The sequence below is a fragment of the Vombatus ursinus genome, unplaced genomic scaffold (assembly GCF_900497805.2).
Source record: "Vombatus ursinus unplaced genomic scaffold, bare-nosed wombat genome assembly UNPS02014812.1, whole genome shotgun sequence".
In the NCBI taxonomy this organism is placed as follows: domain Eukaryota; kingdom Metazoa; phylum Chordata; class Mammalia; order Diprotodontia; family Vombatidae; genus Vombatus; species Vombatus ursinus.
The window spans coordinates 73,357,255-73,501,433 of record NW_020954590.1 but is presented as its reverse complement, the minus strand read 5'-3'; the positions used below and the strand labels follow the sequence as shown (position 1 = coordinate 73,501,433).

Sequence of the window (144,179 nt, the reverse complement as noted above, 5' to 3'; positions counted from 1 at the left end):
GTGTTATCCTGATCATGACTCCATTATGTTTGAATTGTTTCTTTCTGGTTGCTTGAATTATTTTCTCTTTGAGCTGGGAGTTCCAGAATTTGACTAATATTCCTGAGAGTTTTCATTTCAGGATCTCTTTCAGTAGGTGACCATGAATTCTTTCAATTTCTGTTTTACCCTCTGGTTCTAGATTATCAGGACAATTTTCCTTTGATTTCTTGAAATAATGATATCTAAGTTCTTTTTATTTTTTTCAATCATGGCTTTTAGGTAGTCCAATAACTTTTAAATTATCCCTCCTGGATCTATTTTCCAGGTCAGTTGTTTTTCTGATGAAATATTTCACATTTTCTTCTACTTTAATTCCTTTGATTTTATTTGATTGTTTATTGATGTTTGATGGAGTCATTAGCTTCTACTTGCTCAATTCTAATTTTTAAGGAATGATTTTCTTCAGTGAGCTTCTTCCTTTTCCATTTAAGCATTTCTACTTTTTAAGGAGTTTTTTTTTTTCAGTGAATTTTTGTACCTCTCTTTTCACGTGGCTATTTCTGCTTTTTATGGAGTTCCTGTCTTCAGTGGATTTTTGTGCCTCTTTTTACCAAACTGTTGACCTTCTTTTCATGATTTTCTTTCATCTCTCTCATTTCTTTTCCCAATTTTTCCTCTGCCTCTCTATTTTGAGTTTGAGAATCTTTTTTGAGCTCTTCCAGGTATTCTTTTTGGACTTGTGACCAATTCACAATTTTCTTTGAGGCTTTGCATGTAGCTGCTTTGATTTTGTTATCTTCAGGGTTTGTGTCTTGATTCTCCGTTACCATAGTAACATTCAATGGTCAGGTTCTTCTGTTGTTGCTCATTTTTTCAGCCTATTTCTTGACTTTGAACTTTATGTTAAAGTTGCTGCTTCCAAGGTGGCAGGAACACTAATCCAAGTTTCAGGTTTTTTTATGCTGCTTTTTCAGAACTAGTTGTAGGGGTTTGTAAATTTTCAGATCTTCCAAAATGGTGTGACCAAAGGAGAAATATGGTTACAGCTCCCCTGGCCTGTACTCTAGTTTGTGAAAGACAGCAAGTACTATTTTCTGCTTTGAAACTGTGACCAGGTCCCTGCTCCCCTGCTGGGGGACTAGCGCATCTCTTTGCCCTGAGACTGCAACCCAGAAAGTGGTGTGGGCAATGCAACAGAGTCCTGTATCCAGTGCCAGCAAAGAGCCCCTTGTTATCTCCTTCTACTCCTTTAGCACTTGTAGGCTGAGAGCTCCTGAAGCCACCACTTCTGCTGCTGATTGCTTCACTCCACTCTCACCCCAGTAAGATAGATCTTTCCTACCAATCTTCTAAGTTTTCTTGGGCTGGAAAATTGTTTCATTCTGACCTTTTGTTAGTTCTGCTGCTCCAGAATTCATTTTGAGGTATTATTTTAACATTGTTCAGGGGCAAATTGGGGAGAGCTCAGGCAGTTCCTGCCTTTACTCAGCCATCCTGCCTCTCTCTACCTCTCTCAATGATTTCTTAATTTGCAAATCTAACGACCTTTTACCAATTCTCATTCTCCTCTCTCTCTGCAGCCTGTGGCACTGTTGATTACTCTCTCCTCCTTGACATTCTCTTCTCTCTAGGTTTTCTGGATAACACTTTTTCCTGGTTCTCCTACCTATCTGATCTCTTCTTCTGAGTCTCCTTTGGTAATTCCTCATCCAGATCCATCCTCTAATCTTAGTTGTCCAACTGGGTTCTGTCGTGGACCCTCTTCTCTTCTCCCTCTATATTCACTTGGTGACTTAATCAGCTCCCATGGATTCAATTACCATCTTTATGCTGATGATTCTCAGATCTCTTTATTCTGCCCCAGTCTCTCTGCTGACCTTCAAACTCACATATCCAAATGCTTTTTAGACATCTCAATGCTTTAGACATCTACTTGCCCAGTAGACATCTTAAACTCACCGTGTCCAAAACAAAACTCACTATCATTCCCCCTTAAACCCTGAATCCCTCCTGCCTTCTGTATTACTACTGTAAGGGGCAACGCCATCCTCCCCTTCCCTTGGAGTTATCCTCAGCTCCTCATTATCTTTCATTCTCCCATATCCAATCAGTTGCCATGGTCTGTGCGTCCCTGTGCAATGCTCCTTTTCCTCTCGACACTGCCACCACTCTAGTGAAGGCCTTCATTACCTTCATCATCTCTCATAGCTGGACTACTGCAGTAGCCTGCTGGTGTGTCTGCTTGTCTCAGGTCTCTCCTCACTATAATTCATCCTCCATTAATCCACCAAAGTGATTAAAGTATAGGTCTGATCAAGTCACCTCCTCACTCAATAAACTCCAGTGATCGCATATCACCCTCAGGATACAATCACAAAATGCTCTGTTCGACATTCAAAGTCCTTCATCCCTTTATAGCCACATGCTCTTCCAAAACAATGATACCTAGTGATAACTGCCTTCCTTGCTGTTCCATGTACAAGACGCTCCATCTCTCAGCTCTAGGCATTTTCTCTGTCTGGTCCCCAGTGACTGGAATCCTCTCCCTCCTCCACTCAGCCTCCTGGTGTCCCTGGCTTTCCCAACTAAAATTTCATCTCCTACAGGAAGCCTTCCCTAAGCCCTCTTAATTCTATGTCTTCCCTCTGTTAACCATTTCCTATTTATCCTCTGTATAGCTTATTTTGGATAGATTCATTTGCATGTTGTCTCCCCCACTAGATTATAAGCTCTTTGAAGGCAGAGACCTGTGTTTTGCCTCTTTTTGTATCCCCAGCTCTCCTCACAGCTCCTGGCATATAGTATAGGCACTTAATAAATGTTTATTAATTGATTTTGCCCCCCAAACTCTCCCCATTTCCTACCTTCCCTATTACTATAGACGGCAATGCCATGCTTAATAAATGCTTTTTCATTCATTCATTCATTGGTTCAAAGCCAGTGGGAGTCTTGAGGTATAGGAGAATAAGATTAGGGTGCCATTGCTTTCATAGTTCACCCAATTAGTATTGGATAATCCACTATTCTGTGGTTGGGAGCTATCAGTGATAATTGGCTATTTTGGATTTTCAATACTTTCTCTTATTATGATACTCTTTTGTAAAAGTGCTGAATGAGATTTTTATTTTATAAATTCAGGAGACTATAAATAGTTTAAATGATTTTTATGGGAATTTTGTGATACCTGATAAGATTACTGAGTATGGTCTGAAGTAGAACAAACCTAGGGCTGAAAGTCTGGTACTTAATAAACTTTTCAAACACGATAGTATTGTTATCAAAATCCATAGCATGTTAAAAATAGTGAAAAGAATCTGACTCGTAGTGACCCCTAGTGTTATTCTTAAAGAATGCTATTTTCATTTCTCAAAATTTACACAGAACATATCTATTTTCAAATTGACCTTTGCAGTGTTGAAACATGGCCATACAGAGTTTCAGGCAGAATCTCCAGGTGATACTAGTTCTCAGTGGTGGCTAGGCATCCCACTGATAACTTTAAAGTTTCTGGACAAGAAAGTCCTTTGAGATATGTAAGGATATAAAGAACCTTCATCCCTTTGAGGGGAAGAAGAGGATTTAATCAAAGAAGTATTATGCTATTAGTTAGTGAACTTTATTCACTTCAGCTTTCTTTTTTTTAAATTAGAATTATCAACAATCACTTCATAAGCTTTTGAGTTTTAAATTTGTCCCCCCTTCCCTTCCCACCTCCCTCCCCAAGATGGCAAGCAATCTGATACAGCCTATACATATACATTCCTATTAAACATTTTCACATTAGTGATATTGTAAGGAAGAATTAGAACCAATAGGTGGAACCACCAGAAAGAGGAAACAACACAACAGGTGAAAAAAAATAGCAAATAGTATGCTTTGTTCTGCATTCAAACTCCATAGTTCTTTCTTCTTTGTGGATAGCATTTTCCATCATGAGGCCTTTGGAGGTGTCTTAGATCCTTGTGTTGCTGAGAAGGGTTAAGTCTATCAATATCAATCATAGCACAATGTGGCTATTACTGTGTACAACATTCTCCTGGTTTTGTTCACTTCACTCAGCATCAGACCATACAAGTCTTCCCAGGTTTTTCTGAAGTCAGCCTGTTCATCATTTCTTACAGTACAGTAGTATTCCATCACATTCATATGCCACAACTTGTTCAGTCATTCCCCAATTGATGGGCATCCTCTCAATTTCCAATTCTTTGCCACCACAAAAAGAGCTGCTATAGATATTTTTGTACATGTGGGTCCTTTTCCCATTTATATGATCTTTCTGGGATATAGCCCTAGAATGCTATTGCTGGGTCAAAGGGTATGCACTTTTTTATAGCCCTTTGGGCATAGTTCCAAATTGCTCTCCAAAATGGTTGGATCATTTCACAACTCCACCAACAATGCATTAGTGTTCCAATTTTCCCACATCTTCAACATTTATCATTTTCCTGTTTTGTCATGTTGGCCAATCTGATAAGTGTGATGTGGTACCTCAGAGTTGTTTTGATTTGCATTTCTCTAATCAATAGTGATTGAGAGCATTTTTTCATATGACTATAGATGGCTTTAATTTCTTCATCTGAGAACTGCCTGTTCATATCAAAGTTATTCATTTTGCTTTTCGTAATATTCTCTATCTCCTGTTTGGTCATGAATTTTTCTGTTCTCCATAAATCTGATAGCTTACAGTTTCAGCCTTTATATCTAAATCATGAACCCATTTTGACTTTATTTTGGTATATGGTGTGAGATTTTGATTTATGCCTAGTTTCTGCCATACTCTTTTCCAGTTTTTGCAGCAGTGTTTGTCAACGAGTGAGTTCTTACCCAGAAGTTGAGGTCTTTGGGTTTATCATATAATAGATTACTATAGTCATTGACTACTGTGTCTTGCATACTGAACCTATTCCACTGATCTACCACTCTATTTCTTAGCCCATACCAAGCAGTTTTGATGATTGCTGCTTTATAATACAATTTAAGATCTTGAATGGCTAGGTCACTTCAGCTTCCTATAATAGATTTACAAATCATATATATGCTTTTAAGAGATGTAATCATTCCAAATACTTCTATCCTGTTGTACCTTTCTGCAGTTATGAAGTTAGAAACAACAGTATCAAATAGAAAGGCAAATTTAATGGACAGAGATTTAGAGTCGGGGGTCCTGGGTTCAAGTTCTACCTAAGACATTTATTAGCTATTGAGCCTAGGACAGTCACTTAGTCTCAGTATCCCAGACGATTTGCTAATACTATTAAGAATAATTGTTGATATGCATTGGCCAAGAGAATTTTCTTCCTTGGAGCTCCCTACACTTATGAAATCACACTCCAAAAAGTAATTAATTGCTCACATTTCTATAGCACTGTATGGCTGATAAAATGCTTTCTGCTTCCCAACTCCAAGGGAATAGTGGAAACATTATTATCTTCATTTTCACAGATGAAAAAACTGAAGCCAAGTGACTTACTCAAGGTCACTCAGCTAGTAACTAAAAATAAAATATTCTGATTCTTAAGTCCAATACACACAGTAGACACTCAGTAGATACTTGTTGAATTGATCAGTAAAGGGGGAGCCAATCAACACTGAATAGCAGTAAAACACTTGGCAGTGTAGTAAAAACAATGCATAAATGAAAGTCAGTAGTAATCTGTTTTGAACCAATTTGTAAAAATTCCAAAGCCATATGAAAGTAGAAGGTACAAGAATTCAAAACTCATCAGTGGCTAAATTAGTTGGTATCAGTTATTTTAAAAAGTGTTCTATCAGGACCAATATTTGCCATCCATGAAACAATGGTGACAGAACAATTTAAAAATTAATATCTATTAGTGTTGGTATCCCAGATAGAAGACATTTCTTAAAAATTGGCAGCCTTATGTAATAATAAGGAACAAATCTGAGAAAAACCCATTTTGTGCATTAGGACATTTAATTCTAGATATCTTAATATCAGCACAAACAAATATATGTTAAACTGTGAAGAGCAATGCACCACATAAAATCTATAATTAAATCTCTATCTTACCCAATTGGCTTAGAATTGAGTAATATGGTTCTCTAAGCTTGGGGGATCCCTGTATTAACAGTGATTCATGTTTATGGGTGGTTTATGATCCTGAAATAGGAACTTGTGGCAGGAAGGCTCTGATGACACCAAACATTCTACCTGAGTTGCTCAGCTGATGCCTGAAATTTTATAAATTACAAACATCAACATGCCAGGAATAAAGATGCATAGTCTCCTGTTAGAGGAGTGTGGTATGGTGGAAAAAGTATTAGGAGACGGAGAAAAGAGTTAGGAGAGAACAGGCCTGAATCCTGTCTATCACACTTCCTGTCTGAAGACTATGAGTGTCACTTCTCTGAATTTCAGTTCCCTTTTCTATAACATGAAAACTATACCTACCTGTAAAGCACTTGGAAAACTTTAACGTACAATCTAAATGACAGCACCTGGGGTAAACCTAGTGATGAGCTCCTTCAAGCTTAGAGTTCTTAACCTGGGATTTGTGAACTTGTTTTTAAGATTTTTTTTGTTTTGTTTTGTTTTTTGTTTTTACAACTTTTACAATGTGATCGGTTTGCTATATATGAAAACAACAAAATCCAGTAGGAAGAGCTAGAAAGTGATATTCCACCCAAAATAACTAAAGAAGCTATGAAATCAAGATTCACCTACAGGACTTTATAAATCCAACTATTAAAAAAAACTCCTTGCAGAAATAAAAATGTCTTTTGCCTCTTTTTTGTACCCCTAGCACTTAGGACAATGGCTGGCATATTACCATATAACAAAATGTTTATTGAATTGAATTATTTAATTGTTTAACTGGAGAAACATTAATTGCTCATTGGTGGGTCAAACTAATATAATAAATAATACCACCTAAATTTATTTATTCAGTGCTGTACCAATTAAAACCCCAAAGAAATATTTTATGGAAAAAAATAATAATAAAGTCCATGTAGCAGAACCAAAAGGTATTAGAATCTCAATGACAATAATTAAAATGGGAAGTAAGAGGGCCTTTCAATCAGAACCAGATCTCAAACTATACTACAAAGCAGTAATCATTTAAAAGATTTGGTACTGGTTAACAAGAGGTCAAGCAGTAGAGAAACAGAAGCAAACACAGCAGCATAGCATTTCATAAACCTAAAACCTCAGTTACTAGCGGTAGGACTCAATATTTCTCTGCTGAGAAACTACTGAGAACACTAGAAAGCAGTCCAGCAGAAATTTGGTTTAGACCAACACCACTCACCAAGATAAAAAGCTCCAAATGGATATACAACCCAGATAAAAAATATCATATCATGAGATCAAATGAACAAGCATTTATTTTGCACTTACTAGGTGCCAGACATTGTGTGCAGGCTGGTAATACAAATACAGGCAAAATGAAAGACATTCCTTGCCCTCAAGGAGCTTATATTCTAATGGGGGAAGACAACACATATAAAGAAGCTGAAAAGTAGGTGGCTGGGAAGGAGATGTACAGTGTTCTGAGTAGAGCTGGAAGAGGAATGAAGGGAGTGAATATGACTAGCCTAGGTACTTCCTTAAAATAGAGGTTCTAGAGGAGATTAACAATCAGGAAGGGGCCATAGGAATGAAGGCATCTTTTAGGATGAACTGGAGATTGCTGGGCTTAGTGGTAAAGGCATCTGATCTTCAGCACTATAGGGATGTCTTCTCTTCTCACGTTCGTGCGGCACGCGCACGCGCACACACATACACACCCACACCCACACCCACACCCACACACGCACACACACATGCACACACAGGCACAAAATCAGGGGAACAAGGAAGAAATTTCCTTTTGGATCTACAGACGGGAAGAGGTCACAGTAGAGAGGATCATGGAAGAGAAAACAAATTTGATTTGAATTCCCTTCAATCCTCTCCCTCTTTTTTTGGGCATCCTTTTTCCCCATCCTGACTCCCCAATGCATTTCTTTAATGGAGGGGGTAGTGTGGAGGGGTACTATATTCTCCCATTCCTCCTCTTCTGCCAATCCCTTTCCTCTTCTTCTTTTTGGTCTTTATGAACGTATTTATATGGAAAGAATCAAGAAGAAAAAAAATATTTTCCTCATTTCACTTCCCCCTATTTTATCTTCCCTATTCCATTAATTAAAACCTGTGCCTACCCCTTTTATGCATCCCAGCCCCCTAGAATACTTGTATGTTGTTTGTTTGAGGTTCCTGCTGCAATAACAGACACAATATTTAATTGTACATACAAATGTTTGTTGGGTGTGCTCACTGCAAATTTTATTCAACCTGTGTTTTTTGCTTGTTTTGGGGGTTTTTTGGGGGAGTATTTTTATTTTTGTATTGTTCTTAAACATAAAAAATCATCTGACAAAAATATATGAACTGATTCAAATTTATAAAAGACATTTTTCATTGCATAAATGGTCAAAGGGTATGAACAAGTAATTTTTTTTAGGTAGATGCTACTTATTTTAATTTTTTAATTTTTAACTTTTTTATTAATTTATTTTGATTTATCAACAATCACTTCCATAAGCTTTTGAGTTTAAAATTTTCCTCTCCCTCTCTCCCTCCTCAAGACGGAGCTCTGATATAGCCTATACATATGCATTTGTATTAAACATATTTTCACATTAGTGATGTTGTAAGGAAGAATTAGAACCAATAGGAGGAACCATCAGAAAGAGGAAACAACAGAACAGATGAAAAAAAATAGCAAATAGTATGCTTTGATCTGCATTCAAACTCCATAGTTCTTTCTTCTTTGTGGATAGCATTTTCCATCATGAGACCTTTGGAGATGTCTTAGATCCTTGCATTGCTGAGAAGGGATAAGTCTATCAACATTAGTCATTGCACAATATGGCTGTTATTGTGTACAACATTCTTCTGGTTCTGTTCACTTCACTCAGCATCAGACCATGCAAGTCTTCCCAGGTTTTTCTGAAGTCAGCCTGTTCATCATTTCTTACAGCACAATAGTATTTCATCACATTCATATACCACAACTTGTTTAGCCATTCCCCAACTGACCGGCATCCTCTCAATTTCCAATTCTTTGCCACCACAAAAAGAGCTACTATAAATATTTTTGTACATGTGGGTCTTTTTCCCATTTATATGATCTTTTTGGGATATAGCCCTAGAAGTGCTATTGCTGGGTCAAAGGGTATGCACTTTTTTATAGCCCTTTGGGCATAGTTCCAAATTGCTCTCCAAAATGGTTGGATCATTTCACAACTCCATCAACAATGTATTAGTGTTCCAATTTTCCCACATCTTCTCCAACATTTATCATTTTCTTGTTTTGTCATCTTGGCCAATCTGACAGGTGTGACGTGGTACCTCAAAGTTGTTTTGATTTGTATTTCTCTAATCAACTGTGATTTAGAGCATTTTTTCATATGACTAGATAGCTTTAATTTCTTCATCTGAGAACTGCCTGTTCATATCCTTTGACCATTTGTCACTTGGGGAATGACTAGTATTCTTATAAATTTGACTTAATTCTCTGTGTTTTAGAAATGAGGCCCTTATCAGAGAGACTGGTTGTAAAAATTCTTTCCCAATTTTCTACCTTCCTTCTGATCTTAGTTGCATTGGCTTTTTTTGTGCAAAAACTTTTCAATTTAATGTAATCAAGGTTACCCATTTTGCTTTTCCTAATGTTCTCTATCTCCTGTTTGGTCATGAATTCTTCTATTCTCCATAAATCTGATAGGTAAACTATTACTTGCTCTCCCAGTTTGAACAAGTAATTTTCAAAGAAAGCTTATCATCAACAATTTGAAAAAAATGCTCTAAATGATTAAAGAAATGCAAATTAAAGCCAACTTTAATGTTCCACCTCACAACTTTCTAACTGGCAAAGATGACAAAAAAGAAAAGAAGAAATATTGGAGGGATGGAAAGAAAACAGATACACCACTACATTGTTGGTGGAGCTGTGAACTGATCCATCCATTTTGGAAAGCAATTTGGAATTATGTTCAGAAAGTTAGGAAACAGTGCATAACCTTTGATCCAACTAGACTATACCCCTAAACAGTCGAAGAAAGAGGAAAGGGATTGATCCATACATACAAAAATATTTAAAGCAACTTTTCTTTGTGGTAGCCAAAAATTGGAAACTATTAGGGAATGGTTGAACAAATTGTGGTATATGAATGTAGTGGAATATTACTATGTGATAATAAATGGACAATTTCATTGGAAATCACAGACATCTATGAACTGATACAGAGTAAAAGGAAAAGAACTAGAAGAACAATTTACACACTGATGACAATACAATAGAAAAAAACAACTTTGAAAGAATTTACAACTTTTATCAACAAAATGATAAACCAGGAGTCCAAAAGAATGAAGACTAATTGTGCCTCTTACCTCCTGGGAGACAAGTATTCAGCTTAAAATGCAAAAAAGACACATAAATCTTTGGACAGAAACAATTTGAGAATGTTTTTGCCACACAGTTATGTATGGTGGGCTTTTTTTTTTTTATTTGCTCAGTTGGGAGAAAGGAAGAGGGATGTGTGGTAAGGCAAATTTTTTTTTAAAAAAGGACATTTATGCTATGATATACCACATTTATTTCAGAATAACTTATTGCTGTGCATTGGTGTTGCTCTGAATTAAGATTCAGGCACCAAACCCCACTGACAATGGACTGACAGGGAAAATACTCTGTTATCTTGCAACTAAGAAAAAAAATGTACTTCAGTGCACTGCTGTGTGGACCGGCTATTGCTATTATTGTTATTGGTAATGAATGAGAAGTATTTATTTTTTTAAATGTATTATGTGCACAGGATTTAAAATGGACACCATTTGTATTTTAAATTATTGTATTGCTAAGACATACTAAGACACATATCCAAGGAAGATTTAAGGGAGGAATAGAACAACCAACCAAAAAAAAGGTTAAAGAACGCTTTAAAAAGCCAGGACATGTATTTATATACTGTCTTCATGTAGTGTCTCCTTCTGCAAAGCCTAAATTTGTTCTAAGTATTTTGGTACTTTGACTGGGCATGCTGGATTTTGCCCAGACTTTTATATTTGGTCTGAAGAGTTGCCAGTGAGGCTCCCCACAAATGGGTGGGGCTGATGGTGGGATGAGTAAGAAAAGGACTTGCCTAAACTATCTAGGGAAATTCTTACCTCCACCCCTGTCCTAAACTTTAAACCTTTAAATGAAGGGAGAGGGGTCATAGGAAATGGGTTCAAACATCAGGTCCCTTTTTCTATTTTCAAATTAGAAATTTTTAAAAATTAATGGTTCTATGTGGAAACTCCATCCAATGCCAACAACCTATTTTTATGGAGTTGCTACAGTATTGAGAGATTGTGTCTTGCTTACAGGAACACAAGGAATATGTATGTGTCCAAAGCAGATAGTGAATCAGTTCTTCTGAAGTCCAAGACTATCTCTCTATCCACATTGCCATAGCCTCTCATAATACTCATCCTTGGGATTAATCATTATTTATCTGAAGAAACACAGGTGTACTGACTTATCTGTGTAAAAAATGTAAACAATGCCTCATTCATTTTTTGATTCAGTTAGCCTCTCCCAGCTGCCTGGAAACCAGAACACCCAAACTTTATTTAGTAACTGAGTCAAAAACAAATCAGGTCAGTTGGCTTGGTTTCAACCAAACACCCCAGTTATTTTCATAACTTTTGTTTAACCAGCTTACTAATAGTTTTTATGTGCTAGGCACTATTCTAAAATACAAAAAGAGGCAGAAGACAATCCTTGCCCTGAAAGAGTTCATAATCTAGTGGGGAAGACAACAAGCAAACAAATATATATAAACAAGCTGTTGTTGTTGGGGCTCTAGATGATGCAATGCATAAGAGTGCCAAGCCTGGAGGCAGGAAGACTCATCTTCCTGAGTTCAAATCTGGCCTCAGATTCTTACCGGCTGTGTGACCCTGAGCAAGTCACTTAACACTGTTTACCTTACTTCCTTCATCTATAAAATGAGCTGGAGAAGGAAATGGCAAACCACTCTAGTATCTCTGCCAAGAAAACTCCAAATGGGGTCATAAAGAGTTGGATACAACTCAAAAATGACTGGTATAAGGTATGCAGAATAAATAGAAAATAAATGAGAAAAGGCACTAGAAAATGCCCTAAACTGAGAGTGTTTTTGGAAAAGTCAGGAGACCACTATCACTGAGTGGAAAAGTAAATTTAAAGAAGTGAGGTGTAATAAGAGTGGAAAGGTAGGAGGGTACTAAGTTATGAAGGACTTTGAATGCCAGAGAATTTTATATTTTATTCTGGAGGCAACAGTATGACACTGGAATTTTTAGTGCTCTGCAAGTAGTGTATAATTCAGTGCTCTGCACATAGTACATAGTAGGTGCTTAATAAATGTTTCATGAATCAGTAAATGATTGCTATAATGCTATGAATGCTGCTCCCCTTCAAGAGCTCCCAATTTCCAGACAAACTAGATTTATGGAAAGAGTCAGGAGATCTGCGTTCTGTAACTGATTCTGCCATTAACCTTGGGCACAATCTCCTAACCCACAGAAGGTAGGTGGGTAGTATAAATGAAGACATTTAGGCCCAGAGAAGTTGTAATTAATTCTTCCTAATATCATATGACAATAAAAGTGACAAACCTAGAATCCAATTCTCTTCACTGCTTGTCTAGTGTTATTTCTACCACTGCATAGTGAAGGATATATCTGTGAGAAGTTAATGTTAAAAGAAAAATTTTTGTCACATTTAAGGTCATCTATAAACTCCAACTCTTACTTCTGTTTCTGTGTAGGGGTCTTTGAATGTATTGACTAAATAAATGTAGTTTGTAATTTGAAGCATTTGCTACTAGCAGCACAAAGTCCTTCTAAATAAATGGCTTCTTTTAAGGTTAAAGTAACCCACTAACCCCTAATGTCTTTTTTTTTTTTTTTTTGCTTTTTGGTGAGGCAATGGGGTTAAGTGACTTGCCCAGGGTCACACAGCTAGTAAGTGTCAAGTGTTTGGTCTGAGGCCAGATTTGAACTCAGGTCCTCCTGAATCCAGGGCTGGTGCTCTATCCACTGTACCACCTAGCTGCCCCCCAACTCTAAGTTTTTAATCCAATGAAGAACCATCTTCATATACCTCAAAGATTAATTCGTGAAGTGATGATTAAATGGTCATGGACACTGAGTTAATTAGAATTCTATTTTATTTTAATTCTTCCTAATTTTTTTTTCTAACTCCCTACTATTTCAGTAGCTAAAACTCTGAACCCATAGGGTTTAGCGGAGAAAGCCTCTGAGCATTTTTCCTTTTGACCTGACTCTTTTTAATTAGGCACAATCATTCCATCAGTCAACAGGGGCTTATGGATGTCTTTAGCACTGTATGTGTGACAGAGAGAATAAATAGTACCTGCTTAATGTTTCATGAATCAATTAATGGTTGCTGTAAGATTGCTATGATAGAGACAAGTATATTCTGAAAAGTTTGCTTTCAGAAACTATTGCCACAGTTTTCCACAGATACTTTTAGGAAGAACTGCCAGATCTCCAGAATATTTCAAGGTGATTTACAAGGTAGCATGTTACCATATAAAACTTTTTTATTTTCGGAGTGTCATAATTTTCTAAAATTTACTGAAAGTTTGTTTTCTTTTGCCTGTGTGAAAAATATTCTTGTTTTTGAACATGCTTGTTGTAAATGAAAATAAACTACTGACTTTGGAGTCAAGGAACTGGCTTGAAGTCCTAGTTATATCACTTAATGTATACAGCAATTGTAAGCCATTTAACTTCTTTGAACCTGTTTTCCCATCTGCAAAATAAGTATTCAAATACTTTTTCTACTGACCTCATGAGGTTGTGAGGAAAGCACTCGGTTAAAAAAAAAAGTTATATAAACAAATTGTTATACTTCTGTTAAAAGGTCATACTTCTAAACTTACCTACATCTCCAATTTCTATTAGGAATGTTGCTTAAACTTTCATCAATTTAGTGCTGTAAGCATAATTCATTATTATTTTATAGAATATTGTAAACCTGTCTGGCTGATTTAATAGTATTTCACGAGGATTGAAAAATGGGTGAAAATTCAAGGGAGTTAATACTGAACACTGTTGCTGTTGCTCCTTCATTCTTGAAAAGGACCAATGACATCATGAGAGTAGTCTTGACTTAAGTGTGAATTGGCTATGAGCTCTGAGATGAAAATGTTGAGTGAAAAAAAGTTGTTTCAATTTCAGCAATTCTTTGGGAGATTCCTAACTTTATAACTCATGCCTGATAACCTACACCATACATTTGAGTACTTGATTTAGGCTGTCAAACTGTCCCTTAATAATCAGTTTTGGTCTCATATCAATATCCTAGCAATCTCTTCAGAAAATATACTCTAGAGTCTAGACATACTCCTTCTAGAGTCTCCAGTTCTGCATGTTACTACCTCCCTCCTGCTTCATTAAGAAGGTTGTCGTCTCTTCAGCTGTGTATCTATCCTTACTGGCTCCTAAACATTTCTTTTCAGAGGAAGATGTATTCTTCCATTTAAAAATCAACCATTCCACACATGTATTTCTGAGGAAACTAGCTCCCAAACTAGTCCTCCTAATAGATTAGAGCTGGGAAGGATCTTAGACATTAGATAGTCCAACTTTTGTAGACTGCTTCCCATTTTAGAAGTGAGGAAACTAAGAGGTAACTACTCAGAGGTAAAGACACTAGGTGAGATGTGATTTTAATGTACATAAATTACCTATGTATTTTATATACCTACACACATATGGACATAACCACAATTTTAGCACAATCATTCCTCTCTAAATACTCAATCTTCATTCTGACCATACCATCCTCTCCACTTCCTGCCCCTATGCTCTTGTTTTAAAAGTACCTTATCTCAATGATGTCCACATTGTGAGCTAATGTCATCACACCGGAGTGGGGAAAGAGGAGACTAATAGACTATTGGAACAGGAATGATGCAATGAAGGTGTGTAGAAGAGCAGTGGAAACAAAAAGAAAAAGGACAGGTGAAGGGTGTTTTGGTACAGTGGAAAGAGGCCTTTGTAGTCAGGTTCACCTCACCCTCTGCTCCTTAATACTTATGTGACTTTGGACAATTCATTCTGGATGGACACCCTTTCCTCTTCCGTAAAATGAGAGGTTCAGACTAGGAGACCTCTAATGAGTGTCAGGAGAATGACCTTGGGATGTACTCCTCAGAGTAAGGCTCCAAGGCCTTATAAAGAAAGGCACTTATGATTTTCTCTCTAGAGATTCTAAATATGAATGTTAACTATTGGGAAGGGAGAATAAATTTCCAATAAAGAGCCCCCAAAAGGGAGAAAGATCTTCCTAATTAGAGCCGTTTATAAATGTATGCACAAATGTAGTAAGCAGTATCAATTTATTTATAGTTCTTAATGTGTGGAAAGATATTTCAGTTACTAACCTCTAAGAAGCAAACACATCCTTAAACATAAAAGGGTAACAGGAACTACATAAGGGACATTATAAAATTAATGAAAGTACAGAAAAATGGACCCAAGGTCTACACAATATCTTAAAAGATAAGTGATTGCTGAATTGAATTGTAAAGACTTAAAGGAAGGCTTCCAGTGAGTTGTGTAGAAGCCCTCTGGATGATATGGGAGAAGAAAAAATAATAAGATGAGAAGGCATGGATAGATTATGGAAGGGTGTATTCATACAGTAGACTTTTTTTTTTTTTTTGGTGAGGCAATTGGGGTTAAGTGACTTGCCCAGGGTTACACAGCTAGTAAGTGTCAAGTGTTTGGTCTGAGGCCTGATTTGAACTCAGGTCCTCCTGACTTCTGGGCTGGCGCTCTGTCCACTGCGCCACCTAGCTGCCCCTTAGATCTCTTAAAGTACTATATTTAAAGTTGGTTTCTTTTTTAAAAAATATTTTTCTTAATTTTTAATGTGTATATGTTTTATCCCCCTTAGATAGGTAAGGCATGGTATGAGTATACACAACTACACCCAGATTCCCACCCCTGCAAAGAAAGGAGGAAACCACATTTTCTCATTTCTTCTTCAGGGACAAGTTTAGCGATTGTAATTATATACATTCTTCAGTTTTGATTCTTTTTTTTTTAAATTATTTCTATTAACATTGCTGTGAAAACTCAGAGCCTTACTCTGAGGAGTGCATCCTAAGTTCTGCATATGGGCTTCTTTGTGTTCTATGTTATTCCTTATTAAAATAAAATCTGTATTGAGATCTTGTTTTTACAATTCCCTAAAGCATACTTCTCCCTTATAAGCATCATCCCTTATAAGCATAAAGAGAAAAAAAAAATTGAGCAATACTAACTTAGCAAATTAGTATGACACATGCAGTGTTGCACCCATTCCACCCACCTCTGCAAAAAGGCGGGGAAAAGTGGTTTTTCTTATCTTTTCCTGGGGACCAAGTTATCCCAACAGTTGTTTGTAATAGCAGTTTTTATTTTGTTACTTTCACTTACATTTTTATAGTCATGTTTGTTACTTTCCTAACACATTCCTTCACTTTGCATCTTCAGTTCATACATTTAGGTGTGGGATCTTTGGGTCAAAGGGTATGGAAAATTTAGTCACCTTCTTACCATATAATTCCCATTTTTTTCCCAGAATGGCTGGAACAATTCATAGCTTCACCAACAGTGCATTAGTTTACCTACTTTTCCACAATCCCTTCACCACTATTTGCCTCCATCTTTGGCAATGTGCTGGGTGTAGGTTGAAACCTCAAGAGTTGCTTTGAATTCCATTTCTACTATTAGTGATTTGTAGTCATCTAATGTGATTACTAAAGTTTGCAATTTTTCTTTTGAGAAAATGGTTATGGTTTGATAGTTCATCCTTTGTAGAATGGTTCTTGGTCTTAAATGCTTAATGTCAATTACTTATAAATCTTGACTAGCAATGCTATTTGGTTCAAATATCCCCCGCCCCTCCCCCCCATATTTTCTCTTCTTATTCTAACCTCTTTATTTTTCGGTAAAAGCAATAAAAATTGTGTTTGGTTCTTTAATTTTTTATTACAAACTAGAAAATCATGAGCAAATATACACATTTCCATACACAAAGCCAGCAAATGGATATTGTACTCAAAACTAGTGAATCTACTACATGCAGTTTGTCCCTTTAAACATACATCAAATGAAACATGATGGTACCAGTATTGGCCTGTTAGTCTATATTCCCCTCTAAATCCCACTCTGGCCTCTTATGTAAGATGTTTCAACGATCTTCCCCTTCCCCCCTTTCCTTTTCTTAGATAACTATTATTATACTCTCACATTCTCTCCCCCATCCCTTTGTCATAAAGGCCCTCTCCCAGTAGGTATGTATGTACGATCATGCATGAGTGGCCTGATGTTGGGAGATAAAGAAAAGAAATGGGAAGTTTACTCCTATTGATGCTTTTTTCTACTGGGTTAACCCATGGAGTCAGGGAAGGGGGGAAGGGAATGAAAGGAACCTTTTATAGTATTAAGAAAGTTTGGAGAGAAAAATAATGTCTTTAACATGTTGACTTTGAGATGTCTCTTGGGTGTCCTGTTTGAAATATCCAATAGGTATTTGGTGACTGAAACTCTGGTGAGAATGGGACCTGATATACAGACCTATAAAAAAAACGATAATGAAATCCATGAGGTCACCAAGAGAAAGCAGAGTTAAGAGGAGCCTGTCACAGAGCTTGGGAGAACACACACTTAGGGGACATGACACAGATAAACGATAAGTTAACAAAGGAGGCAGAGGAGTGGTCAACCAGGTAAGAGACCTAGGAAAGAGTATCAAGAAAGAGAAGGTGGTCAGCAATTGTTAAATGCAGTACAGATGTTAAGGAGACTAAGAAAAGATCATAGATAACATTTTGCAAAAAGAAATCATTAGTAACTTTGGAAAGTGCAGTACCAGTTAAGTGAGGTTGAAAGCTAGATAGCAAAGAGTTGTGGAGTTGAAACAGGAAATGAACACAATGGGTACAGACAACTTTCTTTTTTTTAATCTGGAACACAAAGTGGGCTTTTGAGTTAACATAAAATATTTCTAATCTTCCTTCAAAGTACCATTACTTATTAATTCCTGGTACATCCATCTCCAAGGTTTCTGTATGTCATGTTGTAGGAAGGGAAATACCTGTTATATACACTAGGCTAGTTTCTTCTAGGATTGTTATTTGTTCTTCATTCTTTACATCAGGAAGATGATGTCATGACTTGTAAGTGAATTGGATTGAAGTGAGGTAGGGCTGTGCAATTCTCCCCCTGAGCCATATCCAGTGGCCAGATATAGATTAGGACGACTAGAGATAGACCTGGATGCAGTGGGAGACCTTGGCCTTTTTAAGGTAAGGTCATTCTCAAGTCTCAGGAAACACCCATTCAGTGATTAAGGCTAGGTAACAAATGAGGCAAAAAAAGGGCCTCTTTTACCCAGCCACTCCCCCCCCCCCAAAAAAATCGATTTGTTTCTGGCCAAAATAGAAACAACTGCTATTATATTCACTCAGCCATAAGAACCCAAACAGTGACCACAATAGGCTTGGGCTGGAACCTATTGTCGGCCAATCAGTGAGAGTCAGAATTTGTCTGAGGAATCTCAGAAGAGTGATTATAGTTGGCTGGAAAAGACAGAAAAAGAATACAGCCTCTATCTTCAAGGAACTTATGAAGGGTGGGAAAGGGAGGTTATAGAATAAAATCTGTAGATACATAAGTGTAGGGTGACAGATTTGGAACTGGAAGAGACTTTAAAGCCCATCAAGACTAGATAAAGAAAAAGGTTTAAAGAGGATATTTACCTCTTTGAACTACTTACCTGTTTCTGCAGGGTGAATAAGTATTTTCTTCTGCTCCAAGTACAGTACAAGTTACCACTAAACATTATCTACTTAAAGTCAAGAACCTACACCAGTGCTATCCTTAAACAAGTCACAATATGTCTAGGGCTCAGTTTCCTCATTTATAAAATGAGCTAGTTGAAGCAGATGATTTATAAGGTTCCTTCTAGTTCTAATAATCACTGATACTGCTGAAATACTAATGATGATAATTTCCTTGGAAAATAAATTTAATGTAGTCATTGGTTTAAGCAGTCCTGAAAGGGCTGTACTCATTTTTATTACAAACACAATGTTCTATAAAAAACATAATTTATCATCCCTACTGACCTTGCTTATTTCAAGTTCGGGTTGTTTTCAGCATCAGCTTGGAAAGTCTTTTAGAATTTGCTTCATATATGGGCTTTCTACTTATGTGTTTTATATAAATTTAACTTTGAAAGTTGTCATAATTCCCCTATACACAATGGAATTTTTAAAAGGATGACATTGCTATAGAAAAGAGAAGATTGATCCAGTGCCAACACACTTGACAAATTTAATAGAGCATTTTAAAATAGTTTATCTTTATTACCTTTAAAAATCCTGAAGGGAACTCTCAACTCTGCTAACCATCATTATGCAAACACATAAAGACATGTACACCTCCAAATTTCAAGGCAGTATTTCACTTATCCAATCAAGTACCTTAAGTCAACAAATAAATGTAGTGGGGTGGGTTGTATATGCACTACATTTTTCAACCAACTGTGTGATGGCTTGATCTACTGTGGACTATCTCTGAAAGTGTGTCTAATAAGATGCTTTGATACATGTGTAGATTATACCTATAAAAAAGTCATATGGGGGGCAGCTAGGTGGCACAGTGGATACAGTACCGGCCCTGAAGTTAGGAGGATCTGAGTTCAAATCCGACCTCAGACCAAACACTTGACACTAGCTGTGAGACTCTGGGCAAGTCACTTAACCCCAACTGCCTTAAAAAAAAAAAAAAGTCATACAGATGGGGAAATAGGCATATTTATTATTGAGCTTCTACCTCACCTATAAATAATGACCTGAAATGTTAAGATTCAGTTGTGGTGGTTTTACTTTCTACTAAAATCTTTGCAGATGTGGGAAAACTTGTAAAAAGAAACAAATCAAAAAAAATGTACAATAACTATGATAATGTAAATATAAAGAAGTGTAAAATGAAACTGAACACTGTAATTATTACAACCAAGCTAGGCCCCAAAGAAAAGTTGAGAATATGTACCTTTTTCTGACTCCATTGCAGAGGTAGTGGAGCTATGAGTGTGGAATATCGAATGTATGTACTGTATGTACTAACAGGTTAGAATGTTGGTTGATTTTACTGACTTACTACTTTTGAAACAAGGGATTCCAAGAGGTTCAGGTGAGGAAGGCATGCTTTCCAGGCATAAGGGACAGATAGTGTGAAGACATGGAGGCAGGAGACACACATAATACGTGTGACTGCTGTAGGTGGAATAGCAGAGTATAGGGGAGTAAAGTACTATAGCAAGATTGAAAAGGTAGGTTGGAGCCAGGTTGTGAAAGGCTTTAGAAGTGAAGCCAAGTACTATACCTTCTACTTCTTTTGTATCCTTCAGTATCCATCATAATGCTATGTGCTTAACAGTATCTAAGAAATACAAATTAAATAGAATTGGCACTTGCTTTAAGAGAGACTGGATTTGATTTATTTCTTCATGATGCTTTTTAATGTCTTCAAGAAAAAATTATAAAATGTATAAATAGTTTTTGGGAGTACCAGCAAAGGTTAGGGGAAGGGATGAGTTTTTTTTGGTTAGAGCAAAATTTGACAAAGAAAAATAAAAAATGAGGAGTTTTAAACATTGTTATGTATTAAAAAAATGCAAATGTATAAGAATTGATGATCTATAAACAAGGAAATTGATGGTAAGCATTTACAAATAGTAATATTTTCACACCTGATTTATGAAGATCCAATTCTTAAGTCTTAAAATGGCTAATATAAAGTGAAGCTTTTTCTGCTTATAATTATTCTTGTTAAATGTCCATATTATTTCAGCAATGGAAATAGTACGTGTTTATAAAATAGACAAGGGCAATACAATTAAATGAAAGTCAGATTTTAAAAATCAAAATACCAAAAATAGAAGCTAAACAGGTTGAGGGAAAGTAATGGTTATAAACTCAGGGGAAAAAAATTACTGTTTGAACCATAGTCCTGTTAGAATGCAAGTATAGATGTTAGTACAAAACTGCACTAAATCTCATACTACACTTTAAAAATTAGGAGGAAACATACCAAAAAAATTAAAGCCTCAATTTGTATTTGTTAAAAAGACTTACTGAGGGGCAGCTAGGTGGCTCAGTGGATAGAGCACCAGCCCTGGATTCAGGAGGACCTGAGTTCAAAGCCAGCCTCAGACACATAACACTTACTAGCTGTGACCCTGGGCAAGTCACTTAACCCCATTGCCTAACCAAAAAAAAAAAAAACAAACAAAAAAAAACTTACTGAGTCTTCATTGTGTTGAGTCCCGTATTAGACACCAAAGTAGTATGTCAAAGAAGTAGAACAGCTTACATTTTTATAGTATTTTAAGGTTTTCAAAGTATTTATGTCCATAATCTTATTTGATCCTTAAAACAATCTTGTGAGATAGAATAGGACAGATATTAGATATCCTGAAAGGATTTGACTTTCTGGGAAGTACTTGATAATACATTATTTGAACTAAAGCAAAATATTACAAGATATTTTTAGTATTAAAAGAATAACATTTCAGTAATAGAACTATGACTACAACCCTCAGTTAATATGTTTGCACTGTTAACTGTATCTACTATTTCATTACTTTTATTAATCTTTAACACCAGTGGCTCCTTATTACTTCCAAGCTGTACATAAAGTCCTCTGTTTGGTATTTAAGGATCTTCACTTTCTAGTCTTAGAGTTTACCCCTTTCCACATTCTCTGCAGTTCAGCATTATTGGTCTATTTGCTTTTCCTCGAACAAAGCACATCTCCAGTTTGAGTGCCATCGTAGGGGCTGTCCTCCATGCTTAAAATGCTTTCCTTCCTCACCTACATGTTTACACAGCTCTGGCTTTCTTCAAGACTCAACTCATACTCCATCTTCAACAGGAAATCTTGGTCATCTTACCTGGCCTCTTGAACCTTCACTTTTACAATTGCCTTCCTTCTACTTGTATATATTGTGTATAGATTTTTATCATCTATCCTGTGGAACCTGTATTGGCCATTGCATTTAGGCTAAGTTCAGCTGTCTTTTGATGGACACTACATTTTAGGAAGGATATTGCTAAGCTGAAGAATGTCCAGAGGAGGGTGACTAGGATGTTCCAAGGGCCTAAAAATCATTCTATGTGAGGATGGAATGAAGGAACTGGTGATGTTTATCACGGAGAAGGGAAGGATTAGGGTGTACACAAACAGTTTTCTTCAGGTATTCGAAAATATATCACATCAAATAGATTCAAATTTTTTGCTTAGCCTCAGAGAGCAGAACTAGAAACAGTGGATAGAATTTTTAGAAATGGTTGTTTTTAATTAGAGCTATCCAAAAGTAGATTTGGCTACTTCAGGAAATGTACATTTCCCCTCACTAGAAGTCATGAAGCAAAATATTTGCCTTATTGATGTTGTAGAAATTTTTATTCAGTTTCATGATGTCCCTGTCCTTCTAAGGTCCCTGTCAACTCTGAGATCCTGTGACTTCTATGAGCCATGAATTTTAATACATTTTGTTTCATGTAAACACTTTTTGGAAAGAATCGTTCAGGAAAAAAGTTTGTTCTTGGTGCAAAATACCATTTAAATGATGCTCCTGAAAATGTCAACTTTGCTAAAAAGTCAATTTCAACTAATTAAATGCTTTCAAGCATTTTTTCAAAACTATACTGGTTAGAATTTTTCCAGAAGTAATTGTTTTCATAAAAGTTAAATGAATTCCTTTGTTACGGGGTAAGAATACATATTCATAGGCTAACACTGAAAAAAAATCTATTTAAAAAATCCTTAATTAAAAATTATTTTAAAAATCCAGTCAGTAAAGTGATTTTCCAATCATGTCACTCACCTCCCAGCACTCATCCCCACCCCTCTCTAAGTAAACTCTAGGGGCTTCCCATTGCCTCTAGAAACAAATAAAAATGCTCTGTTTGTCATTCAAACCCCTTCATAACCTAGTCCCCTCCTACTTTTCTAGTCTTTTTACACCATGACACTGGCCTACTGGCTTCTCCATGAATAAGACAACTCCATCTCATGGCTCTGGGCATTTTCTCCCCACATCTGGAATGCTTGCCCTGTTCTGCTCCAATTACTTACCTTCCTGACTTCCTTTGAGGTCCCAACAAAAAACTCACCTTCAGGAGGAGCTTTCCTCTACCCCTCTTAATTCTAGTACCTTCTTTCTATTATTTCCAAATATTTATCCTGCATATATTTGCTCTCTGTGTGTGTGTAAACAGAGTGTGCACGCACATATGGGTTTTTGTTTTGTTGGGTTTTTTTTTTTTGGTATGTTATCTCTCCCGTTAGAATGTAAGCTCCTTGAGGGCAGGAACTGTCTTTGGACTCTTTTTTGCTCTCTGGAGCTTGGCACATTGTAAGCACTTGAAAAATGTTTATAATTTTAAACCATATTCATGCTTTGTTATTGTTGTTACAAATATTAAGGAGACCTAGAGTAAGGAGTTGATCAAAATGGAGAATAAGGTTATAGTGGAATATCACTGAAGCCTAGAAGGAAAATTTTTTTTTTGCACTGCCACCAATATAAATGGATTAAAAGGAATAAGTAGTAGTAGCAGAAATCAAGCTAGCCTAGTATACAAAAAGAATATTGAATTTGGAGACAAGAAAGACTTAAGTTTAATGCTACCTGTCTCTTACTAATTACCACAAAGAAGTGTACTATGCCATACTTAGAGCTGTAAGAACCTTATTAAGTCATTAAGTTCAATGACACTACAGGGATAGTAAACATGATCTCAAAGTCAAAACTAAGATTTAATCAAGAGAAAAATAGGGAAACTACACTGTGTCAGCCATATTAATCAACAGTTTTAGGACATATAAAATAACGACAGTATTAAAAAATATTAGCCATATAAAATAACTAGCCAGTATTGAAAAAAATATTAGACTATACCTGCCAAAACAGACACAGGAACTATATGAATATAAATACAAAACACCTTTTATACAAATAAGTCAGATCTATATAGCTGAAGTAGTATTTATCGTGCATGAGTAGGTAAAGCTAATATAATTTTTAACACGACAATTTTACCTAACTAATCTATTTATGTGATACCATCTCAATTAAATTACCAAAAAAAATTATCTCACTGAGTCAGAAAAAATTAATATAAATAGGGTTCATTTGGAAGAGTAGAGGGTCTGGAATTTCAAGAAAACCAGGAGTAAAAGATGTGAAGGAATTAGATTCAGTAGTATCAGACCTTAAACCATATTATAAGGTGAAAGTAGTGTTGAAGTGTAAAATGGATAATTGTTCTTATTTTTCCTGTATAAATAAAACTCATGTAGCCCAGAGGGAATGCAGAAAAACTAAGGGAAACTCTCCTAGACAAATCTCCTAGACAGAATGTGACTGGGTTAGAATATTGTTGTGGTGTAGGAAATGATGAGCTGGTGGATTCAGAAAAATATGGAAAGACTTGGACATATAAAGGAAGATGCTATCCACCTACAGGGAAACAGATGACAAATGGAAATAAGCATAATGAGGTCTTATGCATATGTGTTAGTGTATATGTGTATATGTTTCTGGATAATTGTGTATATGTATGTATATGTACATATATAAATATATCTGCACTTAATTGTAGTCTTCTAGGAAGGGGGAAGAAGGGGATAAAATAAAGTAAAAAGAGCACAGCAGAGGACAAAAGAAAACATACAAGGAAGCAAAGATGGACAGCTTTGAAGATAATGTATAGTATTTATTATATAGGTTTTCTTGAAATGGAAATTTATTACTTTAAATTGAATCCTTTTTTATGTTCTGCTGTGTACATGGCAATATTATTTTGTATATAAGTTTAAAATAAATTCAAATATAATGGGAAAAAAAAGACTAGGGTTGGAATACCAACCTCACATACAATACAAACCCTATTTGCATTATAGAACCCCTCAGCTTGCTTCTCTATAAAATGCGTATATCTACACTATTCAACTTACAAAGCTATTAAAAGGATGACATGTAAAGCATTTAACAAACCTTAAAGCATATATCAGTAGAATAATCTCTTTGACCTTGTTTCCTCATCTGTTTAAACCCATAGGACCTACCTCACTGGCTTGTTGTGATAAGAGATAATACATATATATTGTGTAAACCTTGAAGTGCTTAATTGATATAAGCTGTCATTATAATTAGCTATCATTGCAAATAAAGCAAGAACTAATAAAGGCCACATTAAGATAACCAATAAGTCTGAAGGCGGCAAGGTGGCACAGCGGATAGAGCACCAGGCCTGGAGTCAAAAAGATCTGAATTCATATCTGGTCCCAGTCATTTACTAGCTTCTGTGACCCTGGGCAAATCATTTAACCCTGTTTGCCTCAGTTTCTTCATCTGTAAAATGAGCTGGAGAAGGAAACGGCAAATTACTCCAATATCTCTGCCAAGAAAACCTCAAATGGGGTCACAGAGAGTTGGACACAACTGAAAAATGACTGAATAGAAACAAATCAAAAAACCCTGAAGGCAGAATCATAAATCTGTCTAGGAGGCAGAAGGAAGTTTTACATGCTCTGATATTAAGCAGTCTCATAGATAAAAAGGAGTGAAATACCACTTTCTAATGTGATAAAGTGTCAGGAAAAAAATAAAAAGGAATAAACATTTATACAGGGCTTAGTATGTGCCAGGCACTGTTCTAATCACTTTTTTTTTTTTGACACAACTATTATCACACTTGATCCTCACAACCACCTTGACAGGTAGATTGTTGCTATGATTATCCTCGTTTTACAGCTGTGGAAACTGAGGAAAGTTAAGTAATTTGTCTAGTTATGTGTCAACACAGTTATTAACTATCTGAGGTAGAATTTGAACTCAGGCCTTTCTAAAGGCACCACCAACTATCAGAGGAAATTGAGAAACAGGGCTTGCATGACTGTTGATATGGATAATTTCGCCAGACACCAAGTATTTTGTTCAGTGATCTCAGGTTATTAAACTGCAGGCTGAATAAATTTCAGGGCTTTGGTGCCTCATTCTCACCATCTTTCTTAATTTATGAATCACCTCTCTTTTTAAGGCTACCAAGTATTTGGACTCAGATTAGAGATGTTTTTATATTTAAAAATCATGTATACACGTCAGCTTTATATAAAGTGCTTGTTTAAACAAGGCATCAACATTTATCATATTTATGGTATGCCTTAAATATGTGCAGAGTTCTAAGTTCTGTGTAGGATATATAAGAGGATAAAATTCCTTTGAGTTAACAATTTAATCAGAAAAATTCTTAAACACCTATCCACTATAATTATGCCATAATGTTAGTGTATGAACCTGACAACTCTATATCTTGTTTTTTGAAGGTTACTGTAGCTTTTTTTCAAGTAATGTAACCTAGGTAACATGGTCTTAAAAATATCAAAATGAAAATATGTATATTTGTTCTGTCTTTAGTTTTGGCATTTACAAAATTAATCCTGCCAATTCTGTACAGAAGTGTTCTTCTGTTTTTCAACAAGTGAAAAAAAGGGGTCAGCTAGATGGCACAGTGGATAGAGCTTTGGCCTTGGAGTCTGGAGGACCTGAGTTCAAATATGACCTCAGACATTTGACACTTACTAGCTGTGTGACCCTGGGCAAGTCACTTAACGCCATTGCTTAGCCAAAAAGCAACAAACAAACAAAAACAAAACCCATTGCATAAACAGTTATTGAACAATAGACTGATTAGATTTTAGCATTCATTGGCAACTCACTATGAAGTACCATATAAATGTCCAAGAAATAATTTAAAAACCTCTTATTTAAAAATTTTTACACTCTAAAATTTTCCCCCATATCCCTCCCCAACTACCTCAGAAAGCTATTCCATATAACAAGTACTATCATTATTAAAAGAAAAAAAAGGGGGCAGGGGGAGAAATCAGTAAAAGCGATCAATACATTGAAAAAAAATCTGAGAATGTATATAATCCACATTCATGGTTCGCTTATCTCTGCAAAGGAAGAGGAGGTGTCTTCTCATTTCTCTTTTGGGCCCTGCTTGTTCTTTGTTCACTTTTGATTGTTTCGTGGTTTTTCTTTTCATTTACATTACTGTAATCACTGTGAATTTTGTTTTCTTGGCTCTGTTTACTTTTAACATTAGTTCATGTAAAGCCTTTCCATGCTTTTTGTGTAATCATCATATTTGTTTCTTATAGCACCTTAATATCCCATTTCATTAATGTACCACAACTGTTTAACCCATTCCCTGGATAGATGAGCACTTACTTTGTTTCCCAGAACTTTGTTTCACAAAAACAATAACTATGTGAAAGACAATAATGATGAAATAAGGTATTGAAATTTCCGGGACACAGTTAGTATAGTTCTCAGAGGGAAAAATATATCCCTAAAACCATGCTTTAACAAAATTAGACAAGGATATTAATAAATTAATTGTATATTTAAAACAATTAGAAACCCAACAGACAAACATGGGAGGAAATACTGAACATTAAGGGAGAGATAATGATTGTGAAATGTTCAAATGGCAGGCTAAGGCATTTATTTTATCTTCTATGCAACTGAGAGTCACTTAACTGTAGGTTTTTGAACAAGGAGGGACATGGTCCAACCTGTGTTCTGAGGTTATTTTGGCTGCTATGCAGAGGATGGGCTGGGGTGAGAAAAATCTAGAAACTGGGATCAATTAGGAGTCTATTTCAGTATACAACAGAAAAAGTAATGAAGATCAGAACTAGAGTGGTGGCTATAAGTGGGGAAAGTAAGACAAATGTAAGGGATATTGTGAATGCAGATGCAATAAGATTCCACAATTGAGTGGATATGTGGGATGAAGGAGAAAGAATAAAGGTGGAGTGAAGTTAAGAGCCTGGCTGCTAAGAAGATTACCTGGTACCTTTGAAAGAAAAAAAGGAAAGTCTGGAGTCAGGGTAGACTTAATTAAATTTAATTTTTTAAAGTTTACATTATTATTCAAAATATCTTCATTTTAATTTTTCTTTTTTGTGATCTTCCCATAAATTTTATATTCATTCCTCCAAACTGTATTAAACCTGGTGGATGGGAAAATATAGTCCAGTCCTTAGTTTACTTAAATCAATATAAGATCAGATACTCTCAAGGCAGCTGAGAAGTTTCCATGTTCCATTACCCTATTCATTTTGGAGTTCTCTGGCTTAGTAATACATGTCTTTTATAACTATATACACATTAATTATAGAGTTTAATACACTTCAAACAAGATCAGAAGTTTCTTTTTGAAAAATTATTTTTCAATCTAACAGTGACAAATTTTCTAAATATCCTTTGTTACTTTAAAAAGCAATATTTTCATTAATTTTGTTATAACATTAGTATTCTTATTTAGTGGCAGAGCAAGGACTAGAACTCGAACCCAAGTCTCCAGATACATTATGTATTGTCTTTGCCTCTGTGGCACAGGGAATAGAGTGCTGCGACCTCAGACACTAATTAACTTCTGACCTTGTAAAATGGAGATAATAATAGCATCTACCTCCCAGGGTTGTTGTGAGGATCAAATGAGATATTTGTATATCACTTATCACAGTACTTGGCACATAGCAGGCTCTATAAATCCTAGCTATTATCACAAAATACATATATTACCATGGACAATTTAATGAGTCCTGTTTAGGGGAAGCCAAATATTCTTTACTATACAGAGTATGGTCATATCTATCCACTCTTAAGAGTACTCTCTCTCTCTCTCTCTATATATATATAGTGTTAAGTCTGCTGAAGGGGGATTTTATTTTTGGTGTTACAAAGAATTACTTTCTGAGAATATATCTTATTAAAAGGTTGTATGTATGAAATTAACAGATTGCAAAAAATAAGGAATAATAGTATGTCTTCTTTTTACTTCTTCCAATGAAAAAGTGAGAACACCAAAAAATGACACATGGCATCTTAGTTTACTAGTTAAATCTTTTGGGAGATTAGTCAACCAAACAATTTTCTTTTTGATAGTATGACTCTGGAAACAAGTGTTGCTTCTTAGTTCAACAGATTCTTTAATACTTTTAATGAGCTTTGAAAATAGTCATTTGTAGGTTGTTATCATTAATTATAGCTATACATGGCATATATTATACCAACAAAGTATGGTAGTTGGAAGCTCTGAAACTATTAGTTTAGTGATTTCATTAATGCCACATAGCAACCTCTAAATGACAAGACTACATTTAACAACTTAGAATAGCTGTGAACATTAAAGTAGTCACAATATATCTTTTCTTTCCTAGTAAAATATAAGGAATTTTTATTGATTCTTTAAAGACATATATTTATATGACTTATACTGTTTAAGGATTATAATGGGACCAGTAAGAAAACTTGGAGTAAAGATTCTACGACTGAACACATATGTCGAAGGAAAGTTCACACCCTGCAATTGTGCAATTATGGATTGTTTTTTAACATGGTATCCTTGCTCTGGGTTTGAAAGGACAAAACCGGCACAATTATTATAATGATTTGGTTAACGTGAAAATTGATTTTATCACTCAATATTAAGTATTAGATTTCACTACTGTATAATAATCTATATTAGACATTATGTTAAAATTATAACTAAACTTTCTCTTTTTTGGGGGGCGGGGGTGAGGCAATTGGGGTTAAGTGACTTGCCCAGAGTCACACAGCTAGTTAAGTGTTATGTGTCTGAGGCTGGATTTGAACTCAGGTCCTCCTGACTTCAGGAACAGTGTTCTATCCACTGCATCATCTAGCAGCCCCTTTCTCTTTTCTCTAAAAACTGCAATAGTACTCTTCACACAGTAGGTGCTTAATAGTTACTGAACTGAACCATATAATGACACACAGTGGTGGAGTATTAGTAAATGTTCACTGGCTTTCCATTGTTAGTTTGAAGACTGATCACATAGATGATAATTCAGCTTGATCTAGGTGTGAATACCGAAGTCAAAGATGTTTCATCATAGTTACTGGGCACTTGTGGAAGGCTTCTGGATGGATCATAGCCCTTGAAAGTACAACACATTTCACAATATATAAAGTGCGCCACGTCCCAGTATGCCTTCCCCATTCTCCCCCAAAAGAGCCATCTCTTATTACAAAAAGTAAAAGAGAAAAAAACAGCAAAATTAAGAAACATGAAGTTTGACATTATAGACTATGTTCCATATCTAGGCTCTCCTACCTTTGCAAAGAAGGAAGGTGCATTTTTATCTCTTCTTTGGGGCTAAGCTCATTTATGATACTTTCTCAGCATTCAGTTTTGATTGTTTTGTTTTTATTTGGAAGTATAATACTGTTACAAGTAAGTCTCAGGAAAAACTGTTCCTTCAAGTGGGCTGGTTAACTTTGCGTCATAATCACTGCCACATATAACACTTTAAGGTTTGCACTTTACACACGTTATTTGAGCCTCACAATAATTCTGGGAGGGAGGTATTATAATACCTATTTTATAGGTGTGTAAACTGAAACTTAGAAGACCATGAGCATATCAAGTATGAAAGGCAAGATGTGAACACAAATCTTCCTGACAAGTCCAATATTCTACCTGTTAAAGGACACCACCTGCCTCTTACTGGTGTGTGTGTGCTTGAGAGCGCTCGCAGTGCAGGACACTACATGGTACATGGGGCATTTTTACTGAAAAGGTGTTACTTCAAAGTACTAGTGATCTTCTGCTTACCATTTCCATCTCTATGCAAACAAGAAGACTTGATCTGAGTGGTCTGCCACCTATTTCTAACAAAAATCTCTATTTTCTTCAGATACTGAGTGAAAGCTTTCTTTTTAATCCTAACCTTCATTTCCTGATACAGTCTTTTGTAATCTTTCCTTTCTATCTTTTCTTCTGCTTCCAACTGTGCTCTTCTTGACATCTTTGTAGGCATATGACATCTGGGGGCTTTGGTGGCTAGAGTGCTAGATCTCAAGTTAGGAAGACCTGAGCTCAAATCCTGCTTGACATTTACTTACCTGGGTGCCCCTGGGCAAATCACTTAACCTGCTTGTAAAAATGGAATAACAGCACCTACTTCACAAGGCTCTTTTGAGAATCAACCTAGATAATAAATGCAAAACAAAAGATTTTATCTATATATATATACATACATTTACATATGTATACATAGATACATATACGCTCATAAATATGTATATCTTGCTAGCCAATACTAGCTATTATCATTTGTTTTGTAGCTTCACTGATTTACCCAGCTTAATCATTTTGATTATCTCATTTATGAGAGATTGGAAGATGATTATTGATGACAAATACAGACAAAAATCTTCATTCACTGACTTTCCCCTTTTTTGAATTTGATCAGGTACTCACTTATTTCTATCCAATTAAACATAAAAATTGTTCATTATTGACCTTTCATCCAATGCCTTTTTAAGATACTGGTATAAATTCTTCAACTCCTCACTTGCCTCTTCTTGAGCCTGCCTTCTCCTTTGCGTATTTCATACACTGGAATAATTTACAACATTTTCCTGATGTCTGTGGTAGCATTAGCGATGTAATTAAAAGAGAAAAACATCAACTTTTGATGAGGCACATCCCTATCCAGGATCTTTGATTATGTCCTTTGAGAAAGTACAAGTCTACTCTTGACTTGAGACCAGCTATTTTTAGTAATTCACACATAATGAGAACTAAGTATGAAGGTTTTATATATAATTGCTTTTAATCATTTTCTGTTATTTTTAGTGAGCCTTCAAGAGGTTGAGACACAAGGGTTGGAGACCAGGTTATTATCTATCAATTTACCAATTAATAGCAGCTCATGTACTTGTACTAGCCCCGAGAAAATCATTATTAGAATAGTTAAAAAAAACTACCCAAAGTCAAAAAGACAGTCATAGCTAAAAAAATCTTGCTTTAAAAGCTTGCAGACCCAAAGTTCTGAACTCCAACTTGGACAATCCTAACACTCCAGTGAAAATAAGATACAAGGTAGCTTGTGGAAAGCCTAAAATATGTCCCTTTTCCCCTACCAATACTGGTTAACAATAAATGCTTATTAGCTACAAATTTTCTGGAAGATGATCCCTATTTTCTACACTTATCAAACCTATATGCCCTGTAATTAAATATAAAGGCTGCTGGGTCACAGAAACACAAACTTAAGAGCTAGAAGATACCTTAATTCTGTAGTACAACCCTCCCACCTTCACAGTTGAGAGAGTTGAAGGCTGGACAAGTTAAGGGACTTATCCAAGACACACTGGTACTAAATAGAAAAAACCTGGATTGCAACCTAGTTCATCTGATTCTAAATCTGGCTGTTTTTTCCACTACACCAATACTTCTACACCAAACTTGACTGGGTTCTCCAAAAGCTGCTCTCCTTGTAGCCAAGTGAACATCTCCACTTGGAGATCACCTTTAAGACAAGCCATACTGGGGCAGCTAGGTTGTGCAGTGGTAAGAGCACTGGCCCTGGAGTCAGGAGGAGTTGAGTTCAAATCCAGCCTCAGACACTGTGTCACCCTGGTCAAGTCACTTAACCCCATTGCCTAGCCAAGCAAAAAAAAAAAAAAGACAGGCCATACCTACATGAGATCAGTGCCCGCCAAGTGTACATCTCCAGCTGGAGATCACCATAAAGACAGGTGATACTTAGATGAGGCTACCCTATTTCAAAAAGTCTTCGTTTAGTGCTTAGCCTAGCATTTAATAACATTTAATAAATCAGAAATTAATTTGTCTACGGACGACTTCGAAAAATAAATTCATCTCCTTTGGTGAAATAGAACATCCCTATAATGCCAAATGGATAAGGTTATATTTATTCAATAATTATTAATTCTTCAAGCTTAAATGTGTGCAAGGAAATGAATAATAACACACACACACACGCACACACACAACGCTTTTTAGGTAAGAACTGGTCTCCTAACTTCAAGGACTGCTCCACACACATCTCAGTAGCGGTTTCCCCTTCCCCTTGGCTCCTCAGGCCCGGGGCCTTCCTCTCCCCAAGGTGCCTAGGACTAGAGGCTTCCCAGCTTTAGAAGTCTCAGTCCCAGGCGCTGGAGCTCAGGGAAGGGGGCTGCCGGCGGGGAGGGAGGCCGCGCGCCCGGGAGCCGGCGGAGTAGCGGAGATCCACGAGTGGGGATCTCTCCCTCACCTAGGGCTGATCCCAAAGCCCGAGGGAACAGGCCCAGACGACCGTCCCCACCGTGAAGGTCAAATGCACCTGGTAGAAGAACGACCCCGCCATAGGCGTGGCTCCGGCACCAGCCGCGAGTCCCAAGAATGGCAGCGCCCAGGAGGTGGGGGCTGAGGGGAAACCAGTCGCGGCCCGAGGAAGTACGGGCGTTGGGAGGCGGAGTCACCCGGTTTGCGTCAGCTCCGTTGACTTCCGTCCATGCGCGGTGACACCTAACCTGTCTGGGTTTCCGATGCCCGTCTCTATGGTGTTACTCACAACTCCCCCTCCCCCTTCTTAGCCCGATCAGCCCTTTCCCAGCTTGCACCGCGGCGGAAGAGACAGACTCGACAATAACAAACCGAACCCCGGCTGTGGCGGCGACCAGGGCCCTGCGCTGCCCCCGACCCAAGAAGCCGCCTCAGCCGCGCGGCTCGGAGGAACCTCGACTGTGCTGTCTCTCCGTCGCGCTCGTTCCCGACGAGGAGCCGGGGGGCCTGGCAGCGCACCGCGGGCTGTCTTCAGTGGCCTGAACCCCTCCCTGCCCGGAGCCCGGGGGGCCGGGAGGGGAGCCGCGGCCGCTCGTGTCGGTTAGCAGCGCCGAATGGGCGGTTTGGAGCCGCCGCCGAAGGACTAGGCGGCGGCGGAAGATGGTTCCGGGGGCTGCCGGGGCTGCCCGCGGAGGAGGAGGCGCTGCCGCCGGGTAAGAGGGCACCTCTGCCGCCGACCGCCTTCCCCCCTCAGCGGGGCAGCTGCTGACACCGCCGCCGGGGCTGCTCGCCCTGAAGCGGAGCCCGCCCGGAGCTGGGGGAGGGGGCGCGGTGGGGCCTCGGGGTCCTCGCCGTGGAGCCCCCCAGGGGGCCAGGATCTCTGGGGCGAGGGGCGGGGGTGCTGCCGGGTCCTCATCTGCCGGTGGGCTCGGGCACCCGGACCGGGCGCTGGCCGCCCGGAGACAAAAGCGGACAAGTCGTGAATTTCGGGAGGAGCTGGGGTTGTCTGATGCCGTGCGGGTCAGAGCTGACACTTGGGCTGGGGACCCCCCACCCCCCAACTCTGCCGCTCGGGAGGAGGCCGACAAAGTTGCGGGGAAAAGGAAGCGATGGCAGGGGAGACCCTCCCTGGTAGAAAGACCTCCCTGCCTTTCTCTCTGGGCGGGGAACGGAGGGAATGGTGGTGTCATCCTGTAGGAAATGCTAAGTTGGTGGGTCCGGGCTGCTGTAGCCTCGGTTGGGCTGTTGGGAGAGACAGCCGTGCCTTTGTCCCTTTGGAGTGAGAGGGTCGGTATAAAGTTACTTCTAGGAATGACTCAGCCTCTCTGCACATTTCCACCTGCCTCCTCTAGTACTTTTTTTTTGAGGGGTGGGGGGAGGTTGGACTGGGTATTAGGTGTTTTCACAACTTGTCTGTTAGATGCAAACTATTAAATATGAGAAATGACAGTCTTTTAAGGGTGAGGAATCTTCTTTCTTCCACTTTTTTTTTTGGGTGCCTATGCAATGTTTGCAGTTTACAATTTCGTAATCCGTGTTATTTCTCTTCATGACCCTTACAAGTGCAGTTATATCATACGAAGTCGGGTAGGCCCAGGTGTCAGAGGAGCAATGTGCCTGCACTTGATTGTCATGCTGCTTCTTGATAAGCTGCGAGTGGGAATGTTTTCTTCAACTTGACCGTCTACCGTGTGCACTGATTTCACATGAAAAAGTGGCTGACTGTCAATAAGTGCTGCTCCTATTTCCTCTTTTCTAGGTTTTCACCTGTAGCTAACCTTCACATTGTTTTCATAAGTAGGTACAGAAGACTGATTAATATTGAGATTTAGAAAGTTTTTAAAAATGTAAATTATTTTAAACTTGAAATTGTTAAATGATCAGGAAATGACAAGAATCATTTTTGTTGATGCACCAATCCAATAAATGAACCTTTGCCTAAGGATTACAGATCCCCCCCTGCCCCATGTTGCAATGGAATAAACACGTATGAGCAAGTTCTCTTTATACCATTCCTTTTCTGTATAAACTGATTATTTAAATGGATTTTTTGGAGGGGGCTTTTGTGTATAATGGATTAGGCTAGGTTTTCTTATAATAAAGATCTTGAGCAAAGCAGATACTCAATTCTTGGTTGATTTTTATTAAACTAATTATTAGGGGAAAACAGGATTATGTATTTTGTATTTTAGAGATGTTTGAAACTTAGTATTTGGGGTATTGACTTGAAGACTCCTTTTTCAGTAATTTTAACCAATCTATATTTTAAAATCTACGATAGAATTCGTTGTGTTTGGCCCTCCAACTATGTATGTTTAAGCAGTATTTTTAAAAATGTAGTGTGGAGAAAGCTATGTACTACTTTTCTTAGTTGTAAGGAAAAAAATATTGAAGGGCTTTGCTAAGAAACGAGGTCAGAATGCATGACAGCATTTTGAACTTTTGAATCTGATCTTCTAAAAGGGTAAGAAACACAAAACCTTTGTTCCTGAATCCCCACTCCATGTCCTAACATGCAAGCTTTGCATAAAGAGCTGGATTTGAAGTCAGGGTCCTTATTAGAATCCCCATCCTGCCACTTCCAAAGTGTCTCTTTGGGCTTCAAGTTCCTTATCTGTAAAATGAGATGACCCTAAGGTTCCTTCTAGGTCTAAGTCTCTGATCTTACGAACTTTAACATAAACTTGGACTTTCAAAAATTTGCTACAGGAATAAAATAATACTAGCTAGCATTTATATAGTGCTTTAAGGTTTGATCTCATTCTATCCTCCCAACAACCCTGGGCAGTAGGTGCTATTATTGCCCCCATTTAACAGATATGGAAACTTAGGCAGGTAGAAGTTAACTGACTTGCCCAAGATCGTGAAGCTTAATCAGCATCTGAGGCATGATTTGATCTGGTTCTTTTTGACTCAAGTCCAGTGCTGTCTATCCACTGTGCCCCTAGTTCCCTCTATTTAGAAATTTTAGTTTTTAGATTGCAATATTTTTTATTAAAGATTGTCATCTTGGAAGCTTTAAAAAAAAAGTGTAAAAGTTGATCATTCTCAATCATAAATTGTGTTGATTTATAGCAACAAAGGTACTAATATGAGAATAAATGGATGAACAAACATTTAGTCAGGGCATACTGTTTGCCAGGTACTTTACTTTTTAGTAAAAACAGCCCCAGCCTTCAAGAAATTTACCTTCTGATGGGGAAGATAATGTGTATATAACTAGGTACATAGAAGACGGTCTGTAATATTAGGGAGAATGGCAGCTGGGGTGGGGGATGTGGACTGGGAAAGGCTTCTTGTATAAAGTGGGATTTGAGCTTTGAAGAAATTAGGAAACCCTAAAGCAGAGGAGTCAAGGAAGAAGAGCATTTCAGGCATGTTAGAATTTTTGTATCTTCGGAAACAGCTCTCCCTACTCCTGATTGTTGCTGTTGCTGTTCAGTTATGTCCAACTCTTAGTTGACCCCATTTGGGGTTTTTTTGGCAGAAATACTGTAGTGGTTTGCCATTTTCTTCTCCAGTTCATTTTACAAATGAGGAAACTGAGGCAAACAGGGTTAGGTGACTTGCCCAGGTTCACACAGCTAGTAAGTGTCTGAAGCCAGATTTGAACTCAAGAAGATGAGTCTTCCTTACTCCAGGCCTTGTCAGTCTGTCCACTGTGCCACCTTGTTGCTCATTTCAGGCATAGTCAGTGTAAAGGCAGGGAGATGGCATGTCTGGGAAAATCAATGTAAATGGATTATATAATTCGTGGAGTGGAGAGTAAGATATAAGAAGACTGGAAAGGAAGGAAGAGGCCAGTTTGTGAAGAGGAATTTATGAAAATGAACCTTCAGCTTTACACCAATCATTTTGGGCAGCTTAATGAGGGAGGTTAGGGATTGAATTGGGAATAGACTTGAGACAGGGAGACTGACTCATCAGAAGGCTTTTTTCTGGTCCAGCTGGGAAGCTGGCCTGTACTAGGATGGTGGCTACTTGAGTTGAGAGTAGGGCACCTATTAAAGAGATTCTGTGAAGATAGAAATGACAAGCTCTCGAAAGTGTGGAGGGAATGAGATGTGCTTGGGAGAATGGTGATGCCCTGGATAGTAATAGGGAAGGAAGTTGAGAAGAGCGATCCATTTCTGGGAACAGTTTTGTTTGAGTTTGAGATGCTTTACACATCCTCTTGATGATTTAAGACTAGAGCTCAGGTGAGATGAGGTTAACATATTCTAAGTAAACTTTTGACATGCACTGAGGGGATTGTAGACAAACTCAATATTGAAGATTTGCTATGTGCAAGGCAGTTTAGAATTTTCAGAGGTATTTAAGATTAACTCCATGCCATCCAATAGCTTATAATCTAGTAGAGGAAATCAACGAAAAATACTTATTGAGTACCTGTTGCATGCATAGCACTGTGCCTAGGTACTGTAGGAAAGAGTAAAGAAGCCTCACCACTCTGAAAGAGCTGACAAGTTTAATTGGAGAGAAAACCAATTAAACAACCAAAAAGTGTTGTTAGAATACAAAAGGATCTCACCATCTGTTGAGAGTCAACAAAGAATATGTACAAATAGATTATATACAGAATAAATAGGAAATAATTATCAACAAAGAATATATACAAATAGGTTATATACAGAATAAATAGGAAATAGTTAATAAAGGGAAGGCACTAGAATTATGAGGAGTTGGGAAAGGCTTCCTATTAAAAAATGGAGATTTTAGTTGGGACTTAAAGGAAGCCAAGGAAAGCAGTAGGTGAAGATGAGGATTGAGCATTTTAGGCATGGAGGACAGTCAGAAAATTTCTAGCAAGGAGGCTCTTGAAGTGTACTTGTAAAGGCAGTAAGGTGTAAGAAGATTGAAAGATAGGAGAGGGCTAGGTTATGAAGGGCCTTGAATTATTATGGTAATTTTTTATTTCTTTTTTGATTATTTGAGACCCCGGGGCCATCCTCCTAACCAAAACTTTTCCCATGGGACATGAAAATTTAGAGACTTAAATGTTCCTTAGATAAGCCAGAGGAAGAATCTTAAAAGCCTCTGGCTCTTTGGCGGTACATAAAACCTCCTCCTCCACTAGCCTTTTTTCTGTTTTAATCTGTAACTTGACTTAGTTTATCTAAAGAGTTTTTTTGACTAGGGTTGTTTCCTTAGGGGGATGTAGGAAATTATGACTGTTAAAATTGGTTCAGCTTTTATTAAAGTATGGATTATGGATCTCTCTTTTCTTTAACTTTTATGGCCTAGGAGGAATATACAAGATTGCAATATGTAAATGAATTATTTCTGTCAGTGACAGAAATATATGCCTATAAGAAACCTTATTAGAATCATAAGATCAGGTTTTCTCTGAGGCCTGAACCTTTGCGTGCATATAATAATAAAGTAATAAATAATAATAAAACCTATGTTTTTACTTCCACAATTTGTGGTAAATTTAAATAATTTGTTGTGATAAATACATATTTGGCAGCAAGTTAACCATCCATGACCTCAGAGAGGGGGTTCTCCCATGAAAGAATGCTAAGCTTATGGTTTTGTATTTGATGCTAGACATAATAGGGAGCCACTGGAGTTTTTTTGTTTGTTTGTTTGTTATTGGGGGGGGTGGGCAAGTTCAGGAAGGACGGTGACATGATTGGACCTGTGCTTTAGGAAAGTTATTTTAGTAGTTGAGTAGACAATGGATTGGAGTGGGGAGAGACTTGAGGCAGGCATATCTACCAGCTGGCTATTAAAATAATCAAGATAAGAGGTGAGGACCTACACTGGAATGGTAGTCAGGAAAAAAAGGGGCTTATTTGAGAGATGCTGCAAAGGTGAAACAGGATTTGGTAACAACTTGGATAGGGGAGGGAGTGGTGAGAGATGGTGAAGATTTGAGGCTGACACTCTTTCATTGTGAGCCTGAGGGACTGGGAGGATGGTGTTGCCCTCTACAGTAATAGGGAAGGTAGGAGAGGGGGGAAGTTTGGGGGGAAATGAGGTCAATTTTGGACATATTGAATTTAAGATGTCTAGAGTTTGAGATGAAGGTAGTTGGAGATGTGACATTGGAGGTCAGCCTATAGTTTGGGGCGGGATAGGTAGATCATCCTACACTATTCTGTTTAATTAACCTAAAAAAACAAGTCATTAGAATGACTGAGCATGAGGCATTATGTGATAAATAAATACCTTAATGTTTGAAGTGCTGTTAGATTGCCTTTGAAGGAATTAGGGGAGCTTTGTTTGTGGCCCTTGAGCTATGACTTGAAGAATGGGTTGAATTTTGATTGAGAAGAAGTTAGAGAGGACATTGAGATTGAAAGGAATACCACTTTTTTTTTTTTAGGCAGTTGGGGTTAAGTGACTTGTCCAGGATCACACAGCTAGTAAGTGTCAAGTGTTTGGTCTGAGGCCGGATTTGAACTCAGGTCCTCCTGAATTCAGGGCCAGTGCTCTATCCATTGCCCCACCTAGCTGCTCCAGGAATACCACTTTTAAACCCTCTTGAGGCTTTACTGTGGACAAAACTGTGTTAGGTGCTGAGGGAGATAAGTTTAAAACCAAACCTCTTCCCTCAGTCTTCTAGGAGGCATGGTGACTAGAGAGTAATCTAGCCTAGTTAGAGCATCAGGTATATATTGTTGGAGAGGTAGATTGGGGTCCTGTAGCAAGAGGGCCTTGAGTGTTAGGTTGAGCTCTTTTCTACTTCATCCCAAGGATCAAGTAGTATATTAAAAATATCAGATTGATCCAGATCAGAGTAAATAGTGATCCCGATTTAATTACTTTAAAATAATTTTTATTTTGTTTTCATGTCACCTGCCTACCCAGAAAGACACCCCTTGTACTAAAGAGAGATAGAAAGGAAAAAAAGGAAAACTAACCAAAAAGTCTGATTATATTTAGGGTTCTCCACCTGCTCTGAAGGGTGGGGTGGGGTTTGTGGAAATGACTTATCTTCAGCAGAACTGGTCATTTATAACTTACAACACTCAACTTTTATTGTTTTATTGGTAATAGTCATGCATATTTTCCTGGTTCTTCAATTTTGCATCAGTTCATGTATGTCTTTCCATGCTTCTTTGTATTAATCATTCATAATTTTTTACTGTATAATATTTGCTTATACTTTGTTTAGCCATTTCCTAATTGATGAGTATATGCTCAAATGAGATAGCCGTAAGTTGTTCAGTCATTTTTCAGTTGGGTCTGATTTGCATCTCTTATAATGTTTATTGTATGATTTTTGTAATATTAAGATTATATTCATTTAGAACTATTGTGAAATGTAGTATTATCTGGGTGCGTTTCTATAGGCAGAATACTGAGTATTCTAGCCAACTGTGCTCCAGGGCCTTGATTCCCTTTGACTGCCCTGCTTTAAAAGATGTGGGTAATGAGATTCAATTAAGTTTTTTCAATCATGTCCAACTCTTTGACCACATTTGGAATTTTCTGAGTAAAGATACTGGAGTAATTTGCCATTTCCTTCTCTAGCCATTTTACAGATAAGGAAACTGAGGCAAAGAGGGTTAAGTTACTTGCCCAGGGTCACACCAGATTTGAACTCAGGGAGATGAGTCTTCCTGACTCCAGGCCAGGTACTCTTATTAACTGGGCTACCTAGCTGCCCACATACTATATACTATGTACAAAACAACACAAATTGTGCCAAGTACTAAGCTAAAAGCCTTTGTTGAGTTAAACCCTAGGGCTCCAAATAAGAAAAGGAAAAACTGAAAAGGGAAGGAGAGGTAATAGATGGTATCTGGGGAAGGGGCATGATAATGATGGACTCAGAAGAGAATCCAAAGAATGCAGCTGGTAAAAAGAAAAGAATTGGTTAGCTTCTGAGTCCTCTTTATTTTTTTTATTTTTTATATTTTTTTGCTTAGGCAGTTGGGGTTAAGTGACTTGCTGCCAAGGGTCGCATTTGAACTCAGGTCCTCCTGACTTCAGGGCTGGTGCTCTATGCACTGCGCCACCTAGCTGCCCCCTGAGTCCTCTTTAATTGGAAGCTTTGGGAGGAGTTCTGTGCTCTGCCCTCAGGCTCTCCAATCAGAGGATCACAGGCACTGTGGGTTCTGATAAGATGTGAGTACCAAAGCTGATCTTAGTATGTTGATGGCAGAATCCAGAGTGAAAATGGTAGGAAATGAAGAGTTGAATGGGCTTCTGAGCCCTTTTCAAATATTAACTATTTCTAGCTTCTATCATTGTTATTGTTGTTGTTATCATTTCTACTTATTTGCTACCACAAAAAGCATTTATCTAAATACTTTTGTGTGTATAGGGATTTCTTTTTGTCATTGACCTCCTTGAGGTCTATACTGATAGCAGTGGATTTTCTGAAGCAAGAGTATGGGTAGACATTTTTTTTTTGTCATTCTCTTTGCATAATATTGAATAGCTTTCCAGAATTGTTCCAGAAGCAATTTATAATTGCTTCAACAGTTTGTTAGTGTGTCTCTTTCCAAAACTTATTTTTCCCATTTTATTTGTCATCTTTCCCAATTTGGTGGTTGTAAGATGAAACCTCAGGATTTGTTTTGATTTTTATTTCTCTTATTAGTAACTTGGACTATTCTGTCCTTTGGGTGCCAATAGTTCACAATTCTTTTGTGAACTGGTCATATTATTAGCAAAAACTCACCTCATCACTACCACCTCTAGTCCGACCCTTCATCTCTCCCATTCATTTAAGAAAGAAAGAAAAAACAAGACCCGGTTGCAAACATATATAGTCACGCAAAACAAATTCCTCATTGGCCATATTAAAAAAATATGGTTAGTCGTATTTTTCAAGTCTTTCAAATTTATTTGTCTTTATAGTATTGTTGTCAATATTACTTATTCAGCTTACTTTACTCCCATACAAATCTTCCCAGGTTTCTCTGAAACACTTTCATTTCTTACAGCATAATAGTATTGTATACATTATATAACCTGACTTGTTCATCCTTTACTTAATTGATAGGTACTCCCTCACTTAACAATTATTTGCTGATGCAAAAAGAGCTTTAAATATTTTTGTGCATCCTTAGAGTTTGTTTTACTTAGGACTAATTATTCCTTACCCCTAGTTAGTCACCTGATTTAGGTGCAAATTAAACAAATGGTCATTCTTAAGTACTGTTTATATCCTAAACGTTAAATTTCTCCAAATCTAACGAAGGATGTAGCTTAAAAAGCAGGAACTACATTGGGTTTGAAGTACAGACATTACAAGTTGAATACTGACTCAAATACTTAATAAGTGAACTGGTAAATCATTTAACCTCTCTGAACTACAGTTTCTTCTTCCAAGGTGATTGTAAATCTCAAAGAATTGAAGCTACACAGTATACCAACCTCTTTGGAGATAGGATAAGGCAAAGAAAGAATGATGAATTTTGCATCAAAGAATCTTAGTTTGAATTTTGACTCTGCTGTCTTAGACCATGAAAAAAATCTTCAGACTACCCCTAAACCTTAATTTGAAGGGGTTGCATAGTTCTCTAATGCCCTTTAAATCCTTTGAGCTGACAGTGAAGATTGATGCCAAGTCATCAATGCCCTGATGTGCTTTGATTATCAAAATTATAGGATGACAAGTTATTCTTAGTGATAGCCAACTTGAGCAATTGACCTGTGAAAACTATTGTTAGTCTGATATTTTTGTGTTTTGGGCTTTTTATACCTTTTCCAACCACTATAAAACATAGAAACTAATTCCTTAGATTATCACAAATGTTATAGGAATCAAATCAGTATGTTTCTCTTTAAAAAATATGTATATTTTTTTAGGTCTTGAACTTAATAAATGCCAAAGAAATGACCATTTACATACATACAAAGAGGATTGTATATGAAACTGAATATTTCATACCACTTGCTTTTTTTTTAAGAAGTATATAAAAATTCAACAAGTTAGTTTGAAAATCATTTTGCTTGCCTGTACTTCTTAATGAACTTACTATAAAAAAAATTTCAGTGACTCTCCTTTTTTCTTTTCCTCAATTCCCCCTTTCACCTAGTCAGGCCACACAAATCCACTTAGTGGTCAAAGTTTAAGTCTAAAAATATATGGTGTCTCATTCATTACCTTGACTCCTATTTAGTTCTATTTGAATTTGATACTAAGTACTGTTCTATACATCCTGGGGTTATTTGCTTTGCCCCTTCCACCATCTTTGAGGTACAGATGCTTTTTCAAAGGAGTCTTTTGCTCTTGTTGCCTGTAGATATAGAATCTTGAAGCCTTGCAGTCTCTCTAGCTGTTTAGCTGCAGTCTTATTTGCCAGAATTGGTCCTGTCTTTTCTGCCAGAGCCCCTGACTGACTAATTTGCAGTTCTTGGTTACACAAAGTCACTTAACTGCAGTTTTTGAATTTTATTATTATTATTGTTCAGCTTAGCTATTTTTTTTCCTAATTTTTTTTTTTTTGGAGTAGTTGTGTGGCTGGAGATCTTCAAGTTAGACTAGTTTGGAATATGGAATTCATGAATGGAGTATAATGTGTATTAAGTCTGGAAATATATGCTAAAAGTAGATTGTGTAGGACTTATAAGTTTTCCAGTAGGGTAGTAATGAACAGGTCACATTATGTCAGGTCAGGGGAGGCTTCCTTCTTGACACATTCAGGGCCTCCTCCATACTCTGGATCCATTGCTTCTGGAAAATATGGCAACTCAAAAAGATAAGGTCAAGGGACTCCTTAATATTACCCTCAACATTACTGATATTGTCTGATCCATCCTTCAAAAATAGATTTTTATTGACTTTTTTTTAAACAGTTTTATTGTTTTTGTATCACTTGCAAGAGCTATCCCTTAATAACAAAGGTTTTGAGGTTTTTTGTTTTTTAAGAGAAGGGGGTAAAAGAAAAAAAAGGAAGTTTTTTTTAACATTAAATGTTCCACACTTACAGATTCCAAACTTTGCAGAAAAATGTGGAGAAGTATCTCCTCATATCTTTTTAGGTCATTTGTTCCATTTTGCCCCTTTCATCCCTGTGTGACCTGGAGTAAGTCACTTAAACTCCCTAAGCTTCAATTTCTTCCTTCTTAATATGTGAGGGGTTATAGACTAGATGATCTAAATAAATACCCTTAGAATGATGCAGTTTAGGGGTTCAGGGGTCCTGGGACCCCAAAATTACTATACGCAGGTCCTGTCTGAAAGAATTCGACCCAAGCCTTCTTTCAGCCAAAGACAAGGTTTATTAGAACATTGTCATATTGGGCAGAGTCTTAAGGAGTCTGTACATGGATAAGCAGTGGCTAGATTTTAAGAATCTCAGCATCTTAATGGAGACGAGATGGACCTTATATACAGAAAGACTGGGAGGGATCTAGGAGTGGCCCAAGTAGTTTGGGGTGACTGGAGGAGGGGTCTAAGGAGATCTGGATGAGAGTGGTCAGTAAACTGAGGTGAACAGAATTCCTGGGACCTGGACAAAAGAGCCTAGCTAGGATTAAGTGTGGGAAATGGCTGGGGGCCATAGGGAGGGCTAGGCTAGGTTAAGGGTTTAATAGAATTGGGAGATTGGGTGTAGCCACAATGAAAGGCCAGTTGATGAGATATTATAGCTTCAGGTGAATGCCAGAGACTTGGCCGGGGTTTTTCCTTTCTGGGGCCCAGATCCCCACCCCATCCGAACTATCTGTTGATCGATGATCCAAAGAAATTGAAGTTGGTATTGGCTTTGAAAATTGGAAAGGATTTAGGACAGCCTTGTTTATGCCTCTTCCCCCCCTCCCCCATGGGGTGTAATCTAACATGAACAAAGGTTCACAAAAAGGAACTAGGTGTATTTGAAAAGTGATTGACTCTTGATTGTGAAGGTCAAGAGGTAGGTCTTTATCCAGTAAGAACCTTGGAGAGGTGACTGACATTATGAGTGGTGAAATTAAATCTGACAGTGATGTTCTAGATGGCCTGCATAGGGGAGAGATAGAGTCAGGAAGATAGGAAGGTGATTTTTATTATTTAGACCTGAGTTGATAAAGCCCTGAATTAGTTTGGCATCAGGAAAGGAAGGAATTTATAAAGGGCAGATTTATAGGATTTGGTTAGGTGATTTGATGTTTTGAACATTGGGTAATACAGAAAATCCTGGTACTGAAGAGGTCTAGAGGTTTTGGGGTGCTCAGAAACCCCAAGATCGCGGCGCCGGACCCTGCCTGAAAGAATTCAACTCAGATCTTCCAGCCAGAGAAAAAGTTTTTTAGAGATAAATCATATAGGCTAGTCTCGTAAGGATCCTGAAGATTAGTAACGCTCTGTAGGGACGAGTGGGCATGAGAGTCTCAGCCTTTTGGGCATGAGAAATTCTCAGTGTCTGAATGGGGGCTAGGGTGGATCTTAAATACACTAAAGTAACTTTGGGTGGCCAGAGGAAGGGGGGGTGGTTGGGAAAAGGGTCTAGGTGAGAATTCCCTGTTTGGAAGGTTTAAGAGATTGAATAAACAATGGGAATAGATAATGAAGGGAACTGGAAGGTAGAAGTTTGCTTTCAAAGGGAGATAAAGAGAGTAGATAAGGAACCTAAAAGTTTAAGGTTTTTCTGGGACTGTAGACAAACAGGAGCCAGGTTCTTTTTAGGGCTAGGGAGGAAGGTGCATCTGAATAAGATCAGAAGGTAAGGCTAAAGCTTTCAAAGGGAAATAAGGAGCTGGGGCCAGGGGTGAGAAGATGACTTGGGCTGAAACCCCGTCAGTACCACTGACAAATCATGAAACGTGTGGGAGCTTTTGGGGATAATTTTAATAATAGTTTACTTTAAACAGAGTACTTTCCTATCAATTATCTTGTTGGGTTTTACAACAAAACTCAGGTTTTAGGGCTTTTGGCATGACCTTAAAGAATTTTTTTTACTATGAATTTAACAAACACCAACAAATAAACATTTCCATATACAAAGAACAGAAAGAGTATTGTATATGAAACCACAAATCTATAATGTAAAGCTTATTTTAAAGATCACATTTGAGATTGTTGAGCAACATTGCCCTGCTTAAATGCCCCTTTCAGTATACTGTTCATTTAAGAAATGTTTCTTTGACATTCTTTTACTTTTGTATCACTGACTACCCCTCCCTCCTAGTGGCTGCTGGTAGCTCAGTGGATGGAAACCTGAGCTCATACATTTACTAGATGTTTGACACTGGGCAATTCACTTAATCTCTCTTTGCTTCAGCTTCCTCATCTTCAAAATGAGAGCACCTAGCTCAAAGGGTTGCTATGGGGATCAAATGAATTAATTGTAAAATGCACTGGGCACATAATAGGTGCTATATAAATACTTATTTTAACCCTTCCTCTCCTTTCCCTAACCCCTTCCAAATAAAAATCTTTCCTTCAAGCAAGCAGAATAAATTCATACAGTGGCTGTATCTGAAAATAATTTCTCTTTTTAATGTCTTGCAATTCAGTACAGTTCACCAAGCATTTTTCAGAATCAGTTGGAAGGACCTTAAAGGCCAGTAACTAGTCCTACTTGTACCTTCAAACATGTACTTTCAAACAAACATGAACATTTCAATATACAGAAAATAAAAAATGGATTATTTTGTTAATTTTCATTTGAGTGGCTTATACTCTCAGTGCTTATATGTGTGTCTTATGGAAATAACATTAGCCCTAACACTACATTTTAATTTTGTAAATTTTTATTTCCTCTTAGTTGTGAATGCATCTTGTTCCTTTTTTTGTTTCCATTTTGGTAAGAGTAAGTTTGCTTTCTAAGGACAGCCTAATAAAGGTGACTATTTGGTGATGAACTCTGGCCATGACAACTCATGAACCAAAGAAAAATGTGTAGTACATTGCTGTATTTGATTTGCAGTGATAGTTGTAGAATGATGGAAAGGGCACAGAGGGTGATACATAGTTTCTATACTCTATAAATTTTAACTTAGATAAATGTGATATCTTGTTGTTTTGTCTTGTCTTGACACTTGGAGACCCTATTTGGGGTTTTCTTGGCAAAGATAGGGGAATGGTTTGCCATTTCCTTCTCCAGCTCATGTTACAGATGAGGAAACTGAGACAAACAAGGTTAAGTGTCTTGCCTAGGGTCACAGCGACTGAGGCCAAATTTAAACTCAGGAAGAAGCGTCTTTTTTTTATTTTCGGCATGGCAGTTGGGGTTAAGTGACTTACCCAGGGTCACACAGCTAGTAAGTGTTATGTGTCTGAAGCTGGATTTGAACTCAGGTCCTCCTGACTCCAGAGGTGGTGCCCTATCCACTGCGCCACCTAGCTGCCCCAAGATACGTCTTCCTGACCTGGCACTCCATACACTGTGCAACCTAGCTTTCTTTAGGGAATCTTTATCCATTGACTAATGTGGACATAATGCTGCCATAGGAACTGAATCCTTTCAAGCTTGAAAGTCTTAACTGTAAATGAAACTAGAAGAAAAAAGGGATTTACAGTGAAGTGGAACAGTGACACAGACTCTCCTTGGGGTAAAAAAGAGAAAATATGATATTCCATAGTAAACCAAATCTTTGCCATCACAATTGACTTTAGAGAATACAAAATTCAACTGTTTGTCTTCAGATTTTTCTTCCATGAAGATATCTTTTTTGTATGAGACCAAGTTGGTGTTTTATCATGTTGATTATGGGGAATCAATGTGAGCAATGTTGAATAGGTGAAAACAATAAATCTCAGCAACTATTTGTCTCTGGGGAATGAATGAGATGGAAGAGTTGAGAATGACTCCTAGGTCAAGAACCTGGGTAATTGGAAGAATGGTTACACCTTGGTGGAAATAAGGAAATTAGGAAAAGGTGTGAGTGTTGGGGGGAGGAGATACTGAATTGTTTGGATGTGTTGAGTTTGAGTTGCCTGTGGGGCATCCAGATAGAGATGTCTAGGAGGTAGTGGGATTTGTGGGTCTCCAGTTCCGGTGAAGAATGAAGATTTTATATAGAAATTATGATTGTTGTTGAGATCACAGGGAGAGTGTTTAGGGAAACAGGGTCCAGGACAGAATCCACCTATACATAGGAGATGGGGACAGGTGTGATTAACCTGCAATGATTGTGCCCAACATGATGGAAATAAACCATGACAGAGGAGAAACTGAAAATGTGGCCTTCCATTGAATGTACAGTACTTCATCATATTTTTTGAAAGCTGTAATTGATTGAATTGGTAGTTAATTGATATCTTTTAGTAGTCTTTTGGTTTTTGTTGTTATATTAATGCACCTGTTGATTTTTCTTTTTCATTCTTTGGTTCTCTCCTTTAATTACTATGAAAAATTGATATTTGGGTTCCTTTAAGGTTGTTTTAACCTTAGATTTCTTCTCTGAATTCCTAATACTCATTAGGAATCTTAAGTGTCAGTTCCATTTCCTTTTGTTTTTCCTTTTTTTTTTGGCTAAATAAAAACAAAAATTGCGTGAAGTAGTGATAGAACCAAATATGGTACTTCTGCTGTTATTTATAATGGAGGAAAATGCTCTTGAAACACTGGCAAATTGGTTCCATGTTGCGTCTATTTGTTGTCTTTTAAGTTTCATACATAAAAGCTCTTGGAGTTATCAGAATTAGCTGATCATGCCAAACTAAAGTGTTGTTTTCCCATCTACTGCTTTTAGCTATGAGGTATTATACTATTTATTATCTCTGTGTTTTCATTACTCAAGAAAAAGCACAGCCAGGGTGGTTGTGTACAGTCTTTATCATTGGTGTCCTTCTTTGCACTTCTGTTAGTTTATTCTGAATTTGTGCTGTTTGTCGGTTTTATGAGACATAAAACATGTCCTTTTCCCACAAATATTATAAAAGGTAAATTCTAAGAAAGAGTCATAATTTATTTGATATTTGTGCCTTAGAAATAGTAGTGATACATGTTTGGACTTTGACTTGAATAAATCACAGTAAGGTCAGAAAAATAATTAAGGCCAATACCCATGGGCCTGTCATGTAGCAAAAATGAGGGACAACAACAATGGACAGCTTAGATACTACAGTGGGGCTGAGAAAATGTTTAAAAAAATATAGCAGAAGAATGTTATGGAAGTTTTATAGAAGAGCATGAACAAGAATTGCACAGGATAAGAAATGACAACTAGGTTGTGATCTGATCCATTAGAATGGATACATATAAGGATCGTGAATCCTTGGAAGAATTGAAGTAAACGATTAAGATTACAGACCTATTGGTTAATAAGGTTAATAACCTCAGTATTGAAACCTTGCTGGATTAATAAAAAAGAAGAAAATTAGATAATTGAAAACAGTTCTTTAGAATAAACCAGAGTATGGATTATATTTGTATTACTGATTAATAAGAAATAATAGCTTGCTGAAGTGCAAATGGGGAGGGATATAACAAGCACAGAGTTTATTAAGTGCAAGAGAATTTACAGAAGAGAACACTATCTAGTGTTAGCAGAAAATGCTTTTGACACAAGGGTCAGCTATTTGATGAAGGATTTTAAGAATTCTTTTAAGATGGACCTAAAATTGCCGTAGGCTGAGGGGGCTATGGTAAGACTGAGGCTAGAGTTTAGAGCAGGCAGGCACAACCTGAGGCAGGTTTTCTGGTGGCCAAATGTAGAGGAAAACATCCTTTGTATGTAGAGGAAATCCTTTGGCCTGCTGCTAGCTGCCATGCAGACCTGATTTAAAGGATAATCCCCTCACCCCCACCTTCTACTCCTGTTAAGAGCTGTTGTTAAGGGGTCCTCTGAACTTGTTTTTTTAGTTGCCATTTTTTCCAGAAACAGTGGACTCAAAGCATGCAGGAGTCACATGGTCCTCTAGGTCCTCAAGTGTGGCCTTTTTGGCTGAACCCAAGCTTGACTGAACTTGAAGACTTGAACTTGAGACTGCAGGTTCCCCACCCTGCTCTAGAGGTTCCCAAGGGAAAAGAAGTCTGCTTTTGCCATCGCCTACCCCTTCAGGAGGGGGTTACTGCACCTTTCCCCTTTCATACCATGCCCCTTTCTGTTTTCTCCTTTTGTTGTACTGTCATAAATATGCAAACTTCTGTAAGGACTGTGAACTCATTTGGTTCCACATGCATGTTTGTTTCTCTTGTAATAAACCTGGTTTTTACATAAGTCTCCTGATGCTATGACTGCTATGACATACTTCCCATTGGAGCTTTGAAATGCACATTCTGCAAAGCAATTATTGTAATATGCAGATTCCCTTTCCCAGTCCAGGAATCCACGGATGGACCCTCAGAGTCCTACAGAAGACCCTGGGATAGATTAGGTAGAAATTGAAGCACAGGCAACCTTGGGGCTTTTCAGGGGGTCCTGCAGGATAGGAGAAATGACCTAGGCAAAGCAGCAAGGGAAAATAACCTCAGGCAGAACCTACAGCACAGGAGGTCTTCAGTCTTGTGGCAAAAGAGAGACCTCAGGCTCAGCCCACCACTTGAAGGAAGACCTAGTCTAGGCCATTATTCAGGACTAGTCAAGCCCTGCCCATGCCATTCAGTTGCACAGATTTACCAGAGTTCAGTTTTTTGTCACCTTCTTTTCTCCTTGTTGTAACCTTAATGCTGTGGTGAATGAAATGAGGAAACCTCGAACTCTGTATACCTTGAGGAAATACATCCATTTGAAAGAAGTCCAGAGGGTAAACATGGAGGATAGTGACCACAAGTAGTGAAACCTTTGGGGGGAAGAAATGCCCTGGCCACAGGGATTTGTAGGAGTACCTGGAATAGAGGAAAAAGAAGTGCATAATGGAAAAGCTAAGGAAGAAAGAGTGGAAAAGAAAATTGACATCTCAAAACAGATGATGAAAAGCCTCACTCAAGAATGGAATGACCTGAAAAATTGAGCTAGACAGAGAAAAGTTAAAGATCACTGGACTTTCTGAAAGCCATGGACCAAAAAAAAAAAAAAAAAAAAAAAGAGGTCCTAGATATGAAATTTTTTCTTTTTCTTTTTTTTTTTTTTGGAGGCAATCATGGTTAAGTGACTTGCCCTGGGTCACACAACTAAATATCATATTTGAAGAAATCATGAAAGAAAACTACCTGGACATATTAGAACATTTGGGCAAAGTGAATATATAATCTGTTGAACACATCTTGAAAGAAACTTCCACAATGAAAATTCTTAAGAACTTAATATACAAATCCAGAGCTTTTATGTTAAAAAAGAAAACTGCAAGCAGCAAGAAAGAAAAAAATTTAAGTACCAAGAATTTACATAAAACTTAGGAGCTAACATGTTAATGTAGAGAACTTGGAATACAATATTTCAAAAGGAGAGTTGAAAGTTTACAACCAAGAATAACCTACATGACAAAATTGAATATAATAGATGGAAAGGGTGTGGGGAATGGAAATGGATCTTTAATGGAGTAGAAGATTTCCAGACATTCTTGTTTAAAAGGCCAGAACCAAATAGATATTTTGAAAGAATTGCAGGCATCAATAGAAACACAGAAAGATTCACATAATTATTTAATTGAAAAAGAATGAGGATGGCTTGTTTACACATTAATGGCATGGGAGGGGGGAAATTTACAGATGTCTTTTCCAAACTCTAATATCTTTGACTCAGAGAAAGCTAAAAATAACAGTCTGAGGATGGCTTTTGTTGTGTTTTAATGGTTTTAGGAGAAGACAGAAATGAGAAGGACAGGAGACTATGTTGTGGAAGGAAAGGAACAGAAATCACTAATAATAGAGGTTCCTATGATGAAGAATATAAAATCATAGAGGAAGGGGGGGTTGTGCCCACCATGTTTCTCACTGTCATCCGACTTGGAAAAAAGGAAAACTGAACACATTTACTTCCCACCTTCTACCCCTTCAGTATAGCAGTATATCAGAATTGAAAAGGAAATGAGAAGGCAAGGGACAAGGGAGAAATAGAAGGGAGAGATTCTAGCAGAGAGGACAACATAAATGGGGGAATAATTGTAACCAAAGCAAACTTAGAACTGGAGAGAGTAATTGGGGTAAGGATAAGAGAAAAATAACACAGAAGATTGCTTACCTAGTACTGCTCTAATTAGAATATTGATTAAGAGGCAGCTAGGTGGCAGAGTCTGGAATCAGGAAGACCTGAGTTCAAATCTGGCTTCAGATGCTTAGTCACTTAACTTATTTGCCTCAATTTCCTTATCTGTAAAATGAACTGGAGAAGGAAATGGCAAACTACTCCCAATATATTTGCCAAGAAAACTCCAAATGTGGTCACGAAAAGTCAGATGTTACTGTCTGAAAGACAGCAAATGTTTATTAAGCACCTACTATGTGCCACGCACTGTGTTAAGCACTGGAGATGCAGTTAAGAATGGGGGAAGAAAATTCACAAAAGGAAGCTTAAAAGCTGAGGGGGTAGGTACCCATGAGGATATCCCATTCCTTGCAAAGCAAGCAGAGCTGAAGATGGAAAGTGGAGAGTTATCTGGAGATTCCAAATTCAGCCCTCTATGAAGGAGAGCTTAGGAAGAGTTCTCCACCCCTCCAGAGAGGAGAGGAGGCTGAAGCAGTTAGGAAAGTATTTAGTATCCAAAGCAGAGTTAAACAACATGATGATGAGATTTCAGATGATCAGCTTATCCTGAGTTAGGAAATCATCTTACTTGGAGTTCAAACCAAGCAGAGTTGTAGATGGAAAGTGGAGAGTTAAGTTTTTATTGAAATTCCCTTTCTTTTACCACCTTTTTTTAAGGGTGGGGATAAAGGAGAAAATAGTACAGGAGGACAGGATGAAGGGAAATTCACAGTCATAACTGTGTTAATAGGATGAATTCATACATTAAATAGAAGAGGGTAGCAGAATGTATTAAAGAAGAATCCAACAATCCGTTTATAAGAAACAAATGAAACACAAAGATTCAAATAAAGTTATTAAGTATATGATAATTTAGACGAGCATTAATGGGGAGCACTAATATACCTTCTTTCAAATCTAGACAAATCCAAGCCAAAGACAAACAACAAAGAAGTTAAGAATTTGAATTTAACAAAATTAGAGATGATAACTCTGGTAATTACTAAATGAGAATAAAAAGCCCTCCCCCTCTCAGCCATGCATGGCACTTTTATAAAAACAGACTATATGTGAGGTGCTAAAAGATCTCACAAAAAAGTAGAAAAGCAGAAATACTAAATACATTTCTTGATCACAGTGTAGTAATATTGTATAGCTTGTTCTTTGATCCATGCTACTTAGTCTCCAATTACTTTATTTCTTTCTTTAAGGGCGTTTTGTTCAAGGCAGTTAGGTGGCGTAGAGGATAGAGAAATAGACTTCAAGTCAGGGAGACCTGTGTTCAAATTCTACCATAGATACTCACTAGTTGTGGTACCTTGGACATCTCTCAGCCCTTTTCTTCATCTGTAAAATGGAGATATATAGCTTGAAGTTGTTAAGGATCAAGAGATAATATTTGTCAAGTACCCTGCAAAATAACGAGTAAAATAAAGATAGCTAATCTGATTTTAAAAAAGAAAACCAAATTGCTTAAAAGATTAAGAAAACTCACAATATTTGGAGAGGATATAAAGAATATTATGAGAAACTATTTTGCCCAATTATATTAACAGAACTGATACCTTAGAGGAAATAGATGAATACTTTTTTTTTGTTCTTCCCGTTTACATTGCTTTGTTTATGTATGTTATTTTCTTTGCTTTGTAATTGGTCCATTTAAGTTTTCTCTGTGTTTGTCATAATTGTTATTTCTTATGGTATAACAATGTTCCATTTCATTCAAGTACCACAATTTGTTTATCCATTCTCCAGTCAATGGATTTCTACTTTGTTTTCATTTCTTTGCTACCACAAAAATTGTTGCTCTAGATATTTTTGTGTATATGAAGCCTTTCTATCTGAAAAAGTCATTTAAGCACTGCCTTAGTTTTCTGAAATATAAAATGGGTTTCATAACACCTACCTCCCAGAACTGTTGTGAGGATCAAATGAGATAATATTTGTAAAGTGGTATATCTAGGCTCTACATAAGATTTTAGCTGTTGTTATTGTTAATGACAGACCAGATCACTTTGGCAACTGAGTGATGGAGGGACTAAAGTGGGGAGAGACTTGTGGTAGGGAGACCAACTAGCAAGCAAGCTTTTATAATAGTCCCAAGTGTGAGGTGATGACCTGTACCAGGGAGGTGACAGTGTCAGAGGAAAGAAGGGAGAATTGTGCTAGAGATGTTATGAAGGTAAAATTGACAGTCTTTGGCAATATATTAGAAATGGGAGTGCAAGGGTATAGTCTGAGTAAGGAATCGACTAGTGACTGGGGTGATAGCATGAACATCAAAGAACATCAAAAATGTTATTGAATGATTGTGATATAAAGGGAGAGTTTAGAGGTGGCGATTGGAATCAAGTAGTATTCTTATTACACCATAACCATTGTAATCAGAGGGGTATGAGTTCTGAAAATGGTGACCAGAGATACTATGTCTTTAGGTGGAGCCAGTGTCACTAAGAGCTAGAAGATGGGGGGAGTGGACAGTTTTCTTGTATTATTTTTTACATTAGGGTGTTCAGATTTTCTTTTGGGAGACCTATAATTCTTACATTGCTAATGCATCCTCTCTTCAAGATTAACATGTATGCTTGCATAGAAATCATATTTTTTAAAATTGTTTTTTGCTTCTCATTTAGTATTATCCCTCACTTTTGTTATTTGCAATTCCAATCTTTTGTTCTTTTTTTTTTCCCCCTCTTTGAAGAGATCTGCCACTGTGGACTCAAATTTTTCTCTTTCTGCTGTGCAGGACATAAATCCTGCTTCCACAATTCTTATTTCTCTCCTGCTGTGCATTCCTGGGAATCCACAGAGTTCTCTGCATCATCAGGTGTTGATTTATTTTTGTAATATTTATTCAGCTGTTTGGACTCATGTAGTTGGTCTGGAGTTAGTATTGCCTTTTACTATTACTGTCTTCCCTATTGGTTTATCAGCTTGTGCTCAAGATTTTTCACTGAATTTTCTTCATCCCAAGAACTTTGGTAATTAAACTCTTTCCCCTTATTTTCTTTTTTTTTCCCCCATGATACTCATTTTCTCACTTTTTCTTTGATGGTGGTTCTTCTGTGTTGAACTAAGAAGCTGTCTCAAATGCCACTTGTGATGGAGAATTCACTTTTCACCTGCCTTAGTCTCTTCCCCAAGTGACTTCTGGGAGGACAGAACTGGTCTCAGCTGGATTCTGGTCCCCTTTCCTTCAGGCTTGGTGGAGCTACACATATATGCTGGTACTTTTCCCCAATTCCCTGTTTCTTAGGTCCCTGACAGAAGACTGCTTATAGAGCAGCACACATGCTGCCTCCAGGGAGAACGTAGTTCTTTTGCTTTCCTATACTTCCACACCCTCCTGGTAGAAAGGGTTGAGCAGAGTTGAGTTCAGTTACTTGTTGCCACAGAATAGTGGGGTGAGAGCAAGAGTAGGGGGTGTGCTGACATAGACTGTATAGCAGCAGCAAACAAATTGCTGAATGGATTCCAGAAATTGTCCTCCTCTGACAGAGTGTGGCAGCTTGTTGTTGATGGGGTGCTGAGTGATTGCATTAGGGCTTATTGGGTTCTTGCCTCATTAAGGTTCTTGGTGTCTTAGACTATGGATATAGTTGCAGTTGCTTAACTCTTGCCCATAGAGATGTTTGAGAGGTCATGAGGATCAGAGAACATGTTTAGTCTTCCTTGTTTATCATGTGACTTGGAAGACTCTGGTGACTTACAAGTATTACAGGTGTCTTTGCCTAAAATAGTAACTGGAAAATTATTAAAAACTGATTTACATTAAGTAAGGAACTGTGATGACTAACCTGCCCCCTAGAATCTTCTCCAAAGATATGGGCTTTGGGCATATGTGGTATTTCTTAATAAATGAACCAAAAATATTTTCATTTCTAGGTCACCAGATTTCATTTTGAACAGTAATGTCATTCTGTTGCCAATATCAAGCAAAGGAAGCATATACCAGTTTTTAGTCTCTTACAGTTAAGAAAAGTGGTATCCCCTTTAACAGTGCCTGAAGGTAAGTCTAAATCTTACTTTTAAACAGTATAGTATTTGGTTGGCATATAAATAAATTTTTGTTTATCTTTAACTTGGAAACCTTTATGATAGACTAATTCAGTGAGGGCAGGAACTGCTTTTAACAGCTACAAGAAAACTTTATTTTTTAAAAAAATAATAGTTGTGGAAATCTTTAGATTTTACCTTGACCTACATTTCCTACTATATGCCCCTTTACTTCCTCGAAAGCCGAGGGGATGACAAAAACTGATCTATACTTCAGTCAACATGCGTTTACTAAGCACTTAATATGTGCCAAAGAAAATGCTAAATTCTGGAGATATTTTTTTTTAAATGGTAGTTAAGCTCCTTCAAATAATGTTCAAATTGGGGAGACCACATGTAAATAACCTGACAAATACAAGATCTATGCAGTAATTGATAATCTTTGAAAAGACACTAGCATGTGAGAGGATGTGAGAAGGTAGACTTTTGTAAAATATGGGACTTAAAACTATGACTTGAAGGGAAACCAGGAGATGGAAATGAGAAACAGCATTCCAGAGAAAGGAAAATGAATGGAGACCCATGTGGTATCCTTATATGGGCACTGCAGGTAGGCCAATGCAATAGTATCATAGAATGTTTGGAGGAAAGATGAGAAGGGTTAAGGTTATAAGGAGCTTAAAGTGCCAGAGTGATAAGATTTATTTGATCATAAAGGTAATAGAGAACTACTAGAGCCCACTGAATAGGAGTGTTTGTGTATATGGTATGTAGTGACTTTTGTCTTTGTTAAAGTGAAAAATCTGGTTAATGTGTTACTTTATGTTCCATGTAACAGTTTGCCTCTATGACTGCTATGTTCTAAATATTTGTGTCATCATATGAAAGCTGACTACTTTGGTGTGTGTAGGTATGCTCTAATATGATTTTTCTTAATGAATGTGCTACATATTAAAAATTTTTCCCTGTTTCTGAATTCTTTTTAGTTCTTAAATGACCATATCAGAGTGAGAGACATATACTCCCAGAATCCAGAGAAATCATCATGAAGTTATATGTATTTTTGGTCAACACTGGAACTACCCTAACATTTGACACTGAACTTGCAGTGCAAACGTGAGAATATTTTACTGACACAAGTGTGTGTGTGTGTGTGTGTGTGTGTGTGTGTGAGATTAAAGAAAATGCATCTTGTTACAGTAGATTATATATAAATGCTTATTCCCTTCTTTTCCCTTCCCCTCAAATCCCTCGCCCCTACCATGTTATTGAGTAAGATTGTGCTTTGCAGGTGTGAAACTATTCCCTTTTTTTACCCAAATATGTTTAGCAAATCACATTTTGGTCAAGTATGATAAATTTTGCTTATGATTTATGAATGCTTTATTTTAATGCTTCAAAAAAATCTAATTTCATTACAATCCTCAAAACTTTAGAAGACAGCTTCATGAGTTGCTCAGTGGCCAAAAATTTTTTGACACCTGTTTCCCAGGATTGTGGTGATGAGTGTACTGTGTCTAACTAGCCTAGTCTTTGTAAGGTTGGTATTCAGTTTATTATTGGGCATATGTATAGTTTCTATCTTGGGCAGACCTATAAGTGCCTGTTTTTAGGTACTTCAAGAACTCATTGCCACAATGATTCCAAAAAGAGTTGAGTTCACTGAAAGGAAAGGTATGATCCAATAGCCCAAAATTCTGTAAAGGAAGTTAGTGCAGGAGAAATGTGAGAGTCACCAGAAAGAAATTCTTAAGACACTAGAAAAAATTTCTGATGAAGAAAAAGGAGAGAGTTGTATCAAGAGACTATTGTGCAGGGTTAGCTAGGTAGTATGGTGGATAGAGCACTAGCCCTGTAGTCAGGAGGACCTGAGTTCAAATCTGGCCTCAGATACTTGATACTTTACTAGTGTGTCACCCTGGGCAAGTCACTTAACCCTGGTTGCCTTGCCCCTCCCCCCCCCCCAAATTTGGAAGGAGACTCTTGTGGATGTATAGGAAACCAACCGACTTAAATATTAAAAAGAGTTGTACAGAAGATGGAAATAGTAGTGGGCATTGGAGGATGAGTACAAAAATGTGAAATGGTCCTGATGGTCAGAATTGTGAGACGAGCTGATGATGACAAGGAAAGCTAAGAGACTACAAAAGCATTTTTTAAAAGCTGTACTAGGAGAACTAGGAGGACCAAAGAAGGGATTGAAATTGAGATGTCTAGGACAGTCATAAACAGTCCATACAGAGCAGAGTTACTCAATAGTTAAACTATCCTAATTTGAATTCTGGCATAAACCTCTTTAAATTTTATGTATTTTATTGGTGAAAGATAAACCTCTCATTGAGGCAACAATGAAATAATGTAGTTATCTTTTCTCTTAGTGTGGCAGACCTTAAACATGCAATCCAAAGCAAATATAAGATTGCAATTCACCAGCAAGTACTGGTAGTAAATGGAGGAGAATGTATGGCCTCAGATCGAAGAGTATGCACTTACAGTGCTGGGACAGTAAGTACACACCTGTGTTCTATTATACGTTTTAGCTGAGGAGAGAACACGTTAGAATCTAAAAATTCTTAGGCTTATATCCTAGATTATTTAGAGGAGAATAGAAGGTTTTGTTTTTGTTTGGTTTTTTGTTTGTTTTTGTTTTTGTTTTTTTTTTGTCTTTGTTTGTTTGTGGCAGTGAAGTGAGTTTGGAAGAAATATAAATAACCAAAAGAAATATTTTATGAAGTATCCATATGCTAGTAAACCATTTTGATATTAGTCATACAATCCTAATTTTAAAGTTGGGAAGGACTGTGAATAATGTATAATTTAGTTTTAAAATTATAATTCTTTTAAATACAGGACACAAATCCAATTTTTCTGTTTAACAAAGAAATGATCTTATGTGATCGTCCACCTGCTATTCCCAAAACGACATTTTCAGCAGAAAATGACATGGAATTAAAAGTTGAAGAATCTCTTATGATGCCTGCAGTTTTTCATACTGTAGCCTCAAGGACACAACTTGCTGTGGTAAGTTGTGCATGAATTACATTTGAGCTTTTCAAATCATTTTTACTTCTTGTATCCAGTAAAACTTTTTATTTTCTTTAAAGTATTATTAAAATCTTTGGTTTCTACATCACTCATATTTCTCCCTATAACTTTCTCCCTCTCATAGAGCCATACCATTTAACAAAGATTTTTGTTTAAGAAAAGAAAAAAGGAGAAAAAAAATCAGCAAAACTGATCAATACACAAAAGAAATCTGAAAATACATGCAATGTTCCACACTCATGTATCTCCTACCTCTGCGGAAGAGTGGGCCCCGAGTTTCTCCTGTCTCTTTTTTGGGACCATACTTATTCTTTGCAATTTTACATCACTCATTTTTGATAGTTTTGTGGTAGTTGTTTCCATGTGTGTTATTATAGTCATTGTGTATGTATAGATTTCTTGTTATGCTTCATTTTGCATCAGTTCTTTCTTTCCATGCTTCTCTGTATTTATCATATATTTATCTTTTTTTTTTTTTGTAGCCCAGTAATATGCTGTTACATTCATGTAAGACAGTTAGTTTAGTCATTCCCTAATTGATGGACATCTACCTTGTTTCTAGTTCTTTGCTGCCATAAAAAGTGCTGCTATAAATGTAATGGTGGATATGAGTATTTTCTTTTTATCCTAATCATTTGTTCTGTCTTTTGGATGGACTTGCTACAGAGAGAGTCAAGGCTTCATTTGCTCATAATCATATCTGCTGTAGAGGACATAAATTCTACTATTTTGTCCCCTTTTAACTTCTTTGGGGATTTTGATTTCTCTCTTAAACCATTTGGGAAAATATGCTGATATTCAGTTCTCTCTTGAGAATCAAAAGAGTTCTCTGTTTCATCAGAAGTGGGTTTAATTTCCTTTGTTTTGCATTTTTATTTAGAGATGTTTGCAGTCATTTAAATGTCTTGGGAGCCGTTTTCCCTTATGTTTTAATATTTTCGCTGTTGACTTTATCTGTTTGTGCTCCAGGTTTTTAACAGAGCTGTCTTCTTGAGATCTTTGCTTTGTTTTAGCCTTTTTTTTTTCTTGTGTGAGTCAGTTGGGGTTAAGTGACTTGCTCAGGGTCACACAGCTAGTAAGTTTCTGAGGCTGGATTTTGTTTTAGTCTTTTTTCCCTTATATTCTCCTATTTTACATTTTCTAACTCCTTTCTCTTTGGTGGAGGGTCCCCCAAGAATTGTACTAGACATGTGTCTGATTATTCTCCCGCATTGGGTATATATTTTTCACCAGCCTCCGTCTCTGCCCCAAGTGTCTTCTGGGGGAACGGGACTAGCTTCATCTCAGTTCTAGTCAGCCCTTTTTCGTTCATGCTTAGTACGCAGTGGTATCCTGACCTAGTTCTCTTTGTTCTTAATTGCTGGCTAAGCCCTGCTGCCCCAGGCAGAACATGCTTTTGCCTTCTTCTACCTCCCCCTCTTCTGAAAGTGGGTGGTGTAATTCAGATGTAATGTGTCTTGCCATAGAGTGGTAGAGTGAGGGCAGAGACAGATTTGTACTGGCAAGGACTATAGCAGGCAGGGAAATTAGTGAGTATATCTTGGAACATAAGCTGGTGGGTCAGGTTATACATCTTGCCAGAGTATGTGGGCTCATGACATCACCACTGTAGGCTTTTTGGTATTTTGACCTGTAAAGATAGTTGGAATTGTTCACAAATTGTACAATTTTTTCTTTGTGGAGTTTTTAAGAATTAATTTGAGAATTGTAAAAGATATCTAATCCTACATCTTGTTTGTCTTGTAGACTTTCTTTTTCATCAACGACTTTCTTGGGTTATATGCCTATACTAAATCAAAGGGTATAGCCATTTTAGTCACTTTACTTGAATAATTACAAATTGCTTCCCCATATAGTTGAACCAGTTCACAACTCCACCAATAATGCATTTGTGCCTGTGTCTCCACAACTCCTCACACACTGATTATTCTTATCTTTTGTCATTTTTGTCAGTATCTTGGTATGTAGTGAAATCTCAGTGTTGTTGTTGTTTTGATTTGCGTTTTTCTTTACAACTTTCCCCACTTATTTGTACAAACTTGTAAACTTGATTTCTTCCTTTTCTAATGGTACATTGCAACTACTGAGAACCTTTTGTCTGCCAACTCTTTTAGGCAGGCCTTAAAAACCTCATTTTTGCTTGTCATTAAAGTTGATGTCTAGGAGTCTTCTTGACTATCTTGACTATAATCTTTACATCCAAATCATTTATCCAGTTTTGGTATGTTTTGTTTATCCTTTAGTATAATTGTGTGTTCTTTTGTTGATAGTAACTACAGATAAATTATAATGCTATTGTAGACCACAAACAGGCACACACATAGCCTCTCTTCTCCCCCCCCCCCCCCACAGCAGCCCTCACGTCACCGTGATTGAAGGGGAAGCTTTGCAGTTATGATTATCTGGGTGTAAGTACTGACTCTGACAAACATTAGCTTTGTGAATAAGGACAGACAAACAAGCTGAAATGCCACAGTGGTTAGAACATAGGGCTAGAAATCAGAAAAACCTGAGTTTAGATCTTGCCTAAGATAATGACTATGTGATTTCATGAAGGCATTTAACCTCTATCAGCCTTGATTTCCTTATCTATGAAATAGACATAATAACAGCACCTACCTTAAGATAGGACAGTATTTGTAAAGAACTTTGCAAACCTTAAAGCATGATATAAATGCTAGTTATTATTCTTGCATAGCTATTATTAAATCAGTTAACTGCTAATTAACCCAGACCACTGTTCTGGGAGTAAAATATAGCATTTTGTTCTACTAAATAAAGGGCTGAATTTATACCTTGGTTCATAGCACTGTTCTGCTACCTACTACCTTGTATATAAGTCACTTAATATTTCTAGGCCATCGTTACTTAACTGTAAAATGAGGGGGCTGAACTAGTTGACCTCTAAGGTTAACATCAAATCCCTAATTATGTGATACTAGATAAGTTAAAGAGTCTTAACCTGGGATTTTGCTTTTTCATTATTTGATAATTGTATTTCAATATAATTTGTTTGCTTTGTAATCTTAAGTATTTTGTCTTATGTATTTAAAAAATTTTTTTCTGAGAAAGACTTCATGGGCTTCTCCAAACTACCAAAAGGGTCTGTGATACAAAAGGAGCTAAGAATACCTATTCAAAGTTGCCAAACAATTTACATTGAAAGAAGTTTTTACACCTGGAGTTCCTTTCACTAATGAAATGAAATCACAGGTCCAAAGCCTTATCTCTCATATATGTATGTATGTATATATGTATATCTATCTATATATACATAGATACACATACATATACATGAACACACACAGCCCTCATGCTTCAGTATATTAATAGTTCCTCATGTGGGCTCATATAATAATTTTTAAATGAAGATAATTTGTGAAGAATTATAGCTGTGTTAATCTATGCAAACATGCTTGACTAAAAAAAATAATTACAGTGAATAAGATATTCTGCTTTTGTGGATCTAGAGTTACTTGCTTTTTGCAGTCCTGAGGACTAAGATAGTATTCTAGGATTGTGGAATAATTGAATGAATGAGTGAAGCATTAATAAGCTCTTAACTATGTGCAAAGTGCTGTTTTAAGTGCTGAGGATACAGATAGAAAGACAGTCTTTGTTTTTAAGTATTCTAATAAGGCAAATAACACTTGGAAGGTTTTCTGCAAGTCATATGGAAAAGTCCCTTGGTGGTCCTTAGGATATACTGGTAAAGCAGTTATTAATGCTCTACGTCATTTCTACTGATAAGATGATATTGAACCATTTGACAGTGCCAGGGACTTTGGTAACAAGAACTTTCTTTTTTGGGTCTTTAGTAGCTGTGGCTGTGTCACTTGCAGCAACAATTGCCAGGCTGCGTCTCTATAGGGTTGCTTCTCAGGATAGTGACTGAAGGCTAAGCATATTGCTATTCTCAAGGTGGTTTCAGAGTCCTAAACTGTCTCCATCAAAATCCTAGGGTTCACATACCTAGAGAAGGAAGAAATGTCAGAGGCCATAGAGTCCCAATACCCTCCTTTTACAGGTGTGGAAACAGACCCAGGGAAGTTAAGTGACTTATCCAAGATGGTACAAGTAGCAAACGTTAAAGATGAAATTTGAATTTATCTCCTATGATTCCCAACACTAGTGTTCTTTCCAAAACTCTAATGACTTTCAGCTTCAGTGTATATTTTTTGTTACAGCCGTCTTTTAAAAAATTTTATCTTTTTTTTTTAGAATTATAGCTTTTAAGAAGTTTGTTTTGACTTACCTTAGCCATTCTGAAATCTCAAGGGAAACATATTCACAACTCCTGTTGTAGTTGCCATAAGGGAAATGACAACCATTGATTCTTTCCTTCATTTCTTTATTTGCTTGGATAGTTTTAGGTCATTTCTATATATATCTTTGATGGAATATTTTTATTCGTTTTTTTTCCACATAGGAAATGCATGAGGTTGCCAAGAAGCTTTGTTCGTTTTGTGAAGGTCTGGTCCATGATGAACATCTTCAGCATCAAGGCTGGGCTGCAATAATGGCCAATTTAGAGGATTGTACATTATCCTACCAAAAACTGCTTTCCAAGTTTGAAAGTGCTTATTCAAATTATCTACAATCCATAGAAGATATCAAGTTGAAGCTTACACAGTATGTCTGCTACTAATACCTGTAGAATTGAACTAAATTAGAGTTTTTATTTTATAATTTTTATAGTTAAATTTAATTACTTGAATTCTTTCTTGAATTGTTAGTTCTTGTAACAAGTAAAATTTCTTGGGTCATTAAATGTCTAGATGGTCTGTTTTCAGAATTTTAAGAAACATAATCCTATGGATATCCTGAGAAATAAAATGCAATAATTAAATAATATGTACATCCATTTTCCCTCTCAATTGAAAGGAAGAAAAAACTTTTATTAAAAAGTTTAATAAAAAGAAGCACTTTTTTCCTCCTGATTCTTCAATATGTAGAAATATATCAAAATTTTATCAAATATCAAAAATATTATCAAAATTTTTCCTGATGGTTTAAAAAACAATATTTTTTTCCCTCTAAGTAGTTCTACCACAGGAAAATTTGATAGTAATATAAAGTTATTCTTGGGCTGATTTCTTCCATAATTGCATATAAAACCGTTTGAGAACAGAAAAATGATTAAAAAAAGAAATTTTAAAAAGAGGTTGGCTAATGAAATGAGTGGTATAAAAATGGCAGTTGTCTGTCTTCTTAAAAAACTAGCTTTTCAAGTACTACAAATAATTTTTAAGCCTGATAATACCACATGTCAATGGCATATTAGTCTATGCTATATCAACCATAATAGCCTGTACTATATATGTAATTATATGGCAGTTTTATATAAGTAGAGATTTTACAAGTGAAATAATATTTTAAATAGCTTGAAGAGGCTACTACTTAAGAGATCCTGTAGTGAATCTTATCTAAAATAACTCCTACTTTATTATTTTTGGGTGGGTTGTTAATCTGGATTTTTATACAGTGGATTTTCTTAATATCAATGTGGTGCACAGATAATAAGAACCCACATTTGTATAATATTTTAACATTAACAATCTTTTTACCACTTCAACTCAGTGCAGATTGCATAATATTTCTGCATGTTATTATTATCCCCATTTTAGAGATGAGGAAATTATCACATGATTGTACAACTTAGGTAGTGTTGTAACTTGGACAAAAATCAAGTCAAAACCAAGTTGCGACTTTAAATCTACTGTTATTTCTACTTTACCATATTGTACTGATTATTTTTCCATTTACCAAATCAGAATGTCTGTTGCATAAAGCCATATGCGACTTTAAAGTCATCTCTAGTATATTTTTTTTTAGTGAATTCACTTAGGAATTCTCCCCAGTTACTTTGAATTAGTGCATTTTTGTGTATTTTCTTGTTACTGACAGTTCACTTATATTTTAAGTTTAGGAACTGCGGTTTCAGTAATGGCCAAGATTCCACTTTTGGAGTGCCTAACAAGACATAGCTACAGGGAATGTTTGGGAAGACTTGATTCTTCTCCTGAACATGAAGGGAAAGAAACAGAGAACAATGAGACTGAAAAATCATCAGAATTGGTGCTTTATCCTGATATGCCTCAGATGACTAACAAATCATTGTTAGCCTCATATTGCAAATCAGTGGAACATTCAGCCCTGGACAACACAGATCCTGAAAGTGGCAAAGAAATTAGAGAATCTCGTCAGAGCACTATGCAGGAGGAAGAAATTTCAGAACCTAAAGAGAGTGATTTGCCTTCTTTCAATGTTTCTTTATTAGACTGGATAAATGTTCAAGATAGACCTAATGATGTGGAATCTTTGGTTAGGAAGTGCTTTGATTCTATGAACAGGGTGAGTAATCATTTTGTTGACTGTACATAATAAAATTGTTGCTGATTGAAATCCTGCTGCTTGGTTCCAAATATTCCAAATAAATAAACATGATTGCATCAAGTGAGGGAAGCTTATTTGAACAGTCCAGATATGTTTGTTTTTTTACCTTGTGATTGGTGCTAACGTGAATTAGTGGTTTGGATTAGCTAGCCTTCCTATGGTTTATTTAATCTATGACTGTAGATATGGTTTTTTGTCTAGAATGCTGAACCTGTAGTCAGAACTAATTTAAATCCTTGCTTTGATAATTTATTAATTATTTGGCCTTTTAGTAGTTACTTATCTCTTTGAGCATCAGTTTACTTGTTTGTAAAATTGTTATCATAATGATTGTATGGAGAACATACTATGTAAAGTTCAAAGCACCAGGGGACTGGCTGTTAACAATGAATACTGTTTTACTTTGTTTGGAGGGAGAAGCTGTGGAATCTGAGACCACTGCTCTCATACTGATGTCACATTCTTATCTTCAAAGGACTATGGAGGGTTGAAACTCTAATCAAATGGGTCTTTCCCCATCTTATGACTGGCAAATTCTCATTTTCTGCTTCTCTTATCCCTGTGATAAGAGTAGTGAGGCAAAACTCCTCCCAGTTGCTATCCTTCGGTACTCTCATTCTTATTCTCAGTCATTCTCCACAGTACAACCTTTTCCATCCTCTTTATCCATTCTGTTTCTGGATTCCTCTATTGTTAACAGAATCCCCTTCAATCTTTGTCTTATATCTTTTCCATCTTCTTAGCACTCCTGGAAACTTTGATCTCTCTTGGAGTTATAAATACCGTTTGGTTACACTAACACACACAGTAAGCCAGGAAGAGGTTTTGGCTGACTCTTTCTTAGTTACTCCCACTTACAAACCTCTCCTCCCTGTAAGTTCACTTACCTCTTTTTGTATTATCTCTTCCAGATCCTTTTGGCTATAACATATTCATCTCCAGCTTACCATTCCTGCTTTCTCGAAGTTAAGTAATTGGCTCACAGTTTTCCTCTCTGTCTCGTTTCTTTCTTGAATCCCTTTCCCCCAGCACACTGGCATCAACATTGACGTCCTGTCCATTCCAGAACGTTGATTTACGCTTCTGCCTGCCCTCCACCCATTGCTCCTACTCCTTTGTTGTGAATACCACTGATGAAAATTTCTCACATGGACCCATGTTGCATGGTGGTTCTTTTATTCTTCACAGATTGACTGGTTACCATATTCCCCAAAAGAACCATTCCAAAATGTTTCTCTCTTCATGCCTACCAGGCCTCCTTTGCCTTATACTCTGTACCCCCTCCTCAACTTATAAATTCACCTCTTACTTTATTGAGAAAGTCAAAGTCATCTTTCATCAGCTCTCTCATCTTCCATAGTCTATCCCTCATCATCTTTATGTTTGCCCTTTTCCTTTTCTCCAGTATCCAAGGAAGATTCCCTTGCCAAGGTATACTCCTTAACTTTTCCTCTTGATCCCATTCTCTCCTGTATCTTCTAGGACAGGAGTGGGGAATCTTTGGCCTCGAGGCCACAAATCCTTTTATCTGTTTGAAGTTGAAGGGCCCCACTTGAGGACATAGTGGGCCACATGTGACCTTGAGACTGCAGGTTCCCCACCACTTTGATCATTGCCTCAATCTCTCTAATCTTTAAACTCTGCTGGCTCTTTTCCTTTTCTTGCCTTTAGCCTTTGGAAACCTTTGTATTACTTTGCCATCCCTTCATGGTTTTGTTCTATGTCTCCCATCCAACTCAATTCCGTAGAAGAATTCTTCCTAGAAAGAATTGTCTTTGCTCTGCTTCTACTTTTTTTTTTAACCACTTACTCCATAATCTTTTTACCCAATCACACTTCCAACCCTATTACTCTGCTGAAACTACTTTTCCCAAGATTACCCAGAATCTCATAATTGCCAAATCAAATAGACTTTTCTCTGTCCTCATTCTTTTTGACCTCTCTGCAACATCGCTTCTCCTTGATATTCTTTAGACATCAGTGACACTACAGCCTTCCCATAAGTATCTATGTCCCTCAAAGATTTGTTCTGAACTCTTTCCTTACTTTATACTCAATTACGATCTCTATACATGTGACAACAAAATCCATTTGCAACTTTTCTTCCAAATGTCTGTCTCTTGTGGCCAGCTGCCTACTAAACAGTTATACCTGAATGAATGTACAGTAGCAAACTTGACATCTTAAATATAATGCATTTTCCTAACGTGTCCTTGCTCTAGACTTCCCTTATTTCTGATGAGGATAGTAGCATCCTTTCAAACATTCAGGGTTGTTAACCTTAGTGTCTTGCCTTAACAATAAATCAACAAGAATTTTATTCTGGTTCTTATTCTTACTAACTGGGAAGAACTGGTTGCTGAAGTGGAAATGACAGGAACTTTTGCAGGGAAGTGGCTTTTTTTCAGGACAAAAAAGAGAGAAAGGTCCTATGGAGTTTGAAAGGTGAGAAACTTTATTTTTAAAGGAATTGTTCAGTTTTTCTTCTGCCTCTTTTATTTGACTTTTAAAATCCTTCTTGAGCTCTTCCAAGAAGGCTTTTTGGACTTGAGACAAGTTCATATTTCCCTTTGAGGTTTGAGATGTGGGTATATTAACAGTGTTGGCCTCTTCTGAATTTGTGTTTTGATCTTCCCTGTCCCCATAGTAATAATCTATGGTCTTTGGTTTTTTTTTGTTGTTGTTGTTGTTGTTGCTTTTTTCCTCATGATGTTTTCCTTTTTCCTGGCTTTTAAAGTTGATTTCTACTTCTAGGGCACAGGGAACACTTTCTCACGCTTGTTGTGCTGGGAGCTAGGGGCCTGGCTACTGGCTTTGTGTGCTGGGGCCTCAGGTGCTGGCAGCTAGAGGCTCTGGGGGCCTGGTGCTGAGCTGGAGCTGGTGGTGGTGGCTGGTGTGTGCCAAGGCCAGGTGGGGTCCTTCTGCATTTCCCCAGGGTTACACTGAAGCTTGTGGGGAAGGAAGTAGGGATGAGGGTGGTCCAGCCCTTTACCTGGGGCTGCACTAGAGCATGGATAGGCTCAGCCACTGGTGGACGCCCGTCTCCAGCGCAATTAGTGGTTCTCCACGCTAGTGCCTGCCAGTTTCCCTGACTGTGCCAAGGCATGCAGGGGTCCTGGTGTTGGCACTTACCTAAGGCTCCACCACTTTGGGGCTCAGGATCTCCTGCTGGTCCTTGAGGTTGGGCTTGCCACTGGCTTGCTGGGATGTCTCCCTGTCTGTACTGGTCCCTTTTAGCCACAGCAAGAGAGACCCCTCCTGTCAATACCCACAGCCTCACAAGCCAAAAGACTGCTGCCCACCATCTCTCTGCTGGCTCCACTTTTCTAGGATTCCTCCTGGGGTGGTATTTTCTGGGTCTTTCAAGGTCAACAAGGGAGAGTGAGAGCAACCCACTGCTTACTCCCCCATCTTGACTCCTGGAAGTCAAGGTGGGAAACTTTAAAAAATAAAAACTGAAAATATAACTGGACAAAATTACGGTGAAAAGTGAAATCTGGAAGTACAGTGTGCATCAACCAACTTAGATATAGAAATGATACATACAGAAGGTATAAGGAAGAGAAGGTAACAGAAGATTTATATATTAAAGTATGTTACAGTCTGGGGGAATAGTGCTACAAATGTAGCTCAGAATGGGTTCCAAGGATAGGGCATTTACCCCTGGCCCCTTAATGATCACCTGACCATTTTGGGGACATTCAGCTTTAGAACTCCTACCTTGGGGCCTCAGTTACCCTGATTGTAGAGTGCCCCTCAGTGTATGTAGGCTGCCTGTAGCCATGCTTTACTCTGTGTCTTGATCATTTTCTCATTGAACTCCCCTCCCTCCTTCTTCTTCCCTCGAATTTACACCCCACCCCCCTTCCACTTTTAGAATCACAATCAAATCAGTACTGCCATTGGTACTTGAAAGAGTATGTCTAGACTTATCATCCCCATGGTTTCCCAAATCATAATTTCCTTGCCAGGCCATAAATATTTCATCTCTCCCATTCAAACTTCTTGAGCACAGAAATTGTTTCACTTTTGTAACTTAGGTACTTTACAGATAGCAGGCATTTAAATGTCTCTTCATTCAATTCATTCAGCACCATATGGCAAGAAATAGGGTCAGCTAGGTGGTACAGTGGATAGAGCACAGGCCCTGTAATTAGGAGTACCTGAGTTCAAATCCGGCCTCAGACACATAACACTCATTAGCTGTGTGACTCTGGGCAAATCACTTAACCCCAACTGCCTCACAAAAAGAAGAAAAGTAGAGTAAAGAATAGAAGATTTTTTAAAAGTTACTTTGAGCAAAAAGAGAATTGAAAAGGGATAGAATCTCTGAATATGGTGAATATAATGATGAAAGCTGACAACTGAGGGAAGATAGAAGTACTTTTTTTCTCTATGAATCCCCTGTTCCCACACCATTTGGCAAAGGACCTTACGCATTTGTTGTGACCTACTTCTTATCCGCTACTCTTATTTTTTTTTAATCTCCTGCTCTTTAAGAATTCCACTGATATCCCCTGAAGCCAAGCCCTACAACACTACATCCCACTGTCCACTGACCATTGACCACTTTCTCTTTGGACCCACTGTGCCCCCTGTGCCAGTTAGCTGCTACTTCCCAGGAATAGAGGGCTGTCTTGAGTGCTGTCATTGCTCCTTTGTGCCAGGGCAGGCAACTGTCAGTAATGGGGCTTGGGCTCTACTATCTTGTGCTGGGCCAAGCATTGACCCTTCTATACCTGACTCTGCCCCTCTGTGTAGAATGTTTCTACTGACCTGTTCTGTCACTGCCTCCTATGCTTGTCGGGAGCACTTGGATACTGCTCCTGCTGTGGCTAGACTCTGTCCTTCTGTGCTGGGAGCCAGAATGCTGAAGTCCATAGAGTCACTGTCTCTGCCTGGTTCATCATAGTTAAAGAGGTCAAGAACTGCCATATAGAATGGTTCACACCAGAGTTTGAATTCCCATTGATACCAGTGGTTATCTTCTTCAATTCAAAATACTCTTGCTGCCAATTGACACCTTCTAGATGGGCCCAGAATCTCCTGGCTTGTCAAACTCACAAAGCTGCCACCAAGACTAGAAATGTCCAGATATATAATCTGTCATCCTTCACCTTAAAAATAATTAATATATTTTGTTTTTACATCACAAAAATTTCTCCCAGTATTTCTTCTTCTCTCTCCCATAGCTATGCCATATAACAACAACAACAAAAAGTTTTAAAAAGAAAAGGTTAAAAAAAAAAGAGAGAAGAAAATCAACAAACCTGACCTTCATTGAAAAAAATCTAAAAATATATACCCTATTCTGTACCTGTGGTCCTCCTCCCTCTGCAAAGGAGTGGGTTAGGCAACTCTCACTTTCTAGTCGTTGTCAGGTCCACCTCTGCTGTACGTGTGTGTATATGTAAAAATCTAACATCCTCCTCTTCTATACATTTATACTTCCCCTACCCTAATTCAGACCCTTGTCTTGCCTAGACTTTTGCAGTAGCTTTGTATTTGGACTCTACCTCATTTCTTTCTACACTCCACAGAACTTTCAAAATGTTATTCGTGTTCTTTATCATGTCATCCTCCTCCTTAATAAACTCCATTGTCTTTTATTACTTCTAGGACCAAATACAAACTCTTCTACCATTTAAAAGCACTTCTTCCTCATATGTTAGTTTATCACTTCCATGCTTTTGTACCATCTCTTTCCCTTATGCTCAGAATGTGTTCCTGTCTCGTTATATTTCTTTAAAGGCTTAGTTCCTTTCAGATTGTGGCTTTGATGTTGCCACCTATATGAGGCTTTTTCTTGTTTTCCTCTACCCTGATAGCACCTTGCATTTAATTTGTATTTTTTTTTTTCACCTATCTCCTACCACCCCCTCCTCACACCCCCATTTGAAAGACTGTTGAAAAGAAAGAAAGTACCTCAGACCTGGAGATGGGCAAATTTCTCCTTAAGAAAGGGAAGAGATAGATTCTACAAACTCTAAACCAATGAGCTTGGCTTCTGATTACTGGCAAAAAAAGTTTTAAAACTTATTAAAGAAATGGTGAGTAAGTATGTAGAAAAGGAAGTAGTGATCACCAAGAGCCAACATGTCATTCTTAACAATTCATCATGCCAAACTAAGCTCATTTCACTTTTTGACAACCATTCTAAATTGGAGGAATTCTGTACATAAGTTTTCCTAGACTTTAGCAAAGCATGTAATAAGTATTTTTTTTGCCATCTTTTATGGCAGAAAAAGAATAGATATTGGCCAGAAAATAATGATTTGGAACTGGATAAATGGCTGTATTCATCAATTGTTTATCAGTTTGGAGGAGGTATCTTACAGGTATCTGTTTGGCCATGTTTTGGTTGAACGTTTTTGTCAGTGATTTAGATAGAGCCACTGGTTGCATGCGTATTAAATTTGTAGATGACGTTAAGAGGTAGAACTAGATGACGAGATTCAAAAAGATTTAGGATACAAAGTTCTGTTGAGCCTAACAAGATGGAATTGAATAGGTTTAGTTGTAAAGTCTTAAACTTGGGTTGAAAAAAACCCACTTCCCAGGTAAAAGGTAGCAGAGGCATAGTCAAAAAATTGTCTGAGTTTATTATTTAGTTCAGCCAAAAAGGCCAATGCTGTCTTGAACAAGATTAAGAGAAAGAGAGTAGTTTGCATGAGGACTTTATGGCCCCCTTTCACACTGTTCTTGTCTGACAATATTTGAAGTATTGTTTGATTCTCGATGTCATGATTGAGCAAGGATATCGACAAGCTTCCTGGTTATGTTTAAAGCTGCCCTTTGGCAGCCTGTGTTCCCCACCAATATGCTTGTAGTATCCAGGATAAGTGGGGGAAAAAAAAGCTTTCCCTCACCCTTGTCTCACCCTCACTCCCCTCTATATTGGGTGTGTCCCCTATGGTTACCTTATATTATGAGACGACATTGCTTAGATAGGTTGCATTTCATGTCTTTGGAAATAATATACATATTAAGAAAATCACAAATCTCTGAGTATTTGAGTAAGGAAAACTTTTTTACAGTATCTTAAAGTTAATTGTTTCTATCCAGGACATTGTCATCCATTCAGTGACTCAGGTTTGGAACATTAAAGTCATCTTGGACTACTCACTTTCTACCCCACATAGCCAATCAGTTGCTAGATTTTGTATATCCTATTAGGATCTTGGAGCTTCTAGTTGGCTTAGTGGATAGGGTACTGGACCTGGAGTCAGTAAGACCAGAGTTCAGATCCAGCCTCAGACACTTAGTTGTGTGACCCTGGGAAAGTCACTTAATCTCTATCTGTCTGAGTTTTCTCATCTATAAAATGGAGATGATAATAGCGCCTACTTTCCAGAGTTGCATCAGTAGAAAATGAGATATTTGTAAAATGTCTTGCAAACTTTGAGGTGCTATATAATAACTGATACCATTATTATCATCATCCATCCACTTCTTTCCACTCATCATTAAATCTTTGTTCAAGCCCTTATCACTTCTCACCTGTGCTATTGCAGTTGCCTCCTAATTGGTCTTCCTGCCACAAATCTCTCCCTTCTCCAATCCATTCTCTACAAGCCACCTAAGTGTTTTTTTTAAAGCATTGTCCTGCCCATGTTACTTCCCTGTTCAATATGTTCTAGTGCCTCCCTAATTGGCATTTTAAAAATCAAGTTTTATTTCAGTAACATTTTGTTAACATTTAAAAATGAACATTATTTTCTCTTCTTATCGCCTCTCCCTTATTAAAAAAAAAACCTTAAGGCAAATATCCATAGTCCAGCAAAACAAATTCTCACGTTGGCCATGTCCAAAAATATATGCCTCACTCTGCAGATTGAGTACATCTACCTTTCTGTCAGAGAGTGGGTAGCATTTTTCATCATCAGTCCTGTGAAATCGGTTGATTACTAAGTTGATAAGATTTACTTCATTATGGATAGTAAGCAAATTATGATATATTAATATATTGGAATATTCTTGTGCATTAAGAAATAATGAAGAAGATAGTCTCAAAGAACAAGATTTTTATGCACTTACGCAGCTTATGCCAGTTGAAAATTTATGTCTATCTTATATATACCTATATCATATATATCTGATTAATAGATAGTATGTGGCATTTAAGGCATTTAAAACTTTTTACTATCTAATCTAGTCTACCTTTTCATCCTTATTTTAAGTTACTCCCCTTCATACCTCTCCAGTCCAGCCAAACTGGTCTTTCTCCTGTCTTCGCAGTTGTACGTTCTGCGCCATTTCTTGGACCAGACTCCTATGTGTTCAGCATCTCCTTTTAGAAACTCTAGTTTTATTGAGATCTCAGTTTAAATGGATTTTCCTGCGTGAGGCCTTTTATATTCCCCATAATTCCCTCACCCCCCCCAAAAATTATCTTGAATATACTTTGTATGTGCTTACTTTGTGTATGCTAATATATACCCTCTTTTTTTTTTTTTTAGTAGAATATAAGGTACTGAAAGGCAAGAATTTTTTTTTTTTGTTTCTCCAATGTTTATCACTCTTCTAGAACATAGTAGTTGGCCAGTAATAAAAAACTTGTTGATTGATTTCTATGTTTGTATAGATTAAATAGTACAAAAAAGAGATATTTTAAATTGTAAAACTTTAATTTGAGCCAGATAAAGTTTGTTTTTTTACCTTTATTTCTTGTATATTTTTTATGCTTATTACATAGTTTTCAGTAAAATAAAAGTTTTAATGACATTGTTACTGATTTAAAAATGATCATGGTTCTTAAGAGTAATATTTTTGACATCACAAATTAGTGTATTTTTCCATGTTGGGATAGAATACTGTAGGGATCCTAAAAGGTAGAATGCCTCTGACTATTGATTATTTGCCACAATCCAACTCTGTGTTTTTGTTGTGAATGGTACATCTTTAAGTGTCTATCTGTAGCTACTTAGTTTCATTGATTATAACATAGTTTACCCAAGATTCCTTCCTTCATAAAACCAGAGACCATATTTCTAGTTTTCTGGATAGATCACTCTAAATCAATTTCCACTACTTGAAATAATTCTTAAAATGCTTCCTTACGTGTGTGTGTGTGTGTGTGTGTGTGGTGTACACATTAAACCAGCTATGTGCCAGGTACTGAGCTAAAATACTAGGGATGTGAAAAGAATCCAAAGACAGTCCTTACCATAAAGGAACTCAGAATCTAGTGGGGAGACAACATGTAAACATATATGTGAACAAACTTTATAGATGATAAATAGGAAGTATTTATCTGTATTTCTTACTAACAGAGAGAAGGCACTAGATTTGGGGGTGGGGGGGGACGAGTGAGAAAGGCATTCTGTAAAAAATAGGATTTTAGCTGGGACCTAAAGGAAGCCAAAGAAGCCAGTAGGCAGAGTTGAGCAGAAAGAGCATTCCAGGTATTGGGGACAGCCAAAGAAAATGCCCAGAGTCAAAATAGAGTGTCTCATTTGTGTGACAGCAAGGAAGTCTGTGTCACTGGATTGAAGAGTATGTGCCAAGGCTTAAGTTATAAGAAGACTAGAAAGGTAGGAGGAAGCTGTGTTCTGAAGGGCTTTGAATGCCAAGCAGAACATTTTGTATTTGATCCTAGAGGTAATAGGGAGTTTGAATAGCAGGGTGACATGGTTGGACCTGCCCTTTAGTGCCTAAATAGAGGATGGATTGGAGTCTGGAGAAACTTCCGAGGCAGGCTGACTCACCAGCAAGTTAATGCAGTAGTCCAGGTGTGAGGCCTGAACTAGAATGGTAGTAGTGTCTGAGGGAGCAGGGGTGGTGTATTTAGAGAGATATTACAAAGGTGAAATCAACTGACTCTGTTAACAGGTTAGATTTAGGGGAGGGAGTGAAAGATGGTGAAGAATTTAAGATTAACTCCTATGTTGCTAGCCTGAGGGACTGGGAGGATGGTGTTGCCCTCTGCCCAAATGGAGAAGATAGGAGGGAGGGGTAGGATTTGGAGGAAAGATAATGAGTTCTATTTTGGACCTGTCAAGTTTAAAATATCTATTAGACATCCAGTTCAAAATGTCTGTAAGTCAGTTGAAGTAAAGAGGGAGAAGAGGGCCCAAGACAGAATTCTGTGGAACATACACACATACATGCATGCATGCATATATACATACATACATACACAGAGGAGTCATCTTTTAAATTGAGAATATTTATTAGTCGGTTTTAGGATCCTAATGCTTTTTCCCTTATTTTTTAACAGTAAAAATATTGTGTATAATTCTTTACCTCCATTATTTTTTTCCATAATTTTTTTTAAATTAAAAAAGCATTCTCTCCATTGACCATTTAAAGTTTCTGAATTTGAAGAAAAACCTGTTTTAATTCGCTTTTCTCCTGTTGATGACTTGGAATAGTCTTTTGTTAAAAAAAATTTTTTTTAACCATAATTTATATTGATATCTTTTTGTTTTTAAATTATCCTCATTTCATAATTTATCTTTTCCTACTCCCTATCCCACAGAGAGTCATGTATTGTAATAAAGAATAAAATAAATAAAAAATAAATAATAAAATAAAAAAGAGTTAGAGAGTGGGGAAGCAGTTGGATAAAGCTAATATATCATTCAAGTCTGAGAGTATATGCCATAATCCCCACTTCTCTGTAAAGAGAAGTGGGCCTTCTTATACTGATTTTCTGGAGCTATTCTTGAAATTACACATGTAACAGCATTTAGTTTTTAATTTTACTTTCCACTTACCTTATTGCCTTGTTTAAATTGTTTATCTGGTTCTTCATTTTGCGTCAGTTCATATAAGTCTTCCCCATGCTACTCTGTATTATTGATTATTTCTTATAGTGTGGTAGTATTCCATTATATATTATATATATAATATATTATATATGGACCATAATCCATTTAGCCATTACCTACTTAATGATGTATTTTATTTGTTGTGTGCTACTTCAAAAAGTAATAATATAAATATTCTTTATATTATACTTTTCTATCTTTTACCCTGAGCTATAATCCTAACAAGCATACTCTCTAGGTCAAAATAGATATTTTTAGTTAAAGTTAATAATTTATAGTTGCAAAATAATGTTTTAAAATTTAATTAAAGATGTTGTAATCATTGTGTTTTATATCTATTTTAATGAGCTCCAGGAGGTTCTGGGGATGTATCACAATTCTGTAACTTAATTATCAAATTTAGAAATTTCCTGAGACATCACATTTAATTTTTAAGTGAAGTCTTTCGCCCCTCATACCACTTTTGGAGCTGCATAAGTATCTGTCATTTGAAAATTCGTAACTTTTAATTCTTGTGGTAACATACTTAGATATCAGCTCTCAAATAATAAGTGACAGTATTTTGGTGACAAAGGGAGCAGTTATCCTTAGAACCAGGTTTATTTTTTAGATGCCTCAGCTTTTGTATTATACCCAGGCAATTTATTATTCAAACATTGACTTGAACTTATGGTGCAATGCTGCTTTTAATCCTTTGTAATAATTTCTGATGTATTTTAAAATTTAATTTGAACTTAATATTTTAGATTAGACTTGGTTTAAAGAAGCAAACTTTAAGCAGCAAGCCCGTAGCACAGCATCTTGGGTCTATATTAATTGCATTTTGACAGTATATAGTAAAATACTGATTATTTGTCCTTAGTGATGAGTGTGTTGGCAGAGAAAATGCCCCTATAGTGGAAATGATTGTGAAATAATTTCTTTATATGTCTTGATACTTAATTTTAAAATGTTCATTCAATTTTCTGGGGCATTACAATATTTCAAGTAAATCATTAAAGACCCAGCTACTACACTACTCATATTTTGGCGATTGCCCCTTACTGCTGCCTCTTAAAATAAGCTCAATGGTCTAACAATTTCGATTTTTGAATTATCACCTTTCCAGTTAGCTTATTGAAGCCTTCTACTCTTCATCAGGATTCATAGAAACTAGATTACCTACTGTGCTTCTAATAAGAATTTGAAAGTAACATTTTCTGTAGGATATTGGGTTTACTGAATTATGGCACATGACTTTTTCTTCCTATGTTGCTAATGACATAGTATTGACAGAGTAAATACATTGACTCTATGGTCTTACATATATGAATATGTCTGTGTATGTGTATTTGCATTTAATTGTAGCCTTGGGGGAGGGGGAAGAAAAATAAAAAGTGCATAGCAGAGAACAAAAAATGTAGACGGAAGCACAGAAAAGTGAGGTTGCTTTGAAAGCAATGTGTAGGATTTATTACATAGGTTTTTATGAAATGAATATTTGTTGTTTTATATTGAATCCTCTCTTAATGTTCTACTGTGTACGTGGAAATGTTCTTTTTTTCCTCATTTTGTATTTAACTTCAAAATTAATTAAAAAATTTTTTAATAGTGTAAATGTCATCATTTTGGGGTACATATGAATTACTTTCTTAAAAAAATACTTAGAAGGTCATTGAAGCATTTCATTGCTCTTGTCTTTTAGCTTGATCCAAGGTTCATTCAGCCTTTTTTGGTAGAGTGTCGACAAACTGTTGCCAAACTGGATAATCAGAACATGAAAGCCATTAAAGGACTTGAAGACAGGCTTTATGCACTGGATCAGATGATAGCTAGCTGCAGCCGATTGGTAAATGAACAAAAAGAACTTGCTCAGGTAATTAATTACATCCCTCATACTGGAAAAGAAAACTTCTGATTGTTCTGTATAACATCCGTGCACCATCATCAACGAACATTCCTTATATCAATTAGTGATTTTATATTATTGTGTCTTTTTAATGATAGATTAAGGGACAGCTGGGTGGCATAGTGGATAGAACACTGGCCCTGAAGTCAGGAGGACCTGAGTTCATATCCAGCCTCAGACCAAACACTTGAGACGTATTAGCTGTGTGACCTTGGGCAAGTCACTTAACCCTGATTGCATCACTAAAAAAAAAAATGATGGATTAAAGATGTAATATAACTTTGATAACTAATGTAAGATCAATATAAAAATGAGTTAATTTAAAAACTAATTGCAAATGAGGATATTCACATTAACCAGTGGATATATTTGTTGAAAAAGGCTAGGGTAGGTTTTGTTGACCTAAAAGTGGCTTAAATATCATTAGAATTTCATGATTAGATTGGTGATGGAAATCTACTTTAAGGTAATCAGTCATTTTTTGTAATGTTACCAGCTATGTTTGAGATTAGTCATTTCATAAGCCTTTAGAAAATTTTTAAAAGCTGGAAAAAAAAAAACCACATGGTTTGAAATAGGTGTGATTGATCATACTTTAAATGCAGTCCTATTTTATTACATTCAGTTCTGGGTATCACATTTTAGAAATGACATTGCCAGACTGAAAGGCAACTTGGCATGGTGGATATAGTGTTAACCTTGGAGTCAGAAAGGCCTTGGATTGAGATCTGCCTCTGACACTTAGAGACTGTATAACCCCAGAGCAAGTCAGCGCTCTAAGATTCTAAATTACAGATGAATCGGTGAGCTGCATTGGTAGAGGGAGTTTTTACGCTATAATATGATGAAATCATACTTTTAGATCTGAGAGAAGAAAAGATAGACAATAGTAGTCCAGGAGAACGCAACTAGATTGCTAAGCCATGTCCTGATGAATGGTTTCAGGGACTAAATGTTTAACTCTAGAAGGGACCAAGAGGAAACTTGACAACCATCTCTAAATATTTGAAGAGGTAAGGTTTGAACTAGAAAATTCCAGAAGTTCATTTCTAACTTTAAAATTAATCTGATTTAGTCAGTACTCATACCATGCCTAAAGTTTTATTGAGTGTCGTATTTGTGTGTTTTTAAATTGTATTTGTGAGTATATCATGTGTATTTTCTGATTTAGTCAATACACATACCATGCCTAAAAGTTTTATTGAGTGTCATATTTGTATGTTTTTAAATTGTATTTGTGGGTATATTATGTGTATTTTCTGATTTAGTCAATACTCACACCATGTCTAAAGTTTTATTGAGTGTCATATTTGTGTGTTAATTTCAATTGCTGGTATATTATGTGTATTTTTCTTTGACCAAAAATAAAAAAAGATTTTGTGTTAAGGATATGGAAATCTTGCATCTAAAAAAAGATGCACATCAATTCATGAATGTAGGAGAATATAAGCTCCTTGAGGGTAGGGACTGGTTTGTCTTTTCATTTTCAACACCTAACACAGAACCTGATAAATATAGAATTTATCAGGCTCTGTGTTATCATTATTTCACTGGTATTTGTCCAGTTTATAATTTATATATATGTACATCTAAAAGAAACATTTTATTTTTAAAGGGATTTTTAGCTAATCAGAAGAGAGCTGAAAACTTGAAAGATACTTCTGTGCTACCTGATTTGTGCCTGAGTCATGCAAATCAGTTGATGATTATGTTGAATAATCATAGAAAACTATTGGATATTAAACAAAAATGTACCACTGCCAAACAAGAACTTGCAAATAATCTACAAGTCAGATTGAAGTAAGTGATTTCTAGTATATTTCTAATTACAACATTTTATTTTTATGCAACTCGAGTTTAAAACTTCCTAATAAAAGGATTTAACAAATTTTTGTCAATAATACATTGTCGTACAAGTTGATTGATTAACACAAATGAAGTTGGGTTTTCTCAGCTAGATGAGCTACCATTTTTATGTCTGCTGTTTCTATGTGTGTTCCTAAATTTAATCAGAAAGTATCTATGGGTAGCAAATGTTTTGTGGCTTTTTAAAAACCTGTTATATACTCGCATTTATGGTTTATCCACAGGTGGTGTTGCTTTGTTATGCTTCATGCTGACAAAGAAGGAGAGAAGCTACAAGCTTTGCTCCGCCTTGTAACAGAGCTGCTAGAACGAGTCAAGATTGTAGAAGCTCTTAGTACAGTACCACAGATGTACTGCTTAGCTGTTGTTGAAGTTGTAAGAAGAAAAATGTTCATAAAACACTACAGGGAGGTAAGCAGGTTAGATTTTGTGTTTGTGTGTGTGTGTGTATGAGACTTGAGGAATTGTTGGACTACATTAATGTATATGTATTGCTTTTTATAGTGGGCTGGTGCTTTAATCAGTGATGGAAAACATTTATATGAAGCTGAAAAGTCAAAAAGGGAATCTTTTGGAAAACTGTTTAGTAAGTATCCTTTAAACTTGACCCATGTTACTTTTATGGGTTTCATATGTTCAATCCACAAGGTTTACAAAATAAGGTGTTGATATTTGGATGTTTGCTTCCCAGAGAGCATTTGAAATTTCACTCACTGGAAAATATTGCATAAAATGTACATTTACAAAATTTTCTAATTGATTCCTTTTAGCATATATAGTTAGATCTATGATTTATCCAAATAAATATTGACTTTTAAAGATCCTTGTAAAAGTAGGAACTTTTTATTAACACTGTTTTTGGGTACCAGGACTAATGTTGCCTGTATAGCATGATAATTATAAGGAAGGATATTTATGTAGTTCATGCCCTTTACCAGTATATAACATTGTTAAAAAGCAGTCATCGGCTTTGGGGTAGACACTTCTGTCCCCGTCGACTTCTTGCTGACTACCCACAAACAAACCCTGTATATTTAAAAAATCATTTACGTGATCCTACCATCCCTGTTATCTTTTATCTTATATCTTTCCTCTTCTTCATGGCTAGACTCCTTGAGAATGCTATCTGTACTTAATGTCTCCACTTCCTCTCCTTTTACTCAATTCTGAACTTTCTGGAATCTGGATTCTGACTTCATTCTTCATCTGAAATTGTTTTCTCTAAAGTTACCATGGATTTCATAATTACTAAACCTTTTTTCAGTCCTTCAGTTTTGTCCTTCTTGTAGCATTTGATACTGTTGCTCACCCCCTTGTGAATACTCTTTACTCTTTGGGTTTTTGTGCCACTGCTCTCTCCTTGGTTTGTCATTGTGACTTTCCCTTTTCAGACTACTTTGCTGGTTCTGTGTCTGTATTTCAACTACTTACCTTGAGTGTCCACTCCCCAGGGTTCCATCTTGGTCCTTCTTCCTTTTCTGCTGGCTAAGATTTCATTTGGTGATGTCATTAACTCCCTTAAATTAGACAGACCCATTCATTTTTCTAGCTCTAGACTTGTCTATTGAACTTTTTCTTATAACCATTTGCTTTCTCAAACACCCAGAACAGAACAGAACAGAACTCATCATCTTTCCCCTTCATACCTTCCCCTTTCCCAAACTTCCCTGTTACTGTCAAGTGTATTATCTTTCTTCCCATCATCCTGGGATCATCCTTGATTTCTCACTCAAACTTACTTTATACATCCAGTCTGTTGCCACATCTTCTTTCTACATTTACAACATCTATGGATTTCTTTTCCCTCTCTTCACTCACACAAAATACAAATGTAATTCAGTCCCTCACCATTACGTGAACTTTTGCAATAATCTTCTAACTGGTCTTCAGGCCTCAGATCTCTCCCTACTCTAATCTGCCCTCCATTCAGCTGCCAATGTGATTTTTTCTAGAATATACATCTGACTGCCCATATCCCTCCTCTTCCTCTCCATTCCCCTTTTTCTCCCTGCCGCCTTTCATTTAAGTCCAGTTGTTCTTTATTGCTTCTAGGATGGAGTGTGAACTCTTCTCAAGCTTTTATAGGCTGGCCCCTTCCTATCTTTCTAATCTTAGATTTAACTCATTTCCACACACTGATTCACTCACTAATGCTGGCCTACTTACAGTTTTGTGTACTCATCTTCTCTCTGTTCTCTGCTCCTGGAATACACCTCTTACACCTTGGCTTCCTTTAAAACTCAGCTCAAATTCCACTTTTGTTAGGAAGTCATCCTGGAAGTGCTAATGCTTTTTCCTCTCAGATTGTTTTCTATCTAATCTGTATATATCTTGCATTATTTTATATATTGTTTCTTCCATTAGTATATAACTTTCTTGAGAGTAAAGACTACTTTTTTTCTTTTTATTTTATTTAATAGATAAGGAAACTGAGTCCAAGAGGGGCCCATTAGTTGCATATGAATGATCACAAAGCCAGGTGCAGAACTCTGGTTTCCTCGTCTCAGTTGTGTCCTTTCTGCTTATCTGCCTCCATATTATCTTAATAACCTTCATCTTTCTCCCATATCTTCTGTATCAGAATCATTAGGCACTGGTTATTGGCCTAAGCAAGCTGTAGTGGAGTTCTAGAATGGGGTCATAAGGTTCTTTCTAATACATGAGGCATTTATTTCACATAACTTTCATGTGTTTAAAAGAACATAATTTATCCTATTATATATGTAAGTTCATAAAACAGCAAGCTAGGTTATAACAGGCATCTACTCTGTTTTCAGCTTTTGTCATTTGGCATCCAGCAGATAGTAGATTGCAGATAGACTAATAAACTGATAAGAATTTGACCTTTTTAAAGTAAAATTTATAGTTATTTTCACTTTAAAGGAGTCATTGATTTATGCTTTTAAAAACTGATTGATGTCAGTACATTGTTACTCTATTAGAAAAACATGGATTTGCCTGCATTTCTAAAATAAAAAAATAAAATAGGTAACTTGGTAATCAAAGGCTTCATTTATCATGATTGTGTCTAATTTTCTTAAGCAATAAAACCAGTTTTAATAATTTGTTTTGAAAAATAAGATTTTTCCCCTTATAGAATATGCAAAAAATATAGAATCTTGACTCTTAGAATTCGAAAGGATTTCAGAGGTCACTCTTTTATTTTGCCTTTTAAATTTCCTTTTAAGAATTAATTTGTTTTTCATTTTTAATAAATTTTTATTAATATCTTGTTTTTTACGTAACTAGCTTTCCCTGCTGTCCTTTCCCCACCCCTTCCCAGAATGCCTTCTATATAACAAATAGTGTTTTTTAAAAACAAAAGAAAAAGGAAGAGGGAAAAAAATCAACATAACTGATCAGTACATTACAAAAGTCTGAAAATATATGCACTGTATAACATTTGTGTCCCATGTACTCCCCCCACCTCCAGTTTACTCCCCTCCCATAAAGGGATAGCAATGTCTTCACATCACTTCTTTTGAGCTATGCTTCTTGTTTCTAATTTTGCAACATTCACTTTTGTGTGTGTGTTTTATTTACATTGGTTTAGTTAAATGAGTATATTGTTTTCCCAGCTTTGCTCTGCATCAGTTCATGTAGTTCTTTAAATTCTTTTTATTCTTCACACCCATCATTTCTTATAGCACAATAATATATGTGTGTATATATATGAATATATTCTATTACATTCATGTACCATAGTTTGTTTAGCCATTTCCAAATTAATTGATATCTATTTTGTTTCCTATTTCTTTGATATCACCAAAAGTGCCACTATAAATGGTGTCTAGGTGCTTTCTTCTTATCAGCTAACTTTTAATATCATGGGCAGGTGAATCAGAAGGTGTTTTTCCCTTAACAGCACTAATGCTGACACTCAAATAAAGATCTACTGGTACTGAATTCTTAGCTTTAAATGGACATATGGAAGTTTTACACTTTCATCTTTCAACATACTGCTCATAGATCCTTCTTATCAGCTTAAGTGGGCTGCTCAGAGATTTGGAAGGGCAGATTGCAGAGAAGGACTATATTTATTTTGTGAGGCAACTGGGGTTAAGTGTCTTGTCTAGAGTCATGTCTGAGGCTGAATTTGAACCCAGGTCTGCCTGACTCCAGGGCCAGTGCTGTATCCACTGTGCCACCTAGCTGCGCTCCCTCCCCCTCTTTTTTTTACAAGGACTATTTGTAAAGATAGTGATAGCATTCATTTAGCATCAACTACATACAAAGCACTTTGGATCTGAGTAAATAAAGACAAAATATAAAAAAAAATCCCTACCTTTAAGGAGTTAACATTAAAAGAGGGAGGATAATATTTATACAGATAAGTAAATAAAATAGAATTTGTGCATAGAGAAAGCACTAAGGCTTCCTAAAGGAAGTGGATCAATGAAATCTATTAGAGCATGTCTTTTGAAGGCTTAAGAGTTGAATATAAAATTTTTAAGGGAGGAATTATTTAAAAATTTTTAAAATTTTTTCACAAATGTCATAATTTTTGCCTTTCATTTGTTATTCCCTTTGTTGTAATCATATTGTTAATCTCTTCACACAGGGAAATCTTTTTTAAGAAATCGTCTGTTTAGGGGACTTGACTCCTGGCCTCCTTCTTTTTGTGTATGTATGCATTTTCTTAAACATTAAATTCTGCATGTTTTGAATCAACTACAATTTTGAAAGTATTTGGCATTAGGGAAGAACCTGATGTGGAAACTGTCAGTAAAATTAGGTGGCAGCTTTTAAAATAGTCCCTATAAATATAATGAACTTTGTGCTCAGAGGTATTTTTTAATTTAGCTCTTTAAAAGAGTCAACTGATACAAAGTCTTAAATTTTTTTCATAATAGTATTACCAGGATTTTTCTTGGTATTAGAGGGTATCTGGTTTTGGTTTTTTGGAAAATTAAGGAAACTATATACCCTGAATAATGCTATACGAGTATATATGTATATGTGTATGTGTCTATATTTATTTATATGTCTACCAATACACATATAACATAGGAGTATATGTGAGTTATAAAAATAAGATAAACGAGAAGTTAATTGACAAAATACAGGTTGCATGATCTCTAATAGATAATAGCATCAATTTGTTGATTAGATAGTGCTTCAGAATCCTTTGTCACCATATATCACTGATAAGGCCTTTTTAAAATACTGTACTATAAGATCAAAATTAGCTGAGACTTATGGTGAATCTTAGCAATTTCTATTTAGAAGAATAACAGAAAATTGAACTCTTCAATAGAAAGATTTAGTGTCTAACAACTTGATTTGATTATATTGAAACTCATCATATGTATTGATTTCTGCTTTTTTATTATGTTTTTGTCATTATTCTATGCCCATAATTATGTTTCTATGTTAATTGTCTTATCCTCAGACTCGAAAACCTCGGAAATTTGATGGTGAACTTCCAGATATTTCCTTAACTGATTTGAAGTTTCTGCAGTCTTTCTGTCCTTCAGAAGTACAACCATTACTCAGGTAAATAGTAACTATGCTTGATTTTACATGTTCATTTTAATGTTTAGATGTTCATTTGTTTACATTATACAATACTGAATTTTGGGGTTGTAGTTAATGAAATTTTTAGGAAGATAATTGTAGAAAAAACAAAATACGGCTTCAAGATCTTCTTTAGTGGAGTCCCATGGATTTCACTGGAGGAATACCAACTTAATTAGGCAGAAATAAAGCTCAGTATGAGAAATAAAACCAATTATCAGATTAGTGGTCTACGCTTAAACAGCTTTTGCACTCAGGAGATAAGGATTCTAAGTGTACCTACTTAGGTATGCTTTAGTACTTTACCTTGATAATTTTAAAATATTCCTGATACATTAAAAAAATTTTAATGATCTAATTTAACATATGTTTTTAGTATTTCATTGTCATTATGTCATAGAAATTTGAAATAAGAACTCTTCTTCTTCTCAGGGTTCCATTACTTTGTGACTTTGAACCTCTACACCAGCATGTACTTGCGCTACGTAATTTAGTGAAAGCAGCACAAAGTTTGGATGAAATGTCACAGACCATTACAGACCTACTGAGTGAACAAAAGGTAGGGTTTTTTAATTTGGCTTATTTGTGGATAAACATTAGAATATGATTTTTTAATTGAATTCTGTTTTTGTTTTCCTTTTTTACCTCTAGGCTTCCATGAGTCAGACATCCCCACAATCAGTTACTACACCAAGGATGGAAAGTACAACAGGAATTACAACTACTACCTCACCTAGAACTCCTCCTCCACTCACTATTCAGGATCCCCTGTGCCCTCCGGTGTGTCCATTAGAAGAATTGTCTCCAGATAGCATTGATGCCCATACATTTGATTTTGAGACAATTCCTCATCCAAATATAGAACAAACCCTTCACCAAGAATCTTTAGATTTAGACTCTTTAGCTGAAAGCCCTGAATCTGATTTTATGTCAGCAGTGAATGAATTTGTAATAGAAGAAAATCTAGCATCTCCTAATCCTATAAGTGACCCACAAAGTCCAGAAATGATGGTAGAATCACTCTATTCTTCAGTTATCAATGCAATAGACAGCAGACGCATGCAGGATACAAATATATGTGGTAAAGAAGATTCAGGAGACCATGCTTCTCTAAATGTTCAAATGGAAAAATGTAGAGTTGTTGCCCAAGAGTCCCAGTTCAATTTACAAAACATAAAAGAAGACCTGTGTCACTTCAGAACACTTGTGCAGAAGGAACAGTGTGATTTCTCTAATTCTTTAAAATGTACAGCTGTAGAAATACGAAATATCGTTGAAAGAGTAAAATGTTCCCTGGAAATAACACTAAAAGAAAAACATCAGAAAGAACTGCAGTCTTTAAAAAATGAGTATGAAGCTAAGCTCAATGCATTAATAAAAGATAGTGAAGAAAATGAAAAAAAGATTAAAAAATTAAAAGGAGATTTAGTAGGTCTTGAAGAGGTTTTACAAAATAAAGATAATGAGTTTGCTTTGGTTAAGAATGAAAAAGAAGCTGTCCTCTGCCTGCAAAATGAAAAAGATCAGAAGTTGCTAGAGATGGAGCATGCAATGAAGAACCAAAATTTTGAAATTAAAGAACTGAAGCAATCACGAGAAATTGTGTTAGAAGACTTAAAAAAGGTCCATGTTGAGAATGAAGAGAAGTTACATCTCCTTAGGGCAGAGCTTCAGAGTTTGGAGCAGAGTCACCTAAAGGAACTAGAAGATACCCTTCAAGATAAGCACACACAGGAATTTGAAAAAGTTTTGAATGACCACAAGGTTTCTTTAGAGAAATTAAAAAAGGAAAATCAACAAAGACTTGATCAAATGCAAGAATCCCATGCAATAGTTGTCCAAGAAAAGGAACAACAATTACAGGAGTTAAAACTTAAAGTTTCTGATTTGTCTGACCTGAGATGCAAGTTAGAGGTTGAGCTTGCTTTGAAAGAAGCAGAAACTGATGAAATGAAAATATTATTAGAAGAAAACAAAGCCCAGCAGCAGGAAACCTTAAAGGTCCTCATTGAAAAAGAAACCGAAAACTTGAGATCAGAGATAAGCAAGTTAAATCAGAAGATTCTAGATAACAATGAGGACTACCAAATAGGTTTAGCAGAGCTGAAAACGCTAATGACCATTGAAAAAGATCAGTGCATTTCAGAGTTGGTTGGTAGACATGAAGAAGAATCAAATTTGCTGAGAGCTGAACTAAACAAGGTAACATCTTTACATCAACAAGCTTTTGAAGTTGAAACTAAATTGAAAGAACAAATAGTGGAATTGCAGAGTAAGCTGGAGTTGGAATTGAGTGTCCTTGAAAAACAAAGCAATGAAAGAATGGCCCAACAAGAAGAAAAATATGAAGCTACTATCCACAAACTTGAAGAAGACAAAGAGAAAATAGTTATGAATCAAGAACAAGACAGAGAACGACTCGTTCAGAAACTTAATTGTGAAAAAGAGGAAGCTGTTCAAGTTGCCCTAAAAGAATTTGAGTTACAGAGGGATGCTGTTGAAAAAGAACTGTTGGAAAAAATTAAACATCTTGAGAGTCAAATAACCAAAAGGTAAGAATTTAGTTTCCTGAAAGTGTTTATAATTGAAACTAATAGATTAATAGGTTTATATCTCACATTCTCTTATAATTATGGTTTTTATATGATCATATGCCCTAAATATATATGTTAATCTTACAAAATTTGAATGTGTGAGTTTTAACTTTGTTAACTAATTGGTTATTTGGGCTGATGTTTCGAATCATATTCTATGTAATATCCTTTTAAAATTAAGAGGATAGACTAAATGAAAAGTGCATTATGTATGCACATGTGTGTGATTGAAATAACAAATTTTGAAATGTTTTAATTTCATAAATGTAGTTTTTAAAGGTCTGCATTTCTGATAATATGTATGTTATAATTTTCCAGGGTTTTTTTCTCAGTTTACTGTAAGGAAAATGTTGGGAAGAGTCATTTGGTTGTATAGGTAAAAATTTGTGTTTCAACCAGTATATATTTACTGCTGTCTAGTCATTAAAGGAGTTTATAATTTTGAACAGTAATGCAATGACCGTTTAGGAAGTACCAGTAATAGTATCAGGGTCAGTTCTCAAGCTTCATGTAACAATAGTAATAGCTAATATTTATATAGTTATATTAAGATTTTCAAAGGGCTTTACATTACATAAGATTCATTATTGAATCTTTGACATGCAGCCTGCTGTTGTGTGACTCTTTTTGTTAAATATAATTTCATTTGTGAACCCAGTGTTTCACAGCTGTGTGTACCCCTAGATTATAGTATTGAGTTTTAGGATTCATCCTAAATATAGTATAAAGAGAGAATTTCTGGTGGTTATGTTATGAGGACTTTACCTGTGCAAGTTAGAAGTGCCGAAAACCTTAGGTCACTTAGACTATGGATTTTCCTTTTTTGTATGTTTTGTCTCTTATGTATACCAAATACAGTGTATATTTTTCTCAAATAACTATCAGCATAGTCCATTTAATATTGCCTTGACCAATATCATTTTGCAATAGTCATAAATAATTCTAATCATACCCTTTTATGATTTAACAATCCTTTTTTCTGTTCACAACCCTGTTTCCATGAAACCAACTATGTCTTGTAATGTTTTGCCTAATTTAGGGAACCAGTTAATGATGTTAGGCAAGACATGCCTTTACTTTGGAACTTTACTTTGAAATACCATTGTCGTATGACAGTCATGGTATAATTCTACTGTCAAAATCATAGCTATAAGAAATGTATGAAAAATTTACACCACATGTGTTCATTATTATATGTGTACGTATATAGATGTTTGTACTTAATAGAATTAATAAAGCATCTGTATATAAAGGAATTGTATAATACACAGTAGCAAATTAGCAGCTTCTCATGTCTTCAAAGCCATTTGTCTAAGGAATGTGTTTTTCATTTACCATTGTGTACAACTAATGTTGTTCCATGTTTGTTCACTTGTTTCTTCATTTTCTTTCATCCAGCATCTCACCAAAATTCAACCTATTTGTTTCTAAATGCCAAAACCTTACATCTGGTGTTAGAAAATAAGGTTTAAACAATCAAGGAAAATATCATCCTCTTTTTAAACATTGACGAAGTGGTTTGAGAAAAAAGTTGTTTTACTTTGCAGTCCAGTATGTCCTGTTCACAAATGCGTGCTCATTTTAAAATTTGTACCTCTAAGATATCGTATCGATCCTAAAAGTTATATTTCTGTTTTGAGTGTTGTTAATAAACCATAAAATTCACTTTTTTCTTGCAAACTTGTGAACTTGTGATTATAAAAGGCTAATTAGATTCTTCATTGTAATTTTATTTCAGGTTGAAACCTAATTTACCAAAGGAAAATATCTCCACTTTTTTTAAACTGAAAGTTAGTGGGGAAGATAACATTTGATATGCAGAATTTTCATTCATGTGTATAGAATTGATTCAAAATTTATAGCTAGGACTTAACCAATATATATTTGTGTCAGCATCTTTCAGAAATGAATTTTAGAAACCGTATTATTTAGGAAATTTTAAAATTATCATAGAAGATTAGAATTTTCTTTTTTTCTTTTTTTGTATCCCCAGTGCTTAATTAACAAAGTACCTGGTACATAGTACTCACATGATAAATTTTTATTGACTGAATAATAAAATATTTAGAGTAGAGCTATAGTTTAGTTTGTAACATATAGATAAAATAGTATTCAAAGTGAAAGCACTCTGAATTCCAGTTAGATTATGACAAGGGTCCTCAACCAGTAGGCTTTTAGCGTGTTACTTAAGATCTTAAAATTTTATATAGTTGATGTCTAAAAATAATGGCTCCCATTTTATATAATCTTTTAAGGTAATTTCCTCAACCACCATGTGGAGTATTATGCCTATCTTGTAGATGAAGAAACTCAAATTTACATAGAGTTAAATGAATACAAAATCATGCCTACTTCCACTGTACCACTTTGCCACTCTTGTCTCCAAGCAAATGCCATTTCCTTACCTTATTTTCCATATATCACTTGGATTGCCAGTGGGGAGGGAGAGCATAGTTAGTAGCGATAGTAGCAGTAGAGACTTTACTATTAGAATGTTACATTTTTTTCCTGCTTAGAAGCATTGCTAGAGCACCCCTACATGCCTTCCTTTCCCATTCTACCAGCCTCCCCCCACTCATGAAGTCTTCAGGGAAATAAAAAACAAGTCTTAAACAATTAAGAATCTGAACAGTGTAAAGGTACAGTTTGTGTGTTGTATACATTGCTTTTTAGCTCCAATCAGGTATTATGTACTAGTACAAAAATAGCCAAGGAGAAGTGGGTTTTTTGTTTTTGTTTCTTAGAACAGATTTTAAAAAATAACCTTAATCTTTCAAGACTTTTCAAAAGCCATTTGGTCATACTTCATTCCTGAACTTGATCCATCTTCATGTGAGTTGTTGGACCTGGCCATAGGCAAACCACAGTAGCATCAGTTTAAAAGAAATTTTCTAAATTGACATGGGAGATATTCAGTCAAGAGGCTTGAGTTTTGAGAGAGGGCTGTGGTATTTAGACAAAAACTAAAAGGTAGTTAGAAGCTATATAAAAATGCTGACTTCAAGGAATGTTATAACTGGAAGGGACTAAAGCCATTGGTCAAACCTTCTCCTTTTATAGTGGAGAAGCTGGGGGTTTGAAAGATTGAAGTGGAATTTTCCTAAGGAATGAAAGCAAAACCAGTGAAGGAGATTGTGAAAGTACACAACGTAGACTTGAATAGGCTAACCGAGGCTAAAAATAACCTATAACATAGGCTAAAATCATCTTGATCTTATTACAAACTAAATTAAATTATATCATGCATGGTTTGGTCCATTTTTTGGAGCTTACATGAAGCCACACTTTCATTCATAAATGATTTATCAAAAAGATTCTTCCACCCAACTTTATTAATTTGAAGGTAGTGTCTCTTCTGCCCCACTTTTCTCTAAAGGAAGGACATTGAAGTGTCAAGGGATTTTGATAGAATAGTAGTTCTTAACCAGGAATCTGGAATTGTTCTATAATTTTTTAATTGTTTAAATACAATTGATTTCCTTTGTAATGATGACATGTTTTATACTTTTAAAAACTTTCTGAAGATGCTTCTATAGGCCTCACATGTTTCCAAAGGGATCCATGATGCAAAAATTTGAAAAGGTTAAAAACCTTTGTGCAAGCAAGAGGTATTTGATGACTAGGTTTTTTGGCTTTTGAAAAGAGCATTCACTGAATATTTACTGATGCCTACTCTGTTCAAGACAGCGCTCTTATCTACTGAAGAGGATACAAAGAAGAAGATACTTGAATAACCAATTTTACTACAATAAATTTGAAAATATCCTTTTTTCCTATGGCTCTTAAAGTCTAGCTGCATGATTATGGGATCCTTGAATCTGATAGATCGAAGGGACCTCAGCACCCATCTAGTCCAGCCCATACAAGAAGGATATCCCACTGTCATCTCCAGGCTCTGCTTAAAATACCTCCAAGGAGGAAGCAAGCCATTCCACTTTGTGGCAATGTTAATTGTTAGAAAGTTTTGGGGGTTTTTTGTTTTTTCCCTTACATTAAGCCTGACTTGATCTGGAGTCAGTAAGACCTGAGTTCAAAACTGGCCTCAGATACTTATCTGCGTGAACTTGGGCAAGTCATTTACCTCTGCATCAGTTTGCTCATCTGTAAAATTGAGATAATGGCACCTACCTCCCAGGGTTTTTGGGAGGAAAAAGTTAAATAATATTTATAAGGCACTGTACAAACTTTAAATTATTATTTTTCCAGTGGTAAAATAGTGATAGTATGTTGAAAATAGACAATAAAAATAAGAAGCTTTTCTCTTGTGTCTAAAAGATATAGTGGAATTTGATCATGGGATCACTTATTGGTGAGGGCATTTTCTTGGATTAATATGATTACTTATCAGAGAGATCATGATGTTTCTGTTTGACTTAACCTCTAGGGCAGAACTCTAACAACAGTAGGTAGAAGTAGCAAGGAAGACAGATTTTGGCAAAACAAGAGTTCATATCATTAGAGCTTCCTTAAACTGGAATGGCTACTTTGTGAAGTAGTGAGTTCACTTTCACAGACGTCTTAAGGCATAGCCTGGATAATTACTAGCTGTGCATGTTCTAAAAAACATGTTTCAGAATGGAGAGTAACTTTGAAAGTTTTTTAGTCTGTCTTTCTGTGATTTGAATATGCCACAAACTGTACCCTCTTAGCTACGGTAATATTGCTGTATTACTCATATAATATCCTTGCAATTCCTTTTTTCTGTAACATAGAAAGCCAGACTTCATATAGATATGTTCTTACTCAGGCATTACTGGGTTTTAAGGGAAAAAGTTATCATATATTGTCACTCTTATTCTAAACCTATTGAGTTTCTAAGCTACATTAAGATCATTGAAGTATTTTAAGAAGTCACTTCATTAATTTAATAGCCTGTTTTCAATATTATATTCACTTTTTAAGTCCTCCCATTGAGCATACCAGTGAAGATTCGTCAAGTTTAGTTGCTGAACTTCAAGAAAAACTTCAGGAAGAAAAGGCCAAGTTTTTAGAGCAACTTGAAGAACAAGAAAAAAGAAAGAATGAAGAAGTGCAAAATGTTCGAACATCTTTGATTGCAGAACAACAGGTAAATTTGTCTTTCTTTTTTTGAGGATTTGCAGGGGGTAAACAGCAACAGGATTTGCTGTGTTTGTGTTGTGTGTAATGTGTAGTATTTGCCTGTGTAGCCTACATTATTAGCCTTGTCCTCTTAAGACTTGGAAATAATACATGGTAATATTCAAGAGGTCAAACTGAGGAAATCTTTACACTGTGTTAGGACAGTGATGCAAGAAGTTCCTGAAAGATCTGCTAGAATAACTGATTTCAATTTAGGAAATGATAGGACAATATCAGAAATCATGAACATGCCAAAAAGCATACTAATAATACTTAATTTGCTGGTGAGTAATTTTGTAGCTATAGTTTTCATTTAAATTGAACCTATTAGAATGTAATTGATCAGGATTAACTATTTATTGAGTACCCTCATGAGTATACCTGCATACTGAACACTGTCCTGGGCACGATGAAATTCTTTATGATCTTCCTGGAAATATGTCATATTTTGAGTATGGATTATTTCATTCTTTGTACGTGTATCCCCAGTGTCTAACAAAGTACCTAGCACATAGTAGTTCTTAATAGATAGTTGCTGACTCTTTGAGCCCTAATTAAAACATTAGCCTGGAGTTTCGCAATTCAGTAACTTACTTAAACTCTCTGGGTTTGGAAAAGATGGGTTTTGACTAAGTGATTTCTTAAGGTCCCAGCCAGTTCTAAAAATCTAAATTAGTGGGCAACTTTTCTTTTAAATTTCCACTACTTTTTATAAGTATTTTGGGGAGAGATTGAGGTGGGAGATGAAGTAAAGGTAAAGTGATATTTAACTTCACTCATAACTACAGTTATCCCTTCCACATTGTGGGGTTAGATGAGTGGTGCCCCCCACAATCTGGAAAATCCTCAGAAAATTTTTTGGCCCTCCCTTCATACCAGAGAAGAAATCTGACTTTTTTTTCTTTTTCTTTTATGGGGTGTTTACAGTGAGTACCACATTGTAAAGTTTGGGTGGGTTGACACAATACTATACATATATTTTATGCATTTTTGAATTTCTAAAATTTTTCTGTCTTCTGTTGGCCTTCACGTGTTGTCTGTGGCTTCTGCAAAACTTCCCCCCAAATTCCCATTTAATTTTTTATGCTGACCCGCAATATATTGAAACTACGACAGGGAAGGGGTGACTGTTCTTTACTTTGATAGAAAGTGCGCTGGATTTGCACCTTGCAGATCTAATTTTATGTCCTACAAATATGACTTACTGTGTAACAGTGACATGTACCAAAAGTTCCCAGGATTTTCTAAGCAAAGTGCTTAGTAAACTTTAAAGCACTATGTACATTTAAGCTATTGACTGTCTGAATTTGCATAAATGCAGTAGTCTTTATTATAACAATAATAACTAACATTTATATAGCACTTACTATATACCAGGCTCTATGCTAAGCACTTTAGTCATTCACCATTTTCATTCCCATATCAGATGTTTTAAACTTTCTTAAGGACAGACCTTTCCTGTTGGAAAAAAAAGTCTGATTTTTATAATTGGAATAGGACACTCACATTTGTATCATAATTTCCACAACTTTAGTAAGTTTCAGAAGGAAATTGGCATTTTTATTTGATGTTGATTTCCAAATAAGAAAACTCTCATGGATCTGGGATCTCATTGCTTTGGTTAATTCCTCCAGGAGTGCACATCATAGCCCATTCCATATTCTCCCATATCCCCCACAGGGGTTGGAGTCCATCCTTGTTGGAGGCCTTCCCTGCTTTCTTGTGCAGTGCTTGAACTATATATTTGTCATTCCTTTTCCTTACTATGTAATTAGCCCATCATCTGTTGCATTCATTTCCCTGATAATATCTTTATTTCTGTTCTTTGCAGTTTTTCAGTGGTTATAATTTGCAACCTGATTATACCCACAATGTGCATTTCCATTGCCCTCTGTAGTACTCATTTCCTGTCCTTCGAAGAATGGTGTTCCATAGCTTTCAGTCATGCATCAGTAAAATATTACTATTATTAAAGTGTACCTTTCTTTCTAAGAGAAGCTTGCAGCTTTCTGAAGACAATCCAGCTCACTCTCATTCTGAAACTCTAGGCGCAACTTGTCCATCTGTAAAATCTATCCCAGATGTATATATTATTTGACGATAAACATTCTTTGTCCAAATTTGATTTTTCCCGTGTTGATCATCAGGCCAAACTCTTTTGAGTAGTTATGAATCTTTTCGAGGACATTCTGCAATATCCCAAGGCATTATGGAACCAGTACACTGTTAGCTACGAACAAGAGTATCTGGAGTACCTTATTCTCCATAGGGAACCCCTTTACCGTTTGGACTCTGCATTGTATAACCTTCATCACAGTGGTGAAAATCTTGGGGAAGCATATATCTCCTTTTTTCATGCCTTGCTTTATATGAACAGAGGGCTATTAAATAGTGTCATTTCTATTGTTTTATCTTAGGAATCTTAAATGATTTTGATGTATGAGTGAGATATACTTTATTGGAAGAGAGCCTTTTGTTCTCAGATTTTTCATTTTTATTTTAATTTTTCATAATTATAAACAAGCATCTTGGAGCCTATACATCTTTCAGCTGCGAAATGGCAAAGATATGTTCTATTGTAGATTATTACTTATAAAAACCAGTTTGTTTTCTATTAATACCATCATTGAAGATGCCCTCAATTCATGTGTAGATGAGTCTTATAAGGATTTTATAGATATGTCAAAGTGAGGCGTATAGCTTGGTAGTTATTGATAGCTTAGTCACCTTTTCTTAGTATTAATGAAGTGTGATTTTTTTTTTTTTACAATGCTGTGAATTGACTCCTTAACGTCCTCACGGTTTGGTCATTTCCAGTATGGATTTTATCTATATGAATATGGTCCAATCCAACTGCTTTTCTCATCTATTTTTTTCTCTTTTTGCATTTTTTACATCCTGTGATAATTATTCTTGATGGTAGAAACAATTTTTAAAAATCTTTGTAGATCTTTCCCTTTTTCTTTCTGTTTGTTGTCTTTCCATTGTCATTCTTAAACACCCAGCAGATAACTTTGCTTACTATTTCAAGCTGTCTTTAAACTGCTTTTATGCTCCACTATTTTAGTATGAATGAATACAGATGCATGAAAAACATTTATCTAGCACTCTGTACTAATTGCTATACTAAGCACGAGGGACACAGTACCTGTCTTCCAGGAGCTTATATTCTAATAAGAGAGACAACATAGTGGTGGGCAGGGAAGGGAATTATTGTCTGGGAAGTTGCAGAGATAGTGAGTGGAACAACAGGGCGTTCCATTGACAGGCCTTTTCCTAAGGCAATGGTTCTGTGGATCTGATGATAGGAGTAAGAAATGAAAGGGTAGCAGGCATGTGGTTATTGTGACAGGGCAGAATATGGCCACATGAAGAGGAGGAAGCTTGGTTCCCAGGAGTGCCAAGGAGAGTAAACTGTTAACGCAGATGATCATTCATTATCCTATTTTGCAACATTTTATAAGTGAGTTTATAATCTAAATTAGTATTTCTTTGGCCACCATTTCTCTGTTTTTAGCAAGTTAAGTCAAATATTTACCAAGTAAGGTGCTTTTTAGGTTCTTTTTGTTTCCTTGTTATTTCAGTTGATTTAAAGATTGAACTTAGGTAAACAATTATTATGGTTAATGTCAGTGTAGTAAGTCTTCTACTTGTTATTAAATATTATTATATTATTAATTATGATATTATTGTATAATTTAATTATAATTACTTGTTCAAATATTTCAATATTGTATTGTTTCAATTATATGACCTTTTTTTTTCTTATTCTTCCAGCATTTTGTTAATTGTGATCTTGGTTCTGACAAGTCAGTGACCTAACTGTATACAAACGGGCTGATTCAGAGATGTCTCCCACATCAGTTAAATTTTTCTTGTGTGCTAAAATATAATCAGTTTCATTTTTGAGATGTTATATGGTGCTCACCATGTCCAGTGCCTACTAATTATTTTCTTGAAGTAATATTCATGATCTTGAAGCTTCTCTTTACTTTTAGATCTTCTTCCTCACCTATGTTCTTTTACCATCTTGACCTGTTGCCACATTTGTATTGAAATCACTGTCAATATATGTTGATTTAATTTGGAGCTTCTTATTGAGTTGTTGATAGTATTTTTCTTTACATCCTCTATAACTAATCGTGGTGCTTAAGCTGCATTTATTTTCATTGTATTTTTTTTTTTTTGCAAATATTCATAAACACTATAATGTGAGATGACCAAATTCCATATAAAGTGAGATGGTTTTTATTGCCTTTGGTTAAATGGCAAATCTAAATCTTCTAACTCTTCTCTGCTTCTTCAAAGAATTCCCTGTTAGCAATCTTTCTATTTTTCTTATTTTGTTTTATGTCCCGTCACAAGATTGATATGGTTCAATTCCTCTATATTTCTGTGCATTTGCATGTCATAGAACATAGATCTCACATTTAAAATACCAACAACGGATCTAAAAACCATAAACCATCTTAAAAACTTTATGATTCTAAGCATCCTTTTCTCCTCCACAAAGTCCTATTTTTATGCCTCAACTTGACACGTAGATGATGCTTGATTCTTGAAGACTATGTCAGTGGACCATAAACTCTGACATTCAGCAAGCTCTGATTTGCTGAAAAAGTTTTCAGCGTGGCCACAGCAGCAAACTTGAGTCTGCTTTCTGAGAACCAAAATAGGTCAGTATGTAGAGGCTTATCACTGATAGGTAGGCTAGCCAATGCCCACTTCTGCTTCTTCAGTGATGGTAGCACAATTGTGGAAAAGAGGACAGAGGATGCCAGGAATTATCAAATATTTTGAAGTATAATTAACAACAAATTTAAGACACCATTGGATTAAGTTTCTCTCATTTATTTTTCTGGGCACTTTTTTGTAAAGATAATTTGCAACTTTTAAAAAAATTTATGTTGTTTTCTGTCTTTGTGTCTAGACTTAATTTCAAGTCATCATTTTTTTCTAATCCTAGACTAATTTTAACACTGTTCTAACAAGAGAAAAAATGAAGAAAGAAAATATAATAAATGATCTTAGTGACAAATTGAAAAATACAATGCAACAACAAGAACGAGATAAAGGTTAGTTACAGTTATTCTAATAGAATATTTCAGATCACTTCTATAGTGATCTTTTGGTTAAATTTTTTTAAATTTTTTTGAAATGCAGTAAGTGTTAGTTTATTGATTGATTGTTTTTATTCTTTATATTCAGATTTAATTGAATCCCTTTCTGAAGATCGGGCTCGTTTACTTGAGGAGAAGAAAAAACTTGAAGAAGAAGTAAATAAATTGCGTAGTAGCAGTTTTGTTCCTCCACCATATTTAGCTACAGCCCCTGAACTTTGTGGTGCATGTGCACCTGAACTCCCTGGTGAAACAGACAGATTAGCCTCAGAAATAACTGATGAAGGAAGAACAGATTCAGCAATGGAAACAAGCATGATGTCTGTACAGTGAGTATTCGTGTGTGTGTGTGTGTGTGTGTGTGTGTGTGTGTGTGTGTCCTCCAACACAGCTAAACTCTTTCTTGTCTACCAACCAAGTCTTTGCAGACAGTTATCTTAGGGCACAGAGCATAACAAGGAGAGAACTTTGGAAGTTATAAAGAAAAGAAGGCCATATTTTAGCTAATGATACTGGCAGGATACAATGAAGCTTTCAAAAATAATTACAAGCCCAGTGTAGTTGAATGTTTTGGTGGCTTGTTTCAGTCCAGGAGACACAAAGCAGTTAATGTTAACACAATAAGACACACTTTATAGAGTTAACTAGGACTGGAGATATTACTTAATATTAAGTTATTCTCTCTTGGCTTTCATTTATTCATCATTATACTGTACACAAAGCATGTTTAAGCTGTAAAAGCTTGTGGTTTTTTTTTTTTTTAATAGTTGAAGGTTATGGTAATTTATTTATTTATTTATTTATTTTTGTTTTCAACATTTATTTCCACAAGATTTTGAGTTCCAAATTTTCACCCCATCTCGCCCCTCCCCCACCCCAAGATGGCATGCATTCTAAATACCCCTTCCCCTAGTCTGCCTTCCCTTCTATCTCTTCCCCCCTTCTCTTATCCCCTTCCCCTTCAGTTTTCCTGTAGAGCAGGATGGATTTCTGTACCCCATTTCCTGTATTTCTTATTTCCCAGTTGCATGTGAAGACATTTTTTTTAAACATGTTTTTAAAACTTTGGGTTCCAAATTTTCTCCCTTCCTCCCTCCCCACCTACCCTCATTGATAAGGCAAGCAACTCAGTATAGGTTATATATGTGCAGTTATGCAGAACACTTCCATAGTGGACATGCTGTGAACAACTAACTCTATTTCCCTTAATCCTATCCCACCCCCCATTTATTCTATTCTTTCTTTTGACCCTGTCCCTCCTCAGAAGTATTAGCTTCTGATTACTCCCTTTCCCAGTCTGCCCTCCTCTGTATCATTCCTCTACTCTCTTGTCCCCTTCCCCCCCATTTTCCTGTAGGGTAAGACAGATTTCCACACCCAATTGAGTGTGTATGTTATTCCCTCCTTAAGTCAAATCCTATGAGAATAAGATTCACTCATTCCCTCTTACCTTCCCCTGTTTCCCCTCTGCTGTAAGAGCCTTTTCTTTTCTGGTTTTTTTTTTGTGTGTGGGATAATTTACCCCATTCTACCTCTCCCTTTCTCCTTCTCCTAGTACATTCCTCTCTCACCCCTTAATTTTATTCTCCAGATATGACCCCTTCATTTTCAACTCACACTGTGCCCTCTATCTATCTATACCTCTATATACATACATATAATTTTTTCGCCTCCAACTACCCTAATACTGACAAAGGTCTCATGAGTTACAAATATCATCTTTCCACGCAGGAACATAAACAGTTCAATGTTAATAAGTCTCTTACGATTTTCTCTTTCCTGTTCACCTCTTCATGTTCCACTCGAGTCTTGTATTTGAAAATCAGATTTTCTATTCAACTCTGGTCTTTTCATCAAGAATGCTTGAAAGTCCTCTATTTCACTGAATGACCATTTTTTCCCCTGCGTACTCAGTTTTGCTGGGTAGGTGATTGTTGGTTGTAATCCTGTCTGCTTTGCTCTCCGGAATATTATATTCCATGCCCTGAGGTCCCTTAATGTAGAAGCAGCTAAATCATGTGTTATTCTGATTGTGTTTCCACAGTACTTGAATTGTTTCTTTCTGGCTGCTTGTAATATTTTCTCCTTACGCTGGGAACTCTGGAATTTGGCTACAATATTCCTAGGAGTTTTCCTTTGGGGATCTCTTTCAGGAGGAGATCTGTGGATTCTTTCAATTTCTATTTTGCCCTCTGGTTCTAAATATCAGGATAGTTTTCCTTGATAATTTCTTGAAAGATGATGTCTAGGCTCTTTTTTTGATCGTGGCTTTCAGATAGTCCAGTAATTTTTAAATTCTCTCTCCTGGATCTATTTTCCGATAAGTTGTTTTTCCAGTGAGATATTTCCCATTGTTTTCTAATTTTTCATTCTTTTGGATTTGTTTTACAGTGTCTGGATTTCTCATAAAGTCACTAGCTTTCAGTTGCTCTATTCTAATTTTTAAGGAAGTATTTTCTTCAGTAATCTTTTGGACTTCCTTTTCCATTTGGCCAATTTTGCTTTTTAGGGCATTCTTCTCCTCATTGGCTTTTTGGACCTCTTTTGCCATTTTAGGCTATTTTTTAAGGTGTTATTCTCTTCAGTATTTTTTTGGGTCTCCTTAGCAAGCTGTTGACTTGTTTTTCATGATTTTCTTGCATCACTCTCAGTTTTTCTTCTACTTCTCTTACTTGCTTCTCAAAATCCCTTTTGAGTTCTTCCAAGGCCTGGGACTGATTCATATTTTTCTTGGAGGCTTTGAATGTAGGAGCTTTGGCTTTGTTGTCTTCTTCTGGTTGTATGTTTTGACCTTCTTTGTCACCAGAGTAAGATAATATAGTCTGACTCTTTTTGCACTGCTTACTCACAATCCCGGCCAATTACTTGAGGTTTAAACTCTTCGTTAAGGTAAAAGTCTGCTTCCAATGTGAAGAGTGTACTGTCCCAAGCTTTGGGGGTTTGTACAGCTATTTTCAGAGGTACTTCTAGGGACCTGTAAATTTTCATTTCTTCCAAGGTGGTATGATAAGGGGCGAGGTGTTTTCTTTCCACCACCACAAGCTCCACCGCACCAGCGTTCCTCCTCACCCCAGGACTGCCCCTCAGAATTGTGACCCAGATCGAAGCACTGGTAAAGCAAGAGATTCCTGCCTCAACACTGGCAAAGAGATCCCTGCAATCCCTCTCTGATCAGCCACTCAATTTCCCCTTAGTCTGTGGGCCAAAAGCTCAGGAAAAAGCTGTGGCCCCAGGCTGCTCTTGAGACTTGCAGCTGAGACCTAGCTCCTCTCTCACCACAGTCATAGACTTTTCCCACTGACTTTCTAAATTGTCTTTGGGGTTCGTGGGTTGAGAGGTCTGGAAACCACCACAGCTGCCCGCGATTCAGTACTCTGAGGCCTGCTCCAGGGTCACTGCGGCCTGCGCGTCCACACCACAGTGCGCTCCTCTCCCTGCCTGGCGCGATATATCTTTCCAGGCTGTCTTTGGCTGGAAATTTGTTTCACTCTCTCTTTTTGCAGGTTCTGCTGCTTTAGAATTTGTTTAGAGCCTTTTTTTTAGGAATTTGGAGGGCTTTGGGAGAGAGCTCAAGACAGTCAGTGCTTTCCCTCCACCATCTTGGCTCCGCCCCTAATTCTTCCTAAAAGCTTGTTCTTAAAGGAAATTTTTAAAAGGACATAGTTGTGTAAAGCAAAGAGCCCTTCTGTTATGTGAAAATAGTAACACATTATTTATATGGTTCTCAAAAGATTACAAAGCCCTTTACTCATAACAGCTTTGTTAGGTAATAATCCAGCTATTATTATCCCTATTTTAAAGATGAAAAATCCAAAGCTCAAAGAAGTTGAGTGACTAGATTTTCTTTAGACAACTGAAGGCTGTGTTCTCAGCATCTCTATTGATATTAATCCTATGTTACAGCTATTTTCTGTTCTGTCAGGTTTGGTACACAATTTTTGTCTCTCTCACTTTTCAGTTTAAATCACATTTGTTTAAATTTGCAAGAATTCAGACAAAACTCTTTTTGCCACCTCTGATATAGTGTGTTCCAGCCCTGGCAAAAAGCCTGTTTTACCTACTATTCAATTGACAGTCCAGAAATACAAATCCTGTTCTCAGATATCATTCTCTTAATCAGTTGTTCACTTCTGAAATTTTCCTCTCTCAAAGCATCCATACCTGTCTTCATAAACAGAGGTGATGAAAATTTCCCCTTCATCTCTAAGGTCTTCATTTTCTTGATTAGATCTTTTATTTATAAGTGGTGCTTTCTGGGTTTCTGATAGCAGTATATAAAGTTTTTCCCAATTAATTACCTAAAAAGCCTAGTAGACATATGTTGGGAGATTTCTCACTTTGTCTGGGATCTTTAGCCCAAGAAGACAGCAGATGTCATTATTAATGGTAGCTAAATAAATTGACATCTCCTTATCCTTTGGTAGGAAGTTTGTCTGGGTTATGGTTCTGCATCTGTTGTTAAGGATTATTCAGAGATCAGACAAGGGCTCAAAGAAACAGTCCTTTTACTAAAAAGCATGTTCCAGTACCCTCAGGAAAAATAGTTCTCAAGGAAGTTAAAAACAGTTCAGAAAGATAAAAACAGATAAAAGATATCTTTCAAGTAGGTTAAAAGCATTGGCAAGATTCCCTGGGTTTCAGGAGCTCTGCCAAAGTCTTAAAAACTGCCTTTATATACTTGTCCAAAACACTGAGGTCAGTCTGCCTAGGTTCATGGTTAACCAAGAGTGTCCAAGGTCTGCAATACAACTTCCTTTCTTGAAATTATGTTCCCTGGTGGTGTGGGAACTTGAGCTTGCCTCATACCTCTCCAGTTGTACCAGTATCCTGGTCCACAATGGAGTCTATATTCACGACATCACTTCCCTTCTTTTTTAGACTCTTACTGCATGGAAAATGTCTTTTCTGACAGCATCTGTGGATACACATTATAAATGTTTGGAAGATAACACAGCTGCTTACTCTTAAAAAGATCAAGGTCTCCCTTCACAGGTCTATTCTTGAGCTTCAAGAATTCAGTGATCTTCTTTCTTCCTTTACCACTTGCATTACATTGTTGTATCTTCCATCCTCACACAAGTTGAACTTTCTGTCTTATCTTCAGATCCTTTTGTTGTTGTTGCTTTTACCCTTCCACAAGAAAGATTCATTCTGCATGATGACTTGGAGAGTAAAAAGGTATTCCTTAGAGCTGTTACCTTCTCTTCTTGAATGGGGGCTAACCTATACTTAGAGCAGGGTTTCTTAGCCTTGGGTCTGTGAACTTTTTTCTTTCTTTTTTTTAAAAAATATTATGATAATTGTACAATGTAATTAGTTTCCTTTTATTTTTTAACTTTATGCTTATGTATTTTACAATATTATGAGAAGGGATTCATAGGCTTTACCAGAATACCTAGGGAGTCTGTGACACACAAAAAAGGTTAAGAATCCTCTAACCAGAGCCTAGATACTAGCAGGTATTTGGCGGTAGCAAAAAAATAAATATAACAATATACAAAACACTGCAAAACTTTCTCGGCCGTCCGTGCTTGTTTGATTTAGAATCAGAAGAAATCTTGGTTGGCAAACGACAATATTCATTAGTTGTAGGACTTTGGGCATGTTATTCTTAATGTTTCTTCATCTATAAAATAGAATAATAATATCTATTATCTCACAGATTTGTTGTAAATGCCAAATGAGGTAATGTATGAAAATGTTTAAAAATTCTTCAAGTGCTAGATAAATGTTGTCATGATTATTATCTCAGTTCTCTGTCATTCTTTTTGGTGACTCTTGTTGCCAGCATCATTTCCAAACAGCTTTGGTAAGCTGCCTTTCAGTATACTTTCAGGACCCTAAATAAAGCCTTTTTTTGTTCATAGTGCCTTTCTGCCATTTTTCCTTTGATGACGCTAGCTTGCTCAGTGCCTTTCATGTGCAATTAATAGCTTCCTGCCAAAGGCTCAAAATATGCAACATAATGAGAGCACAGACAGATGTGCCAAAATTGGTTTTCTTGTGCTTGTTAATCATTATTTCGTGTATTTGGTTCTTTTATCTTTTAATAATTTTTGGCAAATCTTTTGGGTTACTGGTTTTCAAGTTATTCTTTATAGCACTCTGTGTTTCTTATGCCATGGGTACAGGACTTTCACTATTCTAGTTGTTCTCCTTTGGATACTCCGCAGATTATTCATGTCTTTCTCCAGCCATGGTGTCAAGCCCAGTACTCCATGCTCCAATTGAGGTCTAACAAAATACAGAAGGACAGTCATTCCCTTATTGCTTCTCAATCCAGATCAGGATCACATTCACTATTTTGGCTGTACTGAAAACTGCTGACCCACTGAGCTTGCCACACTTGAATACTTTCAGTTCTTTTTCAGACAATACTGATGACTCCTAATCCTCTTTTTTGTACCTGTGAAGTTGATTTTTTTTTTAACAAATAAAAGACTTTATTGAATTTTCATCTTATTAGATTCAGTGCAAAACCCTAGCCTGTCAGAATCATTTTGGATCCTAAACTGTATATCTCAGTATGTTAGCTTTCCCTCCTAACTTAATGTTCAGTCTGTAAATTTGATGAGCATGCCTTCTCTGCCTTTATCCAAGTTGTTAATAAAAACAGTAAAGATGGTCAGTCAGCTAGCATTTATTAAGTACCTCCTATGTGCCAAGTACTGTGCCAAGCGCCTAGGATACAAATAAAGGCAAAAGACAGTCCATGCTCAAGGAGCTCACAGTATAATGGGGGAGACAAATGTTAACAGCTATAGATAAACACGATATAGATAGAGTAAATTGATTTAGTCTCAGAGGGAAGGCACCAAGGTTAAGGAGGACTAGGAAAGGCTCCTTGCAGTAGGTATGACTTTAGTTGAGACTTGAAGGAAGCAAAGGAAGCCAAGAAGTAATGACAAGAAGGGAGAGAATTTTAGGCATAAACCCTCTTTGGTATTCAAAGCACTTCATTATCTAGCGTCCCCCGAATGCCACCTTTACACTCTGATCAGAAGACACTGGCCTTCTTGCTTCATCTCCTTAATCTGTAGGTTTTTACAGGTTGTCTCTGAGGCCTGGAATGCTCTCCTTCCTCATGTCTTCCCCTCTGACTTCTTTCAAATCCCCGCTGAAATCCTATCTTTTACTGGAAGTCTTTCTTAATCCCCCTTAATTCTACTGCCTGCCCTTTGTTGATTATTTCTAATTTAAAAGGAGTTTCTTTAAAAAACAGGGACTGTCTTTTTTTTTTCCCTTCTTTGTATCCTCAGTATTAACATTTTAACTGCTTAAAAAATGTTTATTGACTAACTGATTTGTATCCCTAGTGCCTAGCACATAGTAGGAGCTTAATATTTGTTGATTAATTGATTTACTTTATCACATTCTTCATTAACATCTTGTTAAATTAGATTTTAAACAAGAAGGGATTCTAGAAGCCACCTATTCCATTTCAGAAGAATTGAAACCTCAAAGGATTAAATGACATGCCAATAGGCAGATTTGAGTGCAAGAAATATATTTAGTCGTTCATGAATTGATAAAGCCATGCGAACTCTTTGTGATAACCAGTCATCTTTCTAGATAGTCATCAGCCATCTCTTTATTGCTCTGTTCATTTGTTTCTTCTTCTTTTTTTTAATGAATGTTTAATTAAATAATTTATTTATTTATTTGGCTAGGCAGTTAAGTGACTTGCCTTGGGTCACACAGCTAGTGAGTGTTTTGTGTCTGAGGCCAGATTTGAACTCAGGTCCTCCTGAGTCCAGGTCCAGTGCTTTATCCACTGTGCCACCTAGCTGCCCCTCATTTGTTTCTTCTCATGAAAGCTTCGATGGGTATTCTTGCTTAGCTCACCTGCTAACCATCATCCAGCTAGCACTGTCACTGACCCAGTCACACTAGGGAAATATACATGTATTCATACATACACATACACATGCACATACACATCTTTCTATGTATATACATAGAGATCACTAGAATGCTACAATTGTTAAAACTTACTTGAATTCATACTAGTGCTTTATACACCAGACATGTTCATTCAAAAGGAACAAAAAGAAAATTAAGGTGAGATAAATGCTATCAAGGTATTTAACTAATATTAAGATCTAGCCCCTTAAATTTCTGGAGGAAATAGTCTTCATTTTGTCATTAAATTTTAAGCTGTAAATATAGGTAGCATATTCCCATAACAGGATATATGATAGTGAAAGTAAACATTCCAAATGTAATAACAAATTCATGATTAGTTGATCACTGCATAAGTTTATCATGAGCACCAAAACACTCTTCAGGATATGGGAAAGTATTTAATATCCTTGTTCTTCTCCACTTGCATCTTGAGTTTAAGTGGCAAATCTTAAGATCTTCTGAGTTTTTAATTTAAAAATCTTCTTTTGAAAGTTGATATATTAAGAAAATAAAAGAATTTTAGAGATGGCAGTTGAAGATAGCACTTAACTCTAAAACAGTAGTTATTTCTTCATAAATTCTCTTTTTTTCCCTTAGTGAAAACATTCACATGTTGTCTGAAGAAAAACAAAGGATAATGTTGTTAGAAAGAGTAAGTAACTTTTTTTTTAATTCTTAAACTCATTATGTTCACTTTGAGATGTACTTGGGTATTCCTTAACAGGTTTTATTCCATGAATACATTTTCATTTTAAAGAATCTATCCATATTATTTGCATTTATAACAGTTTGAGGAATCCAGTCTTTTTATTAAAAAGAATAAAGGACTTAGTGACTCAGATAATCTTTATGATTTTGAATACCAGTTAATGAAGGTGCATATCAGAGAACAAGATCTGAAATCTTTACACATTTCTTACTTAGTGGCAGTCCTCTTAACAGTTTTAGGAAATAGAACAAACACTACATATTTTTTTAAATGTTAAATTATATTTATCTTAGTTGGACTAAAAATATAAAAAGAGAAGAGCAGTAACATTTCTGATAACACAATTATACAATTAATGCTTCTCAAATGGGAATAAATTTGAATGTCTGAATAGGATCTTGAAATTTGGCAACTCTTTTCCACTTTCAGTGATGATCAAGGCATTAGGTATATTTGTTTCTCATATTGTATAGTTTTATAATCAGACAAGCACATGTCTAACTTTTGTAACATAGGTAGGGAAATTCTTTGTCCATAGACCATCATTCCTTAATTCTGTAAATATCTTTTTCTATCTTTTGAGTTGACCATCTAATGAAATTCTAGAAATAAAACTGGTAAATATTTTCAAATAGAGCTTAAACAGGTATGTGTATAACTGTTTTGTTTCAAGCCAAGTTCAGAGCATTTTGAATTGATTTCTTTTGGAAAATATCAGAAGATACATAGAGCTATTCTAAAGAAAAATTTTGGGGCTTTACCTTTCTTGAAGATATATTATTTGGCTTCCAAGTATTTTATCATTTGGATTGATTTTAAGTACAGAAAATAAATTGTTGTTTGTTCTACAGACTTTGCAGTTAAAAGAAGAAGAAAACAAGCGGTTAAATCAGAGACTAGTAAGTATTTATTACCTGGCATGTTGATAGCTCTAAAAGTGTCATTATTTTTGTGCTCTTCTTACTACACAATGGCAGCAATCAGTAGTGCATCTACTTTTGAGTGCCTTGTTTCCAGTAGTTATAATGGTTTTTATTTTATTTTATTTTATTTATTTTTTTTTTTTTAATTTTATTCTTTGGCGAGGCAATTGGGCTTAAGCGACTTGTCCAGGGTCACACAGCTAGTAAGTGTCAAGTGTCTAGTCTGCAGATTTGAACTCAGGTCCTCCTGACTCCAGGACCAGTGCTCTATTCAGTGTGCCACCTAGCTGCCCCTAGTTTTTATATTTCTTTGCAATAAATATCTCTCAGTTCAGTAGTACCTACTACATTCAAGTATTCTACTAGTCAGTTGTGATTAGAGATACTATGTTTTTTTTTGTTTGTTTTTTTGTTTCTGTTTTTGTTTTTTAGTGAGGCATTTGGGGTTAAGTGACTTGCCCAAGGTCACACAGCTAGTATGTGTCAAGTGTTTGGTCTGAGGCCGAATTTGAACTCGGGTCCTCCTGACTTCAGGGCAGGTGCTCTATCCACTGCACCACCTAGCTGACCCTAGAGATACTATGTTATTAGGAATGGGGAAGGGTCAAATATAGGCACAACTAAGTATAATCAATGAATTAGTGAAAAACATTAAAGATTTTATGCTAAGCAATATTTTCAGTGCTGGGAATACAAGTACAAAAGCAAAAACAATCTCTTGATTATATTATAGCTTAAATTCTTTTTAAAAATATTTTTATTTTGTTAAATATTTCCCAATTACACAAAAACATTCTTTTTTAAAAATTTTAATTTTCAAATTCTCTCCAGTATGATATTGATTATACATATGAAGTCATGCAAAATGTTTCCGTGTTAGCCATGTTGCAAAAGAAAACACACACACAGAAAAAGAAAGTAAAGTATGCTTTAGTCTGCTTTCAAAATTCATCAGTTCTCTCTCTGAAAGTAGATACCATTTTTCATCTTGGGTTCTTTGAAATTGTCTTGAATCGTTGTCTTGATCAGATTAAGTCTTTCATAGTTGATCATCCTTACAATATTGCTATTACTGTGTACAGTGTTCTTCTGGCTTCCCAGGTTTTTCTGAATTCCTGCTTGTCATTTCTTACAGCACAGTAGTTTTCCATCACAGTCTTATACTACAATTTATCCAGCCATTCCCCAATTGATGGGCATCTCCTCAATTTCTAATTCTTTACTACTGCAAAAAAAGCTGATATAAATATTTTTCTACAAATAGATGTTTTTACCCTTTTCTTTGATCTCTTTGAGAAACAGAACTAGTAGTGGTGTTTCTGTGTCAAAGGATATGTACAATTTTATAGCCCCATGGCCTTTTGTTCCTATTTCCAAATTATTTTCCAGAATGACTAGACTAGAAGAAACTTACATTCTAATGGAAACAACACATAGAAGAGTGGTGGACAGGACTAAAGATTTTGGTTGGAAAAGTTGTAGAGAGAGTGAGTCAAGCTATAGGGCAGAGTAAATTTATATACCTTTTCTAGTAGTAATGACAGTTGATTTGATTATGTTTCCAGACCTTGAAAAAAGAGAAGGTTGAGGGTTCATGTCAACCGAGAAGCAAATGGCCAGGGAATGAAGTAAAGTGTGGCTAGAGTTAGACCTAAATAGAGTGTCCTACCAAGGCAACTACTTATCAGGATAATGAGGTCCAAGAACTGAGATGGAAGGATTAAGTCCTTATGGGAAGTGTTTCTTTTTCAGAAAGTGTGGTAAGGAAATGACTGGGGAATGATTTAATGTAGTAATCAATGTCAAAAGGAATGAACTTGCATCTGGAGGAATTACTTAAGTCTTCGTGGAGGAGGAGCCATACCAGCTGGGTTTTAAAAGAAAATAGTATCAAGAGAAGGTGTTCTAAGCATTGAAAATAACATATTTGAGTGCAAGGAATTTGGAGAGCACATGATAAAATCAAGGAAAAGGCAGTAGTCCAGTTTTCTTAAAAATTTTAGAAGGACTGTTATATGCATTGGAGTTTATTTGCAAAGAATGTCAGTGAGGGCCATTAAGATATAGCCATCTCAGTTATACACACACACACACACTATGTATATAATCGATATCAATATTTTATAGAGAAATTCACGTGCCCTTCATTCCCTCATTTTAAAAATTTAATCATTTAACTATTTGTATGTGTGTATATATATACTTTCAAAGCTTTTTAAAAAATGTATATTAAGTAATTTCCAATAGAATACTGCTTCTGACTAATATTGAATAGAGAAACATTTAAGTCTTACATGATAATCACAGTGCTAAGCACTGAGTATACAAATACAAAATAATTTCAGTTATAACTGGTATAGGTCATCTACAGATGAGAAAAGTGAGGCCCAGAAAAGCTAAGTAATCACATAGGTGAGGAAATCAAATGTATACAGATAGAAGGAACTACAGAATGTGAGGTGAAAGGGATCTTACCAGCATCTAGTACAACCCAGGGAATGTGAGCTCCTTAAGAGCAGGTTCTTATCTTAGTTCTATTCATAGCTCCAGTTCTTAGCACAATGCTTGGTTCATAGTAGGTCCTTAATTTTATCCATCATGGAAGAGGTACCGTGAACAAGAAAAATGTGAATTATAGACTGTTTCCCCTGAAATAACAATTTTATTCCTTGAATGTATACTTAATATATTGTTTTCAGTTGTTCCCAAGTAGAAGTTCTTTTGTGATTGGTAAGAAGACTTTATAGGATCATAGATCTAGACCTGGAAAGTAGGCACTGTCTACTCTAATTCCATAATTTTATAGATAAGGAAACTGAGGTCCAGGGTGGTTTGCCACCCTAATTTGCTCACCATGATGCAGATAGTAAGCAAGAGAGCTGGGATTTGGACCCAGATTCTTTGATTGTAGAACCATTGTTTTTTCAGTATATTTTTACCATTCATACAGCCCATTTCTAAAATGCTTGAAATTTTTTCTTTTCTTCAACATTACAATTTCTTTAGAAAGCATTTTTATGATTTAAAGTGAAATTTAAACCCAATTTCCATTTAAGCTTTTACAAATTCCAAATTGAAAGGATCTCAAGGGTATAATTCATATATGGTATCCCAAAAGTCTAAGTGTATTTTTAATCAATTAGAGCTATGAAAACATAAAACATCACAAGACTTTCACAATGCCCTATAAGGCACACAAATTTTTCCAAGTGCTTTATGTATGTTATCTTATTTGATCCTGACAGCACAGTGTGGTGTAGGAACTATTACTGTCCTCATTTTATTTCATGAGAAAACAGAAGCCAGGGAAGGTTAAGTGACTTGCCCAGGATCACAGTTAAAAAGTGTCTGAAGCAACATTTAAACTGAGGTTTTCCTGATTCCAAATCCAGTGCTCTGCCCACTGTGCTATTCTAGGGTTTAATGTACTTATGATGACAATATCCAAATTGTTAATATTTTAAAGCCCCGGATCTTGAAGCTCAGTAAATTGGAGTTTATTTGCAAAGGATGTCAGCGAGGGCCATTAAGGATCATCTAATCCTCTTTATTTTACCGATAAGGAAGCTGATGTCCAGAGAGATAAATTGATTTCCCCATTGTCACAAAGCATTTCTTACTCTGTCAACACTGAACAAGAAAAAAACTAAAAATACCCATGTTTGATAAAGGCAGGGAGCACCATGGCATTAATTCATGACCTTTGTAAACCTACACTACAATGTCACCAGTATGTATATTCCTAACACATATATCTATTTTTCTGCATTTATATTACATGTGCACATCAGTGCATGTTTTGATTTAATGAAAATTGATCATTAGACTAGATGAAGTAGAACGTTTTCAGATTTGTAGGTTAACAACACACAACTCTTTTTTACCTAACAAACTTTGTTAGCTGAATTCCACAATTTCTACATACATTCCCTCTTCAAACCCACTTTGCAGAATTTGTAGGTCCTTTGCTTCCACCATTTGGAATTCCTTCCTTGCCAAGGCTAACCCCTCTACATGTCTGCATAAACTTAGATATATTTAACATAAATTAAAGATTAAACTAAATATAGTTTTATATTTAGTTTTCAGTCTACCATATTTAAATAAAAATAAGTTTAACACCAAGGAAAACTAAGGGAAATTGATGAAGGTAATTATGCTAACATACTCAGTGGCCAAGAAAAGTAATTTGAATGTTACACCAAGCAATAGTCATGCTTTTGAATGACTCGAGTTATCAAGAACTTTTAGATAAATGTAATTGTTTAATCAATATTAAAAATGTTTTAGGTTTTTTAATCTAAAATTTATTCTGTTTAGGTACATAATAAACTATTTGAGGGTAATCTCATTTTATGTGCTTTATTACTTGCTTAATTTTTTTCTTCCAGATGTCTCAAAGCATGTCTTCAGTTTCTTCAAGGCATTCTGAAAAAATAGCTATTAGAGAGTAAGTATTTGATTTTGGGAGATTCTTTTCTGTGTGTAACCAGTTAGCAGGTAAAAAGTCTTTTAGAAGTGCTAACTTGTTAGAGAAATCATAGAATTTCAGATTAGTAGGGACTTGAAAAGCTATTTAGTCCAACTTATACCTGAGGAATTATTGCCTCTGCTCTTCAAAAAGTGGTCATCCATCATTGCTTGAAAAATACCACCAGTGAAGAGAGACCTGCAACCTCCAAAGGCATGCCAGAGATGTTAATCCATAAGCAGATATTTATTTCATTGTCCTATGTTATATCATTACAAACCAGTGCTCCATTGAGGCTAGTTTTTAGATTCATTAGCATGTGTGTGTGTGTGTGTGTGAGTGTGTGTGTGTTTGTGTATTTCAAGCTAATACATGATATGTGATAAAACAGATTATGATAAGCAATTGCCCTTAATGATGTCAGTCTCAAAATATTAAGATTGTGTGCTGAAACATCCATAGCTTACTTCAGTAGTATTTCTTGAATATATCCAAAATCCTTCTTGAATCTTGATCTAAGTAAAGCTGCTATTATAGTTCATAACTGCCTGTTGTTTAAAGTTATTTGTTCTCAGTTTATCTTAAGAAGCTTATTCTGATCTCTACCTCTAGCTTCACCAGAGTCCCAAATATTATTTTAAAGGTTTTTAGAGTTTTAAATTTGGGTGCCATTAATATGAAAGTATAATTCTTTCTAATGTCTAATCTGTATTTCTTTCTGATTTCAGTTGCAATAGGAAAATAAAAGAGCTCAGAATGGTTCTTTAGTTTGAGATGGTTACTATCATCTCTGTCCCTTTCAAACCCAAGATTCTATGTTGTGGTTTTGAGGTGTTGTTTGTTTTTTTTTTTTTTTGGTTGGTTTTTTGTTTTGTTTTGTTTTGTTTTGTTTTAGAGGGAAAGGAGAAGTGTTCCTGAAACAGTGATTCTCTACTTTTACTCTGAAATGTCCTAATTATTCCCAGTGATCTAAGAAACTTAATAATTCCTTTAATCAGCTTAATTTTATTTAAAAATAAAAACAAAGAAACAACAACAACAACAACAAAAAAACAGGCCACATAGCACATTTAGCACTGTGTTGGGTCACAACAAGCAGTGCTATGAACCAAAACTCAAAAAAATTGCAAATCCTTATTCTTGAAGCTCATTTGTTATTGTTGTTATTAAGTAGGGAAAAGTTAACAAAGATCCCCTTCTTTAGGCCCTTGGGGGGGAGGGGGGTGGCAAGTCATCCAACATAGGTAAGTAAGTCTTATCTTTTCCTTCTTTTCCTAAGCAACACCTTTTTTTCGGGGGGGGGTTAGGCAGTGGGGTTAAGTGACTTGCCTAGGGTCACACAGCTAGTAAGTGTTATATGTCTTGAGGTTGGATTTGAACTCAGGTCTTCCTGAATCCAGGGTGGGTGCTCTATCCACTGCGCCACCTAGCTTGCCCCTAAGCAACACTTTTTATACCTGGATTATATCACTTTGAAAAAATTGTGTCATTTATAACTTCTTTTCCTTCCCTACCATTTTCATAGACCTAGAATGAAATATTTTAAAAGGGGAGAGAGGAGTTTTACTGGCACTTTCCTTTATGTAAATGTCAAGTTATAGTAAACTGCTAATGGCACCATAATAATCATTAAAACTGCCAAACACTTTTGAAAGTTGATTTTAAAAATATCATATTTACTTATAGCTATGATAAAATATAAAAATGTTTGTAAAATCAAATTAGTTTATTTTCTCATAATCAGATATTTATTGAATTCATACTATATCTCTGGCCTAATGCTAGTTTTCTTAGATAAAAAAAGAGTTTTTGGGGCATGTGGACATGTAGATTTAAATGGGATTTTGAGGATATATTTAGTCAAATTTAATTAGATAATGTGAGATGATGGAAAGAATACTAAATTTGTAGTCAGAGGACCTGGACTCAAATCTGAGTTCCTCTCTTTACTGCCTTTAGTGACCATGTAGTATTAAACAAGTCAGTTCACCTCTGTGGATCCCTCTTTGCTCATCTCTTAAATGTGGGAGTTAAATGAGATGGTATCAGAGATCCAGTGGATAGAACTCTGGGCCTGGAGTGGAGGAAGACTTGAGTTCAAATCCAATCTCTGACACTTACTGGCTATGTGACCTCTGGAAAAGTCACTTTACGTCTGTTTGCTATAATCCACTGGAGAAGGAAATGGCAAACCAGTCCAGTATTCTTGCCAAGAAATCCCATGGACAGTAGGGTCCATGGGATCACAAAGAGTCAGGAACAGCTGAACAACAACAATTTTATCTTAAAATCCAAAGTTTAGTTAAGCTTTCAAAAATGTGATTGTAATAATACCACAAGTATAGTAAAACTCTATTACTGTTATTTAGTTTTCAGGTTGGAGACTTGGTTCTCATTATATTGGATGAACGTCATGACAATTATGTATTATTTACTGTTAGCCCAACTTTATACTTCCTGCATTCAGAGTCTCTTGCTGCATTGGACCTCAAACCAGGTGAGTGTGGTAAGTGTCTTATTTTTAACTAAAATATGATGCTCTAGGTTCAGTAATCATCAGTTTTTATTTAAATGATAGCCACTTTTTTTTTCAGACTTGTTGGAGCTCTAAAAGTTCCAGAATTTAGCATACTAATTCACTGTAGTACAGATGTTTACAAAAAAAGAATGTCTTGCATAATAATCTTTGTTCAAAATAAATGATTAATATTTCTAGAAAGTCATCTAAGAAAATTATGAAGTAGAAATTAAGAGTCAGAAGTCATGAATTCTTGTCCTAGCCTGCATTCTGTGTGATCCTGAGCATGTTACTTAACTTTTCTGGGTATCATTTTCCTCAGCTATAAAATAAGAAAGTGGTCTGGGGTTCCATCTAATTAGCAGTATATTAACAACTATTACAGCTGTTTAGGATAGTTTAGTGTATTCTGTTTGATATATTTGGTAACTGTTAACCAGAATATTTAATTAACTGAAACATCATATTCAACTCAAGTTCTATTTCAGTGCTTTATCTTAGTATAGAGGTGACTAGATTCTTAAAAAACTATGCCAGTCAGGCTTGGCTCTACCAAGTGAGAGAGGCCTCAAGTGCAGGCTTATTGAGTCTGATGTCTGATGATAAGCCTGTCTAAGTTCAAAGAGGCTCATCACCAGGAAGTTGGCCAGTAGACATGGATTGTTTTGTCCACATCAGTTCAGTGCAAATCATTTAAATTGTTGCATCTACCTTGGCTACGATAGTAACCAACTGATGAAATTATTACTCTTCTCAAGTATTAAAATGCTCTCCTCCTTGATCATGATGAAGAAATTCCTTTATTGTGTCAGATGCCATCATTTAGTCTAGGGTTGTCTGATTCACCCTGTGTACATACATATAAATTAGTATAACTTTATAAATTGCAGGTTCTCCACTCCCCCTCTGCCTTTTTTTCCTGAATTTATCAGATACTAAATAAACGAGCATTTCCATATATATAATAGAACAGAAAAAATGATTAATGAAACTGCAAATCTCTTACATATAACTTGGTTTAAAATAAATAAACATATATAAAATAATTCTAACATATAACTTGCAGAGGTATCCTGGTTGTTTTCCTCTGTCTTTCAAAGGAAAAAATGTAATGTGAAAATGTAAAGTCATGTAACTTTGTCTTTTCCTCGACGGTAAAATAGAGAAAAAGCAGTCATTGTGTTCCTCATATTCATAGTCTCCTATCTAGCTACTCAGAAATCCTCTGGTAATTTTGTAGTCCATAACTCTCTCTATTTTAAGGACTTCAAAGTTCATCCCAAAGGTAGGGAAGATTCCCAGGCCACTGGGAAAGAGGCTCTGTAGTATCATATATAGAGATCTGGACTGTACTTGTTGTGGTCTGGTAGGTAGAGGACTGGAGAGGAATACTTGAGTTCAAGTTCTACCCAGCCACTACATTGCTTTACTCAAGTTAAAATCTGATCTAAAAGCTCAGTGTGCCTAGAAGTACTGCTTATTTTCCTTCTCAGCTCTACTTTAATTGGTGGACAACTCAGTAGTATAAGGGCTCTTTGAATCTGCCTCTGTGACAATTTACCGACTTGAGTTACACTACAACTACTTGCTACCTGGGCAAGTCAAGCTGAGAAGGTGTTGACTTAGATTCTTCACTTGGTATTTATGCCAATGAAATCACAGATACAGTCTATGCTAGGCCATTACTCTCAGCTTCCCTGCAGCTTAACTCAAGTTGGTGGGTAGCCACAAAGGTCAATCTAGAGCTCCCTTTGAACAGAGTAGAACAAAGAGGATTAGAGAAACAAAGGAAACTAGGTAGTATTTCTGAGTGCACTGGGCTTTTAGCCTAGATCTTAACTTCTTCAATTTAACTTCCAGGCAGGGACTGAAGGAAAACTGGGGCATTAGCGGAGAGATCTAGCTACCAGCTATATGCAAGTAACTTTATTTCTTAGGCCTTCTGTGCCTTCATCTGTAAAATGAAAGACTTAAGACTAGATGATCTCTAAGGCCTTTCTTGCTCTAGAATTGAAGAGCAGAAATTCTGTCTAGAATTTTTTTTTAAATATACTTATAGCTAGCAAAATTGAAGCTGTTCAGATGAAACTCCCAAGGTTGTTACCTTAACCTTGTATACATTTCCCAAATAAAATAAGAAGATACAAGTTTAATTTTAAGTATCTCTTCCCTGGGTTAATGGATTAACTGATGAATTACTGTCATGGGATGTTGTCTTGAGGTCACTAGTTGTGAAAAGGAAAAAAAAAAGCTTATTTCTTAATTTGTAATGTGACAATATCTGTTCTTTTGTTTCTAGTACTTCAAAGATGGTGGGGAAGGGCATTCCACTTAGGTTCAATTGGGTGGAGTAGTGATCACCAGAACCTTGTGCACTCACAGAACCATAAAATTTCACAGGATTTGAGAGTTGAAAGGGTCCTCAGTAGTCATCTAGTCCAACTCATACAGGAAAGGAAAAATTTCCACCATAACATACCCAGCGGTGTTCAACCTCTGTATGAAGACCTCCATGGAGGGGGACCTCACCATCATTCTAGGTAGTCCATTCTACTTTGGGACAGCTTTTTAATTATCAAGAAGTTTTACCCTAAAGCTTAAACTGGCCTCTTAGCAACTTCCATCCATTGTTTCTTGTTCTGCTCTCCAAGGCCAAATGGGGGAAAAATCTGATTATTCTTTTATATGACAATCCTTCATAATAGTTAGTGCTCCCTGTTCCTAACATTATTCATCTTAAAAGTTTGAGAACAGTTTCACCTAATAAGTTAGTGTCCTGTCACTATTATCCAACACTTATTCAAAAAAGTGGCACCTTTGAGAGTTGGAAAGAGTTTGGTTTTTTTTCCATTTCCTTTCAAACACATTCTGCCCTTCTCCACTTACTTTGGGCTTTTCATTCTGAAAATCCTTTTATTTGCTGCACCTGGTAATCTGGCTCTTTTTCTTCAGATAAAATCTTCTTGGTTAGTACAGTAGGTGGCACTCTTGTGCCATTGTGAGTTATTAGGTGTAGGTATGCAGTGCCTTTTATATCGACTTTAATTTGTTCCATAATCCATTCAAGTTATGGCTTAAGTTAACTAGAGTTAAGTTAATCCATTCAAGTTAACTAAAGGGGAGAGATGGTAGTAATAAAAGCACTGTCCGCAAGTATTTAAGATTTTCCTTGTTTTGTGTTATGAATTGATATTTTATCAAAAGTATTTTATTTCTTTTTTCAAGTGTTAAAGTGCTTTATAGGAAATTTTATTTTTAAAATGAAATTAATACTATAACTTATTAGCTTCAGGTACATCTAGAAGACCTTGGGTACTTGGAAAAGTAATGGAAAAGGAATATTGTCAAGCCAAAAAGGTAAAACAAAATATAGGATGTGCTATACAAAACACAGAATTAGTAAAGAAAACTTACAGTGCTTTATGTAGAAATCAGTAATGATCACTTTCTATCCAGTTAGAACATAGGTTCCCCAAGTGGACAGTACTAACCCTTGGGAGGCATTGGAACAATGGGGTTGGGCAGTAGTAGCTTCGGGTGCAATTGAGGGACATTAAATAAAAATAAAGGAACCTCCATCCTAACCTAGGATGGAGGGGAGGGGGCGCTGAGTAATTTTTTTTTAGAAAAGGGGATAGTAGGCCAAATAAGTTTGGGAACTCTGAGGTAGAGCATGATTCCAGTGAAACCCAAGAAGGTAACCCTTTTGACTGTAATGCTAATTAATCCTAGCAAATAATCTTAATAGGTATGTGCCATTTGCCATAAGTGGGATAGACAGATAAGTGGTTCGGTTATCTACTGAAAGACTAATTCTTGCTTTACTCCTGCTGAGACAGTAGTGTCTTCTTATATGAAGGGTAGCTCCATAAATTAATGGTAATCAGAAGGGAGCTCTGTTTTGACATAGAAATATTTTCCTGTTTGTCTATCAAACCTCCTTGAGTGAAGATGCAAAAGAATTATTTCGTGGTTTAAAAATAACAGGTTTAGTGTCAATAATATTTATACAATAGTAAATATGTACATGTCTTATTTTTAATAGCGTCATTCATTCTATTGAGTCACCACTAAAGACTCATTCTAATTCTCTGTGATTATTGCAGGACTATTTTTTACATCAAGTAATATTATTATGAAGTCCTTGCAGTAATAACTCTCTTAGATAATAATGTCTTACCTTAGCTTGAATTTCACATGCAACAACTAACATGATGAAAGTACTTGTGTATTTGGTTTGGTTATTTAAAGAAATAATTTTCTCTCTCTCTCTCTCTCTCTCTCTCTCTCTCTCTCTCTCTCTCTCTCTCTCTCTCACTCTCAGGCACAGAACAGATTTAAAGTTCCTCTGGGTACCAAATTTTACCGAGTAAAAGCTGTGCCGTGGAACAAGAAAGTATAACCCTCACAGGAAATTCATTTCATTTTGTCATATTTTTTCTGCCTTGTCCTACAGTGTTCATCCACCACTCCAAAAATAGAAGGCCATCTTTTTTATACAGAAGTCATTCTGACAATATACTTCATTGATGTACAACATTTATTTTTTAACAAATTACATTTTAGAAACAAGAAATTCATCAAATCCCTTGGCTGAATTACAGTTTTTTACCCAGATGACTCTAGAAATGCGGACCAAATTAGTTCATTTTCTCAAAGGGCATACCCTATACATTGTGGCTTATAAATTAGCCATATTAATTGCCTGTTAAATATACATTAGCTTGAACTTAGATGTTAAATGTTAGTTACCATTATTACCAGCATTTGTCCTTTTGTGAAATCATTATCAGGATACTTGCTCTCTTTAACACATTCTTTATAATATGTATAAATTCTTCAAAACTATTTAAAGAGGAGTGTCATTGCATGCAGATAATCATATAATTTTCTTAAACATGAGTTTGCCTCTGTAGATAACTACCACAACTTGTTTCATTTTTTTTAAATGCCCTTTGATGTTTCAAGGAAAAAAAAAAGGAACCCTACAATTGGATTGACTGATTTTAAGATCAGCCACAGGTAATCAGCAATCTTCAAAGCACTTTCGATGGATTGATCAAATAGATTCTGAAGGGAAGAATCTGTGCATTGACAGTTTTAAATGTAAGCACATGAACCTTCCCAATAACACAGAAGTCTTGTATTAATCTATTTAGAAAAATCATATTGATGAAATTGTAATTCATGGTTGAGTTTCAGGAGGAAAAAAAACACTCATTGTACATTAACCATATAAAAGTCATTTAAGTAACAAATTATTGTATTGTAAAAGACATGTAGAATTTTAAAACAATAAAGATTTGAACCTGTAAATGTGTGTGCCTTTTAAAGAAAATGGTAAGTTTTTTAATAAATTTGAGTGAATGCTGGAGAGTGTGATAAGATTATTCTGTATCATTACAGCGCAGAGAAACATCTGTATTACAGAAATGGTATTCTTTAATTTATATTACAGGATAAAGAAGTAAGTGTTTTCCTAAGAAGTAGAAATGAATTGTGGCAAACTCCCTTTGCTCCTAGAAGCAAGTGTTAAGCAAAGGCATTTCAATGAGTTATCAGGTTAGAGAGTTTTAGTTATGTTGCTATAGGACAATAATGAAATTATTCATTTGCAGAAAATATTTAACAGTATTCATGAAAGAGTTAAATGTGTTTTTTAAAGATGTGTATCTATTAGAACAGAAAGCAAAATGGAATAAACACAACAGTGTAAAAAATTCTTGAGTTTGACAACATATTAATAAATGAATGAATGATTTAAAATGTTTCTATTCAATCTGTACATGACTTCTTGGTACAAAAAAAAATGGCCATGTATTGCATCTTTCTTCATCTAAGAAGTAAAACTCTGGTGAAGATTTTTCCCCCTTAAGCCAAAAGAAAACACAAACATAGACTAAATTTGATTGTATTTGTGAAAAGTAACCAGACAAGTGGTTGTTGCAGTGTCATATAGACACATCCTGAAAGAATAAGGTATTCACAGACTTGAATCTGTGGCACCAAAATGTGCTAGTAAGTATGACAGCAGATCCATCCCTTTAATATTAGTGAGTTGACCTTTTAATGTTTAATTTCTTCCCAGTTAACAACAGAGAATTGTTGTCTAAGTTTACCAGTTTTGCCGATGTCAGTCATAGTTTAGGTCCTGAAAATTTTTTACTTCGAAACACCTTATTTAAAATTACAAAGCAAAATTTTATTTAAATTTAAAGGATCTTAACCATCCTAGATGTATTAGGTTGGTTTCACTTAATTTCTGAAAATGTTTTTCTGAAAATATCTTTAATATTCTATTAAGAGTTTAGCAAAGAGAACATGGAATATTACAATTAAATATTAACTTCTGTTTTCAAATAAGTATAACGAAGCATTCATTTCTGCAGTGTAAGTCAAAATTTGTTAGCCTAGGAAGGACTTTGAGGTGTTTATTTTATGGAGGTAAAAAAAAATTGGTCAGTTTGATTCATGTATGTTTCATGTTGAGATGTACAGAGAGATCCTCTCTTCCAACCTCCATATTTTACAAATGAAGGAAATATCTTAGGTGGAGTGTCTCACCCTAGGTGAAACAAGTAACATACAAACCCAGTACCTTATTCTGTCTCCAACCCCAGAACTCCTGCCACATCAGGCTGCCTCTGAGCTAAGGCCTAAACTCCCAGCAGTGAAGCTAAATGACTTTTTTAGTTGCCAGCAATTTAAATTATAGGCAAGAGGGAGAGGAATGGAGGAATAGAAATGAAATGGGGAAAAGAAGGAAATAGGCTGGAAAATGATACAATTATCACCATCAACTGCAACTTCATAGTACTCAAGTGTACTCCTAATTTGTTGTGATTTGACCTGAAACATATACAACCTTTGAAGTTCTTCAAAATTAGCCTGTAATGGCAGGAGTCATAAATCAATTTTTAAACCTGTATTTGTGTGAGAAAAATAACCATATATAACATTATTCTCTGAACATGAAGGATTTATATGAGTACCGGAAGGATCTATGATTTTGGCAGCATAGGGGAATCTGGATGTGGAAAATTTTTCCACCAGGGCAGTCCAAAAGAATGTAGCAGATAAGATGGAAATGCAAGTCACATAAAGATTAAATGACTTGTCTAGGGACACAGTGGATTTCAGATGAGACATATCCAAGTTATCCTGACTCCAAGGCCAGCACTCAGACTTCCTCCATAGAAAAGATTTACATACTTACAAAATGCTTATTTTTGAAACAAGTTCGGGTCAGAGGGCTCCAAAAGATTTGGAATAGAATAAGCATTTATATGGTACCTGTTCTGTGCCAGGTGTGCTACACGTTTTGCAAATATTTCATTTGGTCCTCACAACAACCCTGCAAACTAGATACTGTTATCTCTACATTACTGTTAGGGAAATTGAAGGAGACAGAGGTTAAGGTACTTGCCCAGGGTCATAGTGTCTGAGGCTGAATTTGAACTCAGACCTTCCTGACTACTGGTCCAGCTCTCTCTCCACTGTGCCAGATAGACTAATCTGCTTCAGCATAATTAATGGCAGTTTAGAGGACTGAGCAAAGAAAGGGAAAACAAAGTTCATTCATTTTGATTTTCAACAAGGGTAAAATAATGAAAAGATCTATTTTCAGTACCATGTGCAGGAATTTTATGTTAAGGAATACAATAATGATACATACAATGCTGACTATTGTATAATAGGAGTATGGAGTGGAAGGGCATCATCCTTTGTGACATGCTTCCATATGCCGAGTTCAACAAAGATCAAACTTTTGGTATTTCTGCATAGAGTTAAAAAATTTGTGAATTTTATTATTCCCCCTTTTATGAAATCTCAACATTGATCAATGTGAAGTTCTCTTTGGAAATTGTAGCTAATTTTCCTAAAATAGATGTAGATTTTCTTCTACTGACCTATATTTCAACATTAGCATGGCAAACAATACATTCTCAGTCACTTCACAAAGTCCTCTGGAACTTTTGTTTTTTTAAAATTAATGTAGTTGTGCTGGATTTGGAGTTAGATCCATGCTTTCCCCAATTCATATTTGTGAAGCTGACTTTTTTTGTACCCAAGTATAGTTTACATTTGTCTTTATTGTTTCTTATAAGCCAGTGCTGTAGACTTTCAAGATCCTTTTGGATCCTAATTTTGTCATCCATTGTGTTACCTTTCCATCCCAGCATTGTGCCATTTGCAAATTAGTGAACATACATACCATCTATACCTTTATCCAAGACACTAATAAAAATACTGATTGGCACAGGGCCAAATATAGGTCTATATGTGGCACTCCATATTTTCCTCATCTAGTTTAGGAATCTTATTAACAAAAGAAATTAGGTTAGACTGACACGATTTAATCTTGATGAAGCCACGCTGGCTCACTAATTGCTTCTTTTTAGATATTCATCAGGTATCCCATAAGTAATCTGTTCTAGAATTGCCCCAGTAATTGGAGTCCAGCTCACTGATCTGTTGTTGTAAACTCTGTTCTCTTCCCTTTTTTGAAAAACAAGATGTTTATCCTTTTCCTGTAATGTGGTGCCTCTCCTTTCCCAGGATCTTTCAAGTATCAATGACAGTAGTGTCAGTTTTTTTTTTTTTTTTTGGTAATTGGGGTTAAGTGACTTGCCCACTGTCACACAGCTAGTAAATGTCAAGTGTTTGGTCTCAAGTCAAATTTGAACTCAGGTCCACCAGACTTCAGGGCCAGTGCTCTATCCACTGCGCCACCTAGCTGCCCCAGTAGTGGCAGTTCTTTCAGGACTCAAGGATGTGGTTGATCTGGGCCAAGTTAACTTGGATTCATCCAGGGAAGCTAGGTGCCCTTCTTATTTGAATATCAACTCCCTGTTAGTCATTTTCTCTCTGTCAGAGTGTAAAGGCCATTTTTACAGAGAAGACAAATATAACAAGGATTGTGCATCTTTACCTTCTCTCTGTTGTCTGTTTTCATTGCTCCGTGTACCCTAAGCGAGGTCCTGTCCCTTCTTTGATACATGTTCCTCTCCTAATGCTACTAAAAAACAAAACAAAAAAAAATTCATTGGCTTCCTTCTCCAGTGTCATTAGAATAATACTTATTCTAAGTATTAGCATTTGTAGCATTTTTTTTTCTTTTTTTTGCTGAGGCAGTTGGGGTTAAGTGACTTGCCCACTGTCACACAGCTAGTAAGTGTCAAGTGTTTGGTCTAAGGCTGGATTTGAACTCAGGTTCTCCTGACTTCAGGGCCAGTGCTCTATCCACTCTGCCACCTAGCTGCCCCTGTAGCTTTATTTTTTACAGAAGGCTATGTCACTTTCTTACATTTATCTTCTTTGACCTGGTTTTGCTTCCAATTTCTGTACTTTTCTTTTAAAAACCTAGGTTGGTGAGTTCCCTGAGTATCCATGTCTATTTTCCTTCCTTATTGGAATTTTTTTTCTCTTTGCATCTTTTCAATTTCATTCCTCACAATCCGTCTTTCCCCTGATACCTTTGAGAGGTTACTTTCCTAAAATGTAGGGTTCATCTCAGAGTACGCCCAAGATTTCTTCTCTTCAATCATAACTCTCTGGTTTGGGTGTCCCTTCACTCTAAGATTCTTATCATCCCCCTCTCAGCAACCAATTCCTGTCTATTAATGAGAATGAGATCCAGAATAAAATTTGCCAGTGTTGATTCCTTCATCTTGAAGGATAAAATTATCATTAAGGCAAATCAATAAGTAAGCTTATTTCTTGATGCCCTACTTTTGGTAAAGAGAGATTAAGTTCAAGTAGAGAAGATGTCTGGATAATTGAAATCCTCTTGTTCCAGACTTGTGTTCTGTTCCAAATTCTTCAACTATTTTTTTTTGTACAGGTGTCTGATGACATCACTTCTGTCCCTCCTTACTCCTTAAGTGAAATAATCTCCATCATGCTCTGCTTCTCTGGTTTCAGGATTTCATCATATGTGTATAGTTTTTAAAATTATTATTATTGGAAGTAATCGGGATTAAGTGACTTGCCCAGTCACACAGGCCAGATTTGAACTCGGGTCTTCCTGACTGCAGGGCCAGTGCTCTTTCCACTGCACCACACAATTGTCCCTATATGTATATACTTTTTAAATGTGTGATACCCATAACACCTCCCACCCCTTTTACCTACCATATTTCTTGGAATAAGGTATATTTATCCAAAACCATGATGTAGTGTTGGATTTTATTTCACTAAATCTCAAAGATATCTTTGAAATTTAATCTGCATTCTTGCTTGTACACCTCTAGTTCCTTATCCCTGCCCCCCCCCCCAACTTTAGACATTTGAATATAGACATCTGTGTTTACCACTGGTTCTTTTCCTGAATTTTGTCTGCTGTGAATTTCTGAGTGTCTTAGGTGCTATTCTTGTTGTTATAATATCTAACTTGGGGGATATACATAGGCCATCCTATTCCTCCCCAATTTTTTTTTTTAGTTCAAGTTCCTTTAATTAGAATTGAAAGACAGCTGTCAAATATATGCTTTCCAACCTCTGTTAGTTGTCCAAAAATCAGTCATCCCAATATTTTAAGTAACCTTTTGTATCCTCCTTAACTCTTCTTGATTCTGCTGCTTTTTAAAGCAGAAAGTAGAATCCAGATCAGAGCCTGGACCTGGAAATTGTTCTTCAAACTTTCTTCAATTTCTCCCATTTTTTTTTCAAATTTCTTCTCATATTTAACTTCTGACCTACTTCACTAATCCAAAACCCTCCAGCTCGCTCATTTCTTTTTGTTGGACACAAATTTCTTATTTTCTTCCTGGTTCTACAGAAGTTGAAAGGAGAAAAAAAATCAGCTACCCTATTCATGGAGTGGTCAGTTCAGACTTCTAATTAAAAGCCCAATAAACAAAATGAATTCTGAGATCCCTGAAGTAGCAACCCTGCTGGCCATACAGCTAGGCATGTGACTTAATTTTGTGATTACTGGAAAACACAGCAAGCCCTGTTAATCAACTGTCAGAATCATTACCCTATCCCTAAATGAACTTACAACTCTTCCCTAAGAGGGGAAAAATACTAATGCAGCAGTATATTTCAGAGACCAATTCCTACAGGATAGAGGAGTACATCTGAGCCTGTGACTCTTGTTGGGGCCTTTATTATAGTTTCAAGATGAATTTTTTCCTAGTTAGCCTTTCAGAAGGCATAAACAAAAAGCAAGGAGACAGAAGCTGAGGAAAGCTGATTCCAGGGAAATGGACACCTCAAAAAAGCAAAAACTGCACTAAACAGAGGGACTCAAACAGCAAAACATTACTGACAGGAGCACTCCTATCCTCCCAGTTCCTCAGGCTTACAACCTGGGCATCATCGACTCCTAACTATCTCTCATCACCATATCCAATCTGTTGCCCAGGTCTGTCAATTTCACCTTTGTTAACATCTCATTATGTCCCCTTCTCTCTGATATTACCCCTGCCTTGGTGCAGCCCCTCATTTCCTCATGCCTGGACTCTTGTAATAGCCTGCTGGTTGGTCTGCTTGCCAAAGTCTCTACCCCACTCCAGACCATCTACCATTTAGCCACCAGTGATTTTCTTAAAGCACAAGTATGAACATGTCACTTCTATTAGATAAACTCCTGTGGCTCCCTGTTATTTCCAGGATCAAATAAAAAATCCTCTATTTGACATTTCTAGTCTTATGCCTTATACCCACTCACCACCAACCACAAACTCTTAGATCCAATGATACTAGCCTCCTTGTTGTTTGTCAAACAAGACACCCTATCTCCATTTTGGACATTTTCACTGGTTGTCCCTCATATTTGGAATGTTCTTTCCTTATCTCTACCTCTTTGAACCTCTGGTTTCTTTCAACTCCCGGTTAAAATCTCATCTATCAGAAGCTTTTCCCAATCTCTCTTTTGATTCTAGCTCCTTCCCTTTGTTGATTATTTCCTAGTTGTCCTATATATTGATTGTTTGTACATAATTTTCTACCCATTAGATTGTGAGATTTTCAAGGGCAGGGACTGCCTTTTCCTTAGTATCCCTAGTGCTTAGAACAGTGCCTGACACATAGTAGGCACTTAATAAATACTTATAGACTAACTTAACCTGATCAAAGTCTGTGATGCTCACATAGGCAATCATGCAATCAGTATAGGATCTGGACCTTTTAAGCTAATTAACAGACCGTAATACAAATACTATTTTCCACATTATCCAAAAGTGGAATGGGCTACATTGAGAAAAGGTAGGTCTGTCTCTGTCAGTGATGTTTTGATGTAGAGGAGACTCCTGTGCAGATATAGATTAGATTAGATGCTAGTCTGATGTTCCTTCCAACCTGAGGCTCTGTCATCTTGGGAATAAATGATAATAATAATAACTATAAGATTACAGGTAAGCTGGTAAAATGCCAAGAGCAACAAAAAGGGCTCTATCTCTCTGTCTCTCTCTGTCTCTCTCCCTCTCTCTGTCTTTCTCTGCATATAGATATAGATATTGATATAAAACTAAAGTTGTATCAGGACAGAAAGGATGTTTATGAGTTGGAGAGTATCCAAAATAGAGCAACCAGAATGGTGAAGGGCCTTCATTTTATAACATAAGAAGTTGAAGTAATTAGGCATGTTTTAGCCAGGAGAAAGGGGCAGCTAGTTGGTACTGGATAGAGTGCCAGGTCTGGAGTCAGGAAGACTCCTCTTCCTGAGTTCAAATCCAGCCTCAGACACTTACTGGCTGCGTGACCCTGGGCATGTCACTTAACCCTGTTTGCCTCAGTTTCCTCAGCTGCAAAATGAGCTGGAGAAGGAAATGGCAAACATCTCTGATATTTTTGTTAAGAAAATCCCAAATGAGGTCACAAAGAGTTGGACACTACTCAAAACTGAACAACAACAACAAAAGCCAGGAGAAAAGAAGACTCAGAGATGGATGTAATAGCTGGGTCAAAGTAAGAATTTGCCACTTAGAAAGGATTGCCACTTAGAAAAAAGAACGGATATGTTTTGTTTGGCTATGGAAGGGAGAACCAAAGCAATGGACATAAGTTGGGAAGAGGCCAACTTGATGTCAAGAAAGACTTCAGAACACTTAGAGCTGTCCAAAAGAAACCCGACATAACTGTAGAGAGGGTGTGTTCTGCCTCCTTGAATATCTCCAAGAAGAGGCTGGTCTACTTGTCCAGGTAGGTTATAGTGGGGATATGGATTGGACTAGATGGTTGCTAAAGCCCCCTCCAACCAATGGTATACTGGCAAATGTTTAGCAACTGGCTTTCTGTATGTTTGTGGAGAAGGGAAGATGTACTCATGACAAACTTTTAAGTCTAATATGCATTAACATTTCTTCCTTCACTTTCTTAAGTGTAGACAATCAACAACATCAATAAAAAAAAATCAAGCCCTGACTTGTACCAATTGCCAGATTTCCAAGGTGTAAATTCTCACAATGAGAATTTAACAATTGGCTCTTATTTACTGGTATGATCTGTCTCCAGCATATCCCTACTTCCAAACTGTCAAATTCTGTGAGTCTATGTCTTATCCATGGTCATACAACTAGGAAGTGTCAGAAGAGATATTCAAACCTAAGTCTCTCAGTCCAAAATCAGTGTTCTTTCCATGACACCTTGTCATCCTCACCTTAATATATACCAAACATCTTTATTTTACTGTTGCTAAAAGTCTTACATTGAAACATTCTGCTTTACAGAAAAACTTGGAAAGACTTACGTGAATTGATGCAGAGTGAAGTGAGCAGAACCAGAACATTGTATACAGTAATAGCAAGATTGTACAATGAACGGTTATGAATGATTTAACTATTTTTGTCATTTCAATGATCTAAGACAATCCCAAAGGACTCATGAAGAAAAATCCTATCTGCCTCCAGATTAAGAACTGATGAAGTCTCAATGCAGAATAAAGCAGGCTATTTTTCACTTTCTTTTTTTTTGTTTGAGTTTTCTCCCATAAAATATGGAACTATGTTTTACATGATGGCACATATATAACCTATATCAGATTGCTTACTGCCTCAGGGAAGGGGGAGGAAAGGGACAGAAAGAATTTGGAGCTCAAAATTTTTAAAAAATGAATGTTAAAAATTGTTTTTACATGTAATTGGGGAAAAATAAAATATTCCTAAAAAGGGAAAAAAGAAACATTCTGCTTTTGCCAAAATTTAAAAAAATAAAACTTGTCATGCACACTATAATCTTGATGTATATGTAAAATGGAGATTCTTTCAAACAAATTCTTAACATGGTGATAATGAGTCTGAACAGTCAGCTTTAAACTATGTTGTTTACATACTTGTTAGATGGCTTAGACATACTGATGGGAAATGTGTGGACTAAGCTCCACCTCTTTGTTTCATACACTTCCCAAAATAAAAAACTCATAGTTGTTATGACTTTAGAAGTAGCATGGCTAGGAAAGAAGAACCCCAATCTTGAGTCAGAAAGCCTGGGTTCAAGTTCTAACTGTACCACTAACTGTTTGACCCAGCAAATGCCATAAGCTCATTTGTCAGATAAGGATAACAATGCTTGCAGCTTCAATCCTATGGGACTCTTAAGAACATACTTTGTAAACCTTTAAGTGCTTTATAAAGATGAAATCATTCTTATAAACAACCTTAGTATAAGAGGAAACAAGTTAGGACAAGTCTCAGTTTGTCAGAATACCAGATAAATCCTCATAAAAATCTCCTGATTCTATGATAACAACAAGTTCTTCCTTTAGATCTCCTAGCAAGATCTCACTGTATCCCAATCCCACTCCCTAGGTTCTTTAATTATTGTTAGCAATAGAAATTCGACACATTTACCACTCAAGTTCTGAATGGTATTCAAGTGATGAGATTAAAAAATATTTTATTGATGTTCTTTTTTTTTTAATCACTATCACTTCCCAATGATTCCTCATCCTCTCCCTCCACACCCAAGAGATCCCTCTCGTTAAAAAAAAAAAGTACAGTTAAGTAAAACAAAGCAACATATTGCCCATGTCTGACAATACATGCCTCCATTTGTACCTGCAGTCCACCATCTCTCGAATGAAAGGTGGAAAACATGCTTCATTTGACTGAAGTTACAATTCGTCATTGCATTGATTAGAATCTTAAAGTTCTTCAATGTGCTCAAGGGCTGTTTTCCTATATCATCAGTATCACTTCAGAATGATCTTTCCAGTCCCATTCAACTACTGATCAGTAGTGCCTTTTATGAACATTCAATTCCATAATCTTTGAAGTATAATGCCCTTATGCCATTCAGTCTCCTCAAAGCATGCTGACAAAAATTATAGCAGTGATTAATTTATGTTGTATTCATTGTGGTACTCATGCTGCATGGTGAGAGAAGTTCCAATCCCTCTGGAATTCTGTTGTAATATTGGTGTGAAGAGAAATTTGATGAACCATCCCAAGCTTAGAATAAAAACCCAGATACTCACATTTTAGTCCATAAACTTATTTTACTTAAAAAAGTAAATTTATTGACTATCACATGAGTAACTTATTCCTGCAATCTATGAGTTGTTAGCTGAACCACCTGAAACTTCTGTGTAATGCTGTCAATGAGTGCCAACTCATCAGTTTTTCAGCTATTAGTGTATATATCAAGATCTCATTTGCAATTCAGTGCATTCATATATCTTTAAAAAAAACTGTATTGTTTTGACTAATTAGAAATGATATTCTAGATATGTAAGAGACTAGCACATAGCCATTAACTTACTCATTTACAACAACACATTTATATAACAGCTGTGAGCCCTTTTTACCTTCCATGAACAGCTGAATTTTGTAAACACTTCCAATTCAGTGTTATTTTTTGAATCATCTTTTCCCATGCATAGATGGATAAGGAATGATTAGTCTTTTTTTTTTCCTTTTATGGGAGTTTTTGGCATGTCTAATATCTCCTTTTATAGTACTTTCTATGTGTGAACATATTCATTTAAATAAACGAAATTACTCAATGTCTGAATTTGGAGACATCTTGGGTATGAGTATTATATATGTGTTTTTAAAACATTTCTTTCAGCTTTCTACTCTTAAAAATTCTGATACCAATAACTTACACACATACACACTCCACCCTCAAAACTTCCCTGGTGTTGTGAAAAGAACACTCAATTTAGAATAGGAAAGACATAGATTCTCACCATCGCTATGACCTTGGGCAAGTAAGTCCCTTGTCTTCAGTTTCCTCCTCTATTAAATGAGAGAGTTGAACTAGAAAATCCCTATGGGTCCTTCCAGCTTGTCAACTTCCTATCAGACATTTTGAACTTGATGTCCCATGGAAATATCAAACTCAACATTTCCAAAACAGAATTCATTATTTTTCCTCCCAAACCCACATTTCCTCTTGACTTCCTTATTTTTTGAGAGCACCACCATCCTATCAGTCACATTTATTCATAACCTCAGGCTCCTCGTCAACTCCCCAATCACCCTCATTTGCAAACAATTTCCAAGTTTTGCTGATTCTACCATCATAACACTTCTTGAAAATGTTTTCTCCTTCTACTCACAGGGCCATCATGCTAATTTGAGCCCTCATCATAATATTTTATCATTTTTTTTCTCTATGTCTTGCAATGTTTTTTTTCTAACCATGTTTTTCACCCTCAACGTGACTTCCATTTCATCAGCTCTTCAGTTCTTTCCCATTACCACTGCACTGGTTGGACTTTTCTCACTCTTCTTTGTCAACTCCTTGGGGAAAAAGTTCAATTCCACATTATCTTCCACTCTGGAATCCCTTGGCTCCTTGTCCTATCATCAGTCATGCTTAGCTAAATCCCAATGCTTGATTACTCTCACCATCTGCTTCTTTTGATTCTATTCACGTATTACTGAATGGAAGAATGTGTTACTGAAGAAAAATCACCGAACTGCTTACTAGTTCAACTACCAATTGAAATTACCTAATCTCAATTGGGTCCCCATTGCAGCAAGTCAATCATTCTATTCCTCCCTAATTGATTCATTATCCCACTCCCCACAGCAACAATTCTAAACCTCTGCTCAAGCCTCCTTTGGCACTCAGCCAAAGTCCTTGCTTCATACTTTACTGAAAAAAAAAAAAATGAGGCTATTTGTCAGGAGCTCCTCCTTCTCTCCTCTTCTTGATCTTATCTCATTCAGATGCCTTTCCTTATTCTAGTCTTAAATAAAGAGATGGCCCTTCTCCTTGCCAAAACCAACCCCTCTGCATGTGCCCATTATCTCACCCCTTCCCAACTTCTCCAGTAGATGATCATACCCACACAATCTTCAATCTGTCATTGTCTCCTGCCTACTCCCTTGTTGCCTACACGGGTGCCCACATATACCCCATCCTTAAAGAAAACCCCTCATTTGATCGTTCATTTATGCTAATTATTACCTCTCTTTCCCTTAACATGACCTCAAAAAAGCTGTCTTTATTAGGGGTTTCTATTTCCTTTCCTTTCACTGTCTTCTAAACCCTTTGTAATTTGGTTTCAGATTCTGTCATTTAACTGAAATACCTCTAATCTAAAGGCTTTTGCTCAAGCCTGATCCCCTTAACATCCCTGCAGCTCTTGACAATTCTGACCACTATGTCCTGGATAATCTCTATTCATCAGGTTTTCATGACACTGCACTGTCCTGGTTCTTTCTTCTGTCTGACTTCTACTCATACGTGTCATCTTCACTAACTGGGAATATTCGTCAAGGTCTGTACTGGATCCACTTCCCACTTTATTCAGCCCTTGACTCTCTCCTGAGTTTCAGTCTCACATCACTAACTGCCTTTTGGATATCTTAAAATGGATGTGCCATAGGAATTTCAAACTCAATATGCCCAAAATAGAAATCATTATCTTTTCCCCCAAACCATTCCCTTTTCTAAAGTCAAGAGCACTACCTCTAAAACACCCATTTCCTTTGCTGTTTTCAACTCCTCACTCTCTCTTAATTCATAATCTAATTTGTAGCCAAACCTTATTATTATTTCTACCTGCATAACATCTCTGGAATTTTCCTCTTCTCTCTGTTCACACAGGCACAATCCTAGTTCAGGCCCACATCACTTCTTGAAAAACTATTGCAATCGCCTCCTAACTTGTATCCCTGCATCAAGCCTCTTCCCACTCCAAACCATTTTATGCTTAGATGCCAAGATACATTTTTTTTTTTAAAACTTAGGTCTGTCCATGTCACCTCCCCCCTCCCTTCTTGGCTCAATGAGCTCTAGTGGCTCTCTATTACCTACAGAATGAATTATAAAATCCTGTTGATATTTAAAGCTCTTCATAACTTGGTCCCTTCTTACCTTTCCAGTTTTCTTCCACTTTACTTTCCTTCATGAATTCTATCTTGTACAGTAGCTATGGCCTCTGAAATTGACTACCTAGGGGCAAGTAGTCTGGTGATGTCTCTTTGAACTTAATCAGACTGATTTTTTAATAAGAGGCATATAGCCCAATCCAGGGCTTTTGAATCATTTATTGTATGGTACTATCGGTCACATCCTTCCAGGCGTTTGGGGTATATAAGGATATTTGCTCCTATATTACTAGGACTCAGACTACTAGTATATATACCAGTTTAGTCTGCTTTTTTTTCTGACTCGATATTCCCTCTCACTGACAGTGTTTGCTATATATTTGTTCCTCCTGATGCCTTTTTTTCTACATTCAGCATTTAGCCAATAAGATACCTAGAAATATCTGAATATCTGTAAATATCTAAATATCTCTCTGAAAGGTTCTATACCACACATTGTCCTCCAGGTTAAAGCAATAGTTTTTGAGATAACATGCTAGAGTTTGGTGACAACTATGTTGCTTATTATTGAGACCTCTTTTTTATTTTCCAGTTCCTGTTTAGTTACAATGTTCAGTATGGTGTAAGTTGCTGAGGTCTGATCTCAGTATAAACAAGGGGCTCCTTACCAGGTAAGGTGTTATGTACCCTGAGGAATTTCCATAAAGATATTGTGACTATGATGACTATAATGAAGACTATTTGCCTATAATGAAGGTTTGACACATGGCCAGGTAACTTAGGATGGTATTGAAAAGGTTTATCTTTGCCCCTTTTCCCTTTGCCCCTTTTCATCAAAAGGAATTTGGCTCCTTTGTTTACAATTCCCAGAAAAACCTTAAAACTTTTAGATTCTCTCTTTGAAATCTTATTCAAATGCTTTGTTTACCGGTCCCAGGAAAACCTTAAAGTTTTAGAAACTCCTTTTATTTCTTTTTGAAAGCAAACTTCCCCTTCCACCTGCCTTCATTATCTATTCTCATTGTCTGTTCAAATCTCTCAGACATTCCAAATAGAAATCCCCACCTGGGCCCTTTTTCTTTATCACCTCCCCCCTTCAACAGGCCTTGCATTGTGGCTACACCCAATCTCCCTTCCATTGTTTCGCCTTGCTATGGCCTTTGGTCACTTCTCACCCTTAATCCTAGCTAGGCGCCATGAGGTCCAGGAGCTAGCAGTTCTGTTCACCCCAGTTTACTAGCCACTCCCATCCAGATCTCCTTAGACCAGTCCTCCCATCACTCCAAACTGCTTGGCCACTCCTAGACCCCTCCCCCAGTCTTTCTGTAGTTAAGACTCATCTTTGCCCTATTCTGATGCTGAGCTGTTCTCAAACCTAGAGGCTGAGGCTCTCCCGACTCGTCCTCATGAGCATGTGGCCTATCCACCCTAGCCCCTACTCAGAGGCTGAGCTTTCTTCATGCCCAAGAGGCTGACACTGCCTCACACTCGCTTGTCCTTACCAGCATCACCTCGCCTGACCACCTTAGCCCCCAGCCCCCATTCAGACGCTGAGAACCTCTCACGCCCAGAGGCTGAGATTCTCAAGCCTGCTTATGAGCATCACCTGACCACCTTAGCCCCCACTTAGATCACTGATGTTTGGGTTCCTTGGGAGTCTGGCCTATATGCTTTATCTTTAATAAATTTTTTCTCTTGCTGGAAGAAGATCTGAGTTGAATTCATTCAGGCAGATTCGGCGCCGCGATCTAGGCTTTTTCCCGAGATCATGGGGTGCCTCTGTGCATCTAGGAGTACCCCAAACCCCCCCCTCCTCTTCAGTATCACCTACAAGAAGACCCTGGGGACCTGCTTTGCGACTGTAGCATACATAAATATTCTGTGTTGAGTTGCTACATGGAACTAAGCAGCTTTTTTTTTGATTGGATTTGTAACCAGAACTGTCCAAATCTTTTAAAACTGCCTAACAAGGATACTTCATGTTTTTTTCCAAAAGGTAAAGGACTTCATTCATAGCAGATGACACTAAGTAGTAAGGGTGAAGGGCCTTACAGCCTCTCTTCTAGCCCCTATCCCCAGCCATGTGGCTCTGAAAAAGTTGCTTCAGGGGTTTTGACCTTTTCCTTTTTCCTTTTCTGTTCTAGGTATAGGGAGTAGATCATAGGACCCTGGAACTTAAGGCATGGGGATCCAGAAGTCCAGAAATTCAGACTGGACATTGCATCCAAACATGCAGTGAAACCCTAGGGAGCAAGGATTGGGGTTGCTAGCCTAGTAGGGCTTTGGACTTGAACTTAGTGCGATCAGTGCTATGTAGATAATGAGCTACACTATGAACCTAACTGATCTCCTCCAACCTTCCCCAGAGACTGAGGTAATGTCTGTGGGAATTATGGTCCGAAGGTATTGGGGGTGGGGGGTGTTGTATGCTTGTCCTTGCTATATCTTTGAAGTAAATACAGATCAGATATTACTTGTTTAAGCGGTCCTGGATGCTAGAGAACTGGAGATGAGGAGTGGGGAAGTTAAAATATAACAGGTCTGGCACTTAGACAGTGGGACCAGAGAACTGTTATACATCCATTATTATGAATATTTATAAACAGATACGTTTGAGATTGTTTTATGTGTATATACCCTGAGTCCAACTGAAACAAGGACATGTCCCTGGTAGAGTTATTCCTTAGTATAACATTAATTTATTATGAGATAGAAGTAAACACAATGGAAAGCATTACTACGCTATTCACTGTGTTTCTCTGGGGACCCAGAATTCAATAAATATGTGTCATAAAAAGGAATGAAAATAATCTATTCTAAAAGCTCTTTAGGTAGCAACACTCTGATTTAACAAGGAATAAACTTCCCCATTTTTCCTAAACACCCAGCCATTAAGGAATCTGTGCCTAAGATAAATGGCTGCTGTTAACATGAACACTTGGGGCCCTGCATTACAAAGGCATGATGTAATAACTAATAAAAAAAAGAGAACGGGACAAAACATTCAAAGCAGTGAACATATTGAGAAGAATTTAGACTAAACAAGTAACTCTTCTTTTCTGCTAGAGAAAGGTACAGGAATATAAGCAGAGCAGCCAACAAAATTTACCCATGTGTTACCTGCGTTGTTTGATACAGTCAAACCATATTGTGATTCCTCAACACATTTCACAGTATTTTCTCCAGGTAGTTATGTCTAGCATAGTACCATTACAAGAAAGTTCTTAGAGCAATAAATTTCAGGATGTACATTCTATTCTTTCCAAAATTTATATAAGACTACTCACAGAGGCACAGTTTGTTGTTGTTGTTGTTTGTTTTTTTTTGGCTAGGCAACGGGGTTAAGTGACTTGCCTTGGTTCACACAGCTAGTAAGTGTTATGTGTCTGAGGCCAGATTTGAACTCAGGTCCTCCTGAATCCAGGGCCGGTGCTCTATCCTCTTTGCCACCTAGCTGCCCCAGAAGCACAGTTAAGGTTGATACCTGGTAATCAAATTTTAAAAATTCATCCCTGGGATGAAGAGTTCATGAACATAGTAATTTAATATTAAGAGAGGGTAGCTGAGTTCACAAGAGTTACAAAAGCCAAATTGTCAAGGATTGAGGAATATGAGGACAGGAAGTAGTGATGACAAGGTTAGGCAGTTTTTTCTAAGAGGTAGAGAAAAAGCAACTGACTATATCTGCTGTCTGAAGCTTAGTTTAACTCAATATGGAAAGGCTTGTCAACAGAAGATTGGCCAGTAGATGATTGCGTGTGTGTGTATGCATGTGTGTGTTTGGAGGGGGGTATGTTAATCCATTAAACAGGTGGAAATATAGTATGGTCCTTAATTCTGATTTTGTAGTGGTTGCGGTGAAATGGCATAAAAGGAGACAGAAAGTGCTAATTTACTAATCTTTATCAGTGACTCGTATGAAGGCAAAGACGGCGTGCTTTCTATATTTCCAGATAACACAATGCTGGAATTTGGCAGGGTTAAATGTAAATTTTTCATTTGGGTTTAAAAATCAACTTCTCTAGAACAAGAATAAGAGACAGGTCTACAAAGTAGTTCATCTGAAGAAAAAAAAAAGTTATAAGGGTTTAAATGTATTGCAAGTGCAATTTAACTTAACAGTGCCATATACGGATGCCAAAAAAGCCAATGTAATCTTAGGCAGCATTAATAGAGATATAATATCCAAAGGTAAATAACACTTGTTTCTGTTCTGGCCAGAAATTCTGAGGGTCTTCCCCTCCCAGATTGATTCTTTTGGGAAGTCAAACTAGGCCATCTTTTGCCTCAATTCTTACCTAGCTTTTAATCACCGAATAGGTATTGTCTCAGACAAACTGGGAAAGACCTTGGTTTAAAAAGGCCAAGGTCTCCACTGCATCCAGGGCCATCACCAGTTGTCCTGACCTATGTCCTGCCACTGGACTCTGATGACTCTGAAAGATAGAGTGAGGCTGATGACTTTGCACAGCTCTGCCTCACTTAAATCCAATTCACTTGCAAGTCAAGACATTACCCTCTTGATGTCATTGGTCTTCTTTGAGAATGAAGGATGAACAACAATGTCCAGAATAATGGAAACAGCAATCCTTCTTTACCCTATCCTGGCCAAACAACATTTGAAGTACTGTGTCCAATTCTTGGTGTCACAATTTTAGGAAGGAAGTTGACAAACTAGAGCAGGTTTAAGGCAATCAGGATGGCAAATACCTCGAGATTACCTAATAGGAGGATTAGTTGAAGAAATTGGCAATATTTAGTCTGAAAAAGAGAAAGCACAAGGAGAATATTATAACTGGTATCAAATACTTTAAGGGTTATCATGTGGAAGAGGGATAAAATGTTTTCTTTCACCCCATAGGACTGAACAAGGAGCAATGGGAATTATGAAGAGGCAGATTTAAGGTTGAGGAAGTAAAAACTTCCCAATGGGGTTAGCTAAATATGAAAGTTTCTTCTTCACTAAAGGTTTTCAGATGACATTGCCTCATACAATGCAGTTGCTTTTAAAAATGCTACATGGATTAGAAAGTAAAGGCAGGAATATTCCTTTGGTTGTCTTGGACAGGATTTGGGGTTATATGTGAGGACTGGACTAAATGGCCTCTTAAATGCCTTTCAACTCTGAGATAAGACTCCTAAAGTTCTTAGACCACTCACAAACACTGATGCCTTTAATCTGAGATCTCTGTTGTAGAGCCAACATGCTGATAGACTATTGAACTGAATCACATCTATATCAACATTTTCACTACAAATAGAAGCAGGAGACAGAAATTTCAAATCAATGGAAGACAACACTCCCATTCCAGCCCGCTCCCCTTGTCAAGGAGGTACATAACAGAGTCAGTTTCAATGTGAGTCCAAATGAAATTTCATGGGAGACTTCATCATCTCACTTTGCAGAATTCACTGGGATCATGAGCAATGATGTTAACTGCAACCTGTGTATCAACTTCTGTGGTACAAGACAAAGAAATTGAGAAATTTTAAGAACCTGAGAAGATACTCCAAATTATTACAGCCTATATAATGTTTTTTGATATATTCAATGCAAAGGTGAACACAGAGAAAGACAATGGAAAATGTTGGCAAATATGCTTAGACATCAAGATACCCCTTACTCCCCAAAATGTACTCTTTCATCCAGTGACACTAGCCTCCTGACTGTTCCATGAATGAGATGCTCCATCTCTTGGCTCTGGGCATTTTCTCTGGCTGTTTCCCCATGCCTGGAACATGCTCTGTCCTGTACTCTGATTACTGATCTCCATAGCTTTGTTCAAGTTTGAACTAAAATTCCATCTTCTATAAGAAGCCTTCCCCAACTTCGCTTAATTTTAGTATTCTTTCCCAATTATTTCATATTTATCCTGTAAAAAGCTTGTGTGTGTATACACACACACACACACACACACACACATACACACATATATACATGTGTCTCTGTCTGTCTATCTATCTATCTATCTATCATCTATCCATCTATCTATCTATTCATTTGCTGATTGTCTCCCCTACTAGAATGTAAACTCCTTTGAGAACTGGGACTTTTTCCTCTTTTGGTATCCCTAGCACTTAGTACAGTGCTTGGCATATAGTAGATGCTTAATAAGTATTTATTGACTAATTTTGAAAAACATTATTACTAGGAAGTCCTTTTTTTCTTTTTCTTTTTCTTTTCCTTTTTTTTGGGGGGGGGTGGTGGTGGGTGGAGAGAGATATGTATGGAACTATGAACAACATCTTCTATTAATAAGGTACTTTACAAACATGTCCAAGGAAGCTAGGTTGTATAGCATATAGAGACTGGGCCTAGAGTTAGGAAGACTTGAATTCAAATCCAGCCTCAAACACTTACTAGCTGTATGACCCAGGACAAGTCACTTAACATAGCCTTGTAATGAGGATCAAATAAGATGTTGGTAAAGCACTTAGTATAGTTCATGGCACATAGTAGATTTTATATATATATATATATATATATATACACACACATATATACATATATATACATGCACACATATACATATGTGTGTATTTAAATAATATATACACATATATTATTTGTAGCTAAGTGGCACAATGGATAGAGCACTGTACCTGAAATCAAGAAGAGTTCAAATCCAGCCTCAGAGCCTTAGTAGCTGTGTGACCCTAGGTAAGTCACTTTACCTCTGTGTGGCTCAGTTTCCTGATATGCAAAATGGGTATAATTATAGCACCTATCTCCCAGGGTTGTTGTGAGGATTAAATGAGGTAATAATTATAAAGCACTTAGCACAGTGCCCAGAACATAATAGGTACTATATAAGTGTTAGCTATTATTAATATTATTGATTAATTCCTGAAAAGTATATGTCATACTTGTACATCATATCCTATTATCTGCACATTACTTTAGAAGTGCCTTATCTTTTATAGCATGGTGTAGAGGAAATAAAAATATAACCTTAGTGTCAGAAGACTTTGGTTTATCTTATTTCTAGGGAGTGATACTTAGGTACCAAGCAAAATAGAGCTTAACACATGATATTTCATATTTTAATATGGTCACTTTTTAAAAAAATATATCAACAAGAATAGGAATAGTTTTCCCATCCTTTCACTCCTAAATTTGAACATATCTAATCACAAGTTTCTTCCTGAAATAAGAACTACCTTTTAATGCCAGTATTCTTCTGGAGATGACATATAACTATGAAGTATAGAATGTCAGCATCTCTGAGGAATCCAAATTTCAGACAACCCAATGGCCAATGGGGAAATGTGGGGTGAGATGAAAAAGTGGCTTGTAGCTTACTGCTAGCAATGCCATGTTCAATAAGTGGGGCAATGGGATGAGTGCTGACTCTGGCATCTGAAGACTTGAGTTCAAATCCTGCCTTCACTACTTACCACCAGTGTGGTCTTACTTAAGTCACTTTACCACTCTAGACTTTGATCACCTCATGTGTAGATGAGTTCTGAGGTCCCACCCTGCATTAAATTTATGATAGCTTGTACAATGACTTTCTCTTCAGGGAGTGCAGGGAGAGATCTCTATGCCATCCCTATAAATATTAAGAACGTATTTCTTTGTTTGACTATTACCACTCCTTTAATGAGGATTAAAAACAAAAGTCTTTTTTTTTGTCACCATGAAATTGCCTTACTGAGCCTAAATTATTTCTTTCTAGGTGCACAGGTAGATTTAAGAGATGAGGTTCAGTAATTTTCAGAAAACATTTAGTGGTCAGAGTGACTATTAGAGAATTATATCACGCATTCATTTAATACCAGTTCCACCAAATGAGTTAGGGAAAAGGTGACTAATACTTACATCAGAAGACTTTTTATACTTGTCAGTTTGTGAACAAGATATAGATGGAATTTCCACCCATAAAAACATCATGACCAAGCGTATATGAATATTTCCACTAGTAGCTAATGTTTCCATTGCATTCCATTCTAAATTGTGCTTCCCAAATTAAGGTTATTGAAAATATTATATATGACATACAGAAAATTTGTATGTAGGTATTTACACATGCAAAAGGTATGTATGTACACATGCATGTGTACATAGGCATGTGTATACATATATACTCATATGTGCATGCATGTATATATTTTATATACATGCATAAATATATATAAAATACATATAAATTAAAATAACTTAGTAACACTTCTTAAATGCACATTCCTAAGAAATACAGATGTAAATGCATTAGAATGACTATACAATTTCCTAGGAGCACAAATGAATTGATAGGTAGAGTCTAATTAGTATTCACATTCACAGACAATGACAGAAAGGAAAACTTGGATAACATAACTTTATATAAAAGATTGTATTTTACTCTCTTGTGGATTTTAGGTTTGGGATGTCTTTGATTTCATTTGGCCATTTTAAGGTCAAAACTCAGTTCTTTGTATAGGAATTTGAGGATTTAAGCTCAGTATTGAAGGAAGCCATGGAAATAAAGAGTCTGAGGCAAGAGGAGCTGAACATTCCACATGTGGGGGACGGCTGGGGCAAAGGCTTGGAGATGGAAGATGGAGTATTGTGTTTGAGGATCTACAAATTATTCATGGGTAATCACTAGGATTGGTGATTCCAGTCAGTCTACAAAAACCCACATTATGGTATCATAAGATTTAGAGCTGTAGAGACCTCCTACAGAACTTTCTCATTTTACAAATGAAGAAAATGAGGCTAAGAAAGATGAAATAGTAGCCTAAAATTTCAAAGGCTGTTAAGTAGCAGGATGGGAATCCAAATATGTCCTGTGACTTTAGACCCATAATTCTTTCCTCTCCCCCACGCTGCTATTTCTATATAAATAGTAGGCTGGGAAAACAAAATATATTTGTCAAAATATTCCTTCCTTCCTTCCCTTCCATCTTCCTTTCCTCCCTCCTTTCTTTTCTTCTTCCTTCCTTCCTTCCCTCCCTCCCTCCATCCTGTTCTCTCTTCCTCCCTCCATCCCTCCCTTCCTTCCTTTCTTCCTTAATTCCTTCCTTCTCCCCTTCCTCCCTCCATTCCTTCCTTCTGCAAATATTTATTAGGTCCCTTCCTATTGTGTACATCACACTGTGTGAGGCACTGGAGAATATACAACATTTAAATAAGACATGGTCCTTGCTTTCATTGGACTCATAGTTCATTGTGGAGGAGAGGAGAATAATAACTATAATATGCAATATAACATGGTAAATGCATTAGAGTGTTGCAAAACCAAGTTCTATAGGAAGAGAAAGGTCATTATTGAGCAGGGAAATCAGAGGAGGCTTTGTGGAGAAAGTGACATTTAATTTGAACTTAAAAGGAGTGATAAAATTCAAAACAGGAAAACTGTGACAAATACTAGTAATAAACACTAGTTTATTACTATAATAATAAATACTAGTATGAACAAAGGCAAAGAGATTGGAAAACCGAACCCTGTGTTCAGTGGCCAGAGGACGTCCTTTAGCTTGACTAGACCATAAAGTATGTGGGAAGGAATAAGTTGAGCTAAAGTTGTTGATACATGATGGCACCAAGTTTTGGCAGGCCTTGAATGTTGGACAAGTGAATTTGAATGTTATTTGGTAAGGACAAGATATTGACTGGAAGTGGAGTGACAGGAAAGTTTTGGAGATACCCAAACATTGCATTTTCTATCTGCTCCTGTGACTATAGGTAAAATTATCATCTGAATTCTATGGGTAGAAGAATTGAAAATTGTATTAGTAGATATGATATAAACATTATTTATATTACATCTGTAATTTAAATGATCAAAGTTTAAGAGCTGAAAAACTACACAATAAATTGATGAAGCCTGCATAAATGTTACACATTTTTGTTCATTGGCATATCCATCAGTACAGGCATGCCCTTCTTTCCCCCAGGATAAGTTAAAGAGCAGAGAACACTTCCTAAGTATTTCCCCATAGTACTTAGGCTAGTGTTTTGTACGCATTTGTAATTCAACTTATTTTTCTCTAATATCATCTACATATGGCTCCATTCACCCCCACTCACTTGGAGTTGGTCCTATCTTCCTCCTGCACTTCAGAGATACTCCACAAAGTGGCACCAACAGAGTGTTTAGCAAGCACATTGCTTTATCTGGTGGAGGCACATGTTGAAGCTATCTTTTTGTACTTTTGCTTTCTCTCTTTCTAAAGTAAAATAAAACAAAACAAAAACCTAAGGAGACTTCTTTGATAATGCTAAAGAGAGGATCATTTCACCATTGCATGAGGAAAACAAATGCTTTAAAATGTAGTTACTCAGCCTTGCTAATGGATTTACATTTTAGCCTCAGCGATTTCCATTAGATATAAAGTATAAATTCTGGGTTTCTCTCCTAGAGATGCAGCAGAATGCTCCACTTTGTATGTTGCCCACATAGACTTATGTATTTAATTTAATTGCCCCTAACCCCTTTCTACATAGGTGGGATAGCACAATTAGGTGGATACTGAACTGACTAAAAAAAAACCAAACTTTTTTTGTTTGTTTTTTTAACAGTGACTTGGATACAAGGATAGCAGTTATGCTTGTCAAATATGCAGATAACACAAAGCTGGAATAGATAACTGACGGAAGGTCTTTATTGAGCAGGGAGATCAGAGGAGGCTTTGTGGAGAAAGTGGCATTTAATTTGAACTTTAAAGGAGTGGTAAAATTCAAAACAGGAAAACTGTGACAAATACTAATAATAAACAGTATGAACAAAGGTGAAGAGATTGGAAAATTCAGCCCTGTGTTCAGTGGCCAAAAGAAGTCCTTTAGCTTGGTTAGACCATAAAGTATGTGGGAAGGAATAAAATGAGGTAAAGTTGTTGATACATGATGGCACCAAGTTTTGGCAGGCCTTGAATGCTGGGCAAGTGAATTTGAACATTACTTGGTAAGGATGATAGAATGATAGAATCTGATGATAGAATCAGGACTGAAAAGATCTTGAAGGG

The 144,179-nt window shown here is 36.4% G+C and overlaps 1 protein-coding gene across 2 annotated transcripts; it reads left to right on the top strand.

Moving 5' to 3' along the window:
- The first annotated feature begins 33,861 nt into the window (after positions 1 to 33,861).
- Positions 33,862 to 120,730, top strand: LOC114053915 (RB1-inducible coiled-coil protein 1). Of its 2 annotated transcripts, none has more exons than XM_027877047.1 (24): positions 33,862 to 33,938; positions 56,068 to 56,191; positions 57,165 to 57,294; positions 58,557 to 58,683; positions 59,029 to 59,199; positions 63,653 to 63,855; positions 65,148 to 65,577; positions 78,076 to 78,246; positions 79,895 to 80,079; positions 80,370 to 80,556; positions 80,650 to 80,731; positions 84,707 to 84,768; positions 85,538 to 85,641; positions 86,095 to 86,221; positions 86,314 to 88,214; positions 93,159 to 93,324; positions 98,323 to 98,431; positions 98,565 to 98,805; positions 106,979 to 107,033; positions 107,942 to 107,989; positions 112,405 to 112,463; positions 114,854 to 114,981; positions 118,289 to 118,359; positions 119,327 to 120,730. In XM_027877047.1, exons 3-24 carry the CDS (start codon positions 57,224 to 57,226, stop codon positions 119,402 to 119,404), a joined length of 4,776 nt encoding a protein of 1,591 aa, XP_027732848.1. In that variant the 5' UTR covers positions 33,862 to 33,938; positions 56,068 to 56,191; positions 57,165 to 57,223; the 3' UTR covers positions 119,405 to 120,730. The 2 variants fall into 2 exon arrangements, with proteins under 2 accessions (XP_027732848.1, XP_027732847.1); XM_027877046.1 differs by having other exon boundaries at positions 114,854 to 114,990.
- Positions 120,731 to 144,179: the final 23,449 nt, after the last annotated feature.

Excerpts from the sequence above, each read along its gene's own strand:
- LOC114053915 (XM_027877046.1), top strand. The coding sequence starts at position 57,224 with ATGAAGTTATATGTATTTTTGGTCAACACTGGAACTACCCTAACATTT. Across the intron at positions 63,856-65,147 it reads ATCAAGTTGAAGCTTACACA|TTTAGGAACTGCGGTTTCAG; the intron begins GTATGTCTGCTA and ends TTATATTTTAAG. Across the intron at positions 80,080-80,369 it reads AATCTACAAGTCAGATTGAA|GTGGTGTTGCTTTGTTATGC; the intron begins GTAAGTGATTTC and ends GTTTATCCACAG.